This window comes from Struthio camelus, chromosome Z, assembly GCF_040807025.1.
Source record: "Struthio camelus isolate bStrCam1 chromosome Z, bStrCam1.hap1, whole genome shotgun sequence".
NCBI lineage: Eukaryota > Metazoa > Chordata > Aves > Struthioniformes > Struthionidae > Struthio > Struthio camelus.
In genome coordinates, this window is record NC_090982.1 from 89,564,527 (window position 1) to 89,704,215 (window position 139,689).

Sequence of the window (139,689 nt, forward strand, 5' to 3'; positions counted from 1 at the left end):
GGTGGGCTCCCGCGGTCCCGGTGCTGGTGGTGGCAGGTCGGGATGGAGCTGGCAGAGGTGGCGACCTGGCAGCCGGGGGCGGTGGGCTCCCGCGGTCCCGGTGCTGGTGGTGGCAGGTCGGGATGGAGCTGGCAGAGGTGGCGACCTGGCGGCCGGGGGCGGTGGGCTCCTGCGATCCCGGTGCTGGTGGTGGCAGGTCGGGATGGAGCTGGCAGAGGTGGCGACCTGGCAGCCGGGGGCGGTGGGCTCCCGCGGTCCCGGTGCTGGTGGTGGCAGGTCGGGATGGAGCTGGCAGAGGTGGCGACCTGGCGGCCGGGGGCGGTGGGCTCCCGCGGTCCCGGTGCTGGTGGTGGCAGGTCGGGATGGAGCTGGCAGAGGTGGCGACCTGGCGGCCGGGGGCGGTGGGCTCCCGCGGTCCCGGTGCTGGTGGTGGCAGGTCGGGATGGAGCTGGCAGAGGTGGCGACCTGGCGGCCGGGGGCGGTGGGCTCCCGCGGTCCCGGTGCTGGTGGTGGCAGGTCGGGATGGAGCTGGCAGAGGTGGCGACCTGGCGGCCGGGGGCGGTGGGCTCCTGCGGTCCCGGTGCTGGTGGTGGCAGGTCGGGATGGAGCTGGCAGAGGTGGCGACCTGGCAGCCGGGGGCGGTGGGCTCCCGCGGTCCCGGTGCTGGTGGTGGCAGGTCGGGATGGAGCTGGCAGAGGTGGCGACCTGGCGGCCGGGGGCGGTGGGCTCCCGCGGTCCCCGCGCTGGTGGTGGCAGGTCGGGATGGAGCTGGCAGAGGTGGCGACCTGGCAGCCGGGGGCGGTGGGCTCCTGCGATCCCGGTGCTGGTGGTGGCAGGTCGGGATGGAGCTGGCAGAGGTGGCGACCTGGCGGCCGGGGGCGGTGGGCTCCCGCGGTCCCGGTGCTGGTGGTGGCAGGTCGGGATGGAGCTGGCAGAGGTGGCGACCTGGCGGCCGGGGGCGGTGGGCTCCCGCGGTCCCGGTGCTGGTGGTGGCAGGTCGGGATGGAGCTGGCAGAGGTGGCGACCTGGCGGCCGGGGGCGGTGGGCTCCTGCGGTCCCGGTGCTGGTGGTGGCAGGTCGGGATGGAGCTGGCAGAGGTGGCGACCTGGCAGCCGGGGGCGGTGGGCTCCCGCGGTCCCGGTGCTGGGGGTGGCAGGTCGGGATGGAGCTGGCAGAGGTGGCGACCTGGCGGCCGGGGGCGGTGGGCTCCCGCGGTCCCCGCGCTGGTGGTGGCAGGTCGGGATGGAGCTGGCAGAGGTGGCGACCTGGCAGCCGGGGGCGGTGGGCTCCCGCGGTCCCGGTGCTGGGGGTGGCAGGTCGGGATGGAGCTGGCAGAGGTGGCGACCTGGCGGCCGGGGGCGGTGGGCTCCTGCGATCCCGGTGCTGGTGGTGGCAGGTCGGGATGGAGCTGGCAGAGGTGGCGACCTGGCAGCCGGGGGCGGTGGGCTCCCGCGGTCCCGGTGCTGGGGGTGGCAGGTCGGGATGGAGCTGGCAGAGGTGGCGACCTGGCGGCCGGGGGCGGTGGGCTCCCGCGGTCCCGGTGCTGGGGGTGGCAGGTCGGGATGGAGCTGGCAGAGGTGGCGACCTGGCGGCCGGGGGCGGTGGGCTCCTGCGATCCCGGTGCTGGTGGTGGCAGGTCGGGATGGAGCTGGCAGAGGTGGCGACCTGGCAGCCGGGGGCGGTGGGCTCCCGCGGTCCCGGTGCTGGTGGTGGCAGGTCGGGATGGAGCTGGCAGAGGTGGCGACCTGGCGGCCGGGGGCGGTGGGCTCCCGCGGTCCCGGTGCTGGTGGTGGCAGGTCGGGATGGAGCTGGCAGAGGTGGCGACCTGGCAGCCGGGGGCGGTGGGCTCCCGCGGTCCCGGTGCTGGTGGTGGCAGGTCGGGATGGAGCTGGCAGAGGTGGTGACCTGGCGGCCGGGAGCGGTGGGCTCCCGCGGTCCCCGCGCTGGTGGTGGCAGGTCGGGATGGAGCTGGCAGAGGTGGTGACCTGGCGGCCGGGGGCGGTGGGCTCCTGCGGTCCCCGCGCTGGTGGTGGCAGGTCGGGATGGAGCTGGCAGAGGTGGTGACCTGGCGGCCGGGGGCGGTGGGCTCCTGCGGTCCCCGCGCTGGTGGTGGCAGGTCGGGATGGAGCTGGCAGAGGTGGCGACCTGGCGGCCGGGGGCGGTGGGCTCCCGCGGTCCCCGCGCTGGTGGTGGCAGGTCGGGATGGAGCTGGCAGAGGTGGCGACCTGGCGGCCGGGGGCGGTGGGCTCCCGCGGTCCCGGTGCTGGTGGTGGCAGGTCGGGATGGAGCTGGCAGAGGTGGCGACCTGGCGGCCGGGGGCGGTGGGCTCCCGCGGTCCCGGTGCTGGGGGTGGCAGGTCGGGATGGAGCTGGCAGAGGTGGCGACCTGGCGGCCGGGGGCGGTGGGCTCCCGCGGTCCTGGTGCTGGGGGGCGAGGGGGCCCCAGGGCCTGGGCTGCGGCGGCGCCGGGACGCCGCGGTGCCGGCCGGTTGCTCTCCGGACCCCGCCGCCGTCCGCAGTGGGACCCGCGCGGGGCCGCCGGCGGCAGCTGCACCCCCGGCAAAACCGCCGAGGCCTTGGGGCGGCTTTCTGGGCCGGAAGGCAGGTTGCTCCTCTCCGGGGCGCCGAGCGCCCTGCGGCGCCCTGGGCCGGGCAGACGGCCGGGGCGCCCCGAGCGCCGCGGGGCCTCAAGAGACCAAGGCGAAGGTTGAGGCGGCGTGCGCCCCGCCGGCCCCAGCGCGCAGCTGGAACCGCTGCCCGAGCCGGCGGCGCTGGCGCCAGCGCCGGCCTCGGCCTCGCCGGCAGGTCACTCCTCTCTGTTTGATCAAGATAGCGAACAGCAGCGATGAAAAGGACGTCTTTCCTCTGCGCCCACCAATTTTATCAATGGTTCTCGCACGTCCCGCGGCCCAGCGCAAACAAAACGTAAGCCAGCCGCACGATAAACATTTCAACACGTTTCTCCGCTGCCCAGCTGGGCTTCAATGAGTCTAAACCATCTCTTCTGCGTCGTCGCCTACCCCGAGATACGTTGCTTCTGTACATAGACCCAGCTCTGCCTTTCTGTCCTTCATGCGTGAATGTGATGTCAGCAGGCACGTTATGCCTGTGATGTCCGTACACCTTCTCTGTCTTTAGGCAGACATATCAGATGCGGACGGGACGCCAAAGGCAGGCCTTCATCTGAGCTTCGCAGCGGTGTGAAATCCAGACCCCTGTAGTGGTTGGCGGCTTCTAGGTAAAGAGCAGCTGTGGACAAAGCTTCACCCGTTTCATGAATTCATTCACATGAGGGCCTCAGCTTCCACTTTGTGAAAATCGTGTTTTTTAGCATGGAGTGAAAATGTGTGTTTTACTAATCTGGAGCAGGAAGGCCTGGGAGCGGCGTGCGTGTGCACGGGCACCCGCGCGGCGGCAAGAGCGGGCCCAGCCGGGCGTCCGGCCCCTCCGTGTCCGGCGGTTTATGGATTCAAACTCAGCCACTGTACGTGGAAGAAAGCCAACATGTGGGAAGGAAAAGCTCATAGTTTTATCTTCCCTTAGCACCTATTTTCCGTGAATTTAGTTGCAAATTAACAAATGAGCGGATGAGTCGCCTGCTGGGTTGCTGCAGCCGGCGCGGGAAGTGCCGAAGCGGCCGGGCCGGGGCAGGGGGCGGCCGCCACCGCGCGTCCCCCCGGGCCCAGGCAGGAGCGCGGCAGGCGCAGCGCCCTCGGCCGCCCGGATGGATACGTGACGAGCACGAAAAACGTTTTGCCCTGAGGAGAGCTGCTTCTGGAAGCGCAAACACCAGCTGAGGGTGGCGGGATCCTTCGGACCGGCTCTCTCGGACGAGTGGGTCAGCGGCAGCCGGTGACACGTGCCGGTCGCACGCCCGTCCTTTCCTGTTGTGGGGCCTCCACCGCATCATTTCTGCATCATCTATCCAATTATTTTCTGCTGAAAAGGTTAATATAAAGATAAGAATTAGAATAAAAGTCCATGTCTTTAATCCCTACAAAACAGTAAAGGGGGAAGTGCGGCAGCGGCCAGCCGCGCCGAGGAAGGGGCTTGGTCCTGGCCCGGCGGAGGAGGCGTGAGCGAGGCCGGGGCGGAGGGACCCCCGGGCGACGGCCGCCGGGCTGCGCTACGGCAGCGACGTTAGCGGTCTTCTTGCGGGAACACGCAGAGTCCGCGAACTGGCGTTTTGTGCCCGGCTGCCTTCAAATAACCCAGACTGAACGTTTGTGGCAGCTAAACAGATTATTGCATTCGTTTTACGGCAAAACCCTGACATACCTGTTTTTTTCCAAGCAAAAAAAAGTCCCTTCCTTTGAAAAGCCAACGCTAATTAAAGAGGAAATTCAGCCCAAACGTGACCGGCTCTGCAGCTCTGTATTCTCACCGTAACGCTAATGGCTAAAGGGCAAAGTAAATTAAATCTGCACTCAGTGCGCGGCGAGAGACAGCAGGGGAAGCGCCTACGGCCGGCCTCAAGCTCCAGTAACGCACGGCAGCCCCGCGCGCCGCTAAAAGAAAAGGCAGCTCGGCTGGAGCGGCACCAGGGCGGGCCGAGCTGAGCCCAGCGGAGCCGAGCGGAGCCAAACCCAGCCAGGTCGAGCCGAGCCGGGCCGAGCTGTGCCGAGCCGGGCCAGGCCGAGCCGAGTCGAGCCGTGCCGGGCCAGGCCGAGCCAGGTCGAGCCGAGCCGAGCAGGGCCGGGCCGAGCCGAGCAGGGCCAAGCAGAGCCAGGCCAAGTGGAGCAGGGCCGAACCAGGCCGAGCCGAGCAGGGCCAAGCCGAGCCGGGCTGGGCCGAGCCGAGCGGAGCCGGGCCGAGGTGGCCACTGGCGGGCAGGGGGCGAGAAGCCGCGCTGGAAGCAGGACTGGGAAAGGAGGCCGCGGGGTCGCGAGGGCGCGAAGCGCGGTGCAAGTGGGGCCGCAGCGAGAGGCAGCAGGCAGCCTCCAGCCGAGCGGGGCAGGAGGAGCCGCCCCGACGCCCTGCGGATGGCCGCAGCCCGGCACCGCTGCCCGGGGAGGCGAGGACCGGCGGCGACCTCCCCAGAGCTCCGCAAGCCTGTTTTGCTTTGGGTGTGCTGTTTTTCCCCCGAAAACAGAGTTTCCTGAAGGCTGCTGAGGTTTCCGCGGGGCAGAGCTCGGCGGGGCCGGCGGCCACGCTGGGGGCTGCGCGGCCCGGCTCCTGCCTGAGGCATGGCGGTGCTGCCGCAGGTGAAACAGCAATGCCTGATGAGCGACCGCAGCACAGAACGGGTCACAGCGAGCAGCAAGGGAAGATGCAGTAAAGCGCCGCGGGACGAGGGCACGGCCCAGCCCATGCGGCTGGGTGCACATCGACTTCCAACGCGAGCGTCCCGAGTAATTTGCCCGGTAAAGCACCGACCCCGACGCGTGCTGGGTTGCAGCAGGCGGGGGTGCGGGCACGCCTGGGACCCCCGCCGCGGCGGCCCCTCTCCTCTTGCCTGCCGGCAGAGACGTTTCGTTCACTACCTGCCGGAGAGGCCCCGGAGCCGGGGAGCCGGGCGAAGCGCACAGGGTCTGGGCACCAGGCAAGCGAAACGTCCTGCAGCCGTGTCAGTCCTGCCGGCAAACAGCTGGGACAGCAAACCAGCCCGCCGGCACGGGCAACCACACGAGACTCCCCGCGCCAGACGGTCCCTCTCGGCCGGCCCCGGCGGGGCCGACCTTCGGGCTCTGCCGCGTTACAGTGACTCATCCGGCTGAAAAAATAAGTAAAAATACTGGGGCAAAATGTCAGCTCTTGCGTACTGTCGGCAACTTGTCGTTTAGGTCGTGCAGAGGCGCGGGCAGCTTCCGGGGACACTTTCCCGCGCTGTGCGGCGAAGGGCGATGCGCCCGCGGGAACGCCCCGGAGCAGTCCTTCCGCCAGCCGCTCCGTCCCCGCGCCGGGCCCGGCTGGGCGCCGTCCTGCCCCCCACACGCGTCGGGGCAGCGCCCGGCTTTCAAACCTGGTCGAGGGAATCAGCCCACGGGCCGCGTCGGCCACCCCGCGGCCACCCAGACCCAGGGCGCAGCGCAGTGGGGCGCAGTGGGGCAGGGGGGTGTGGAGTGGAGTGGGGCGTAGCAGGGTGCAGCAGAGCAGGGCACAGTGGGGCGCAGCAGGGTGCAGTGGAGTGGGGTGCTGTGGAGTGGAGCAGGGTGCAGTGGGGCGCAGCGGGGCACAGCAGAGCACAGCAGTGTGGGGAGGCGCAGAGCAGGGTGCAGCAGGGTGGAGTGGGGAGCAGTGGGGCAGTGCAGAGCGGGGCGCAGCGGTGCGGTGCAGAGGGGGCACAGCGGGGTGCAGCAGGGCACAGCGGTGCAGGGAGGTGCAGAGCGGGGCGCAGTGCAGTGGAGGGGGGCACAGTGGGGCCGTACGGAGCGGTGCGGGGCAGTGCAGAGCGGGACGGTGCGGGGCGGTGCGGAGGGGGGTGCAGCAGGGTGCAGCGGAGCGGGGCAGGATGGTGCGGAGCGGAGCGGGGCAGGCTGCGGCCGGGCCCCCGCCCCTCGCCCCCCGCCCCCGGCCCGGCCCGCAGCGCGGCGGGGGCCGCGGGAGGCGCCAGGCGCGGGGGGGCCCCGGCCCCGGCACCCTATAAAGGGGCGGCGGCGGCACCGGCACCGGCACCGCGGCAGCGCCTGGCCCGGGCGGAGCCGGCGCGCAGCGGACGGCGGCTCCCGGCGGCTCCCGGCGGCAGCGGCACCGGCAGCGGCACCGGCGGCGGCAGCGGCGGCGGCACCGGCGGCAGCAGCATGGGCGGCGGCGGCGGCGGCGGCGGGCGGCGGCCCCGCGCTCTGCCGCTGCTGGCGCTGGCACTGCTGGCGGCGCAGGGCGGCGCGGCGCCGCTCCAGCCCGGCGGCTCCCCCGCGCTCCCCAAGATCTACCCCCGCGGCAGCCACTGGGCTGTGGGTAAGTCGCCCCGGACGGCGCGTCCCGCCGCCGCCAGCTGCCGTCGGGCTGCGCCCCTTCCCGTCCCGCCGGGCCTGGCCGCGGGGGATCCGCGCTCGCCCGCCCCGTCCGTCCGCCCGCGGAGCCCGCTGGCCCGGCCCGCCGCCGGCAGCAGCGCCCCGACGGCGCCGCGCTGCTCGCTCCGGCCCCCCACGGCCCCCGACGGCCCCCGACGGCCCCGGGGCAGGACGCGAGAGCGCCGCGGCGCCCCGACCCAGCGGCCGCCACCTCGGGGAGGCCGGGGCCCGGCTGGCCCGGCGACAGGGTCCTCGGCCGCTCCTCTGGCCGGCAGCCCCCTTACCTCCCTTCGTAGCCCGAAGCCGTTTCGGGTTTCGTCTTTAAGGACAGCAAAGCGCGGTGCGTCAGGGCGCAGCCAGCCCAGCTCCTAGAAAGGCGCTGGGACATAGACTGCTGCCGGCGATCCCGCATCCCGTGTCCAGGCTGGGGAAGTCTAAAACTGTCACCTCCTCCGCCAGCTCCTTGTCCCAGCAGATCTTCCCAGGTGGCCTCCCTAACGCCAGGCAAAGCGCCCGGTTCTCTCAGCAGCATCTCCTCTGCCAACTTAGCATAGGAGACGGGGGAAACTAGTTGTGTGCAACACGGTGACAAACTCTCCAGTCCCAGCAGGGCTTCAACTTTGCCGTTATCTGACCCCTGCCCTTCCCCTAGCAGAACTCTGCTGACCTCTGAGCAATCAAACCCACACCTCTTCTGTCTAACTCCATGCTGCTGCCGCTGTTCTTTCAGGACATTTAATGGGGAAAAAGAGCATTGGAGATTTTCCATATGTTTATGAAGAAGAAAACAAGATCCCGTTTTCAGCATTACCTGAAAATATCAAGCAGCTGGAAGACTATCTGCAGTGGGAAGAGATGTCCAAATATTTGCTCAGGCTCCTGGAAGGAAATGAAAATAAAAGCGCTCACATCTTGAAAGCAGGGCTTCCCTGGCACGGCAGGAACACCTGGGAGACAGATGACAGTAGCAGCTGGAAGGATGTAAGTCTGCAATAAGAAGATTCTGTGTGTTTAACTTTTGTTTTACAGTCACATATCAGCTTCCTCTAACTTACGAATTGTCCAGAAAATTAGCAGAGAGGTGTCTAACGAACAAGTCGTTCCGTAAAAGTTAGACCTTGCTCTTGAGTAGAAATTGTCAGTCATAGGTTATGTCTTTTACAAATTCTTTTGCTACTGGGCATAAACTCCGCAAGCATTGTGCGGATTTCGGTGTCTGTATTCCCCGCAAATCGCTTGGTTAGTTGTATTTCTTTCTTTTCTAGCACTTCATGCTCAGGTGAGCACATCGACACCAAGTTCTGTATCAACTCAGAAAAACCAGGCTAGTGTGGAAAAGAGGTGAGCGTAGGAGGGCAGGAAGAAGGCAACGGGTATTGTGCATAAGGCCACATCACGTTAACTATCTCCCAGTGTTGCCCATCCGGCCGCTGTTATCCTGCTGTTGGACTTGTCAGGTCCCGCAGAGCAGGCGATACAGAGCCCTGGGCGGGAGAGTTTCTTCTGTCCCAGCTCTGCCTTTGTCTCAGGCAAGCCTTTCTTCCCCCGAAGGCCTCAGGTTCCCCAGCTGGTGATGCTGACCGCTGCTGTGGTCATTTCTGGTCTTGCAAAACGAGGCTATGGCCACTGGTGAGTTTTATATGTGCCTGGGACCCGCTGCTTCTTCCCTTAAGTTAACGTACTCGTTATTCACGGGAGAACAAGACTTTGGAACAGATTTACCCCTCTTCTTTTGGAAAATCCTGTAGAATACGCTCGGAAGTGAGGTTTTGCAGAAAATAGTCAGGGTCTAAATGAATTGCTATGCAACTTGCAGCATTTACTAGAAAACTCCTTTCTGTGTATTGCGCCAGGTGCAGGAATGGTGATACAGCTACACCTGGGGGCCCTGACACGGTGTAGCAAGATTAATACCCCCCCACCACACCCCCAAGAGCTGTTGGGTTTTTTCCTGTAATTCTGCTGTGCCGTGATGTGGTCACTGTTCCCGAGCCAACTTCACCCCGGTCTCCCTCCTGAAATCCTGGCGCAGCGAGGCCAGCCAACGCTTCGTCACTGACTTGATCATGGATAAAAATTTACCCCTTAAAGCCATGATTCAAGTCTCTTGCGCCGCAGAGAGGCACGCTGTCCGTAGGTTTCTTTCTGGCTGTGGCTTTATGACAGTGGCACTCATAATAACTGTGACTGATACTATCTGAAGGTAAACTATTTATCTCATCTTTAGTTCTGCGGTGTGCAGCTTTGTAATCAAGTTATAGGAACAAATTCCATTATGCTATGTAAAAGGAGAAATATTTTGACTTCGAAAAGTATCAGGTAATAAATCGTATTTCCTAAGGCTGAATGTTCATTCAGTAAGTTGAGCCATGTCCACATGTGTATATTTTTATCCTAAATTAACATCCACATTTTTGTAGTTGGAGATTGAATATACACATGGATTAATGAGATTATTGCCTTAAATTTCCAGGATTCTCCAGTGAATGGTTAAAAAAAAATCACGTTTTTCATGTAATTAAGATATATGACAACTGCAGAGCCCCCGTTTGCAGCAGAACCTGTGATCTCCAGCATGCAACAACTAGTTTGTCTCTAGCCCGAAGTAAAAGAAAATCGTGAAAGGAGTATGTAACTTGTGGACGCAAACACATGATTATATGCAGGCTACTTAAGATACAATGTATTGTTTTTCCATTGGCTTCGGTTAAGTAAAAAAGTCATTTCAAAAGCAAGCTATGCATCTTTGTGAGATCTGCCTTCCAGATGCAGCAGACGTGCAGATCAAAAGGAGTATGCTTTACTTTAGTTAGAGAGCTTTAATGGTTTCCTACACATTTAAATCATGATAGTTGTTATTTTTAATAAGGGAGGCATTGTTTATTTATGAAGATGGGATTCTGGCTCATATGAAATTCAGTGATACAAGTACCCAGTGATAAAAGAGTGTAAGTAACCTCTGGATTTGGGTCCCCCAGATGTTTCTGGATGTGATGGGTTCCCTGTTGCCCAAACTTTGGCCAGGCGACACCTTCATTGAATGTGCCGCTGTATCACAGCTGACAAAGGTGTCCATGTACAGGAATGGCGAATGTAGGTACCCGCCTCGGCCAAGGATGGGCGGGTAGAGTTACTGATGATGATGCAGTGGGTATGATAAAGTTTGTACTCGGCATTAAATTCATTCCCAGCCATGTTGCATTTGAGTCTGAAATAGAAACTAGTCCTAGAAGGAACACGACACCATATTTGCGGTGGGTGAGCAGTGACTGCGGAGTCGCCTGTTGGGTTGAGGCGTTGACACGGGAACAGGAGAAGGTGAACTCTGCTGCAGGAATGACTGTGCGGGCACCGTTTCGTGGTCAAGGGGCTGAGCGTGCCCTTGCAGAGATGCTAAGCACGAGGAGTCCGTTTCTGTCTATGTGATGTGTACGCGCCCATCTATTGAACGTGAGTGAAGACAGGCTGTGTCGGAAATAAGTGAACTCGTGAGGGCTTTGTTTCATGGACTGTGGCAAATTTAGTGGATTTTAATTTAAGATTTAAGTTCTAAATTAAAGATCAGAAGTTACTACCCCCAAAGCTAGAGGCTACAGAAGGAAATACAGATGTGTGCTTCAGGTAACCAAATTCAGGGTCTGGCTTGTTCGTCCAGGGCAATGTTCACCACTGAAGCTCACAGTGTGCTGTACAGCTCTCAAGAATAAAAGGAAATTTTTCCTTCTAAAAAACTGACCCGGAAAAGGGAAAGTGCTGTAACATGTAAATAGTCAAAAAGGTCAGAGCTGGGCATAACGGTTCTGGGACTTAGTGCGGTGAGCCTGAGCTGTTTTCATCTGGTTTTCCGTTAATACCGAGCGAATTAAGACCTTGCCTGCTTGAATAAGTTACTATTAAAGTAGTTAAAAATCAGAAGGAAAAATCTTGCTTTTGCAAGTTGGCCTAAGTGTAAAAATAAATTGAAAATAAACTTCAAATTGTTTCTGTGCCTTGACTCTTTAACACTAATGAGACATTATATAAATGCGATGGCAGGCAGAATTACTTCGAAGAATGATTTTCCTCATACTTTGGCAGTCAGTTATTAAGCTAACCAAAACAAATGGGGTCTGCTATGGGAAGATTATTAGGAATGAGTCTGTTATGTGAATTCACAGAGCAGTTATATATTAGGCTTATTAACTTAGTGAGTGACTTTTGTCAGGACTGGTCTATAAATACTATTCATCTCTTTTTATTAGATGATGGAGTATCTGCTTCAAGTTGTGAATATGAAAGAAAGCGCTCCAAGTTGAAGGGTCTCTCAGCCTTGAAGGAATGGAATAATTTCCGTAAGAGACTATGTTTCACAAGCACTTGATTGTATCAGATAACCAACAAGGTTTCTTTTCTGTAAACAAGATTTCCTTTGTGTAAAATATCTAAATACACATATTCTTGTACGTTTCAGCATTGCCTAAACTCTCCACTTCATTTTCAAAGTTGCATTTTCTCGCTTGAACTGCTTTGGTATACATAATTGTCGAGGAAGGGTCTTCCAATTAATTATATGACTTGCCTGTCGAATCAGTTCATCTCTTAGTTTCAAGCTACATGATTTTTCAACATTCACAATAAATAGTACTAATAAAAAGGCTGAGTTTATGCTTTTATCGGAGTTAACAAGACGGAAATCGGCTGTGCCACAGCTAGTAGCAAACAGGATGATTCATTTTGCGCTGAAGCTCTTCTCGATCTTGAATTGCTCCCTGGTCTGTATTTGTTTTCCTACGAGCTGAAGGTGACGCTGTCTTCCCAAGGCTTGTGTGGGCCAAGTACAGAGAGCGTGGTGCACCGCTGCACACGCCGGCAGCAGGGAAATGTGCTGAAAATAGTCTGCCTCCTTGTTTTAGGCAGAGGTGAGGCGGCAAGGAAGGTGTGGGGAGCTAAGCATGCCCCCGCGCCCCTGCCCAAGGACGCGGCCAGCAGGTCCGATGCCATTGTGATCCCACAAGGGACCAAGGGAGGAGCATTGCCCCCCGGGAGAACAAACTAGGGGCACCGTTTGGGGGGCCAAGGTATGTCATGGCCCAGCAATGTTCCTTGCTGTCCTGCAGTTTTCTGTACCTGACTGGACGGTGACACCAGGGAAGGCCCGGGCAAGGAGCGGATGTGCTGCCAGCTGTCCTCACATGAGAGCACCCACAGAGCAACCTGTAAGGAGGACAGGAAACATCCCGCCACGCACAGCTCGACACAGAGCAGGAGCAGCAGGGCTGCACAAAGGGGTGACGCTGGGGAAGCAGGGCCATCTCTGTCCCACGCTGGCACGTGCTGTGGAGGGGACAGTCTGCTAGAGCCACAGGCTCTAGCAGACGAGGGTCTGACAGTTTTGGTCAAGTGACAGGAGGGACAGACCTGGGCTGAAGCAGAATAAGAAAAAAATGGTACCTCCAGCAGTGAGGCCACAGCTCTGGAGTTATTTCCGAGCCACAAGTAACTAGGTTAGGGGTTGTCTACGTACACTCACTGTGCTCCAACTGGGTGGCCCTGTAGGGGGGAAGGAGCAGGAGAAGGCACCACTGTGACGTTCAGATGTGTGCTAGATTCCACAGCGCCCCGTCCAGATTCAGACAGTTGTGAGCAAGCCCAGACACAGGGCACCTAAGGCACCTAAGACGTTACTGGTGAAAACGATGGACATCAGGTTAGCTCTGCAGGGTAGAGAGAGCTCATGTTGGGCTTTGACCACTGAGGCTGACCAGTCTCCTTGAGGGAATTTCCAGTTCTGAATTTTAAGCATTTTGTCCAAAGAGCAAGATACAGCACATCCAGCTTCCCCACTGGTGGGCCCTCCTTTGGCATAATAACTGCATGGTTTAAGTGCTTGTCTAAGGAGATGGGAGAGCTGGGTTTAGGCCCTTCTCACACCAAGGTTAGTGTGAACCTCCGGTTTCTATTTGAGCAACACAGCTCCTGGAGCACTGGCTGTAAGAGCTAACAGCATCGCCCACCTCGTCCATGGGCTGCTTTTCAGCTAGGCACGCATGTGTTCCAGCTGGCAAAAGGACAGCGCTTGCAGCTTCGGACTTAGGCCCCAAGTGGAAGGAAGCCTTCTGCTCCCTGCTCCTAGGGCCTTTATCGGCTTTCTCTCGCTCTTTCTCCTCATCTGTCTCTCGGGCACGCGGTCTCAGGCCCTGAGCACTGCTCTGGCTCTAGGGCAGGAGGCTCAGTACGTATGTAGCATTTTAGACCCTTCAGGGCTTTTATCTGGGACCCCCCACGTGCCTGTGAAAGCTATGGGGCCACCTCTGCTCAGGTAGGACACTGCTGGGCAGGCTCAGTGGCAGCGCTTTGGGCACCTCACTGAATGCCAGGGACCCACGGGGCAGGACGGCACTCACAGGACAGGACAGAACCCACAGAGCAGGATGGGACCCACAGGACAGGACGGACCCACAGGACGGACCCACAGGACAGACCCACAGGACAGGACCCACGGGACGGACCCACGTGACAGGACGGACCCACAGGGCAGGACCCACAGGACGGACCCACAGGACAGGACGGACCCACAGGACAGGACAGATCCACAGGACAGACCCACAGGACAGGACCCACGGGACGGACCCACAGGACAGGACGGACCCACGTGACAGGACGGACCCACAGGACAGGACCCACGGTACGGACCCACGTGACAGGACGGACCCACAGGACAGGACGGACCCACGTGACAGGACGGACCCACAGGACGGACCCACAGGACAGGACCCACAGGACGGACCCACGTGACAGGACGGACCCACAGGACGGACCCACAGGACAGGACCCACAGGACGGACCCACGTGACAGGACGGACCCACGTGACAGGACGGACCCACAGGACGGACCCACGTGACAGGACAGATCCACAGGACAGACCCACAGGACAAGACCCACAGAACGGACCCACAGGACGGACCCACAGGACAGGACCCCCCCGCCCTCGGCGCAGCGCGGTCCGGCCCCGGCAGGCGGCGCCCTTGGACCAGGGTCGGTGCCGCTCGGCGCCTGCGGGAGCTGCCCCGCCCCCGGCCCCGGCCCCGCCCCGCGCAGCCCAATCCCCGCCCCGCCCCGGCCCCGCCCAGCGCAGCCCAATCCCCGCCCCGCCCCGGCCCCGCCCAGCGCAGCCCAATCCCCGCCCGGCCCCGCCCCCGGCCCCGCCCCGCGCAGCCCAATCCCCGCCCCGCCCCGCCCCCGCCCCGGCCCCGCCCCGCGCAGCCCAATCCCCGCCCCGCCCCGGCCCCGCCCCCGCACAGCGCAGCCCAATCCCCGCCCCGCCCCCGCCCCGCCCCCCGCCCCGCGCAGCCCAATCCCCGCCCCGCCCCCGCCCCGGCCCCGCCCCGCGCAGCCCAATCCCCGCCCGGCCCGCCCCCGCCCCCTCCCGGCCCCGCAGCTGGCCCCGCTCCGCGCTGCCCGGCACCCCGCTGCCTCCCGGGCGGCCCCCCCGGCCCGTCCCGTCCCGCCGGGCGCCCCGTGTCCTCGGGAAGCGGCCAAGCGCGGCGCGGACGCGCGGTTCCCCTCCCTCAGCTCTCGCGGGTGCCCGGTTACGCCATTCCAATCCCACTTCCCGCTTCCTTTTGTGGTTTATTCCCAGGGCAGAAGTAAGTGGAAGCGAGGTCTAAATAACGTCCAGACCTATATTCTGTTACCTGCATGCTTCATTTCAGATGCTCCGGGTTCTAGATTGACCCACTTATCCCAGCGACCATCCCAATCTATGACAGCCCAAGGGGCACCCGACGCGTTTAACTGCTGCCCCAGGAACTGTATAGCTCAAACATGCCGATCTTGTCCCTTTTGGCATTGCTTGTCATGTCCCTGTCTGCCTTCCTGCCCACAGACAACGCAAGGTCTTGCCAGGAGCTAGGATCAGCGCTTCAGGAAACCCCCCTGCCCGTGGGGTGCGCCAGTCTCCCCCGCCTCCCCGGCCCGCTGCCCTCTTGGAGGAAGGACACATGAAAAGGCCACGCAGCACATCCCAGGTGCAGTTTGGGCTCTGCTGTCAAGCCCACCTGGAGACCCTGCTCAGTGTGCAGCGGTTCGGCCAGTGCCACGCAGCCTCAGGGGCCCGAGGCCGTCCCTGGGAAGCATCCCTCTGACTTTTGAGTCAGTCTGCCCCTTCTCGACCTCAGCAGCGGTGGAGGAAGGGCTTGAGCAGAATAAGAGCGACGCTACACAAAGGTGCTTGGGAAGCTGGCTCTAGTTCTCATGTGGCCAAAGTCGCTGGAGTGAATACGTGTGTGTGCTGCATACCCAGGAAATGAAGAAAGCTGGCCCAGGAGCCAAGGCACTATCTGAGGACTTGGGAGATATCTGGACAGACTCCAGGTGGGATCCTAAGCACAGGCACCACGAGCACCCGTGACTTGGCCTCCAGCTATGGCACCAGAAGAGCAGGAGGTCTCGTAGAGCCTGTCGTGTGTGCCAGGCCTCTGTGGGTGACTCGGATTGCCTTGCGGGGTCTCAAATGGCACCAGATGCCTGTGCTTAGGTAACTCAGTCATGCTGTCCCTGTCTGAGCTTGGGTGCCATGTTTCTCTATGCCTCAGTTTCCCTGCATGTCAAATGGCACTCCCCATGCCACAGGGGCAATGTCAGATAAACTGGAAAGCTTTTTGTTAGCATGTTACAGGGGAAGGAGGGAGGCAGCATGTTTATGATGGGTTCATCATAAACAAGGAAGCCCCAAGCAGCTGGGGCTTTGCCTGCCACACAAGCCGTCCTGTGTTTGAGCCACGCTGCAACCGGCAGTGGCATTTCAGTAGGAGAGAGCTAACGGGAAGCCAATCTTCTGAGGAGCCCTTTGCTTAAAAGCGTTGCTCAAAAACAGCATCCCCTCCTTCAGGTTCTGGGTTTGCCCAGAGGGCTGTCTCTTACTCCCTGCTGAGAAGGAGACAAAGTAGGGACACCTGACCTACCTGAGCTGGTCAGCAGCTGGGACCCCATCCTCTTTGCTCACCCAAACACTCCCTCCTGTAGCAATGGCTGAAAGTCTTCAGGTCTCACCGCTTCTTACCTCCATCCAAACTCCTGCTCCTGTGATTAAACTCCCTCCTGAATACAAAGGCTGAGAGCAGTCCTTGAGGTCTTGCTTAGCTGACCTTAATCCCTACACAAGACCAAATATTTCAGAGATAATTTCATGGTTCTTAATGGGGCAGATAATATGTCATATGACAGAGGAATGATCGCCTAATGATGTCACCAAATTTTCACACTGTGCATTGGTAGGACACGGAGATGCTAACAGAGAAGAGAGACAATATTCATTCCACCAGAAAAAATGGTAACGTTATCAGGGTGACAGAGTCCTGGTCTAGACAGCATCTCCTTCCTTGCTTTTTGTTCTCTTTGCTCTCTTTGATTTATTTTATTCTAACATTTTTCTCCTATGACAGGGTTTTGTAAACGGGTACTCAGTGGTTGGCAAATTACAGAAGGAAGTTGATAAAGTTCCAAGGTTTATCTCGCATGGCATCAGGGTCCCAGGAAGATGCTGACCGTATGGAAGAAAGAACCTGCGCGTCTAGCCCAAAGAGCACTGCAGCCAAAGGGGAACCCCTTGAATTAGTGCCTGCTGGAAGTGGACTTCATTTTAAACCCCAACAGACTGAACCGAAAAAGAGTGTGGCTGGGAACTTTGACCAGACACTTGAGATTTGCAACAGTGATCATTCAGTGCATTAGTAAAATGTTATTCAAAATCCCTGACAGACGTAGCTGAGGCAGCTGGAAAGAAGACCCTTCATCTCACCGTCATGCCTGCAGGGGCTAGCATGCCCTCAGCAGAGGAAGGAAGCAGTACTGCCTCCCCCCACCCCACCTGCAGCTCAGAATAGAAATTTAAACTGTGACTGAGTTCTGTGTGTTTTAACCTAAGGGGCTGTGACCTGTCCTGGCACGATGGCCGGCCCTCTGCTGCAGAGGGGATGACAGCCGGGGTTACTAACGGGTACTCACCTCTACAGCCATCTCTCCTGACCCCTTCCACCAGGGACTGAGGGTCAGCCCTGGACTAAGAGCCAGTCTTGCTCCACTGGAAAGCAGCTGAGCTGAACTTCATGTCAAAACTCTCCTTGACTTAAATAGGCCAGGACTGCCTTGCGAGTTTGCTTGAATACTGGCAGGATTTTGAACAGAGGTGGGAAGGAATTAGAATAGATTAGAATAGATTTTTCTGCTTGAGAAATGGTGGCATTGAGACCAAGTTTCATGATGACATTTTTCACATAACTATTAATTCAGACGCCTTCAAAGCTCTTTATGATCATTGTCTTCTCTTCTGCAGAGCTCAGGCTATTGACCTGTACAAAACTTTACAGAGTGCTTCCGTATATTGAGCTTGGGATTTCTGACTGAGCAAAGATGGCCAGGCCTGATGGAAAGACTCCTCATGAGAGTCCACCAAAGAGCTCTCCACGTTTAACATCTTAATGGCAAATCACCCAGAATTAACATCATCTGTCAATGGGGACACTGCTGCAGATGAAACAGATGCAGAGACGGTGGCTTGATTTTACTTTCCCAGAACACTGAAGCCAAAGGCAAAGTGGACAACGTAATGGTCTGCATAATATAAGGAAATATATAACCACTCATCCTCTCTCTCTGATTAAAAAATTTGATGCTCAGACTGGTCATGTGGGATTTACCTGGAGATGTATCAGAAGGCTTCCCACCCAAAGCTGGGGTCCTAGTTCAGCCTGTTCATCCAGCAAACACAACGGGGAAGGAAAGGGGAAAGAGTTCCTCAGATTCTGGCTCTGGCTTCCCTCCCCAAGGCCAGTTTGACCACGGGAGAGTCCAGTTTGACTGGCAGAAGACATAAATTGTCTTGCCTCCCATTCCTGGCAGGGTTTGCCCCTCCTCACTCGTCGTCTAGTAGTAGTCATCTACCCTGTGTTGAGGAAGTTACCCCTAGGAGCAGGGATCTGTGCCCTTCAACAGGTGGTGAGGAGTCATCTCCATGTAGCAGCCCCTCCCAGGAGTCTCTTGGGATGGGACAACCTACTGGCCCATATTCAGGACACTGAGCAAAGACCCCATTACTCTTTGGAAAATTCATATTTACAGCTTCACCAGCCAAAACCTACACAATTCCACGAGTAGCACGCCATTGCTGACAAATCCTGTCCTACAAGCCCACCTCTTCCAAAAGGCGGTATCCCACGGTTAGCATAATGACACTCTCTGTCTGTAATCATCTTGCTCAGTAGAGTACTCAACTTGCAAGGCCTTTCATCTAGCTATTTTTTAGGGGAAAGGAAAGTAGTGACATTGTAAAAGAGTTGATTTCTTAATCTTTTCACTTGCAACGTTTTATTGGTATAATTCTTCCTTTAGAACTTCAAATGTTGCAAGGAAGTCAAATATAGACACTAAAAATACTAGCTTGCTAATACAGTTTAAGCAAAAGAAGAAATAGAGCACTCAGAAAAGGCCAGGCTAATAGCCTTAGCAAAGTTAGAGTAAAGAAGTGGTTAAGGATCTAGATGATTTAATCCAGTTTTAAGAAAAGGTTTTACAGTGAGCAATTAGATGCTGGTTAAGGAATTAATCACTAATGGGTCATTAACTCTGACTGCTATTGTACAGTTAACAAGCTGAGGCAGGATTATTAGACTCAGCACCCAATTAAGGAGGAGGAGATATTTACAACAAACTGAACAAATGGGCTTTCAAGATGGAATGGGACAGTTTGAAAGAAAGTGTAGGAACACAGAAAACCAGAGACGGTACAAGGAAGATGCAGGTTTGCATATGCCAAGTTCTGTCACTTAATTCATTTGAAAAATAGTTCCCTCTCTGTGTTCACTTATCCATGTTTAGCTGGATAAAAAAATTTTTTTCGTGCTTTCCCTGAAGGACATGACTACACACTTTATCTCTGTGTGTGGAGAATCGGTTTTGGGGTTCACATGTCCAACATACTGCAGAAGGCCTTCTTAATGCGTCAGTAAAAGAACAATCACCATAAGCTGACATAACTCTGTTGGTGGTGGGGGGGTTTTTTGGTTTCTTTTGCTTGCAGGTTTTGGATGAAGGCATTAATAAATGTGAATAGGAATCCTCAGTTGCTATTTCTGATGTCCTGTTGGTAGATGACCAACTACCTACTAGTGGCTGTCCAGGACATTGAGGCTTATAATCAAGCCTCAATGCTGATTAGAGCGCTAATCAAAGAGTCAAGAGAGTCTTTCCAGTGACCTTACAGGAGAACACAGAGAAATTGGAGCCCAGGTGGGCAAAAAGTAGTGGTGGGAAAATATTGAAGAACATCACTGAAATCTTAGGCTGCTACTTGTTAGTCCTCAGCAATAAGCCTGCGTAGCAGTTTTCAGGCAACAGTTAAAATGTACTCACATGTAGGAGGGCTTTCGGCATCGCAGCCACAGCTGGGCAGCAGCCAAGCAGCAGCGAGCCCGGCGGAGGACGAGCCAGCAGAGCCTGTGCAGTCGCCCACCGGAGCGCGCCTGCTCCCGACCACGGAGCCCAAGGTGCGCGGCACTTCTCCAGCGCACCAGGAGGAGGAGGAGGAGGAGGCGGCAGCATCCTGCCCCAGGCACCGGCGGGGATGTGGCGCCCCGCAAGGCTGCAGGCAGGACCTGCTGGGTGATGCAGACCGAGGGGCCCCGGACCCAGCCGGGCAGCGGAAGCCACGCGTCTCGCCCTGCCCCAGAAGCTGACTGGGGCCCTCAGCCTCCGGGAGCCGTCCTGGCGGCCCGAGGCGGCGAGGTGCCCGGCCGGGCCGAGGGCAGCGGCCCGGCTGGCGGCGGGAAGCTGCGGGCAGGGGGGGAGGAGGAGGAGGAGGAGGAGGCTGTTGGGGGATCCCCATCGCTCCAGACCGCAAACGGGGCTGGGAAGGGGCGCTGAGGCTGCTGTCTGAGGTTGAAAAGCTGCCCGAAGGGAAGCGCAACAAAGCTGGCGCTCGCTCCCGCCAGAGCCCTTGGAGACAGGCGCAGGTCGCGCTGGAAGCCGGCCTTCCTCCGGCCACCGCGAGCGGGGAGCGCTCCCCGGCCGCGCCGAACCTCCCCGGCGCACCACGAGGGCCGCCGCGCCGGGCCCCGGCCCCCTCTCAGCGCCCCCTGGCCGGCGCAGCAGCGGTGGGCCTGCTCGGCGGGACCCTGCTGCCGGCCCGGCCCCGGCCCCGGCCAGACCGGGGGAGAAGCCAGCGGCCCCGGGGCTGGCCGGGGACGCGCCGCGGCGAGCCTGGGCAGGGTCCCACCCGCCGTGAGCAGAAGGGCCCAGCTCAGCATCCTGCCCCGCTGTGAGAAACGCGATGGAGGCCCCTCGCGTAGGTTGTGCCATTTCATGCTACAAAACCAGCGGGAAGCAAACAAAAAACAAAAAGGAAAACAAAACCCAGCAAGGCAACGCAGGCCTCAGTTCCCAGCCGCCTTACGCAGCTCTTGGCCCTACCGCAGCTTTTATTGCGACTAAGGTGTCCGGTCGAGGAGGGAGAGCAGAAGAGATGGTTCCTAAGCTAGACTCGGGCCCCTAACTGCAGGGCAGGCGGGAAGGGGTTTGGGAAGAGCCAGGATACAAAGCAAGCCAGGGAGAGGACAGCTGCCGGCAGGAGCAGCCCTCCTTGGCCGGCCCTCCGGGGCAGCCGGGGGGACGAGGGGCCCCTCGGTCACCTCAGCACGCACCCTCCCTGCTGGGTTTTTCCCCTGGTGCAGGAGGACGGGCTTCAGAGCGTCTGCCAGGGTTTGCCGATGGACTGGATGTGCTCCTTGGCCTTCATCCGTAAGGCGGCAATGCTGGTGTTGCGCGGGTCCGTCTCGTCCAAGGGGAACTTGTCCACAAAGGTGGCTCCGCACTGGTAAGGCGGCGGTGGCCCCATGGCCCCCAAGGGCTGCAGCGTGTGGGTCACCGCCGGAGAGTTCAGGAAGGGCGGCGGCGTGTAGCTGCCGGGCAGGCTCTGCGGCGAGGCCACGAAGCCGGGCAGCGTCGGCAGGGCCGCGCTGCTGGGCGCGGGCGGGCTGAGCCACGTCTCCAGCGGCAGGTTGCCGCCGAGGGGGCCCATGGGCGCCGGCTGCGGCGAGCGGTTGAAGGAGAGGATGGGCGAGTCCTGCAGCTTCATGGAGGTCACTTCCAGCTTCTCCTGCCGCCGCCACTTGGCCCGTCTGTTCTGAAACCACACCTGCAAGCACACCCCCGTTAGCGGGGCTGCCCGGCGGCACGGGCGCCCACGGACGGCAGAGGCTCCCCCCGGGCGCAGCGGCACCCGCCCCACGCCGCGGAGCCCCCAAAACGCAGGGGCAGGAGGAGGCCGGGCGCGCGGCCCGGGGCGGGCAGCGGGTTTCGGAGCCGCGTCCCCGCGGGCTGGGCGGACGCGGAGCCTCTTGTTTGGGCGAGAGCGGGCGGCCGGGCTGCGCCCCGCGCCGGCACTGGCGCCAGCGCCGCGGGTGGGAAGGAGCGCGGAGTGGGGCCGCGGCGGAGCCGGCCCCCTGCCCAGCCTGCCCGTCGGGGCTGGGGCGCCGCTGCCCCACCGCGCCGGCTCGCAGCGGGTCCGGCCGCCCCGGCTGCCCCGGCCAGGACATGCTGCGGCCCCGCGGCACCCGGACGGAAAAGGACCCGGCACGGCCGCGTCCCCCTGCGTCCCGCTGTACCCCACCGTGTCCCGCGGCCGTGTCCTGCAGCTGTGCCCCACCGTGTCCCGTGGCCGTGTCCTGCCGTGTCCCCCTGTGTCCCACGGCCGTGTCCCCGTGTCCCCCCGTGTCCCACTGTGTCCCGCAGTTGTGTCCTGCCGTGTCCCCCCGTGTCCCGTGGCCGTGTCCCGCTGTTTCCCCCAGCCATATCCCCCCGTGTCCCACCATGTCCCGCGGCCGTGTCCTGCAGCTGTGCCCCACCGTGTCCCGTGGCCGTGTCCTGCCATGTCCCACCGCGTCCCGACGTGTCCCCCCGTGTCCCACTGTGTCCCGCGGCCGTGTTCTGCCGCGTCCCCCCGTGTCCCGTGGCCGCATCCCACCGTGTCCCGCGGCTGTGTCCGGCTGTTTCCAGCGGCCGCATCCCGCCGTGTCCCGCGGCCGTGTCCCGCCGTGTCCCCCCGTGTCCCGCGGCCGGGGCCGGGGCCGGGCGGGCCGGAGGCGCTGCCCGTCGGGGCCGCTGGGGCGCGGGGCGGCGCCGGTCCGCGGTGCCGGCGCCGGGGGCCTCCCGGGGCCGTGGGGGCGGCGGGCGTTACCTGCACGCGGACTTCGGGGAGGTTGACCTTCACGGCGAGCTCCTCGCGGCTGTACACGTCGGGGTAGTGGGACTTCTCGAAGGCGCGCTCCAGCTCGTGGAGCTGGTAGGTGGTGAAGGTGGTGCGGTTCCGCCGGTGCTTCTTCTTGGGCTGCTCCTCCTCCGACGGCTTCCCCTCGCCGCCGCTGCCGGCCGGCAGCTCGGGGCTGGCGCCGCCGGGGCAGAAGGGCTCTGGCAGGGGGAGAGAGGCGGTCACCGCCGGGCCAGGCGCCCGCGGAGGCGCCCCCCGGCCCCCGCCCGCCGCGCTCACCTCGGGGGCGCCCGGCGCGGCCCGGCGGCGGCTCCGCGGGGCCCCGGGGGAGGCCGCGCCGGGCGCCGCGCCGCGCCGCCTCCTTGGCAGCGGCGGCGGCGGCGGGCGGGAGGGGGCCGAGCAGCCCGTCCTCCTTGGCGAAGCCCAGGATGGCCTCGATGCTGTGCAGCCGCGACGCCGGGCCGCCGGGGCTCCGCGCCGCCGGCGCCGACAGCGCGAAGGCGCCCTCGGCCATGGCGAGCGGGGCGCCGGGCGGGTGCATGGGGCGGCCGGGCCGGACCGGACCGGACCGGGCCCGGCGCGGCGAGGCGCGGCGCGGCCGTCCCCCCGGCCCCGGGGCGGCGCGGGCGGCTCTGGCGCGGCGCCGCCGGCGGACCGGCCTCCTCGGGGCGGGGGCAGGGCCGGGGGGCGGCGGGCCGAGCGGGGGGGGAGGCAGGCTCGGCTCGGCTCGGCTCGGCTCGGCTCGGCTCGGCTCGGCGTGCCCCGCCGCCCCCGCCGCCCGCAGCCCCCCCGGGCGCCGTCCCGGGCGGCGCGGGGCCAGCGCGGCGCGGCGCAGCCCGACGGGGCGGGGGCCGTGCCCCGCGCCGTGCCCCACTCTGCCCCGCGCCGTGCCCCACACTGTGCCCCACTCTGCCCTGCACCGTGACCCACGCTGTGCCCCATGCCGTGCCCCGCGCCGTACCCCACGCTGTGCCCTGCGCCGTGCCCCACGCCGTGCCCCACTCTGCCCCACGCCGTGCCCCGCGCCGTGCCCCACGCTGTGCCCCACGCCGTGCCCCACTCTGCCCCGCGCCGTGCCCCACTCTGCCCCACGCCGTGCCCCACTCTGCCCCGCGCCGTGGCCCATGCCATGTCCCGCGCCGTGCCCCACGCCATGCCCCACTCTGCCCCGCGCCGTGTCCCACTCTGCCCCACACTGTGCCCCACGCCGTGGCCCATGCCATGTCCCGCGCCGTGCCCCACGCCATGCCCCACTCTGCCCCGCGCCGTGTCCCACTCTGCCCCACACTGTGCCCCACGCCGTGGCCCATGCCATGTCCCGCACCGTGCCCCACGCTGTGCCCTGTGCCGTGCCCCACGCTGTGCCCCACTCTGCCCCGCGCCGTGCCCCACGCTGTGCCCCATGCCATGCCCCGCGCCGTGCCCCACGCTGTGCCCTGCTCCGCACCCCTCACCATGCCCCACTCTGTGCCCTGCTCCATGCCCTGCGCCATGCCCCACACCGTGCCCCACTCCATGCCCCATGCCGTGCCCCGTGCCGTGCCCCGCGCCACCCTGCCGAGCCACTCTGGGTTTCTCCCCTCGGCAGCTCCAGCCTACGCCTGACCCGTGCGTTGGTTTCATCCGTAACCTCTCTAAAGGCGACATGAAGGAGGAGGACGCGGTACTGTCCCCTGGTCAAGTGCATAGGGTAAAAAGCACCGGAGGTAAAACTGATGCTCTGGTCCTCTGACGGGATGTCTGCCCGGAGTCCTGGCTCCCTTCAAAGCCAGGCTTAAAGTGAGAGCGCGTGTAGGATTTGGGGGAAGATAGACTCTGGAGGCATCTGCAGGAGCAGACCTTGGCCTTTCAGCCTTCACGAGCCTGGAGAAAGCTCTGGGGAACGTTTCTGAGGAAAGTGTCCAAGTTGCTGGTGTCAGCAAAGAAGCCCCATGAGACGAGCTGGTTCTGTGTCCCCTTCCTCTGGCAAGGGAGTGGGGCTGGAGGCCTAGGGAGCAGGGCCTGGCTTCATGGGAGATCTACAAAACCTCTTCAGAGCTGAGGCAGACAGCCGAAACCTGTGCCTTACCTTACACTGGGCTTGCTGGAGGACATGGACTCAGCACAGTACTAACCAGAGAATGGTATCGTGTCTGCTACCTCCAGCTTACTCCTACCTGTGCCAATATTTTTCCTGCCTCTCTCTTTCCCTTCTCTTTATTACTTCATCACTTCTGCTAACATCTGCCTCTGACTCTGCGGTACCAGCTACCTTCTGTCCCAGTTGGTTAAACTGACAAACACAATAACATCCAGAGTGCTTTCCAGTCTGCATTTAGCTTTGAAGATGCTTCCATTTCAAACCTGAGAAGGGTGTACATGAAGGAAAAACATCACTACTTCTTCCAGCTATATTAGCCTGTTAAAAGGTATGACCCGTCTCAACAAATCTTCATCTTTCCTTTTCCCGGGCATCAGGACGTGTAGATTGCCCAGAGGAATCACTCCGAAACAAAGATTGACAGTGCTTGCCTCTGCCCTTGCCCACACGCTGCCAAGGTTTACGGTCTGATGTCCCAAAGTTAATTCCTTTTCTAAGTGCTCAGCTTTTCCTAATAGCTCCAGGTGAGGTTTGCCTTCCCTGACTACTTCTTGGGGAGCGGGGGTTGCAGGAGGGGCCCGGCCATCCGCTGGCAAAGAGGGAAGAGGCCGACAGAAGAGACAAGAAAAGGTTAGTGTGGCTTTTGTGCACAATATAAAAAGCAAGTCAATACCATTGTAGGGGCATTGGAGGGTACTCAAAGCAATCAGCTAGGGGCCATTGTGTTCCTTTAATCTACATGTGTATTTCCCAAGAACTCTATTAGTGAAGATGAATGAACTGTGCAATGTCCCTAATTTCTTCTAATTTGGAGTTGGGTTTTTATGGCACTCACAACCAGCACAAAACATGCCTGTCCCTCCAGAAACCCTGGACACACTTAGGAATCCTTTTTGCTTGATGTAGCAAAAAAGACGACAAGATGAGATGAAGCAGCAAAAACACTTTGGCCAGACCCTGGTGCAGCAGTAAGTGCCAGCAAGAGTATCGGGTCCTGGCACAGATGCTGCTTTTAGGGCACCTGTCAAATCAGCATACACAGGGAGAAGACTCAAAATCTTTGCTGTTAATCACAATGTGAATGCACAGCAAAAAACTTCCACCCCCAAAGCAGCGTACGCATCCCACATGGTGTACAAGAGTTATTCCTCCATAGCAGAGAAGGAGTTTCCCCTCCCCAGCTACGGATTATTGCGTTTGTATTTGCCATATGTGACTGGCAAATTGGTCATTGTAGCGTCCCTCTTGTAGGGACTGCAGTTGCTGAAAGTAGAAGGGACTTCCCAGGTCGCAGTCGGTGAGAAATCTGAAGCGGAGCAGAGACGGGCTCTGGCCCTTCCAGCTCCTGCTCTCTCTTCTCTCTCGGCCCCGCTAAGGCGCAGGCTGCAGTGCCCCGCTGTGCACACGAGGCATCAGACCGCCCTGAGCAGGGAGAACCTGGCTACAGCGTGGAAAGTCTGATGTTCCTCTGGCAGTTGGAGACTAGCGCCCGCAGAGTTTAAGGCGACAAGAGACAGACAGGTAAGTGGCTGAACGTTTCCCTTTGGGTCTAACGCACTGGTTGTTAGCTACATCCTCTGCTGCCGCCGAGTCCCCTGGGACCTGCCTCACACTAGTGTGAAACCTCAGAAACTGATATTGGGGCGCCTTGCAGCGTCACAAAGGCTGTTTCTCTTGAGAAACGTACAGGGGCAGTCGGGATCAGATCCGAGAATATCCATCGGGGAATGAAATAGTTGGGATACATTACTCGCCCTTCCAGGAGATGGCTCCCACACGTTTGTTACATCTGTTAGGTGCTTTGCATTGTATTATTACAATAATTATTGCCGTAATTTTTTTGGAAGCTAACAAAAGTTCTCCAGGTGGAGAGCTGCTGAAGGACGGGTGTCTCCTATACCCGCTTCTGGGCGTGGATAATGGGAGCAGTTTTGATCCTGTTGATGCTGTTGAGTCATATGTATGGGATGTTATTTGGCCCAATGAAACCCTCACTATAAAACGCCACAGATTATTCCTTCCTGTCCTCCTGTCCTCTCTTCATGTCAAGCTCAAAGACACAGCGCCTTGCAGACAGGCATTCGAAGCCGAAGTCACTGTGCAGGCGGGACAGCCCTCGCCGGGCCAGCAAGGCGCAGCCGGGAGCTCCTGGCCGAAAGACAAACAGGACCTCCAAGGTCGGAGGGCCCATGGAAGTGGGGGGAGAGGGAGGGGAGGTGGTCGCCCACGAGGGACCTGCACCCTGCTGCACCTTCCGTTCTCTGTATTTATCTTCCAACCGATTTTAAAACTGTGTAAGCTGGCTTTGCTTTTTTCTCCTCTCAAAAGTTGCTGTTTGCGTGGGTTAAGAGCCTTTCGGCCAGCACCGGGCGCGAGGAAGCTGCTGCCGCGTCCTGCTGCCGCTCCCTCACCCTCCCCTACCTTGATGGTCACCTCCTGCTCCTGGTCTGGTGGGGGTTTTTCTTCCTCTGGCCCTAGGGGACTTGGCTGCATCTTCTCCCCCGATTACGAGGCGCTGGGAGGACCTGGTGTCGGGGGCCGGGGCGCGCGCTCGGCCATCCCTGCGGAGGGAGGGGGCGGCCGTTGGGGCCGTAAGGCTATATTAGCACAATCCTGCTTTACTTGTTTTCCAATTAGCCTAATTGAATTCGGATTGCTTAAAATTGGGCACCAGAGACGTTTATCTTGATGGGATGACGGCCTTGAGCTCTGGCGATCCTATTAGCTGTAAGAACCCAAATCCCAGGTAGGGTCCCTCCAGCAGGAGCCGCCATGTGACCCGGCGCCTTTAAGCCGCTCCTCTTCCGTGCGACACACGCGCGCACGCACACATGAACACGCACACATGAACACACGCGCACGCACATGCACACCTGCACATGAACACGCGCACACGCACGCACACACACGCACACGAACACACACGCATGAACATGCACATGCGTGCGCACACGCACATGAACACGCACACGAACACACGCGCACACACACATACACACACACACACGTGCACATGCACACCCGTGCGCACAGGTACCCGTGCACGCTCCCTCCCGATTTCGGGACCGCTTCCCCCCGGCAGCCCCCCACGTTGGCAGCCCCTCGGCCCACGGCCCCCCGCCGCCCCGCACCGCTGCCCCACGGCCCCCCACTGCCCCACGGCCTCCACCCACGGCCCCCCGCCAACCCCTGCCCCCCGCACTGCTGCCCCACAGCCCTCTGCTGCCCCACAGCCCCCCGCCAGCCCGCACCGCTGCCCCACGGCTCCCCACCACCCCACGGCCCCCTTGCCGCTCTGCACCACTGCCCCACGGCCCCCCGCTGCCCCACAGCCCCCCACCAGTCCACACCACTGCCCCACAGCCCCCCACCGCTCCACACCACAGCCCCACGGCCCCCCTGCCACTCCGCACCACTGCCCCATGGCCCCGCGGCCCCCCGCCACTCCGCACCACTGCCCCACAGCCCCCTGCCACCACCCCACTGCCCCACGGCCCCACCGCCCCATGCCCCCCCGCCGCTCCGCACCACTGCCCCATGGCCCCCCACCGCCCCATGCCCCTCCGCCGCTCCACACCGCTGCCCCACAGCCCCCTGCCACCACCCCACTGCCCCACGGCCCCACAGCCCCACGGCCCCCTGCCACTCCGCACCACTGCCCCACAGCCCCCTGCCACCACCCCACTGCCCCACAGCCCCGCGGCCCCCCGCCGCTCCGCACCACTGCCCCACAGCCCCCTGCCACCACCCCACTGCCCCACGGCCCCACAGCCCCACGGCCCCCCACCGCTCCACACCACAGCCCCACGGCCCCCCTGCCGCTCCACACCACTGCCCCATGGCCCTCACCGCCCCACGGCCCCTCGCCGCTCCGCACCACTGCCCCACTGCCCCACAGCCCCACAGCCCCACAGCCCCACGGCCCCCCGCCGCTCCACACCGCTGCCCCACAGCCCCCTGCCACCACCCCACTGCCCCACGGCCCCACAGCCCCATGGCCCCCTGCCGCTCCGCACCGCTGCCCCATGGCCCCACGGCCCCCCCGCCACCCCACGGCCCCCCGCTGCCCCCCGCGGCCGCGGCAGCCCCGTCCCTGCGCCGCAGCCAAGCTCTGGCCGGGCGGCGGGCGCCAGCCCCACGGCGCCCAGCCCTGCGCCGGCTCCGGTCGCCGCAGCGGCGCCCGAGTCCAGGCTGGTCCCTGGGCAGGGCGGGTGAGCGCGGCTCGGCTCCGGGGCCGCCCCGCGCGGGTCCCCCCACCGCTCCCCTCCGCCGGCCCCGACGTTTTTTTGGAATCTCATTAATCGCTTGTTTGGTGACTCTGATTGCACTTTCTCCTTTGACCCTTTAAACCGTGAAAATGCTGATCCTATATGTGCTGACGAATTTAATTAGCTCCGTTAAACCACCAGATGCTTTCAATAAGATTTTCGGGATGTCCCAGGCACATTTTAATTCAGAGGTCGCAAGCCCGAGACGTGTTTCCTGTGGCACTTGAGAGACGAGCTAGCTCAGCCTGCAACGCGGGGCGCCGGTACGAGACCCCTACCCGGGGCGCACAGCCGCCCAGGGAGACGGAGTCATCCTCGCTGGCCGGCGGCTGGCAACCCTTGTAGTTACTCTGTGGAAAGACCTGCTCAATCCGCCCGCTGGTCTTTTACCATCAACAACCGAAATCCTCATCGTACGAGAGGAGGATGGCCCAAGAGGCAGCTCGGGCCAGAGGCCTTAGGGTTTTAGGCAGAGCGCTAGGGTTTGAGTTAACGCATGCCGACTTGGGTGAACGGTCTGATGAAAGGTTTTCTCCGCGACGGCAATTATCTGACGATAAGTCCCCCGGAAAACGTGAAGGAGGTAAACTTGACCAGGTTTATATTCCTAAGAAAGGAGCAAGGAGGACGAAGAGGAACACGCACCCGTTCTTGGGGACTGCAACGAGGGAAATATTTGACAGCAGCTTTTTACCGCTTCTTTGCAGTTTGCACTTGAGCAGCCGCTGCCCAGAGAGCTTTTCCAGGGCCGTCCCTCGGCCCAGGCGCCGCGCGCTGCGCCGTGGCGGGGCGGACGGCCGCGCTGCCGCCATGTCCCCCGGCCTGGCCTCCAGCGCCGGGCGGGAGCTGGGCGGCTGGCTGCCCCGCGGGGACGGGGACGGGGGCGGGTGGCCGTGCGGGGCCGGGTTGAGCCGGCAGTCCAGATTGCCAAGGACGTTCGTGTGAGCGGAAGAAACCTTTCTGGCCAGCAAGCTAAACCGACCTTCGAGGGTTGCTTGCCCTTTGCCAGGGCCGCGCCGGCCCCCACGGCGACCCGGAGCAGACTGGGACAGCGGGGTCTGCTGGGCGTCACAGCAGCCCTGCAGCCGCACCGGGACACTCATTTACAAACCCAGCATCCTGCTTATATTAACAACTAGAACAAGACACAAAGATCAGAGATTTTTGTAGCTTCTGAAGGTTCCTTCTAAGCTTTCCCTTGCTATGAAACCCCTGTTGGAGGATATATTTTTCTGCTAAACAGCATTGCAGAAATGGGCAGAGCCCCCGTGCAGGAGGCCGCCCTCCCTCCCCTCTGCACCCCTCCTCGAGGGGAGAGGGACCACCTTCTGCCAACAGTATCAGCAGAAGAAGGCACGCAGGCGGTGCAGCGCGTACACCCCTCCAGCGCTGACCTGGTTTCCCTCTGCTGCCTGCGCTGCTGCTTCACCCGCCTCCTAACTCGGACAGCAGGAGCAGAGGGGCTGAAGTGATCTGCAGTGGGTTTGCCCTACACGTTATTTTCACTTCTCATCCGATTTTTAAAATAAGCCTGATATCCAGAAAGATGTGCTGCATGTCCTGTCCCTCCCTCCGAGTCACCAGCAAGTAGAGGAAGCAAGAGGTTCGCCCGTGTCAACCTTAACACGGACAAGTCTCTCCGCCTCGTCCCTAGTCACCCTTTCTCAAACACCCTTCACATCCCAGCGCTGAGGAAGCACCTGCGGGCCAGGCTGGGGCTGTGCGCGGTGGTGCTAGACACTGGGGACCTGCAGGAAGAGGCACCCAGAGGACCACCCAGCGGACAGGGAAGGCGGCAGGACTGACCCCACACAGTCACTCCCTGGCACGCAAACTGTAGGTGCCAGCTCCGTTTTACATCTTGCTCTACATGTACACAAGGACTCTCGCCTTGCTTTAGCCACTAGCAAATTGGCCACACTCAGGGAATCCAGTACTAGAAATTATCTACCTCTGGCTCTGGAGGCCATCCCAGAGGGGGGGTTTGTTCAGAGCTCCTCTCCTCAATCCATCAACGTGATCAAAGCAATCTGCACGTGGCTTCTACAGGTCCCGGCCAGTAATTTCCATGTTGCTGCTGATTCCCCAAGTGCTGGAGGTGAGTCTCGCCGAGTGACTTCTGACTAGGGCGAAGCAGGGAGGGGTCTCGTTCTTCCCTTGGCTCAGCAGCAGAGAGTCCTACTCACTGTCCTTCATCTCTTCCCAGCCACCTCGGCGGCACACGGTGACGAGCAGGCCTGCAAGGTTGCAGCTGTAATGGGTTGTTTCGGTGCCCGAAACGGGCAGCAGGGCCTGGAGGCCGTGCTGAGAGCTGCTTGTGCCCGGCAGGTTGCACCATGGGTTGCCTGGGGGCTCCAAGAAATAATACTGCCTGTAATTCTGCGCTTACCATCTTCTTTTTGTTCAAAATGAAAGTGGTAGCCTCAGGACCCACGCTCCTACCACCCAGAAATGCTGTACACAAGCAGGAGCATTTCAGTGCGTGCCTGGGGAGTGGTTTCGGGTAGGTTTGTCTGTGCCCTGTGCAGTCCATCGGGGAAAAACCGGCGATCAGCTTGAACTACTAGAAAAGATACTGGTAGAAAACAGACAAAAGACATTAAAAAATAGAGGTATTTGCCCAAATAGAGGTATTTGCCCAAATAAAGTAATAAGAACGAACCATATAGGACATAGAGCCATTTGCCGCCCTCCCTGTTCTGTTGCAGCCATGGAGAAGGGCACCATGATACCCACTGGTGGGAAAACGGGCTTTTTAAGGTTTGGCCAATTTTTTCCAGCCTTTTTTTTTTTTTTCCCTGTCAAAGAGTCTGTTGTATTTGCTGTGCCAGTGCTGTGGGAGAAGGTAACAGGGCGACCCTCCCCAGCAGCCCGGCGCCCAGTACCCCACCGGAGCAGGCAAGAGGTAACTTTCCCTCGCCCCGCCGCCCCCGGCCTTGCTGCAGAGGTAGCTTTGCCAAAAAGGAGGATTTGTCCTTCTTTGCCAAGGGAGTAGTAAAGCAGCGCAGGCATGGCACAGGCTCACATCCTCGCTGAGATCTGCGGGTGTCTGAGCCTTCGTGCTGCAGCCGTGGGCGATGATCCTCCCTGGCCGCGGGGAGCGCGGGAGCTGCTCTGCCGGGAGCTCGCTGCGCGGGAGCAGCACTGAGCAGGCGTTTGGGGGGGGATGTCGCTTCCCTGGTGCTGCCCGCTGAAAACAGCTTTAGCAAGCGCAGGCTGCCGTGTCTCCGCAGCAGTATTACCCCCGCCCAGGAGCCGCGGCTGGAGCTGTGGGCACCCCAGCCTGGAGCAGCCGTCCAGCTGCCAGCCTTGCTCTGTCCAGGCCTGCAGCGGCGAGAGATGCTGCCTGGGCAGCTGGATGGCACGGCTACGTCCTCTCAGGGCGAGAAGGACTAATGCAGGCAATAAAGGTGTTTGCGAGACATGGGCTAAGTTGCCAGGTACAAAGGCGGGTGTTTTTCCTGTACCTAATACTGGAGACACCCAGTTGTTTCTCTCTTAGGACCTCTACAACCCCCAGGAGATCTCCCTTCAGTGGTGGGACCCTCCAGAAAGCTGGTCAGCAGGACAGCCCAAGAGGCTCTCAGCAAAGCACTGCAGATCACTGGGGCTTGGCAGAGCCACCCCCGTTCCCGGGGCCGGGGCGCGCGACCGAGTCCAGGCAAAGGGGACTCAGCCCAGAGCGGGTCTCTGCTACGGCGCGCACTGAGGCAGTTACGTTTGCTCCTTGCAAACCAATACCAGAGAGAGAGAGAGAGAGAGAAAAAGGAAGGAAGGAAGGAGAAAGATGAGTGAAAGAAAGAAAGGAAGAAAAAGAGAGAGAAAGAAAAAGAAGAAAAGAAAAAGAGAAAAGAAAAGAGAAAAAGGATAAAAGAGAGAGAAAGGAGCGAGAGAGATGGAATGAAGGAAGACAAGAAAGAATGAAATAAAAAAAGAACAAGAAGGACAAACCATATTTAGTGCATTTATTCATTTCAAATGAATATTTTTACTTGGTTGGGGGGAGACAGACAGAAAGCAAAAGCAAGCAAGAGAGAGAGAGAGAGACATTTAAAATCTGGTAGGAAGGTGCTACGTGTGCTCATTTGCCAATGTCATTCACAGACTAGATCTCAGAGAACTTGTCCTTCATTTTGCCCCACGCGGGCTGCTCGGGCGCCTGGCCCCGCCGGCCGGGTACCCTGCCCGGCACCCACGTCCGCCGCCGCCGCCGCCGTCTGGCATCAGCCCTGCTGCGTGCCGGCGGCGACCACCACAGCACCCGCCTAAGTTTTCCCCAGGAAAAACCTGAATAACAGCGAAGAAAATTGTGCCAAACCTGGCACCACTGCTGGTCCCAGGGACTCAGGCCGATCTAACAGCAGGGAAAGCCGTGAGTTTTCTCGGGGTCTAGGTGCTCTGCCAGGGCAGAGTCTGTCCCAGGTGGGCCACGTTTATGCTTCGGCTTTGTGTGGGTATTTTTAAATGCTTTTAACTCTTACAGTAAATATAGTGAGCTCATTTTAGCTCGTACCAGTTGTGTGCTGGTACCACAAGCCCCAGATTTTGGCACAAATAGCAGCAAAGCAAAGGGCCACTGCACTGCACTTGCGGACCAAGGGGCTGCGAAGCTGAAGCAGTCTGGGAAGTCCACGTCGCTCACCACTCGTGGGCCTCTGCTGGTTACCAAGCCTCGGTTTCCTACCAGGCCCTGCTCAGTTCCACACGTGATAACACTTTGACCCAAACTATATGATTCTATGCTTCAGCTTTTTCCTTATTCTGTATTTAATGCAGAGGTAATCAAAAATAAAATAAAATTAAAAAAAAAAGATCTTGCAGAAAATTTGAATATTGGTTTTGTTTCAAAATGTTTGGAACAGTTTTTTTTTTAATTACATATATATATATATATTTATGTATTTTCTGAAAACAGTATTAAATGAGCGGTAACAGATATGTTGTTATACATCAGAAGCACAATTTTGGTTAGAAAATACATTTAGTAGCATTTCTGAGGACTTTTTGAAAAAATGAAAAAAGGCACATTTTTTTCCCAAATAGTTGCTTACTAAGCCATTTTTTTCCATGGGGAAAAACATTTTGTTAAAAAAAAAAAGATGATCAGTTCCAACTTAGCACTAAGCAGTCACAGCACCCAAATGTTGACCCCCCGGAGGTGTCAAAGTGTCTGTCTGTCTGTCTGTCTCTCTCTCTCTCTCTCTCTCTCTTTTATATTTACATTTGCTGCTGCAGAGCTCAGTGGCGTTCTCTGCTGGCCCTCACCCCGCAGCCCCCATGAGACAAGGTTGAATTCACCCAGAGGTGGCATCTCTTCTACATCACCGAACATTTCTGCTCAGCAGCCTGCTTCATCTCTGTGAAGGTAGCTTGAGCCTTTTCTTTGAGTGCATCCATGTCCATATTCTGAATGTTTTGCAACTGTCCCAGGATAGAGTCCTTGTCCTCTTCCTCCACCTGATCTTCTGCCACCATTTTCTGAAGGTCTTCTGGCAAACCAACATCATCTCCAGCCATCTGTATTTGGTTCTCATCCAGTTCACTCTGATACAAAAACAGAGATAGAAAATAAAAACAATACATGACAGTATTTTCTGTTTCTGCTAGTCTAGGATCTAAAGCAACTACCCTGATTTCTGCGGGGTGGGAGGGGAGGGGCCTTTAGTAGGAATTGAATCAAATGCACAGACTGTTCAATTGAAGTTTTTTAGATGTGACTTATGAATTCAGGGTCTGAACGAGCCCCCATCCAAGCGGTAGGATTCTTCAAAAAAAGGTCAACTGTATTTCTTTGAAGGGTTTCAGCAGGGTTACAACTGAAGCCATCTGTATCACATGCCTTTTTTGGAAAACTTTCCTGTGATTCCACTACAAGTTACTTTAATTCAGCTTTTTGGCCCTGATCCACCAAGGACATGCTGCAGGACATACTGTCTAAGCAGTCGTCTGCTCTGCGATTTGGCACATGAGGCGAAAGCTCTAGAGGAACTGCCTGGCTGCCCTTCCCCTAATTGTCTTGTGGCAATATTTTTGGATATTGGTACCTACTTAAAACCTCCCACCCGCAGCCCCCACCCCCAACCCCATGGATGTGTGGGTCCTGCTCAGGAGGCGGCAGGGCCTGGTGCACCTCGGTAGAGCTCCCACCACCAGGGTCAGCGCCGTCCCGGCTCAGTGACCTCCCCTAGCAGGAAGAACAGCTGAGGCCGAGCTGCAGGTGCATGAGCCATGGGCTGCGCTTGGGCTATCCTCCGCTTCAGCACCAGCTGCTTTGGGCTTTGCAATTTTTATGTGTTTAAAAAACAACTTCCTCTAGGCCAATTAAGAGATTATACTTTTAAACAAAAAACTACTCTGCGCTCCGCGTGTATGCCCAGATGGTTGTAGTTGTGCATTTGTAATGCTTACAGGATATACATTAGATCCTGGAAAATGCAGCCCATGTGTCAATTTTGCAGGACTCAAACAAAAAAAAAGAATAAAACTATTGGTATTTCAGTGGTCTGCTGGAAAACGTCCAGGAGTCAGAAGGACGTGGGTGTTGTTGAGCAGTGCAGGTTAACTTCCTAGAAACCGGCCACTGGAATATCATGCTAGATTATCGGTTCCCTCCTCCTAGTTTAGAAAGTCAGCTCACTTTTCCTGCCATTTCTTTTGAGGCAATTGCTGAACTTCTGTTAATTCAACCTACTGATGACATTCAGTATTTTATTAGCTCAAAATAAGTATGGAGTTTGCCTGCCAGATCACTTTTTCATTTTTGTTACAGTTGGGGAGATAAAATAATCAGCAATTTTTAAAAAAAGTGTGAACCTGAGCTACTAAATTACATACATTTTGCTTAACGGGAAATATGGCCCTCTTTCTAATGCAAACCTAACAGCCACTGGGTTTTATTTGATTCGTGTTATTGCTTGTCACCTTTTGTATTAGAGGCTGGATCAGCAGGTGAATTCACCATACAGATATCTGTATTGAAATATATGGGTAGCAACAGGGCTGTAATCCTGAACAGACTCTCTTGCCAGTCAAAAAACCCAGATGCTTTACACACAGGTATACAGCGAGGTCTTAAAAAGTTTATTGCAGCAAGGTCTCTCACAAACAACACAAACCCTTACGAACGTCACCAGCGTTTTGTTCAATACTGCAACGTCACTCTGGTCACACTCATCTGGAACCCTTTTTTCTACGCCTCTTTTCGAATTTCATCATGGAGGGTCTTTTTATTGCTTTTGTCTTTCATATACTTTTTGTTCAAAAGCAGGACAAAAAGAGAATGCTCAAACTGTACAAAATTTCACATTAAAACAGAAAGCATTTCAGCTTGGAGCCCTACCATTTCAGAAGCTAGACGTACTGCAGGGCTTCTGACGCAAGTCACGTCTGAAAAGCTTTCCAGGTTTTAAGTGAACACTAACAGGAGCCTGCTAACCAGTTTGGGACTTTACAGTGAAGTATCTTCTACCTAGAACTTCCCAAAAAAACAAAACTCACACAGTTCCAAGAAACTTAGAAAAGAATGAATGGAAAAAATGTCTCTCTCGTCCCTAAACCACATGTCCAAACCGTATCTAGGTCTTCAGTTGGCATCTCTGGGGCGTGATGAAAAGCAGGGGCTGCCTGGTACATAATCAGAGCACTGTTGCAGCGCTGGTAAGTGGGGTAATAGGAGGACTTAGACAACAAAAGAGGATGAAGCCTGGGCATGAGTTTGAGAAAGCGAAAGGAGACAAGGGAAGGACCTGGTTAAGCAATTAAAAGGGCTGAGCGGCCGTAAGAGCTATACCCGCTTGCTTCCTGCCTGCCTGCTGAAACGCTCTAGCAGTGGGGCTATGTCAATTTTTCAAACAATGGTGATTTTGTTCACATTTTGCGGTGGATTCTGATGGATCCAGTGCTCATAAGAACGGGATATTTTGACACAGTTCACACATCAAAGATAAGCATTAATGCCTCATTACATCTCCAAAATGAAGCATGACAGCAGCAAAGGCCTGATATGAATAAGCAGCAATGCTGTCAGCAGGAGGTGTTTTTGCGAGTGAGAGGGGTCCTGGGTTTGCACGAATGAATGAATGTAAGAATGAATGAAAGCGTGTGCATGAGCATTGGCTGTGTAGTTTTAGGCCTTAGCAAGGAGACGAGCAGACGGCTCTGTTTGACTGCATAGCCGCTGTTCACTGCCATAGATATATATTTGCACAATATTACGTTTGTGATGACTGTACTTCTCTTTAACCTGACTTCCCCCATATCTCTTGTGAAAAATATGGGGAGATGTATCATGAGTGTTACTGGTGTGTGGCTAAAAGGGGTGAGGCCATCTCTTAACCCCTTCAGCTGTGGGTTGTTGCCATCAGAGTTGTGGGAGCTAGAAACAGCATCCCAATCCGCAGAAGTACTCTGTATTAACTGTGTAGCATAAGCCATGTGTTAAGCTTTTAATCACCAAGCCCGGCTATCAGAAGGGTTAACTGTTTTGAGAGTCTCCCAAGTAGCAGTAGAAAATGATAATAAAAGATATTGGGTTAATTACTCACACAGGTCCGTTAAGCAGCCAATCGCACGTTGACCACCCTTTAGCTCTGTCAATAATTTAAGACATCCTCACTGTGCACTACTGTATATTGGAGCAATGGCCGTGTGACACACACAAAGGACACTTCTGGAACAGGAATGATTATGTTTGGGCTGGTGCTGCACCGAAGGCCCCCATCCTACTGAAGTCTGAGACGTGATGCACAGCACAGTTTGGGGGCTCAAAGTGATCTCTGACCAGAGAGGACATTCAGACACGGTCTAAACTCGTACAATCTTGCTAACATCATTGAAATCCCACCCACTTCTACCGAGTTGGCGTTCAGCCTGGCCTTGAGTGGACCTAGTATCAGCTTCAACAGGGGAGGATCTCTCAAGAGCAAACCAAGAAGCACATAAGATGCATATGACTGCTTCTCTTTCTTCTGAGATTTTCAGTTCTGGCTCTGTTACTTTGACGTTTAAATGGAAACGCAGCATCGAGTATCTAAGTTGACCAGCTCTGAGCACTCATACCTAAAAGCCTGGAGCAGGGACACCGTGCTGGAGACGCCTGGCAGTTCCAGACAGCAGCTTGCGGTGAGGGCGTGAGCAGGGCTGGCAGCTCCCCACTGCCCCACTGTACACACAAAGGTGGGGACTGGCCAGGGCTGAGCAGGAAATGGATGGAGATGAGAGGGATCAGGAGACAAATCCAGAGGGTACCGCCCTCAGGAGAGGGGCAGCTGTGAGGGCCACGGGTGAATCCCAGCAGCCAAGTGGAACTGAGCTGCCTCCAGCGAGGAGCCTGCTGACCAAAATAAGACATTTCTTTTTTCTCTTTTATTGCAATTGTAACAAAATAACCTGCCCACATCTCCCCCAGGTACTCAGGAGACTCCCTGGGGTACGCGGCACGTGCTTGCCCTGAGGAAAGCGACAAGCGCTGTTTGCCCAAGGCTGGATACGGTTCCGACAGTGACGGATGGCCGGGCCGAACACCCCCACGCGGACTGCGGAGATCACCCAGAACAGGCAGCGCTCGCAGGCAGGGCAGTGGGGGCCCTGCGGGTGGTCTCTCTGGCCCCTGATAATCATACCCTAGACCAGGTGGCCTCTCTCCCGATGGCTTTCATCTCCAGGTCTCTCTAAGTGCTCGGCCACCCTTTGATGACCACTGAGAACACAGAAGCAACATCTATTACTAGTAAATTAAATATGCCTGGCACCGGTCTCCGGCCCTGAGGCCAGCTGGCCTGGACAAACCCACTGATATGCTATTGAACGCTCTTGCCCTACAAAACAGGGTGGTCCCATCTAACCGCCTGCTGGGAATGCCTGTCCTATAACCTGTACCGGCCCTGGGAACTGCTTGGGAGAGTGCCCAGGCCAAAACTGGGCCAGAGACCATTCTGACAATTCAGCAGCCCAGATGATAGAGTCCTGGTGCCCAGGACTGTTCCCTGACCCTGATTATGCAGCTGACGTAGTCCAGAGTCAGTGAGATCCGTTTTGTTACAGATATAATACAATAGTCTTTTTTTTTTTCATGAAGTCTGGTCATAGACAAGAGACGGAAGCTGACAGACTAATCTACACTGGAGCCAAAAGGTTTCCCAGCACCACCGAGCAACGTAACGCTGTCCTTAGGTTTAGCCTCCTTCACAAAATTTACCTATGTGCAGGGGCCCTTAGGTAAGCGCATGAGGACCTGATCCCGTGATTTGCCACCTGTAACGCACTGGTTACGTACAAAATCAGAGCTCAACTGTGGCTTGGCCTGCAAGGGGGAATTTTGGCAAGGAACACGGCTGACGCGTACAGCCAAAGGGCAGTTCCCCCATGAGCAGTCCATCACACGAGCGAGGAGCCACAGGTGTGTCCACCAGCCTTTCCCTGCAAACACCCTCCCTGCACAGGAATCGGAGCTCGGCGGCCAGGGAAGGTGCGCGGTGGCCGTGTGACACCCAGCTGCCAGGGCACCATCAGGTCATTGCCTGAACCCACCTCACCGGGACCCCTTGACCGAGGGCCGGGGACCCTTGCAGCTCAGCCCTGGTCTGGTCCCGAGCTGTATCAGAGGTACGCCTGTGCCTGGCCCATCCCCTGCTGAACCCAACTTGTCGATCGGTTTTCCAGGGTGGACCTTGCCTTCCCTGATGATGGTGCTGGACCCATGACTAGCTTGGCCCTGCCTGCCACAGTCTGAATTGGTGGGGCTGTGGCTCCCAGTGAGGGCGCATCCAGCGCCAGCTCCCGGGCTCCTGGCTCAGCCCATGGGAGCACCTCACTCCTGCTGCTCACCAGCATCCACACTGTACCTTCCTTTTCCCCCGTGGAGCCACAGCTGGGCCTCTCGGGCCTGTCATGGGCCCATACACTTTTTTTGATAACATCTACTGACTAAACATGTGGCTCTTCAGGGAAAGCACAGGGGAGACAAGGCCAATTTCCAAACTTAAATGGCTTTCAGCATCTTTTTGATTGCCGTACATCGTAAAGAGATAGCCACTAGGACTATCTTATTTCCTTGCTTGACCGTCTCTATTGTATTTACTTGTTATTACTGCTATCTCGTTCCTGATTCTAGACATTGAGTTTCTCAAAGTAACAGCATAGTTATTGCAGTTGGTCAGTCTGGTCCCACACTACTGATATTTTCGATGAAAGCCTTTCAGTAAACAAGCCTCAACTAATGAGACCAAGAACAGTCTCCAGCTGACTAGCTTTTGAAATATAACTTACGATGGAACATCTATTTTCACCTGATCTTAGGTAGCAGATCCCCCCACAAAAGTGACACTGCCCTGCGGTGTGGGTGTGGAAGAACAACTCACGAGAATATAAGTTGGCCGGATCGATGTAAGCAGCTTGCAGCGTCAGGCAAAAATTAATGTTCAAAACAGGCAGTAATAATGCACTGTGCTTTGTACGGAGGTGATGCACTAAATACTCTGGGGAGGCAAAAGTTGTCCATAAACCAAATGTCTCATGGATAAAAACATCTTTCTCATGACAAACCCAAGTTGACAATTCTGCTAATAGGATTAAGGTTCATTAAGGGACTGCTTTCTCTTATAAATCTGGCCCAGATAGCACAGAGCTTTAGATTTTGCTCTGAAAAAGAGGCCCTGCTTAGTCTTGAATTTCATGTTTCCATTTACCATGTGTGATAGGGATTGATACTGGTCATATTCAGAGTTTCTTTCCCACCTGAAATTAGCTTCATTTTTCAAAATAATTAATGCAGCTAGACTACATTATCACAAGTTTGAGAACATTTTGCTGTCATAATGTTGTATCATAGAGATGTACATTTTTTTCAGGGCCATATAGTACGCATGTACTAATTTCTTTTTTTTTCTGATATAACATATAAAATATATTTTCATAAAGAAAGCAGAGAAAACAGACTTCCAGCCAAGAAATGCTCTAGAGGCAGACAAACAAATGCAAAAGAGCATATCCTGCAAAATTTACTTGCTTCTGCTGCAAATCAGCACAGCTAAAGTATATGCTTAACAGCTCTGCTGGCTTAGAGTTGCTGTCCTACCTTGGATTGCCCACCGTTGGCATTGGCAGTTTGGCCCCAGACAACAGTTTGTGTATACCAAAGTCAAAGTGCTGCTGGAGCCGGAGCCGATCTCCGTTGCTTCTTCTGCGGTGCTATGAGGTAGCAGTGAACTCGTGGGAAGTTGGCCAAAGATGATGGCAGAGAGCTTAATGCCATCTCAGGATCAAAATAAGCATTACTGATGGGAGACTTTCAAAATCGCAGAGATACACCATGCTTCCCCTGACTTTATGTGGAAGCTGTCCTTAAGCCTTTACAGTTTGCCCCTTTGAGACTTGAAGCCAGGGCCTCACAGGGTACGGTCACGCTGCAGGGAAAGGCTGTACAACATTCGCCTCCGAAAGGAAAACAAAGCCTGGCAAAAAATCGAATGGTATCTTTCTACTCATCTAAGTAAAATGCAAGTGTTTAGAGATTTAAGCCTATAATCCAATCAACCACTTAAAATCTTGTACTCCATTTTTTTGCATAACTAGTTTTTCTGTAATTAAATGTGCCCTCAGGATAGGTTTACCGCTTTCTTCACTTGTCACTATGCTGAGCACCCACCACCCAGAAGTAGTATATTGCAAGTGATTACTGAAGAGCATGGTGGACAATCTGCTCTCTTCCCATATATCCCTGTAAAGGGCACCGGCCATGCATAGCACTAACGCATATCCATGCTTCTCCAGGCACGTCCCTTTCTCTTCTAGCTGGATTTTCTGTCCAGAGGAAATCTGAAGATGGACTGTATTTGTCTAGACTTTATGATGTCAAGCTATAGCTCTGAGTGAGCGTCTACAACTACAACTATCAATTGCAGAAATGAAAAACCACCTTTACACACACACACAGTCAGTCCTGCACTTCCATCAAGCCCTGTGATTATGCAGGCCGTGTGCTGTGCACAGACAAAACACACAGTTTATCTGCTTCATTTGGGGCTGCACTGTCAATCTGAAAAGCTCAGCAACTTTGGTTCATTCCAGACAAGGAGGATTCGTTGCAGATGGTCTGTTGCATTTGTAGGAGGCACGCAGGTCTGATGCCTCCTGGAACCGTGAGACTACCTAGCGCAGGCAAAGTTACTTCTCTACACGGGCATGAGGACACAATACCAACACCTCTATGTAGTGACAAAGACACCAAAGTTTAAGTACAAGTGTGTGGCCTTGGTAACCACCTACAAAAGGTTCACGGGGTGATAACCTTCCGTTTAAAGGGGAAGCTCCATTTCAATGAGAAGATACAGGCGTAGCAATAGTCCTTTTTTGAAGATTAAAAACTGTGTGTCCTCAGATTATTTTAAAAGACAAATGACCTTAAGGAGGGTTGTTGATCTGAAATGAGATGTTATATAAAGCTGTATTGACTTCAGATTTGCTTACAAAAGCTTCATTCAGCATATACACTGGGGGGAAGGACTAGTTGAGGTAGCTTAAATGAGGCTTTCTCCACATTTTTCCCTTGTTTCTTTTTTCCATAGTTCCTGTCTCAAAACATTCTACAATACTTTTTACGTGTACAATTTTCTTTGTTGGAAAGCCAGTTTGTAAGGTTTTGGTCACAAAAAAACCCCTAACAAACATGTTTTTCAAAGTTAGAGAAAAATATATTTTTAACCTCTGATTATGAATGAGGCCTGCCAAACTTTTTGAATGCAGATGGTATGATTTTATCTTAAGTCATAAGGTTGATTCACTTTTCAACCATATCATGATTTGCTTTTAGATTCAAGCACATGAAGGTGTTTTCACCTAACAGTGCTGTAATTTTATGAAATTGGCACTAGAGGGCCTTTGATGGCTCAGGTTCAGAATCAGCATCTTAACCACTGCTCCATAGAAAAGACACATCGTTTATGACCTGCATTCACATAATCTAATCACTTTGAGCTTAGGTGGCTTCGTTTTCTAATTTTTAATTGTGTGACTGCTAGGTACTTCACTCCTGCCACTTCTGATGTTTCAGTGGACAGTTCAACAGCCAGAAGAGGATCACAGAATGGTGGAGGTTGGAAGGGGCCATCTAGTCCAACCCCCCCTGCTCAAGCAGAGTCGCCCAGAGCACGTTGTCCAGGATCGTGTCCAGGCAGGTTTTGAATATCTCCAGCGAAGGAGACTCCACAGCCTCTCTGGGCAACCTGTGCCAGCGCTCAGTCACCCTCACAGGAAAGCAGCTTTCCCTCGTGTTCAGACAGAACTTGCTGCGTTTCAGTTTCTGCTCATTGCCTCTTGTCCTATCGCCAGACGCCACTGAGAAGAGTCTGGCCCCATCCTCTCGACATCCTCCCTTCAGATACTTGTACATATTGATCAGGTCTCCCCTCAGTCTTCTCTTCTCCAGGCTGAACAGGCCCAGCTCCCTCCGCCTTTCTTCAGAGGAGAGATGCTCCAGTCCCCTCGTCATCTTTGTAGCCCTCCGCTGGACTCCCTCCAGTAGCGCCATGTCTCTCTTGTGCTGGGGAGCCCAGAACTGGACACAGGACTCGAGGTGAGGCCTCACCAGGGCTGAGCAGAGGGGCAGGATCACCTCCCTCGACCTGCTGGCAACACTCTGCCTAATGCACCCCAGGAGACCATTGGCCTTCTTGGCCACAAGGGCACACTGCTGGCTCATGGTCAACTTGTTGTCCACCAGGACTCCCAGGTCCTTCTCTGCAGAGCTGCTCTCCAGCAGGGCAGCCCCCAGCCCGTACTGGTGCATGGGGTTATTCCTGCCTAGGTGCAGGATCCTGCACTTGCCTATGTTGAACTTCATGAGGTTCCTCTCCGCCCAGCTCTCCAGCCTGTCCAGGTCCCTCTCAATGGCAGCACAGCCCTCTGGGGTATCAGCCGCTCCTCCCAGTTTAGTATCATCAGCAGACCTGCTGAGGGTGCACTCTGTGCCTTCATCTAGGTCACTGATGAATAAGTTGAACAGGATTGGATCCAGTATTGACCCCTGGGGGACACCACTAGCTACAGGCCTCCAACTAGACTTTGTGCCACTGATCACAGCCCTCTGAGCTCTGCTGTTCAGCCAGTTTTCAACCCACCTCTCTGTCTGCTCATCTAGCCTGTACTTCATCAGCTTGCCGATGAAGATGCTATGAGAGACAGTATCAAAAGTCAGTATCAAAGAAGTCCAGGTAGACAACATCCGCTGCTCTCCCCTCATCCACCCAGCCGGTCATTCCAGCATAGAAGGCTATCAGATTGATTAAGCATGATTTCCCCTTTGTGAATCCACGCTGACTACTTCCGATCACCTTCTTGTCCTTCATATAGTTGGCAATGGTATATAGGATTAGCTGCTTCTTCAAACAGTTGAGCAGAGGAGATGGCAAATGTTTCTGTATTTAGTTGTGCTTGCCACAAACAAAACGTATAAATATACAGTTCCATTGCTCAGGTTCAAGGGAACCTTTTAAAATTCCTTAGTCATATATGCCTTTGCTCCCAAGTTGCGATAGGCTAGTGGGCTCAGACCAAAATCGCGTTAGGGACTGTCAAGAAGTTTAACAATAGGGGTGATGGCGCTCCAGCACTAGAGAGTGTGCCCTGGCATTGAGTCATCTATCAGTTTAGACGTAGCACTAGATTCACAGAGCACTGAGATACTGTCCAAAAAAAACCCCTCACTCCCAACTGGTAAACTTTTAAAAAAAGCATCCTGCTCGAGGAACCCTTCCCATCTATTTTGTTCTGTCAAGCTGGAGGGGTTGTACTAACCTAGGGCCAGGAGCACCACCAAAAACCCCTGATAGGAAAGGGAGCAAGTGGAGCCATTAAGCCCACTGCCACTCATGGACAATCAAAAACAAGTGCCCCTGCGGATTCAGATATAGACAGAAGTGACTGAAGGAACCCTCTATTAATTCATGAATTTATTTTGAGGAGCATGACAAGTGATAACTGGAAAAGGAATTTGAAAAGATTTGTTGCTGTGGAAGAAGATAGCAGAGATGAGTTGTGCAGAGGTGGCTATAAGGTCTATGGTCAGTCCTTGAAGATAATGGGAAAGCTATGAAAGCATTCTTCATAGTGAAACTTTCACTGATGGTAACTCACCAAAGGATTTCCGCTTGATTCAAGATTTGCTTTGGGCATTTGGTCCCAGTCTCAAAACCCCATCTCAACCAGAAAAATATCTTTTGGTTCATATAAAATGCAAATTAGGTATAAGAAAACAGGGTAGATCATCTTAACACGAAAGAAATCCTTTAGAGCTGAATCCCACTGACCTGAGTTCCACTAAAAGACAGACTCTCAAACCAATTTTCAACAGGGCAACTTCGGACAGCAAACGGAAAGCCACAGAAACTAATTTGCTAAGAAATCTTGGCCCACCCTTCCACTCATTTTTTTCAAATTCTTTCCAGGTCAAAGATAAGGAAGGGTGCTAAATATCTTCAGTATCTTTAATAGCTTTGGCCAGGTTAAATTCACTCCACTGTGCTCAAAAAAAGCAAGAAAAAAATAGTTTGTGCAGAGGGGTCTAATACTGCTAGTTATGTTTGACAGAATTTTTTCCACATTAAAAAATGTTTCTGTAGAAAAAAGTGTGGTATTTTGCCACATCAAAATTTCCACAACAGCAAAACCCTCACCAATTTAAAATAATGATTATGGGTTTTTTTTTTTTTTTTCTAACAGTCACCATAAGAAACTGTTTCCAGAAAAAAATAGCTTTGGAGAAGCCTCAAAGTTTTGTTAAACAGCAAATTGCTATAAATTTTTCATTAAAAATATTATTAATAACTTCATAAGAAATCCAAGGAGGAAAAAAAAAAAAGAGAGAGAGAGGTTCCTTTTAAATCCAGCCGTACAGTACAATAAAAGGCAATGTTTGCAAAGCTCTTTTCCTTGTATTCAATGACTCCTATGGGTAATTTTGGGCCATGGACTGGCCTTTATAGCAGAACCTAATTCATACAAGTAGAACAAGTATTCAGCTGAAAGGAAGAGAAGATAAAACCAGTAATTTTTCAGGTAATTGACGCCCACTGAAGGACATAGGCCCTGTCATCTAAAGGCTAGCGTTATCCTGATTTAGGCTATCTATGTCACCATGCAACCCTTCATTTTTCTCCCTCACTTCAGTATAACACCTTCCTCTTGTAGGTGCGAGAAGATGCTATAGATATTTCAGACTCACACAATCTCTTCCCAATCCTTGTACTTTGGCAAAGTTAAAATCACCAGACTTGACAGCTCCTGGGAAGATTTCTCCCGCAACTTTTCTTTAAGTTGGCTCTTAATAAGGCAGCTGCCCATAGGTCTCAGGTTGACTCTTTATTCCCTGCTGTTACGTAATCTCTGTGATGGTAACCCTGAGCAATTATGAATGAAATACCCTGGGGCACTAATAATTTGTTAGTTGAGGGTATTTTGAATGTGTTGTACTCCCTGTTGATTGTTAATTTCATTACTGCTGCTTACTTAATATAGAGACTAAAAAGTTGCATGGAGACTTCTCAATCTTGACTAGGGCTATCATCCCAATTAAATTCCTCAACCCAGAATAGAACCTGCAGGAAAATGTTAGCTGTGATACTGCTAGAATATTATAGTTATACTGATATAATAATCTGACTCCAATCTATCTGGGCTCACAACCACAGAGGCGCGTAGGCCCTTAATCTCCTTGAAATCCCTTGGAGATCAGCACCTAGATACCTTTGTAGCTCTGTACCACAGAGCAGGGACCTGGACATTCAGTTAAACACATCTCAGTTCATGCTATTTGTAATCTGGATGATGCGTAAGAGGCCACCAAAACAAACAGAAGTCCACATCTTCATGCAACGGACCAGCAAGCTCTGAATTCAGCTGATTGCAGGAGGCAGGGAACGAAAAATACAGCGAGAAGGCAGATGACAAGGTCATAACGCTATCTCCAAAGGGAAAAACAAGCAGAGAACCCTAGATGACATCCATTATTTCCAGGAGTCATTTGCTCAGACAACAAAATTTCAGCAAGTCACTGAAGTCATATATGGCATAACTGTACCCAAAGTTCAGGTTCAAGCTCAAGTTTGTGAGCACAGCATCAAAGCTCAGATTGTTCTGCTGATTCCAGCTAAAGCACAGGAAGAACCAGTGCCTTAGGGATTACGGGTGGGATTCGTCTCACCTAACTTTATCTGTCTGGTCAAAAGTGGCCTCCCTCTGAGAGACATGCACCAATGGGTTGGAAGGTGAGCCAATCCCACATTAAACACTTATCTCAAAGCTTTGATAGGTCAAGCTAGAAGGGCTGGTTGCTTTCCACTAATGACAGAGTCCCTAAATGACTAGCTTGGGTTAAGTACCCAATTTTTAGCAACTAAATTTAGATGAGATGGATTTTTCACTTTCCCCCATTACAATGAATCAGGAAAGCACTGGAAAGTACCGAACAGAAAATAAACGGCAAGGACTCAGAGCTGGCAGGCAGCACTAGCCACACAAACTTTCAGTTGCTCAGAAGAGTCAAATGCCTCCTTATGGGATATAAATGAAACCTTCAATAAATGCTAAGATCTTCATGGCAGTAGTTCTGAACAAACGTATGATCCAAACCTCTGTGCAGGTTGCACTGTCCCCTACTACCTCCCTCCTGCCCATGGAGTGAGCTCACAAAACAAGACAAGAACAACTTTTTCAGTCACTGCACCCTGAGTTACTTTCTCTGTGTTGGAGCTAACAGCGCCAAGTACTCTGGACAAAATGGAAAAGCACACCAAGTGGACAAAGCCACATGCTACGACCAAGTGTGACAAAACCGTGGCGAAACACAAAGTCTTCTCATCCCTGGCCCAGAGCAGAATTTCAAGTTTCAGGGCAGCCCTATAGGGACTGTAATAAAGGCCTTGCTAGTCATTTGCACAGATGGCTCTTCATCCACTTCTTCACAAAGAATGGAAAACAATCTTATCAGGAGCTTTACAGATGTTGAGTACAGCAATAGTAAACATTTACTGATGACCTGGAGATTTTGCAGAAAATGGAAAACTCTGTTCTTTGTCCTTGTCTACAGGGGCAGGGCTTTGCGATGCACCTCACTCAGTATTTCACTGCCCAGTCACTCATTACCATTAGATCTTTCTGTAAGTTCTTGAGAGCTTTCATTTCACCATCCTTAACAATTCTGTACGATCACTGAACTTGTCGCCCTGCTATTCACTACTCTTCTGGCCAACTAATGAACGTGTTGAACAGCACAGATTTTTGTGAAAATCTCCCCGGTTCTCTCCCTTGCCATCGTGAGGAGCTGATTGTTCCTACCCTTTCTCGTCTAGCTTTTAAACATTACCTAGTTCATGGACCTTCCTTCCCATCCCACCACGATGTCTTTTCTTTAAAAAGTCTTCAGGGAAGGACTTTGTCAAAAGTTTTTTTGAAAAACTGGAACTAATCATTTTCACTTCTGTGATTAGTCATTTCTTCCGACAATGCTAATAGATTTGAAAGGCTGGGCTCTGTGACAAAAGTTGTATTTCTCTTCCCCCCGCCCCACCATCAGATCATTTTTGCCCATAGATCTACTTTCTTCTTTAGTACAGTTTTCCCCCTGTTTCCCTTACAGAAGTCAGTTATTTATTTGTTGCTCCCTGTACATCCCTTGGAACCTTTTTTTTGAAAATATCTTCACATTTGCCGTCTTCTGAGGTAAAGCGACAGACCACGTACCTCAGAAAGTTTGGCCATTTCATAATTTGAAATCCTTAAGAACTCTTGTGTAAATACTGTACGCTGCTAAACAACAGACTACGTTTTAAGTTTTGTCCATTTTAAAACCTCCTCTGACAAAACTGAGCTCTGATTCGCCCCCATAAAATAAAAAAAAAGCATCATAAGGAAACCTACCTAGAATCCTGCATAGTGAACACAAATTCGCATAACTTGTCTGCTATGGCCTTATCTTCCTTGTTCCTTTTGCAGGATCTTCCAAGTTGTCAAATGCTATTCTGGGTCTCGCTCCTTTAGCTCACCTCAATTCTCACCCATAGTCTTCAGAACAGATACCAGCTTTCTCCATTATAGAAAAAAAACCACCACCTTGTGCCAGGTAATCACCTCCAGAACATACAAGTTTCATGATTTCTCTTTTTAAATAGGCAAGATCTGTCTATGTTTAGTACTGGCTTAGTGCTAAGCATTTGATAAACAAGAGTTTGGTAGTTAAATCCTTGAAAACATGGAACAGAGAGAATAACAGAAACAGAATAAACAGGGGAGCCAGCCCTCATGCTGATACAGGAAAACACTTTGAATACAGCAGAGAATTGCCTATATGTGTGTCTGGATGTCAGGAAACTATCATCACCCTAAATGCTAACTATGCTTTCTACCATGATCCAGAAGTTATTGCAGCTACTGCCCACTTTTAACAAACCTCCAGATTTCCCCATTACTGAAAGCTTCCATTGTCTATATTTTGGTTTTCCTGGGATGATTGGACAAGCTGTCTCAGCAGCACTAAAGAAGAAAGAACGGAGGGTTTGCTTGCACTTCTTAGAAGAAGATAGTAAAAATAAGCATTCAAAAGTTTAGGAAAATTTGTGCTCCACAGCTCATGGAAGAGTTTTCGGGTTTTTTGTTTATTTGCTTTTAATTGTTTTATTTAGCTGTTTGTATGTTGCTGAGTTAAGAACACGTATACTAATTGCCAGATCGGATCAGACCAGAGAGTCTTCTTGCCCAGTCTCCCACCTCGGACCCGACAGCAGAGAGAAGGATTACAAGAATCTTTCCAGTAGATTTACCTACCAGGCAGAAAGAAGGGGGTTGATAACAACCAGCCACTAGTGAAAACTACGGCCCTGGTCTCCTCTGTTTCTTCTGAGCGGCGGTGGGAATCCCACTGATGAAGGCAATTTGCTGTTTTTGGAACTGTGCCTCAGCAGGTCACGAAGCTGTTTCAAAATCGGTCATTGAACTAGATCAAGCCCATGAGCTATGGCTTACCTTAGGGAGTCTATACTTTTCTCTCAGATGAACCCTCAGACAGGCTCTCTCTGCCTTCTTCTGTGCAAATGCTGCATCTCTTTCCATCCTAGAAATCAGAAAAAAAGGTTCCTCAGGATACCAACAAAATACCGTCTTTTACACTGAACCAGTCTCTCAGCTGTGGAAAGCTACACACAGACGTTATTCCCAAAGTTATATAACTTGTCCAAAGGCACAAAAGGAGTTACTGTTAAAGTGATATCAGAGGTGCAAGACTTCCTGAATCACAAGCTTGATCTCAGAGCAGTTCCCATGAGTCCTGTGAAGAATAAAGGATAAGCTAGCACTGCTTGTCTAGATGCTGTACTGATGCTAGCTCTTATTACTCTCTGTAACAATGAACAATTCCAATAAACGTAAACAGCACAGAAAAGTTAAGCTTGTTCCTTGCTTATTCCACCACGGGCACTCACAGAAATGGGGCTGCCTGCCAGTGTTCCCGTCCTACAAACGTAACGTGCTTCACGGCAAATAAAAACACAGCACAATGTCAGAAGGGTCTTTCTGAGTCTAGGTCTTTTTGGTCTTTCTGACCAAAAAGTTCACTCACCCTGCAGTCATCTCCGACAGCAGACAGTAACGGACACTTAGAGAAGGAATTTAGAATAGGATAAGTATGCTGTACCATAGCTGCCCAGCTTCCAAAAGTCTATGTTTTAGGGACAAACCAGGGACTAGTCCCTACATGAGTAGGGACTACTTGAGCTGGAAATTGGCTCTACTTCATTGTCTTTAATAGCCCTAGATGGCCTCTGTCATCTATGACTTTGTCTAGTCTCTTTTTGAATCCATTTATTCTTCTAAAATAACCTGTGGAAATGAGATCCACAGCTTCAGTTTGTGGAGAAGTACTTATTCATGATTTTATAAAACGCTTTTGTTAAATTTAAGAACTCTTCAACATAATTATTGATTCAATTACTCATTTATTTATTTGCAAGTTGCGTATCTGCAGATCTTCTTGGTAACACTGGATGAACATTCACTTTTTACTCTCTTTTGCTCAGAAGAAGTTTCATGGAAAGCTTCAGGCAAATTTGGTTTTGTTCCAATATATGTATTTTGTCATATCAAAACTACCTGCAAGATGAAAAATTATTTTTCCTCTGCTTCCACAAATTAATCTTTGGGTATTTCACCCCTCTCTTTTTTTATTCTATTATAATTAAAAATAAATTACAATAAAAACAGGATCATTTCAGCTGGAAGCCATCTTAAACGCTGTGGAAGCGAGCTTCTTTCAAACAGTCATTGCCGGGAAGACTGGAAAGAGATTTTTCTCCCCTTCTGGCACGTTTTGGCCCTCGTTCTCCACCTTCCTCTCCACCACCTCCGGAGGAGCAGGTAGCAGTCCCAACTGGCAACGGAACACGTTCACGCAGGCTGGTGCCCTCAGCGGTACTACAGATGCCTTCAGGCGTCCTGCAGGACTGGGAGACAGCAGAGGATTTTCCTCCTCAAGCAGACTGAGCCGCTCACTTGTCCTGGCGTCACGGGCAAACTCAGCAGATCTCACTCTGCCAGCGCCCTGCCTTTGCCCGGGCCCTGCGGTCTTGCCGACTCCTCCGCTTTGGTGTTTTGGAGGACTTAATCATTGCCCGGATCACGAAGCTTTGCGGGAAGGGGAAAGAGATCCAAGGGAGTTTCACGGCAGGCGAGAGCCGGCGATGCACCGCACAGACCGGCGGTCCCCTCCGGCTTGCGATGCGGGCAGCAAACTCGCCAGCCGGCTGGAGGCCGCTTGGGCCCGCGCACGACGCGTTCGCCCGAGGAACGGCGGCCAGCACCTTTTCATGAGTTCGGCCACCACAAACAAACCAGACAGGCTCACAGAGCTGGGACGGTCACGCGCCAAGGCCAAAGTCCTGCTGGAGGCCCTGTCACGCTGCGACCTCCAGCGAGGGGCCTCCCCTCCCCTCCCCGCTCCCCGCGCGGCTGCGGGCCAGCTAAAACCCAGGCAGCCCCGAAGCAGACGTTCTGCCGGCGAGCAGCATTTCGGCCGGGCGTTTGCGTAGCCGCGCCAGCGCGCTGCCCTCAGCCTTCGTTTCTCTCTTTGAGAGCACTTCCGGCACTCTTATTACAGTTCCCGGCGACATATGCCATCCTTTAAAGCATTACAGAAACAATTCTTTTCTTTTTTCCCAAGCGTTTTCTCTGCCCCAGAAACCCCGCTTTCCTTCTCACGCTCAGTAGAGCACCTTTCTGAGGCAGGTCATTCTTTCTCTTTTAAACACCACTTGAAAAAGTTCATAACAAAATATTCTGTATTTTTTTCCAAAACAAGTGATAACTATTCACGTTTTTTTATGACAGAAATGACTACTGCTAAATATAGCCCTGAATACCTCGTAAATACCACCAGTCATTAACCTTTCACCTATAATCATCTTAAATGAAGGATTTACACAACCATTATGTAATTGATCATTAGAGGAACAGATGCATCTGAGATTTAAAAAAACAATTGCTTTCTTCATAATTATGCACGATTTAAACTCCTACACGTTAAAAAACCTTTTATTTTATCTCTGTTCTGATATTTAAACACAGTGAATGGTTAAAGATCATAATTACCGACAAAATCAAGTTATTGAGGTTTAATCGGACAGTTGAAAAGTTCTGCTTTATTTAGTAGATTTTAGAGGGGAAAAAAAACCCTGAAACTGCAACTACAAAAATATTAACTATCTTAAGAAAAGTTTTCTTTAGATAAATATCACCTGTTTGAACGTAACACTCTCTCGTTACTTCTTTGTGTCTGCCATGATAAATGTGGACAAAAGAAAATATTAGATATTTAAAGTATACGCAGCATAGAGTTCTAGGAGAACAAATCAAACACGTTTTAGCATTAACTACTGCTTGACAACCGGCTTTGTAACAACGGAAACATTTCGATAGGTATGGTAAACCCAATTAATAATGAATCTAGTACATCAAGGGGTGTAGGAGAGTGTTGGAAGACGAGGGGGAAAAGGGGAAAACATAACATTTTATTATCTCCAGTTGTGGACTTTTATTTTGGAAAGTCTCTTCAGCAAAGACCACTCTTACGGTCTTTCGCGCTTATGCTTTAAAAAGGGGGAAGAGAACTAGATGTTTGGCTCTTTTTCTGCTTTATTCTTATCTGAACCAAGTCACCAGGAATCCGCCCAACACTGACAATAAGGAACAGGTACTCACTTCTCCTCAACCACTTGCTTTTGATACTCCTCGTACTCCTCTCTGGTCATTCCTGCGGCTGCTGCTGGGTCAGAAGGTGTGCTTTCTTCTTTGCTCTCTTCCCCTCCACCTCCAAGTCCCAAATTCTTTACCTGGTTGCTCAACATACTTTTCATGAGGAAGGCCATCTTCTTCACAAGAGAGGAAAAAAAAAAAAAAAAGAGACTCCTACAAGCAAACAGCTACAACAGCGCCCAACCAAACCAAAAATGTTTTCAAAACCAACAATTGTACGCACGAGAGTTACTTTAGCCACAGCAGCTCTTCAAGGGCATAATGCTAGTGAAACGTGAATGCCAAAACCAGTTTGTCAGCCATAATCTGGATTAAAGCAGTGAACTCCTTAATATCTAGAGGCAGATGGTTCAGATTACTCCCAAAAAAATCATTAGATGCAGCTACCTACTTTTTATATTAATACCTTAAGCTAATTGTACACAAAAATTCAATTATAGTGTGCAAGAGCGTTTTGACATCTTTAATGTGGAAATTCCCAATTTCAGAGTCCAAAACATTTCCTGGAACATAATGCATGTGAATTAAAGACCTGGTTGATTAAATGGCCACAGCAAAATTGTAAAATTTGGGCTACTGAGCAGAAAATCCCTTTCAATATACACAGTCCAAGATTTGAGAACTGAGATTCTTCATTAAGCCAAAAAAATCCCTTTTATCCATTAATATTTTACTACATTGGACAGACAGTCCAATGTTATCTGGTTTTTTATGGTTAGTTTCTCTTACAGATGACTGGGGCGTTTTTTTTTCTTTTAAAGGGGAGAAAATTTCATCTTCCCACTCCTCATTTTTGTGTTTTATTTTACTTTTCCTCAGTCTCTCTCCAGCTAGATCACCACTTTGACTGGTGCTGCATGGAGTAACTGGTATTTTTAATCTTAACTGTCAGTAAAGGAGAATGCATCTGACTGAGCTATAATCCAGCCTTGCGGTCTTTTGCCTGTGGCTTGTTTGCATAGGTCCTCGTCTTTCACACTTCTGTTCACTTTGTTAATCTCATCAATCCAATGTGATTCTGTGATTCTGTAATCCAGGTCTGTTCAGGTGAAGATTTGCAGGATCTGCTACGTAGATCATGGACTGTTTGGGGAAAGGAAATCATCTGCTAGGTCTCAAAAGTTCGTGATTTTGGGTATTGAGTATTTATCCTATTAAGGCTGACTGTGCATGGTTTAATGAAATATTCTGTGATCCTGATTATCTAAATGGTTCTCCCAGCACACTCATAATTTCATTGAGAGATGGGAGGATTCCTGTTTGGCTAATGCCTTAATCAGTATTAGAACCTTTCTAATTAAAGCAGACCTGTTACTTAAAAAAAAGTGCAGGATGTTCTGTAATCCTGGGTTACAAGATTAAACAAGAAACTTCACATTTCCTTTTGAAGTAGAACAAACATCACTCAAAAGCAAGAACTTCAAATCAAAACAAAATTACTTCGATAGACTACAAATTCCTAAAAAGCATTTTTTTAAAATCAAAATTGATTTCATAATCACTGTGCATTATCCGAACCATGCATAAGCAGCCAGAACTTGGGGGAAGAATCAGCTTTTTACATCTGACCAACTTTGACCTCGATTACCAAAAATCTAGTCGTCCAACAGGCTAACAGAACCGGGATCATACAGGTCAGATGGCTAACCCCAATTTGAGCAGAAAATGCTAAACGTGAGTAAGGCATTACTGCATGCACAAAACAAATAAAACTTGTGATCTCCTGGCAGTTTGAAAACTTTAAAAAAAAAAAAAAAGCATTTGGTTTATAGGCAGGCACTGATAAGGTACCACAGCTCCTGACTCAGGAGGAGATTGGCATCCCAGCGGACCTGGCACTAGTCAGTCTGATTTTGTGTTCTGCCCAAAGACTTCCCTGGTTCAGCTTGCTGCCTCTCCAAGGCACTGAAGGGCAGAGCGGCTGACAGTGCCCCTTATTTCCCATCCCTCTGAGTTTTAGAGGGGACTGTTTGTTCAGAAGGTGACAATAGCTAGTGCTGCAGGGCTACGGCAGGTCTCCCGGCGCGGTGCAGGCAGACTGTGACACGGCCTGTGCTATCACAGCGCCCTTCCGTAGCTGTTTCACCTGCTTAATGCTGTCCGACCCTGGGAAAATGGCGTAAGTGTACCATTCAGCACCCTACCGGACTGGAGACAACGTGGACAAGCTGGGACAACTCTCACCTACAACCCCTTTGCCTTCTGCTAAAACTGAGACCTTGCTCACTTTGCTAGTACTCGAAAACTCCTGCAAACTGGCTTAACCCAGCATCTCTTTCAGAAGGAGGCCAGTCTTTCGAAGAGCGCTCTGACTACTGAGCACTAGTGACAACCTCACGATCAAGAACAAGACCACACAGCCCCCTCTCCCTTATGCAGCTGCATTTTAAATGGAAAATGGGTTAATTCTAGCAGATCATTAGAGCTGAACATTCCACCAAGAGCAGGCCCATTAAAAAATAGTCTATTGCCCGAACTTTTTTTTTATTTTTTTTTTTTTTTCACTCTTAACAGAACTGGGCAACACGAAAGGAAAAAAACCCCAAATAGCCAAAGAACACAGGCACCTCTACGCTAGGAACGCAGTTCAGAGCCCCAAAACAGACAAATCACAGGGAGCAACCTAAAACGACTCACAAAGAAACCAGTATAAAAACGTTATAGGCAGGAAAACATCCAAACACCCCATCTTCTCTACAGGCTATGTTCCCAAAACAGGGTCACAGCAGAGGCAACTCCAACCACATACCTCAGAAGTATCTTCAAGTATTCTTCGAAAGGACCAAGACTTTCCCCTTTTCCTTCTTCCAGGAGAGGATGTTACCTTTTATGCAACGATCACTTGACCACTCGTTCAGACAGAAAAAGGCATTTTAGGGCTTTCTCAGCCTGAAGGGATGCAATTAAGGAGGTCCTCCACCTCTCAGGGGATTTGCCCCTGGCTGGGGCAAATGATGGCCAATGAGGGGATTCTTTGCTCTTCCTGTAAACACGTACACCCAGTTTACTGGATAAAGTAATAGCAAACAAGGAGATACAGGCTGCATTATTTTGGGTAAACGCAACCTATTCCAACAAACAGGACCTGAGCACCCAGAGGAGGGCTGTCTGGGGAATCTGGAGAAAGAACTACAGACATGTAGGCAATCTTCAGCTCAAAAAAAAGAGGTACCTCGTGTAGCCAAAGCAGTCAAGAAGCAATTCAATTTGCAATTAAGAGATTTAGAAGTTCACATGTTACTTTAAACATGGCCTTAAATGTCCAATACTCAAGGCGAGTCTGATACTCCTGTAGCACAAGCTTTGAGTGAATCCGTTACACTTCGGCTAGAGTTACTCTTTTAAACTTCATTTCTCCTGGATAAATAGAACACAATCCTTCACACAGAAAGGCCTGACACTGGATTCAGCACAGCTTTTTAGCCAAGGGTAGTCATCTGTCTGCGGAGTCTCGGTCTCTGAATGCCCTTAACTCTCCAGTATCAGGCAGGACTGAACCCAGAGAGTTTGAAAGCTTTTGAGATCCGAACAACAAAGGGTAAAGAACGCTTGAAATACACTGCTGCGGCAACATAAGAGCGCATGGACTTCATTGACACGTATCAAATTAAAAGAAAAGAAGCTTACCGAAAATATGTATCTTTATTCAAATAAGGTTATCTTTGAACTCCAACTGTCAAGTTACATTTGTCAGAAATAAACATTAAATGTCAGCTGTTTGAATTTTTAACACAGTAGAAGTCTTGGTTGTTACAGTAATTGATACAAGTCAAATTTGCCTCAAACAGGAAGCTAGGAATTTACAAACATGATTGTGGATTTTGTTTAAAAGATTCAGGTGTGACAATTTACTTTAATATACTCTGACCAGTACAATGGGATTCTCTTGTCACTGCCAAATAATATTTGCTACTTATCATCCACAGTTCAATACTACTAGGCTTGTTCCCCTCCATATCGTCAAAGTGGATTCTAAGCTGTCTTCTTCTAGTCCTAAAATTTTACTTGACAAAATGAAACGTTTACAGTGTTGAAAGAAACTTCTAGTAGCCATAATCAGAGGCTACTTTTACTGATAAATAGTCTACAGTCAGAATTTGTTGCAACCACTTCAAGAACAGAGAGGACAAAGTTTGGGCTAGACGATTAGGAGCTTTCATTTGCTCCAGGGAATGGCAAGGCAACTATGGAAGTTCCAAGAAGAGATGAATGTGACCTAAACTAGGCATGAAGCAAAGTACCACTTTCTGGATGTTACGCTTTAGACCTTCTGCTCCCCAATGCAAAAGATTCCCAGTTACACATGGGAGACAGGTGGATCTATTAGCAGCATAAACACAGCAGCTGAGCGCCATACTGAAAACGAAACTGTAGGTGCAAGTTTGTCCCTAGACACCACCCCCAGCCTTCTCTTCTTCCTAACACAAGACACAACAGCACAGGCTGCTTCAGCTTTTTGGAACTAAGGTACAGTCAGAGAAATTCACAGCAGAGAGAAACACATGCTTCCTCCAACTTAATACTTAAGAGCTGCTCCTCATCATGCCAGATATGCGGACCTACTTTTCAGCCTTTCCATATGGAAGGTCCTACAAAGCCTGCTGTGAGCGAGGGAGCTCTCTTTAGGTGTTGCACTGATGTAGGAAAGCTAGGGACTGAAAGGAACAACACTGTACGTTTTCAGAGTAGTTTAAGACGACGTATTACATTTAGTGAATAGAGTCAGGGTTGCAATAGCTTAGATTCAAGGCACCTGTAAATATTTGCTGGTGTGAGAACTGAAAGAATAAATTCCCATATGTTACTGTGGTTCTCCGAAGGGTTATTGACCTACCCTATTTATTCAGCAAGATTAGCTTGAGGCAGTAATTTCTCCAATTAGTACAGCAAACAAAATCGTCTCAAATTCAGGAATGAATTTATTAAGCTATACCACTTACAGCATACTACATACTGTAGCTATATAGATAGGTGTGTAGGTAGTATCATTTTACTGGTATAGCACAGGCACCCACTTCCTGGACGTTCTGTAATTTAAGTAACAAAATGTATTGCATAGATTTATCATTCCTTCACATTGTCAGGCACAATACTAAAATGTTCTCCATTATAGTGACTTTGGCAGCATGTGTTGCACTCCAAAGGAGTAGAAGTTGTATGTTAGGTTCTAGATAGTTGTTGCAGGTCTTCAGATAAAGAGATTCAGAATTAAAAGTGAAATATTCTGATGCATTTGTGCATTTTATAGAATTTAAAAATTCTATCCCAATTCTACACACAAGCAACTCAAGGACAAAGTTACCACAGATATGTAAACAAGGCAAAAAGAATCCCTTTCACGTTCCCAATTTGGGCTATCTCCTTTGTTTCTTTCCTGAAGCAAATTGCACATGATAAGCAAAATCAAAAACAAGTGTTCAGTCTTATGCCTTTGATATTAAACCAGGAGTTGATGCACAGTACTGGTTCTGCAACAGCTACTGGATTAACAAGCACGTCTGCAGAAACAGCTTGTGAAGAAATGGATAACACTCAATGTTTGTAGTTCAGAATACTTGCTGCTTCAAGATTTTAAATCAAAGTATCCATATTTGATTCAAGAAAGACACAAGACAGCTTTATAAAAGTAAAGCAAATTCCCAGATTAAATATGCCCTTAACAAAATCAGATCTGAAGAGGTGTAACCAGTGTTATCTTTGCTGAAAAGGTTCTACAAATCTCTAAACAAAATTACACACAGACTTGAAACTCCAAAACAGAAATCAATCCCATGATATACTCAAGGAGACTACTCTATCAGTGTTTCTCTCACTACCTAAAAACAAAACCCAAAATAGGGAGATAAGCCTTTGTTTGCTTATTCTGCATTGTTTGCTTTCTATACCAGATACCAACATTTGGACTGTTAAAGGCCTGTCTTTGTGTCCACATATTAAAAAAATATTTGTAAATCTACATTTCATGAAGAGTTAGAATTTACTAAATCATTCTAAAAAACATTAAATCCAAATGGCAAAGAAATGAAATGTTCGTAACAACTTTTTTCCCCCGAAACAGAGAAGTGAGGAAGAGGAAAAAACTGACATGTCAGGATACTTAGTGGTAGGCTTTCTGCACAAATCATCAGTTTGCAACTTTTATTATCAACAACCATCAAATCTTTGTGTCTTAATTCCCTCTTCTTGAATGTTAACAAATCCACACTATTTATCAGAAATTTAGCTGGAAACATAGACCTAGATAGGGTTCTTGGCCTTCCCCTACCTAGTATTTGCTCCACTGCTCCCCGGTCTGTTTTTAACTTTAGCATTAACAGTTTAAACAGTAACTCATTTTGTTTAACAAAATGCAATAATTTACAATATTGAAGTATATCAAACACTAAAATTTCCCTCATTTACAGAATTGTATAATTTTCTGTGCATACTGATATGTACACACAAAAGGAACAAGTCGTCAAAAGAACTTCTTGGCTGCTGCTTCTTGTTGACTCCTGAAAGAAAAAGCAGAAGAGAACTCATAAAGTACTTACAATAGAAAACTAGCTAACTGGTTTCAGAAATATTTCTTTCACTTTGGGATAAAAGATTTTGCTCCTCTTCCACAGAGATTTCGGGAAACCAAACATAAATCACATCACAAAAATAGTGTATTGTATTCTCCATTCACAAAAGCATTGGAAGCATGACTACAGTTCCAACTTTGCATCAGACACACGGAAAGAAAACATTCTGGATAGATGCCAGAAACTGAAAGAGCATAAAGTTGTTTTTCTTTAAATGCTTTAGCGGAAGCGTTCTGAAGCTTGGCAGCATCTGATCTGCCTAAAGACCATGACAGAAAAGGAAACATATGCAACTAAGCACTGAAAGAAACTGCTTGGAAATGGGATTACCTTTTCCCTTTGACAAAGGATTAATTTATTTTCTTAATTGATACAAATACTGTGGCTCAACCACACACACATGGTAGAATCACAAGGGCACCGGAAAGAACTGAAGGGGATCGTATCCTCGTTTATCTTGGAAGCCATCTTTCCAGATGACAAATACATTGAAAATGCACTATCTCACCTTGTGGAGAAGCAGCCACGATAACAGTCAGCGCTATCAGCAACTGTCCTCTTAAGTTAATACTACTTATCTGTCCACAGAGGCAACAGTGTTTTCTTTGTAGAGCACTGTAAGCCTTACTGCTTTCTGCAGCTGCTTTGGTCCCTACTCCTCCTCCTGTTGGAGGACAGGGGGAAAGGAAGACCACCAAACAAGCAGATGCTTATCCTCGAGAGTTCCCCACCACCACAGTTTTAATTTGAATATAATGACGTTACAATGAGGAGAAAGAGAACATAGCCAACATTCAGCCCAATCAGGCTTTGTTTAAAACCCCCTCCAAGACACGAGCAATAAACCTTCACCCCTCTCCTACACAACACAGTTTTTAGGCAAGCCTGACATTTAAGAAACTTCATGTATTTTCCTCAAATTATTCCATTAACATACCTCTGCAGTATTTGAACCTAGAATGCAGCTGAGAACCATAGGATATGTATCATATGCAAAGTTCACTGAGAAATCTGTATTTGTCTTGTCAGGTGGGATAAGTAGTTTTTAAACTACATATAGCAAAAAGAACTCAAATCCCAAATTACATCAGATTTTGTTAACCTATTAATAAACTTCAGCAAATCCGGCAGAGAACCACAAGGATGGTAAGGGGCTAAAGCACATGCCTTAAGAGGAGAGGATGAGGGATCTGGAGTTGTTCAGCCTGGACAACAGAAGGCTTTTGCCCGCCACCCCCAAACTAACAGCAGCTTTCCAATACCCACAAGAAGGTTACTGAGGAGACAGAGATAGGCTTTTTACAGAGATGCACGTTATGAGAATGAGAGACAACAGTCCAAGTGAAACAGGGCAGATTCCCACTGGATATACAGGAGGGAAAAAAAAAAGAACACTTCATTACAGTAATTAAACATTAGAAGAGGGGTCTGGAGAGGTGGTGGATTCTCCATCCTTAGAGGTCTTCAAGACCTGACTAACGTAAGCCTTAAGCAACTTAGTCCGAATTTGGTGTTGACTCTGCTTTGAGCAGAAGGCTGGAATATAGACTACCCAAGGTTCCTTCCAAGTTGAAGGACTGTTTGTTTTAAAGAACATTACCATAATCATACTATTTCAACTGCCTATCAAGTCAGAACTTCCAAAATCATTTCTCCCATTGCTGTCAAAGAAAAACATACTTACCTATACATGATATAACCAATGAATAACACTGTTTGCACTGCTACAAATATGAAGAAGTGCACTGTAGATAAACATGATGGAAAAGGTGGCAAGTCTGGACACTTGGATTTCTCATTAGATGGCTAAAAAACAAGAAAAACAGTATTTGAGAAAAGAGCAAACAAGACATGTCATCAAAACAGTTCTATTTATGAAACAAAACAAGATCTTTGTAATATGATCTAGAAATAAAACACAAGCAGAAAACGCAGAGGAAAAAATGACAGCTACTTTGTGAGAAAGTCACGGTATAACACCCTGCCTCACTTCCCCCTTTCACCTTTATGTTTCTCAGATAAGCTGAATGACGTTAATCCAGGGGCTATAAGGGAAAGAATAAATTATTGGTAAATTATCCCAGAAATTAAAAAGCTTGCATGTGATCATAAACTATTTCAGTTTAACTACTACTTACACTAGGCTGAAGTGCTACCGAACGTGTGAACATCCATCTTCCATACTCAAGAGACTCTCAGCAGAGGCTAGGTTCCCCCTGATTAAACCCCTCTGGGCTCCTCCCTTCTGTGCAGATGCAGAGAGAGTCTCCTCTGCAAAGATTTTTCAGTGTCTAATATAGGTTAATTCATGCTGCAGCTTTTCATTCATTAAGCAGGTTTGTGTTCCCCAGCTACTCATTTTACAAAATGCATACGAATTTAATTATAATAGACAACCCTACATTTCTGCAACTTTTGACAACAACTGGCCACCAAGTTCAAGAACTGCTAGGTAGCAGGGCAAGTGCAAAAGAGCACCTAGAAAGCCTAATTGCTTGACCTTGTTTCCACAGGATATTAGAGTAAAAATCACGCTTTGTGCAAAACTTCTCATCAAGACAGATCATGATGGTAGGTCAAGGCAGAACAGTTTTAGTGAAGCAGCTTAATGAAGGATTAATAGCTCAGTAAATTGCATGCTGGCTCATCTCAGCCTTTTACTAACAGCCAGATAAAGAAGCACTATAGTCACACGTCACACTAACAGCACATAAATTACCATATTTCGTTGGACTAAATGCTCAATGTCCCTCTTTACTACATGAAGGTGTTCTTTGATGTCATTAAAGTGCTGAGTTGTTTCATAGACCCCCGCAGCAGATCCCGGATGTTGAGCTCCACTGACCAGCCTCAGCGTGTCAGCCATGGAACTTCTGAAACAAGACAACACAACATCTTTCATCAAACACTTTTCCATAAACAGCATTTATACTGGACACCTTTTCGTCCATTAAAATTAGTCTGAAATACGTAGTTTCCCCAAAAGGTAGGACATATTTCTTATCTTCCAAGAACACCTATGAAGAAGCAGTTCCTTAACCAAACTAATGTACTTTTTTTAAATTTAATTCCACACAGAGTTTGAATTTGTACAGTGCACCATGTCCCAAAATCATACTGAAAGCAAGATCTGGCAAATATTCTGTTACTAGACAACTGCTTTGCCTGAAGTCTAAAACAAGTGGTCTGAATCTGAGGCTATGGCCAAGGCTTTAGGATAAACACAGTATAATGCAATCTTTCAAGAAAACTAAAAGCTGTTCCAAAAAAAAAAAAAATCATGTAAGAAATAAAGAAGAGGCTTTAGGGATAAGAAAAGATTTAAATACATCCTTGTGTCATGATTACCATTTATATGAGAAACTCATTTCCCATTTGCATTGTCATAATACTTAATACTGTCTTCACATGTATTCATTTTGCTGCTACAACAAATCAAATTAAATTCATAAAAAGTTGAGGCTCCATAACTAATTTTGCTTGAGCTAAACTAATCAATGGGGGAAAACATTTAATCTCTAATCAATATGTTTATATAATTTTTTGCTCCTATGATGACTCTTTTCAGTTGCAAAGAGGATTACACTACAGCTAAAGTATTTATCATGTGAATGTTAATCTCTTTGTTATTAACAGAATAAACAATCAGAATGAATGTCTTTGGATTTCTTTTTAATTTACTTAAAACTTTACATTTTATTCAGATAAGAGCTTACTTTGATACCTTCAAGGTAAAGGCCTTGCTGATCAGCAATTAAACTTTCACTTGAAAAAAGGTAACCTGGCTTGAACACAATGTGTTGGGTAACTGGAACAGCAACACATAACCGTACTTGTCAGTGTTATATAAATTATATTATTGAATTTTTAACTGGCTCATATTCATTGTGAAAACTGCAAGTATCAAAACTTTACAAATAACCTTCATAAAGGTGCTGTCCACCTTTAAGCTCTACATCAGTTGCTCTTCATGCCGTTAAATTTCAACTCAATTCCGTTTAGGGAAAAAAACAGGAAGAAAGAAAAAATAAACTCTTAAGGTCCCATATATATTAAAAAGCATTATGTCAGCTCTAAAAGTAAATACTGCAAGGCATGGGTATGCCGTTAGATTAGTTTCACAGCAGCTCTCTCTCCACTGTGGTAACTTTACATACAGCATGTTTAAATTACTTAAAGCAGCTTCATACTAAATTACACTGAATTAACCAACACTTCACAATTCTCTCAGGCTGCAGATACACCACTGCAGCAAACTTAGCAATTACAGTCCCCGCTAAATGTTGGATTAACAATAAACTTCTCTTCCAACTGAAGATTACCAATTTTTCTCATGAAAATCGCACACAGACACACACACACAAAAAAAAAAAAATCAATGTAACATACTGCACTTCCACTCTTCTGCGTTTTCCCCACGTAACAAAGCAAGCTCGCCTCACTTGCGGAACAAAGGGATCCGGGAACCCCCCTTTTCCTTTCGTGTTTATGAAAGCTCAACCCCATTCCCAGCACATACCGGAAGATCAACCACCTTCCACAGTTACGTTTCCTGTAGTTCCAGATAACGTACCGCACTGGAAGCCAGACAGGTAGCCTCGCGCTCCTGCAAAACTCTCAGGATTTAGCTCAATAAGTTCATTTCTAAGGCTGCATAGTTACCAAAAATACACTTGTCTGCTTCTGCTTGCCACCGCAAACCACACTCGTCAAAGCAGCTCTCCTACCTTCTCTCAGGCTAGGTTTCTGGTTTTGGAGCAGTAGCATTTACACGTGCAAAATGAATGCAAAAAACAAAACAAGATGAAACACAAAAAACCACAAACACACCTGTGCTGAATTAAACTAGCATATACTTCATCCAGGAATTTTCTTTTTTTAGTTATTGTCATTGTATAGATTATTCAAAGTAAATTGCTTAATATTTACCTGTACTTTGAATTAGGGTTGTAATAACCTGTTTGAAAACAAAGTTTTCACTCTAAGAGTTTTTTGTTTTTTTTTTTTTTTTAAATAACCCATGTAAAATAAACACTTTGCTATCATGACCACTGCCTAAAAAACGCTGATAGCAATGATGTCCATCCACATCCACCACGTTGTTTACTTTCCCCCACAATTTTCAGTGCTAGAGCACAATTATATGACTGATTTTGTACTTCTCCCTCCTTCTAATACCTTACATGTAAGGAACTGAAATCTGCACACCCGCCTTCCCCCAGAATGATCCACTTTTGTTGTTAAAAGCAAAATACCTTCCCTAAATAGACACGGCCTGTATCAAATTTAATTTACGTTACTTTTACATAAACAATATCATGCAGTTACTTTCTACTGTATAAACACGCAAGATTCTTCTATAATCAGACGATTAAGAAATCCACAAATCTTGACAAGAAAATTACTTAGACAGTAAGTCCTTCTCCTCCGGGATGACCAACAAGGCAACAGCGGGCTGTTCATTTCTATCTATAAATGAAACATTTCTTTAATCTAAGAAAAATATTAAGATGATGTTACGCAAACTCATACCTAATAAATAGTCACTAGAAGGGCAGACTGCCAATGTTAACAAGAAAATCTAATTTGCTTGCTAGGTATAAAGATTTGTCAAGAATATTAACATAAGAGCTTTCCTGGAAGAACAAGTGCAAAAAAATGGAAGCACTCTAATCTTCATTCTACAAAAACCTGACCTACTTAAATGAATCACAAGAGGCTGCCTTTGAACTAATACTGGGGGAAACAAAACAAAAACAAAACAATTGCTTATACACTACAACATGAAGTTATAGGAATTTTTTCCCTCCTTTTCCTTAAACCAAAGATAATGACTGTCTGAACTACTGTAAATAAAGGGTTAAAGCAACTTAAAGAAGTTTCAGCTAAAAAGAACAATTGTAAAACATTCCCAATGCAGTGTATAAACTTCCCTTTCAAATACAGGACTTTTCTGAGGTCCATACGTTTTACCAGTATATCACCTTCAAGGTTAAGATCTGTATGTACATCAAGCGGTAACTTAGTTTGAAAAGGTACAGCATATCTTTCAGACAATCATTTGAAATAACTGCATCTTAAAAATCAAAACTATTAAGTGCTTAGACACTTACAAGTATCCCTACAGATACAGAAGTTTCCCGAGAGCGTTAACTGGCAAAAAAAGTCCTCTGATAAAAGAACATGACAGTCTTAATCTAGAACAATTAGATTCCAACAAGTTACATAAGTGTCACACAACTGAGTTCATCTAGGCAAGGAACTAGGTCTGCACCAGTCAGTCTCCTTTAACGTGATTACCTCCTACAGCAAAAAATACTGATGTATCGTTTGATAGACGCAAGTCATCACTAATTAATTTAGACCATAAAACATTCACCCTTAGAACAACAAAAACTATTTCTAAATAGTGAAATGAGAGCACGCAGCACACATGTAAAGGGCAGGTACTTCCATCACAGTACAGTTTTAAAACATTTTTACTGTTTCTAATCTACCCCACAAGAAATCAGGACAAGATTAACAAAAGGGTCTACACAATACAATAGCATGTGAAAAACAAAACAAAACAATACAGCCTGCCTTCACTAGACAATGTAAATGAAAGTAATTTAATGTTAGCATAGTCTTCTCTACATAATTTTTTTTTATTGTGCAAGCACCACATGACAATTTCTCTTATTATCTAACAAACTAAGAAATTTTTAGTCATAGTCAAGTTTTCAGTACATCCAAGAATGGAGACTATACAACCTCTCTGGGCAACCTGCTCCACTGTTCAACCACTTCCACAATAAAAAAAAGTTTTCTTACGTCCAAGTGGAGTTTTCTATATTTCAATTTGTGCCCATTGCCTGTCATTCTGTCACTGGACACCACTGACAAGAGCCTGGCTCAATCTCCTTTATCCTCTCCCCTCCTCTTCATGTAGTTATACCCATTGCTAAGGTCCCCCCTGTGCCTTCTCCTCTCCAGGCTAAACAAGCCCAGCTCCCTCAGCCTATGACAGATGCTCCAGGCCCTTAAGCATCTTTGTGACTCTTTGCCGGACTCGCTCCAGTCTGTCCATGACTTTCTTGTACTGGGAGCTCAGAGACTGGACACAGCAATCCAGGTGTGGCCTCACCAGGGCTGAGTAGGAGGGAGCAACAAACAAACAAAGAAAATCATCTCCCTCAACCTGCTGGCCTCAACCTCTTCCTAACGCAGCCCGGATGTTGCTTTGGGGCAGAAAAGGCCAACAGCGTTGCTGACCCACGTCCAAGCTCTTGTCCACTAGGACTCCCAGGTGCTGTCCTGTAAAGCTGCTCTCCAGCTGGTCAACTCCCAGCCTGTACTGGTTGAAGGGGTTCTTCTTTCCTAGGTGCAGGACTTGGCACTTGCTGAACTTCATGAGGTTCCTCTGAGCCCATTTCTCCAGCCTGTCCAGGTCCCCCCACCGAACAGCAACACAACCAGCTGATGTATCAGCCTCTCCTCCCACTTTTGTATAGTCTGAGGGTGCACTCTGTCCCACTATCCAGGTCATTAATGAAAATGTTGAGCAGTATTGGCTCCTGGGGGACACCACTAGTGACTGGCCTCCAGCTGGACTTTCTGCTGTTGATCACAACCCTTTGGAGCGTGGCAGTTCAGCCAGGTTTTTCTAGCTACTTCAGTCTTCCCCCTCCACCCCCAAAACTCTCAGAAACAGAACCAGCTTTTCAAGTATTCCACGCAAGAATGCTGCCCAGTGAAAATGGCGGGTTTGTTTTTTGGTTTTTGGGGGTTTTTTTTGGTGAGGCCATTAAGTACTTTCCATATCTGGCCCTTGTTTCAAATGCCTTTAACAAACAATGTTCTCTTAAGGCCTATCCCTACTCCTGCTGGTGAACTGAAGGGTGAGGGTTCTGTTGTTATTTTAATTACACACAAAGTTTGATCGACAATAGAAGTAAAAAAAAAAAAAAAAGATCGTTCCAACGCTTGCACAGATCCGGGAATGCTAAGAGACTTGGCCATTAACACAGAACAACTGCGAATACAAATTGCTAACACTGACAGACCACCGTGGAACATAATCAATATGTGTGCTTCAGGCAGCTGTAGCAAAGGCAGGGGGGGAAAAAAAAGCCAAAAAACCCCAGTATTTTATTTATGTGTCTAGATGGAAGAAAGAACTTACTCTTCTAAAAAAAGAATATTTAAAAATATATGTGGGTGTGGGGAGAGAGACAGAGATCTATAGAGAGACAGAGAGATCAACAAATCTCAGCAACTCTATTACCTGTGCAGACATTTTTATTTGTGCAAAACTACTTATCAGACTTACCCACAAGCCTTAACACGTTTTGTGTGGCCTTATTTAGAGTAAATATCTTTGTGCGAGTGTTTTTGTTTTCATTATATCAGAAGAATAGATAGGGTATATGGACAAGATACTCCAGCTGTTGTGTTTGTTTGTTTGAGTTCACCGGCTACAAGTTGACAGCATTTACGTTCCAACGCTCCAAAGTCACAAGAACAAGTTTCCATGAGGCACCATATTATCATATCAGCAGTTCTACAGAAACTGACTGTTCTTAGAGACTCTGTACTTGCTTGTTGAGGTTGAATGTGATGATAAATGAGGCAAATTAGGGGCATAGCCACCATAGGAAGATGAACTATATACATTATATATACACACACATACACACTTTTTTTTTTTAAATACAGAACTTGAATGTATGCAGACAGTCACCACTAAGGAACTGACACACAGACATTTCAAGTTTGTCAAAACTCTCCTACTGAAATAATAAATGGGACTAAAAAGGTAGAAAATGATACAAAATGCAAAATAAGGTCTTAACATTTAGAAAGTGTTTACCTCATTTCATTCACTTGTCTAAGGACCTCTTCTTGAGTTTTCACAACTGCATCAATCTCTTGCTGGGAAATCTGGGTGGAGGGTGGAAGCAGTAAAGATCAACATATCTTGGGAAAAGCAAATCGATAACGCTTTTGAAATTAGTTTGAGCTTTCAACCACGGTATATTTTTGGAATTCACCTGTCCTTGTTGATCTGGAACACCAGCTCCTCTTTTGGCAATCTCATCTGTCACTGCAGAGACATATCTCCTCTGCTCATCCAGAATCATATCCAATTGCCTATTAAGCTGTTTGATTTCAAGATGAATCCGATTCTGTCCTTCAAAGATTTGCCTCAGTTCACGATCACTCACAGTTTCAAAAAGATCATCAGCTGACAAGAAAAAAAAGAACAGGTAATTCTTACATGCATTGCTCTTATGTCGCATTTTATGATTTTTCTTGTACCTTAAAGTTTTCACATAGATACACTTTTTCCAGTGAGTTAATATGCTACTTCTGCAGTGGCTATTTATCCCCATTGCCAAGGCTAGGGATACCAAAATGGCATTAGAGAAACTGAACAGAGAAAACCACACACATTCAAACCCAGACTTCACCTTGTAGAGTTCCTATTCTACTATTCAGGTAATGTGCAACATAAAAATGGAGGTGAGATGCTGTTATTATCAGGAGACAGCTACCTTTGCATAAGCTAGTGTCCTATTAACATCAAGATTCTCTCTGAACAGAGGTGCAGGTATTAAGTGAGAGAAACTTTTAAAAAAGTAGCTTGAGATAAAAAGGTGACTTTGCACATTTTGAGTGAATTCTTTCCCAGCTGCAACAGGAGAAAGAAAAGCCCAAAAGACTTTGTGGCAAAAAGGTAGCCATTTATTAGCAAAGTAAGGTTGGCAATATCTCAGCAGGACAGTATTTTCAACACAGATGATGTTAGAATAGTGTAGAACCTCTAAAGTAAGATCAGAAGCTTAACGCAGCAAAGAACAGTCATAACTTACTACTTTAACTACATAAATCCATTCTGACAACCCGACGTTTCAGGTCTAGATGACGAAAGTATGTTCCTCATGTGTGTGCATTTAAATACAGCTAATTCAATCCACAACAATAAGAAACAGACCAATAAGATTAGCTTTCAAATATATTTTCAAATAACCAAAAAAAACAACATGCTCCCTTAAATCATCACTTTACTAAGGGCTACATGACCACTCCCTCCTACTGTCCCTCATCATGGACCCTCATCATTCTCATTAAGTTTCTTTTCATTTGTTTTGTTCTCAATGCAGACATGACAAAGGAACGTTGTATTTCAGAAAGCACTTCACAAAAGACCAAAGATTTTTAAATAAGGTAAACAACATCAGTAAGAGCATAGCAAGATCAGCATTTCACAGTATCGGGCCCTAGTTTGGAGTACCCTGGAAAACATAGGTTTTCCTTGACAATTGAAGAACTGCTCAAATAACTTGCCTGGCTGTCCTTGCACATCAGGATGTTCCTTCTGAAATTCCTCTTTCTTTTTATCCAGTTCTTGCTGAAAGTGTTCAAACTCCTCTTGATACTTCTCTTTATCTTTTTGAGGAATTTCTGCATCTGGTGTAGGCTTTAAAATGTTATCAAAAGGAGAAAGAGAGATTTTTATCACTATCAGTCTTTAAAGCTCTCAAAGACTCCTATATAACTCATTCTCCAACAAGACTGTCTAGATTTCAGTTTTTAGGAGAAGTAACAGACTAGTGGAGCACCCTGATATTAAGCTGAACTGAGGAATCAGAAGTTTCCATGGAGACCCACAGCTTTTTCCTGATGCATCTGTACTTTGTGATCAGAAAGAAATGAAGTTTTACTGCTAAAAAGCATCTATTCTTGTATGCAGTTGCTCTAGAGGAATGGGAAGCTGAAAGTAAAACAGATTAATTGTCCAAAGTATACTGTATTAAAGTATACTCCCAGTTGTTAGATTAAAACAAAACACGCAAGGAAAACAGCAGGATTTGTTTGTTGATTCAGTGTTGCTTCAAGAATCCTAGTCTTGAAACCGTAACTCTTACTGAACCACTACAGTATTAGTCTCATTTTTCCACAAGAGACGATAGCACAGCTACATGCCAAAATTCAAAAGCAGTGAAGCTAAGTATGATTTTAGAAGAAATGCCATCATATGGTGCTACATATAAAAAAAATACACAATACCATGTTTTACTAATTACACATAAAGATGCTTACTACTTCCTTGCCAGGTTCAGTCAGCTGGAAGGTCAGAAAAGACAGGACATCATGGTCATCTGTATTTTTAAAAAAAAAAAGTGTATATGTATATTGAATAACTTGTTAATTGCTATTGCTACAAGTTAAAAACATTAATTATATTCATACTCTTCAAACTCTCAAGTCAAGCCTGTATTTGCAAAGGATCTTCAGCCAATAGCGTCTTCCCAAAGTCCTCCCAAAAGCTTGGGCAGTAGGGAATGAGACTGTACAATGTCTTTGTCAGGCCAAAGCATTTCTGCTCTGGCCAGGAAAAAGCCTAAGCATATCAGTACTTTGCAAATGGGTGAGGATTAGTTACTCTATCATCGACCACAATCAGTATAATGGATCAACACTAGCAGTAATAAAGCTCTTTTCAAGCCTTGCAAATCACAACACAGTTTGGCACAATTCTTAACGTTTTCCCTCCACCTCAAAAACTGATCTCCAGAGTTAGTTAAAAGCCTTGGGGTAGAATTGATTTACATCAGTTTAAGGCTCACATGCAAAACATAACACACGTAACTGCATCACAATGATGGCTCTGCAGTTTGGACAGTTGTTTGTCAGGTAGTAGAAAGAGGTCAGTAATTCGTTTCATCTATGCCAAACAGTTACTGCCAGGGTGGCCCAGGTTTTTGCTCTTAAGCCAGTGACATTCTTTCACATCAAATATCTTATCACTGACAACAAGGTTCACTGGAATTTTAAACATCAGTTGCTAAACTGATTTTTACTAAAAGCTTTAGCTGTACATATTTTCTCATTTGTTTTGTAGCTAATCTAATGCAGCACCCAAATATAGTCAGTGAGGAGCTATGTTACCTGCAAGCCCCCCTGTGGCTGCAGATATTCCAAAATATCCTTGTGATGGCAACACCATATCTTCCACTTTTGCACAAAATTCATAATCTTCCTTATCTGGAGTAAAGCCATTGTTAATTAACACCTGGAAAGAAAAATGCATATAATTTTTACTACATAAATCCATGTGTGTTAATTGCTTTGGCCATGTACAACAATGGCCAAAAATACAACTTATTAGGCAACCTAGCAGCTAATGCTAGAAATAAAGAATTATTTCATTTCAAAAATGCACTTTTAAAAATAAAATACATAAGCTTGCCTTAAAAAAAAAAAAGAAGGAAAAAAAGGCCTGTTTCAAAGTTCAGCATGAACAAAACTCAACATTTTCTATTCTTAAGAGCACGTACTGTGTAAAATTCAGAGATGTATACAAAGGTATTCTTTTCAGTTATAAGCAGCAGCAAAAAAAAATTCATGTGCGAAAAACTGATCAAGTTCTAGTATTATCAACTTTGGTTCAAGAAATCTCTGACTCGCAGATCACTGAAGGCCAGTCTGTCAGTGACACTTTTGTATAGGATACTGGCCAACACAGACTTTCGGTCTGATCTAGTAGAGTCACTCCTCTTAACGATCTGACTTTGACTCTAAGCTTAGACAGAGTCTCTCTTCCTCCACAGACGCATTCACAGAACGGCTAAGGTTAGTCGCACTGTTTGTGTCAGGAGTTCCTAGATAAACCATCAAGGACAAGGCACGTGCGCAAAGGGGAAAAAATCCAAGTTTTTTCATTCACGAGTAACAAACAGCCTAGACCATTACGACACAGTACGGTGTCCATCTTCTCTTAGATGCCCTCATGTTTACTTTTAGATACACTTTTACTACAAAATGGCAGCTGCTTTAACTGGCTAATATCTATGAATAGTATGGTTTTAGCTGATACCAGAAGCCAGAAAAGAAACATTTCATTTCACAGGGGTCTCAACCCAGCACCATGTATTTTTCTGTCCTCCTCTGGACAGCATTCATAACAATCTGAATAGTTTTTAAGTAGTCTTGGGCACTCCCCTACACCAGTGATTTTTCCATGTTTTCCAGTGTTCAGAGCCTTAGTAGTTCTTGGAGGTGGGAAGCCTCAAATAGCAAATTTAAATCTACTGCCATCGAGCTTCGCTTTTAGTCACATTTCAGGAACCTCTTACAATCAGCTGGCGAAGCCTCAGCAACTGTCAGACCAACACAAGAAATATTGTTCTAGTTCAGGGGCTGCCCGACCACTTGGAAGCTGAGGAACAGACGCTGGCTCTGGGACACCTCTGTAGGCCAGTCAACATCAACAGAAGGGTCTGAAGATATATGGGTACACTAGCAGGGCTGACCTGTAAGTAAGATCCGAAGATCAAAATCAAAAGATCAGTAATACCTGCCAAAACAGCTCAGGAAACTACAGATGCACTAGTACAGCTAAAAGAATTTGTCCAGTGTTTGAACACGCTGCACTGCGCTCCAGCTTCTACTGCTGAGCTCATCATTTTCAAAAGTACTGCGATTAGCATATGGGGTTATTTGGGGTTTTGAAAGAGTTACAACAATCTCACACTTAAAAAGCAGAGAGACATGAGTTACTATGTTATTTCAGAGTACTTACAGTCAATGTTTTTTGGTAGTATGTAATCTTTGCCCGGACAGGATAGGGCTTGTTACGGAAGTCTCTCTGACAGTATGCCAGTGCTTGCGTGGAACCATCACTATGAAAGAAGACAACTTGTATAAACCTATATTTTATGATTTACCCACCAAGACAAAAAGCATCAAGGCATCATCAGTAAGAAGCACCACGCTAACTTTTCAAAATGCAAAAGCTACCCCACAAGTGCACTGAGCTTTCCTAAAGCTCTGCGATCAAAAGTACTAGATGTTTACGCAGGACACAATACAGATAGAAAGCAGTAACAGGGAAGTTTGCACGCTTCTAGAATATATGCCTGCACCTGTGAATTGAGACTGAAACAACTAGCCTGGACTGCACCAAGTAAGCTGGAAACATCTCTTCTCAGACAGCTCAAAGAGATGTTAATGGCGCTGCTGACAATAAACCATTAGGAGCCAAAATTAAATGAATAAATTTCACTAACAACCAATCAGATGTCAGCTAGTCATTCTCAGTAGTTCCTAGCAGCGTGTGGCTAACAATAAGCAATGAAAAGGCAAAAAATCTCTGCCTCCATTTATCCAAGTTAACACATTCCCTAAGGACACGTACCATTTAAATATCCATCAGTTGCTCATTTCTGTGCTGCTACTGCCAAGATAGTGTTTTAATTAAAATAAAACCTCAAATTTAAAGGAATGCAGATGAACAACAACATTCTGTATAAAATAAACTTTTACACTTTTTCCTCAAAGAAGGAAATCTATGCTTTCAGAATGCAGTTTCTCATCAGTACTTACTAAATACCGATACTCCTATGCATGCAACATATTACTTCGTTTATTATTATTATTAGTGGAAAAAACACCTAGAGTTTCGCACAACATTTCACCATTCAAAACTTTATTTTCAATGTTAGTTTAGTGGTAGATATTTACTTACTTCTGATGGTCATACGAAAGTTTTCCATTGTTGCCTACAACAATCACACCAGGATTATTTTTCTATTAAAAAAAAAAAAAAAAAAGGTGAAATGATACACAAAATCACTGATTGCCTTTCTGTGATTACAGCATATAAAGACATTAGGCTACAGACACACTGCAGGTGTTTTATTCCCGTGTAGTCCCGATGCACAGAAAGTAAAAGGACTGAAATAGCTCTGTGTCAGGCTGCACGCTTTGCGAGAGATGGCTACGTTCTTTGTATAGTTAGGGGTGAAAAAACAAATGAAGTTTACGGATGTACTAATTACCATCATTTGACAAATACATAAATATTAAAACCATAGTTAGGAGAAATTCATATCCAGTGAAGACATAGGTCTTAAAATTAATGGAGGAGTTAGTATATTTGACTTTGGTTACACATCACAGGGGAAAAACAGATGAACAGACAGCATGTTGGCACCCTGCTGACCTCACCACAGCCATTAGAAAACCCTGAGGAACTACAACTCTGTCAAATACATCCCAGGTTAAGTTGCTAGAAGGCGAGAACAAGCTAAAAGGATAATGAGAGAACAGATTTACACCCGGTTGCCTCCAAGCATTTAGGAAATGAACCCCAGTTTTTACAGGAACACAGGTTTTCAGAGGTAATCTCCCCTCCTGCTTCAAAACTTAAACTCATCATCCCCCAGAGGAACATATTGTTCCACTGGAGAGAGAGCAAATTTAAGAATTAAGAAACAAGACTCATTTCAAGAGCTCGAGAAACAATATCATTCTCAATTCACAGTGTTTGGGGCACGGAGTGAACTTTTTTTCTTTAATACTCTGAGAAACACTGCAACCAAACTGTGTACCTTCGTCATACAGATTCTGACAACATGAGACAACAGCACTCCCGTATACAGAAATACACCAGTGTTACTACTTCTTAACCCATGGACTTTAAAGTTAGCCTAATTGCTTCAGTATCAGTATTACCTGCCCAGTGCCACTGAAATACTTTTAAAGTCATCTTCTTACTGTTTCTTTCAGTTTAACAATAGTAATATTGAATTAATTCAGAGTATATTTGCATATATTTTGCACCAGGTGTGTACAAACAGTTCAACTGCAAAGCATTAATTAACGCAACACAAGGCTAATCTCTCTTAGAGCACAGTAGACAGCTACTAACAAGAAGAATTCAATGCTGACTGTCAATGGGCAGCCCAGTTTTGGTTGTGGATCATGTCTGGAAGGAAGATTTGAACAGTGAAAACATATACAAGATGTTGAAAGCAACTACAGAATCCAAAGCAGAGAACGAGCTCTCAATTTTTTTTGCCTCCAAAAGATCACAGAAAGGAGACGTGCTCTAAATCCTTGACAGATTTAGCACAGTTCTTGCAACTTCAGCTGTTCAGAAGTACAACAAATATTAGACTTGTTTTAAAATAAACACTGTCATCAGAGAAATAAAGAACACAGAAATAATGAATTCAACTCTAGTACAACACATAGCTTTAGAAGGAGGGGGAAAAAAGCTTTGCAGTTTTTAAATCGACATCATAACTAGAGTGCTTTAAGTTGGCAGTATTAGCTGAAGTCCACTTCTGGATGCTGTGTATTAGGCTGAGGACCAGTTAGAGCCCGAAACATCTTCCACTGAATGTACCAAACACAGAATTTCTCCATACTAGGACTGAAGAAAGTAGCAAGAGGTCACTTCAATATTGGAGTTGGTAAGACTTTTGAATACACGTTGGAACTAATACAGGCATGAGGTAGACTTCTGTTTTGCCTAGAAGCGACACATCATCACTTTCAAAAAAGTGTTTCACACCACACTGACTAAACTTGTCAGGAGAGAAGGCCCAGTGCTATCAAAGCTCTGGCAAACAGCGCTGTCCACATGCAACTTTTAATAGACTCCATCTTCAGGCAGGGTCCATATTCATGCCAGAAGTTAAAAGAAGAGAGGGGACAACGGGGGAAAAAAAAAAAAAAAAAAAGAAAAGAACAAAAAAGGATAAATTCTTTATAAGTTGAGCAATGTTCCAATTTATGCCTTGCCTTTAAGAGCAGAAACAAAAGTCCTCTTCAGTTTTTAAATGTTCATATATGAGATTTGCTGTATGTTGAAAGCAAACTGTAAAAAGAAAACTTGCACACCTACAAAAATATAGCTGAAACATCCAAAAGCAAGCCAAAGTAGTACAGAAAAAGCAAAGCAGATCAACTACCTATCATTAAAGTTTCCCAGGATCATTTTGGGTTGGAAAATTAAAAATCCAAAGTGGGTATCCACCACCAGGTTACTGAATTTTAGATTCGAGGGAAAAAAAAAAAACACACAGCAGCTTTCATCTCATCTGCTACAAAGCTTTTCTTGCAAAACTGCTGAAGACAGATTTGTTTTAAGAAAAAGCATCTCTGAAGAAAGACATAGAAATTTGTGTTGCCACAGCAGCATATATTGATGCAATATGCCTCTTCCAAAACATAAGCCTTCAGATCTAACATTTCAGACTGTGCACGGACATTTCAAATTTCAGCATGTACACACGTCAAAGCTATTTCCCTTCCAAACCTAACAGATGAACCAACATACAGTGGAGATTAATTTATGTGCTAGGCTTTAACTTTCAAACTTGAACCCATTAAAAAATTTTGTGTGAAAAAGAAGTCTAGTTCAAACTCTGTAAGATGGCATATTTTAGTTTAGCCCTTCTAAGTGAAAGAGGGGAAAAAGGTTAAAAAAAGTGTTTTTTCACAAAGCTGCAAGTGCAAAAAACAGGCAAGAACTTCATATACCATCTTTTCAAGAAATGTTTGACTCCAACTAACCTTTCCATCATTGTCAAAAGAATCAAAGAAAACTCCAACACCATTCCATTCATCAGCTGCCCCAAAAACAGGACCTTCCAAGCCTTGCTCTTCTGTAAACCAGATTGCCTATTTACAGGAAACAAGTGAGAGTCGTAAGTTGAGATCCACTTTTTCATAGCGTGCCCATTTTTTAAGTTATATCAAATTCTTAATACCAGTCCATCAGCTCCGATGCGGCCTCTTCCCGTAACTCGAAATGTCACCTCAATCTCCCAGTATTCAAACATTGATTTGTTTTTTGTCCATACTGATCCTCTTTGGCTTTTCAAGGATGTTGTGATACGAATCTGATCTGCACTTGGTATGGCATCTAGAAAGGAAAGAAACCAACACTGAACATTCGAGATAACATGTATAGCGCGTGCTCAACTAGCCAACTAATTAACCCTCTAAATTCAAAAAATCTCCTGGTGTTCTCAGGCAGAGAGCCGTTTTCAAAATAACTTTAAAGTAGAGAATTCAAACAGTGGAGAATTAAAAAAGAAAAGAGCATCCCTTATTCCAAACAACTTAATTACTATTGCTTCATAGAGGACTTATTCACCTTCCACATGGGACTAAAATGCACAGAACATTGGCCTTGCTTGAAGGTACCACACTTATTAAAAAAACAAAAATCAACAGATAAAAAACCCAAAAGGTTCAATTTCCTGCCATAAGCGTCCCACATGATTTTTGAAGCAATCACTGATTTTTCCTCTTGCTCTTTAAAGCGGAGGCAATGCTCTCGTTTCCAGTTTAGTAGTTCAAAAGAATAATGGGGCACAGATTTTGAGACATCAATTCGCTTGTATTAAATAACATTTATTTTGGGGGTCACCTGCTGGGGGGGGGGGGGGGGGGGGAAACAACAACAACAAAAAAAGACAGCTGGTCTACGGACAGCTTCTTTCCTGGCCCTTGGAGCCCGGCGTCAGAAAACTTTCAGAGCCAAAGCCCAGTACGTACGCCCGGGCGCCAGCCAGCGCCAACTGCGGTAAACGCCGCCAAGAAAGGCGGGAGCCGTGCGCGCGGCTCCCCCGGCAACGGGGCGAGCAGCCTGGGCGCCTCGGCCCGAAAGCCCCGCGGCACACAGCGCCTCAACGGCGGCGCTGCCGGCGGCGGAGCCGGAGCTGCCCGGGCAGGTTCCGCTTCGCCGTTTCCAGCGCGCGGAGCCGAGCGGCGGCGGCGGAGCCGGGACCGGGACCGGGCGGCAGCGACACATCAGCGCTGCCCCGGCGGCCCCGCGCACCCCCGGCCGCGCAGGCGGCACCACGCGGCGCCCGGGGCCGGCGCCGCCCGCGCCCCCCGCCGCCGCCCTCGGCACTTACTGCCCGTGTGCGCCCAGAACGGCACCGTCCCGTCCGCCTGCACCAGGTGCGGCCCCTTGAAGCTGTACTTGTACTCGAAGCGGCGGTGCGGCGCGGCCGCCGCCGAGCCCCCCGCCGCCGCCGCCTCCTCCGCCGCCGCCTGGCCGAGGGCGAGCGGCCCGCGGCCGAGCGCCAGCAGCGCGCCGGCCAGGAGTGCCGCTGCCGCGGGGCCGCCCCGCTGCGCGCGCGCCGCCATCTTGGCCGTGCTGCGGGCCGCCGGGCGCAGCCAACAGGGCGCCGCCGGATTGGCCGCGCGCGGGGGGCGGGCCAAGGGCACGCGGCGGGGCGGGGCGGGGGGGCGGGGGCGGGCCTCGCCCAGGGGCCCGCACTGCGGGGGGCGGGGCCTGTCCCGGGGGCGGGGCCGGCCGCGTGGGGCGGGGCCGGCCGCAGGGGGCGGGGCCGGCCGCGCGGTGGCGGGGGTCCCGGGCCCCGGGCCCCGGGCGGCGGCGGCGGCGGGTCGCGCGCTGGTGGGCGGGAGAGACCAGGTTCTTGTTTTAAAACAACACACGTCTGCTTCAGCGGGAATGAAAATATGGACCTGACCCATTCGCTGGGAAAGATACAGTGTCTTCCTCAGTCACACAAAGGATTAAGCAAATGTACTGATCCGGTGGTGTATGCAAGCAAAATATCTCTGAGATGAATTTCAAAAGAACTTGTATAACTAAGTATTCTTGGTAACTTAATATTTGTTAATATGGAGGCAGAAGTATTTCATATTTTGTCTTGTACCGTATTTTCCTTACAACTGTATTCTAAAATATCTGTAGATAATTTAACAATAACTTTTGGTTTTTAGAAGACATCTGTGGGAGATGTTCAGGGAATTACGAGTGTTTCCTTGGCACCTAACCAGAGACAGAAAATTCAGCTGTTGTTCCATTCTCTAAAGATCCAAACGTAATTTTTCAGGTAAAACTCTGGAGCACTGGGGCTCTACAATAGGCTGCAGTCACTTCAAGAGGGTAAAATGGGTACGCGCCGGAGATCTGAACAGAAGCCCTGTCCTGTCTGCATCATACACTTGGCAGTAATTTTTGACCTTATCATGCCAATAAAATAATTGAACCATGTCAAGAGGGAACAATAAAAGAAAAGCACTAGCCTTGACACAGCTCTCTCTCTTACCCTCCCATATGCATAAACAGGTCCGAAACTCTGCCGCGTAGCGGCACTAGCGTGGAAGCGGTTTCTGATTTAGGAGAACAGACACTGTACTGCATAACTTTATGATTTACATAAAATTATCTCATCCTATTAGTAAGTAAAACAGAACTGTTGTGCAGTTACTCTCACAAATGTTATTCTTGCTATCAGTTCACCTGCCGCTTGACTGAAAGCGTCTCCTTGCTTTATACACTGCCTTGGGGTTATTTCATAACTGTTGCAGAGCACGCAAATCTCCAGGCTGCCTGACGGCAGTCCTTGGGGAGCAGGATTTCCCGGCTCACCATATGGTTATTTCTTAATTACCATATCGTCAGTATGGAAACTCCAGGGAGCCTGTATAGTCACTGTGTAACTGGCAGTTCAGCTACTCATTTCCCTCAGCTGAAGAAGAAGTAATCAAACTATAAGTACATATATATATATATATATATATATATATATATATATATATGCACAGACATATCAGCAGGCACATGCATAAACATACTTATGTACGCATACCTGGGCCAAGTTCCAGAAACTCTACGGAAATCAGACTTTGGAATACTTCTTTTAAAAAGATAGCGAATGAACATTTTCTTCGTCTTTTCCCTCTGTGGCCTTCGGAATAGCTGTCACATGTTTGCTTTTGCACGAGGTAAACTCTCAGCCCGGTTGGTGCCGGGTGGGTCTGAATCTGAATGCGAGTCTTAATGTGACCGTGTATATAGCAGAGCAGCTATTCAGGGACGCCCCAAGAGCGTAGAGTGCCTAAACAGTCTTCATTAAAGTCTAGGATGGTTAAAATAACTACTGTCCAGATCGCTGTGGTCCCACCAAGATAGCTTTTATCTCATGCACAGGAATGTAATCTCTGCCAGAGATGTCTCTCAGCAGGCTAATTTTACAAGTATACCCTGTACTTTGTGTAATAGTCTGTGAACATGGACCAATTTATCATCCTACTGACCCTGCAAATGTATCCCCCCACCCCTATTTTTCTGCAGAATCCACAAATCTGTACACAATTTATACCAACCCAAAGGATTCTTTCGCGAATACATGTCAGACATTTTCTTCAGCAGCACAAACTGTTGGCAAGCTCAACAAGAGAATTTCTTTGCAGGTTAAAATTGCACATACATAGGAAGGTGGGCCAGCGTAAATATTGGCTGAGGACGTGACCTCATCACATTTGTCATTAACATAGGCATAATTTTAGAGTGTACTCCTAGCCTGCGGTAAGTAGTACGTGGCTTGTCTGCGGTGACATGGAGTAGATGAGGTTCACCCCGCTTCAGACATTACATCTGCAGGACAGGCTTGCAAATCTGCTGTGACCACCCTGGGCTCCTTGAATAATCAGTGCAGAGAAATGATCGCTTGTAAGTCAGGATTCAGCTCGTCTTAAGCAGATGCCTAAAAGACGACAAAGAAACTGCGCCCTGGAAGTACCTGTTTCTTTGTACGAGCGGTAGAGCGAGGTAGCTCTGCAGCGGGGCCCCTATCTCAGGTGCCTTCAGTTAAGGCGAATCTCACATGGACAGGCTCCCTAGGTAATCTCACTTCCCCTTTCCTCAGCAATATCACTCTTTACAAAGTTTCCTGCTTGTTACAGTTCTGACCCATGGTCAGGAAAATACTTGTCAACATTATCCATGTTTGCTCAAATGAAATAAGAGTTTGTTTTAGCTGTTAGGCTGACCCTCAGTTCACCTCCAAGCAGCCAAGGACAATCCAGTAGCCGGGCTTTAATCATTTGCCAGCTTTCAGAAAGGGAATTTTTTCGATGTGGAGGTGTAAACATTTGAGGACTGCAAAGAAAATACGTGCATGCATTTCAGTCGCTCTCCGTCAGGGGCTGTGGTAATGACTGCAGACGATAGACCAGCGCTCCTGACAAGCTTTATGTTCACGGCTGCGCAAAGGCAAGGCAGAATTCCTCAACATATTTGCAGGTTTTTGGAAGACTTTGACTGGAAGGCTTTTCTCAAGGCGTTGACTGAATCTTCCCAGGCACACACATGTACAACATTTCTTGATATTAATTTCACAGCAGAAGAGTAACTTTAAACTTTGGATCTAATGAAAATTATTATTATTACAAAAGTTAATATTTCCAAAAGTACTTAAGCTACTTGGGAATCCATGTCCTTTAAAACTCACTGAGACTGTCAGCTCCGAGGCTGTGCTCGCTTGAAGAGTGTAGGTGTCTAAGTCCTACTGTTACACGGACATATAAATACTTCCGCGGCTCTGTTGGTTAGAAGCCAAAGTGACTGAGGTGCTTTAGGAATAGGATTTTGGGGTATTTCAAAATCTTTCCTTCTTATAAAAAATACCCCTTCCCCAGCAATTATGCTCCACACAGAACTCATGTTATCTAGAAGGGAAGAGTAAATGCTAATCCTGCTTACCTGAAGCATATCACGGGCTGCTTTTCCTATGAGCATTATTCTCAAGGCTTCTTAGCTTTTCTCCCGATTTAAAATTTTTGTCTGTCCAGTCCAAGAACAGAAACAAAACCTTGTGGTTTACACAGTCAGTAAGGCAGCACCCAGAACAGCACAGCTTAGACTTTAAATGTTCAAAATATGGAATATCACAAACAATCCAGTTTTCATTACTTACCCTGCACACTCTCACTTCCATCCTTAGCCCTATTGCAGCTAGAAGAAGAAAGTGGATCTGTTTCCTAGGCTCTTCTCTAAACGAGCTGAAGATAACGAGTCAGAGCTCAGTAGTCCTAAATACACTGCTAATTTTAAGCCCCTTCTGCAAATGGAGTGCAGCCCAAGGACAGGAAACTTTGCTTTTTACCCGGAAGACAGCTGTGTCTGCTGAGTGACAAATCAACAAATAAATCCTAAACTTCTTTTAGGAACTGATTAATCCTTATCAAGTGGAATTTAATCAAAAGCTGTCTGCTGCCAGACCAAAAGATTGATGCTAGTATGTGAAGCCCTCTGTAGCCATTACGCTAAGAGAACTAGTGGCAATATTTCAGAGCTTGCAGTTTTATAGAAAGTTAGAGGGATTTACTGGTTAGGTGAAAACCTTTTGTAACGGGTTTACAGCCCAGTTATTCTGCTGACAGACAGGTTCACCCAGCCATCTGTGGAGGGGCCATAAACTGTGGCACTCTTTATAGCACATCTGATCTGACCAGGGGCTGAACAGCCCCTTGGACCATGAAGCGGTAAGGAGCCTTGGCTGTCGCTGCAGTCGGGGCAGGGCCCTGCAAGTCTGACACGGAGCCCGTGGAAGTCGGCAGAGAAAATCCCTCCGACTGAGATTAGGCCTTCTGCGAGAAAGAGTCTTTTTAAGTCAGAGGGTCTGCGCTGTTACAAATGTATGAAGGGTTGATCAGAAGCAGCCTGTGGTTCATGGTTGCCTCTTACCTCCTCCTGTCATGGGTGTCATCTTAGAATGGGGCAGGTGGGCAAGCTTCCCGAGTACGCTCTGCAGCACAGGCATTGCATGGTCTGGAGATATGACAGATCTCCAGTGTCACTAGGTGGAACTTCTGCTTGGACACCTCTGAGTTAAGGTCCTGATCTTTTCCCAGCTTATAAGCAATAGTCCTAAATATTGGTCCAGCCCATGCGAGTAACATGTCAAATCAACCCAACTCTGTGTAAATACACTTCTTCTGCTCCCCCACCGTGCAATCCTGCATGCAATTCATCTGTGGTGGAAGGAAACACATAGTGAGAAAAGAGGTGGATCTCAGATACACCAGTGAATTACATCAGAGACGTTATCACGGATATTCCCCAGAGGAGATGCGCGTGCAATACGCTTTCATACCGACAGTCTACCAAGCAAAACTTGACATACTTACAATTCTTTTGCATGTTTCTCAGTGCTTCTTTTTAAATGTAAAGAGCAGTATAAATGCCGAGAAATTCTGCAGCTTCATGACAACTGCCACATGACGTGGCTGGGGAGCGTGTGTTCACACGGGGAGATGCTACTGGGAAAAGGGGTAACAAAGCAATTAGTGCCTCCTGCCCCCAGCAAACTAACACCTAATCAGGATTGCAAATAATTTATCCATTTAAATAGTCACAATTTACGTTTTCTCTTCCTGGATTAAACAGGATGTGGCTCTTTCAATTTGTGGCTGGCATATCTTTCCTAATGCTTCGGTGAGATCACTAGCAGGCTGCTTAAAATTTAGGGGGAAATAGTTTTTATGATTAACAGCTGGCAAGACTTAGTTCTTAACATTAATTACAGGATTAACCTACTTACTTTGGATGGAAAGCTCCTACAACTTTCCAACAACAGTACTTAGCAACAGCATAAGAAATTACAGTTGGTGAGACCATGCTCCCGCTAAAAAGAGTGGAGTTTTTGCTATTGACGTGAACTGAAGCAGCAGTGAACCGTTGTTGCATGTTACTAAACAGAAGTATTTCAGCATCACGCTCTACATGATCTATTTTAGCTGTGAAACAAAAGTTAGTCCCGAGCAAATGCCCTAGCCCTCCGGGCAAGCTGCCGCTGCGCCTGGAGACGTTGCGGTGCCTCTAGCGGAGCTGACCGCAGGGAAGGTGCGCTCCAGCCACGGGCACGTTTCTCAGAGGAAAGTGCTGACAAAGTCAGGTTTAAAGTTACGTGCTGGGCTGAGACCTGGAGCAGCGGAGGTGCCAGCATGCAGCCCTTTCCGCTCCCTGCTGGGACCGCGGCGAGGTTCATTGACTTCTGTATTGCAAAATGGGTCTGCAAGGTCCCAAGCATGCTACTGCTCAGCAGAGGAGCAATACGGGTGTCAGACGGAAAAGCACCATTAAATCATGTTGTTCCTGTGACCTTTGTGAAACTGAGGCACTGCGCTAACTCCTTCCAACATAGCATTCGAGCGCTGTTCCTTGGAGCCCTGCGAAGAAAGGGCATTTCCACAAGGCCCTTGAGGAAAACAGCGAGCATGACATATTCACCCAAATCCGCAGCATAAAGAGGGACCACAAAGATTGGCACAGCGACGCGGCAGCATCGGTCCTAGGGGCGCGTGTCTGTATCAGCAGATGGTGATTCAGGGGGATGGGATTTCTGGGCAGGTTGCAAACTGAGCACAGACTGCCGTAAGAGCAGCAAAGACGCACGCTCGTACCCCTTCAGAGCAGCCCGAGATCCAGAGCAGTCCCCAGAGCGCTCTGACAGACACGCTTCTGACACATCCGTAGATGGTTTATTCCCACAAGCGTTAGGGTACCCCCCGGGAACGTCACCCCTGGGGCAGCTCCGGGAAGAGGGGTGTGCAGGAAGCCCAGCCTGGGCTGCGGCAGCGGTGCTGAGGGCCGGGCTGGCTGCAGGCAGCGAGGGGACGTGGGGTGCCCCCGTCCCGGTCTGCTCTACCACCCACACGCTTCTGTGTGGCCTGTCTTCTCCAGCTGGGACGCAGGGGCTGCCTTTGGGGGATTTTTTTCCAAAGACCCACATCATGGCATAGCATTTGATTCCCAGCCCGGCTTTATAAAACCGGTCTCGCCTAAACAAAAGACTCGCTCCCCTTTAAGCAATGTGCCACCAGAAACAGTAGTGAGGAAAATCACTGCGCGTCCTAGTGAGCATCAACTTTTCCTGCAATCCCCGTTTATGAAACTGGTGGAAAAAAGGGTGGATTTTCAGCTATTTTAAACAGTATTTTTACAAACTAATTCAATTTCACCTCCACTCTAAGATATCTAGAAGTGGTAAAGTCATTTTACTTTTTGATTGGAGAGTATCTTAAAACGTACCAACACTTTAAAGAGACAGTTAATATTCTGACAATCTGTTATTATCTCTTGATAATAGGCTGACCCCAGCCTTGAGGGGGTCTCCCTTGTTCCTCCCCCGAGTCCAGAAATCAGAGTATGAAGGATATTACTTAATTTCAATTACAGTGTTAATTATAGAAGACAAACGGTTACTGAGTCTTGCACCATAATTAATCAACCTGATATTTACTTAGTACATTGTTCACACCGGATTAAGCTGTAGCTAGACAAGCAGGGCAAGGAAAGTGACTGACAGAAGCATTATCATGGCACACTGCCTCCCATTGGGAAAGTTCATCTTCCTCCTGAAAGAGACGCCTTCAGGGATCATGTAATTTGAATTCCCTGTGAATTTAGTGTCATCTTAGCTTGACCAGCTCTGGAAGAACATATTAACCTCCTCTTGTGATTTTCAGAAAACCATTCTAATTTAGCAAGTAATTAAGGGTCACATGTAGGATAAAGAGCTAGATAAGCTTGGATTACGCACAGGAAGCTTTGTTTCCAAGGCAACCCCAGCAGAGGGGGTGTTAATGCTGAGGTCAGTCAGTTAATGAACTGGGAATGGTTACTGGCTGCAAAACATATTAGAACTAGGGAAATGAAAATAACAATTGCATTACCATTTAATGATCTGATAGTAGAAAACAAATGCTTACGAAGCTAGCTACCATTGAAAATACCCGAGACAAAGGTTGCAGCAGGAGCGTTCTGTTCAATAGGGTCAAGAGACGTCCAAAACAATGACGCTCGACAAACCTCATATCTTTTTAAGCTAAAACCACTTCAGTCATCATTCATGGGTTTCACTACGTTCTCAGCGTGAAGCTGCCAACGTTTGCGTAAGCTGCCACCGCTTTCACGTGTACTCCATGCTGGAGGCTCCTTTCTTCCCAAGGTTCGCCGTGACAGAGGTCACTACCTGTGCAGTAACGCTGTCGGCGCGGAAGCAGCCTGATGGATTTAGCCCGCTGAAAGCAGGGCACCAGGATTGCAAGAGCTCAGGAGGCAACAGCTTCCCTGAGGGCTGCAGGCTCCCGCGACTGGTCCCACGGGACATTTCACAGGGCAAGCACAGATAGTTAACGTCACGGACGTGGCTGCAGTGCCCGAGCAGCTCACATGCGACAAACATAAAGTGATGTATTAGAACACATTCGTAATTAAAAAATAGATTCTTAGTCCGAGATTTGTTTCAGTGACTCCCCTAACCTTAATTTTGCTGCTGTAGGATCAGTACGTAGGCTTAGTCTCAATCCATTCTTCCTGATAATCAGCAGGCTTCGATGAATAAAGACTGCGCTCCATAACTCCGTGATGGCATCTTTCTGTCATCAGGAAAAACTGGTTTGTTTCTGTTTCGACTGTGTGTAAAACCTCTGAGAGGCACCCTTCCAACCCGGGAGTCCACCATTAATCAGAGCAGGTGCAGCTCCCACTGACTTACCCAGAAGCCATGTCTGACTTTTCAGTGGCCTGAATTTATCTCTAAGACAGCTGATCAGCCTATGAAGCTGTGCAGCTCGCCCAGCTGGATGCAAGATTGTCTTTGTTTTCAATACTCCGGACCACTCTGTCTCTGAAGATAGCTAAGACAGGGGAATTTAATGTCATCTACAAACACGGCAATACACCTGGGAGAAGCAGCAAGTTTTTAATTAGAAATAATCAAAGCATTTCAAAGCATGATTTCTGCTGAAAAAAAAAAAGTTGTTTTGTAAAAATGAATATTTTTTGAAAGTAATTTATTTCAGCTATAGTTTGGGTGATGGGAAGAATATTTTGACTTGTTTTATTAGAAGGCAAAAAATCTTATTAACACTGTAATATTTCAGAATGGCATGTTTTAAATTTATATGTTGCATTTTAATATCAATACTGTCTATATGTATAGAATTTTATATTATTTATATTATTTTTATATGATATATTATAGGAATTGAGTATTTTTAACCTTGAAAAGAAAACAACCATTTTCCTTTTCACTCCAGAGAAATTTTCAGATTTTGATCTAATTTAAAGTGAAACCCCTTAACTTTAGGAATTCCATTTTTCTCATGGCTTTTATTCCTATAAAAACATACAAACTTTCCAGCAGAAGAGTCTTTTCAATAAGGAAATAAGTTAAAATTTTCCGTCAATATGCTGACATTGCATAATGTTTGAAACATTTGAGAATCAGATTATTGTGCTATAAAGCAGCACAACGGAGATATTTTTAGGGTACAGCGAGTAGAAGCGGCCTGTTAGATAGGAAGTGCTTTCTCAGTTCACTTGTACCACAGCTGTACCCTGCGAGCTGTGAGAGAACTGCGCAGATTTTGTTGCAAGCTTTCTTGACAACAACCATTCCCTACCTTTTGCTACAATCACATGGCACCAGTGTCTTGAAGTGTATGTTAACAGCTGGGCCATATTTGAGTCTGGAATACAGGTAGGTCAGACTTTGTGCCATGCCTTTCGGCAACGCGCCTCCTTTGTGCATATACAGATTTTTGTTGCCACCTTCTTTGCGTGTTTTGGTGTGCTTCCTCCGCGTGAGAGCAGGCGGTCCTGCTCCAGAGCATCGCCGCCTGCTCGAGGTGGCGCCTGGACACCCTCCCTCCGCAGCGCTTGCGGTAGGAAGACGACGGCGTTGAAGTCAAGCTGGCGGTCTGGGGCAGTTCTGGCTGCCGGGAGTCCCAGTGAGCGTTAGCGTGTGGACATGAGCAAAGGAGAGCTCTGGAAGGAGCGAGAGCTGGAAGCAACCGAGCGGGAAGTGCAGAGCTGGAACATCGGCAGGGAAGAGATGGAGGGAAGCGTAGTACCAGCCCTTCAGACATAAGAGTAGTTGCTCAAACAAAACAAACAAACACAAAATAGAGGAGGATTTGCCTTCTGTGTCCACAGGCAACAGGAGAAAAAGTAACGGCCTTCAGTAAGTGAGACGTTCAAACTGTGGCAAGGAAAATTTAAGAAAAACGTTAGGAGAAACTGTATTTTTTCCGACGGCTGAGTAGTGCGAGCGTGCACCAAGGACGCCGCAGCATCTCTGCGTGCAGCCGCCTGGGGCCAGGCGGGACACACCGCCTCCGCGGTCCCTCCTTCCCTCCTGCTCCCTGCGACTGCGCTCCCGGTGCTTTGCTCTTCACCTTTCCCTGTCTCCGGCCAAAAAAGTCACAGTGGTACCTAATTTAGCCTCATCCTCAAGTGGTTTTAACGGTACGGCTACAGGACTTGAGCCGCGTTGGAAGTGATAACTCGTCTGCCTGTGAAAACGGGGTTTTGGACGGGGACAAAGAACATCCTTTTCCTGGTCACTCCGGTTGTAAAGAATCAGAAGCGACTGTAAAAGACTTATGAATATCAGCAGAGAGTGCATCGGGTGCTTGGAAAAGCCAAGAATCACGCGAGGTCTGTGGTTCCCACAGTCTGGGCTAACATCAGGGTTTCTAAAATCAGCCGTGTCCTGGTTCGACCGGTGTGATGAAGCCATTGTACTGCAGGGACTGCTCCGTGGCGCGCCACTCGGCTGTGAGCTGTCCCTCGCGTGGCGCTGCCGCCCGTGGTGCTCTCACAGACGACTGCTGAGCAAGCCCCAGCAGAGCTTTCGGCTGTGCCCAAAATCTCTTGGAGGTTCTCTGGTACGACTCTATCCAGATGCAGAACAAATAAAAATAACCTCCTGACTGAACAGAGCTCAGGCTGCAAAGCACTTTTGGTATCTATCTTCTCTAAATCTTATTAGTGTATCTATGCAGTCTCAAAGTCCCAACACCACTTAAAGAGTTAGACATAAAGAAGGCATTTAACTTTAACCTGATTCCTGGCAAGTCTCAGTTCAGCATTTGATCTGGCAGATATGCCAGCCAAAATTTTACCAAGGGTAACAAATGAACCCTGGAGTTAATCAAGACGCTCCACAAATTAAGCAGTGGAAAATGCGCAAGCAGGGTCGTGGTCAGACTTCGGGGCTTCCATGCAGACCTCAATATTCAGCAAACTCTTGACCTCCCAAATGATTCCAGCCTTCTTCTTTTCAGTAGTTTTGTTAAGGAATCGCTGTTAATGGTATTCCACAGAGATGGAAACAAGTGCTTTTCACTGTGCAGAAAGCTTTATGCTCATATTTGCTTCAATTCCCACAAGAAATCACTAATTAGTTAACTGAGTGACCTAAGTATGAGAAAAAGGCAAGATACCTGCTTCTTGGCCAGTAGTTCAGGGAAGTCATCGCAGTTAATTTTTTTTTTTTTTTAGGAAACACAATTTGCTAATTATTATTTCCAGAGCAAGACTAAAGCTAAGACATAATGCCTAGTCATTAATTAATAAAAGGCATCAGTCCTTCTATAGCCTACTTAGTATAGGACACTAGATTTGCAAAAAGATGCATGAATTAGATAGCCAAATCCACAGGTACCTGAATAAATGAGCTGCTGAGAGCTTAGCATGTTTGAAAAATCAAACAACAATCTAAATTTGGATTCAGGCAGCTGAGGCCCAACGGTAGTGATCCGTATATTGGTAATTTTACCCTTCATAAACATCCACTGGAAATTGCTGGGAAAATATCACCATGCAAGAAGTCTTTTTGATCCTCACGGGGCAAGCAGAGTTGCATGGCAGCTCAGGCCCCGTCTCGGCCTTACCTCCCCTTTTGGCGCCTTAGGCGAGTCTAGGGCTGCAAAGTGACAACATTCAGTCAGTTCTTCACAGATTTTGCAGAACAGTTTAAACGCTGAACAGCCTTACTTTCCTCCGTCACTCCTTAACACCCTCTTCTGTGGCTCCGGCTGAGCGTGCTTGAGCTGAATTCTGTTAAAATGAACAATTGACCCCTTTACGTTTATTGCAAGCAGGGACGAGCTAAAATGATTTTAAAACATCTGAACCTCTTTGAACAGTAGAAGCTGCAGAATTTAGACTCTTTTAAAGCAAATGACCTGGAAGTGAACCATGAAAAACATGGACGCATCCCAGGCTTTGAACTTTGGCCTCTTGAACGCAGCCTCCGGGGAAGCTGCTCATGTGATCCTGAGCGCTGCCCAACTCGAACTGCCCAATTTTCTCATTGCTACCTTTCTTCTCTCTCCGTGATAAGTCCTTTTCACTTGTCAGATGTCTGTCCCCCATACTCAGAGCCTCACCTCTGCTTCGCTCCTCTTCTCCCACTGTTTTCCTCTCCTCCCTCCTTGCTCTTGCTTTCTTTCTCCGTTATGTTCACCTGGCAACAAGCCTTTCCCCAGAAGCTGGGCATGCTTTCAGATACTTCAGATTTCTTCTCTGATGCAATACAGCCGCCTCAACGCGTAGGACGACGTAAGGAAGGATCCCCAAAGCGTCAGCTGAATTAGTTGGAACAGCCCCTTTAAATGTCAATGCTTTTCTCCCTTTTCATTCAAGGAAACAAGACCTCAAACGGCACTAAATGCTAAAACGCAGAGGATTTTGTGTGCATTACACGAGCGCTCACTGAATCAGGAACTAGGCCTTTAAATGCAAATTCCCTCAGATTTGCTCAGGAATTCCCTTCTGTGGGGAGGGAAAAAAAAAATCTGTGATATAGAAGGGACCTTGCTGAAGGTGACGCCGATGCCGCCCATTTTCTAGGGCTTCTTGGCAGCAGTTTCTCTTAGCCTGCAGAGGGGTGGCGCAGCGGACGTCCTCCTGCCTTGGCTTCCTCAGCACGCCGGGACGTTTTTGGGCAGATCAGACCCTTCTAAGGAGGCTCTCTCTCTCTCTTACGTCCTGCCGGCTCTCCTCTCCTCCCTGGGCCAGCTCTCAGCGCGGCCGGCCCTGCCCTAACAAGCCGCGTTGCCGGCGTACCTTGCCCGGCCGCCTGCTCGCTGCCAGGGACATCAGCACCCCCGGCCGCCCGGCTGCATGGCCTGCCTGAACGCCCCAGCTGGGAGCTGGGAGCTGAGCCACGAGGGCAGGGGGCCAGCTTAGGGCCGTCCTATCGCTGCAGAGAAAGGTCAAGGTAGCACGTGCCAGCGCACCTACAGGAGCGCCACGCTCGCTCAGCCGGACGGACGTGCCGGCGTGGACAGCAGGCTGTGAGCAGATACGCACCGGCTCCTCTTCTTGCGGCGCTGTCGTCACCCTGTCTGACATCGCCGGCATAGCTGTGCACCCTCCTCACACCTCACCCCCTGCAGGAGTTCCCCTCCACTGCCCAGTCCCACCACCCCAATGAAATGTCTGCAGCCCCACGAGACAGAACAGGGCTGGCGCTGGTCCCCTGCCTCAGGCCTTTTATTTCTGCAGCAATAGAGCTTGGTCCTACAGCGTCTGTATGGCAGCTAAATATGGAGAAATAGCCCTGCCTAGGTCAAGCTTTTGAGGCCTCTCACAGGAAAAATGACCCAAGACCTGGTATGAGACAGGCACTTCAAATGCCAAAGTTCACTGCTTCGCATCAGCAGAGACTCTGCTGCAATCCTAGACAAGTCATGGTGAGGACATGTCCATGCTACAGTTTTGGGCAGCATGAAACACAGTTTCAGCCAGTGCTAAATTAGTAGGTTAATGGGGGCAGGAGATGTGAGTAAGCACCCAGCCTGCTTCCCCACAATGCCATCCTGGAGCGTCGGGCTGGGTCACAAAGCTCCATCACCTCTGGAGCCTCCTGCGCCTGCAGTGCTGAACAAAACTGGCACGGTGAGGTTCCGGGTTGGTTTGCTTTTCCCTAAGCAGGCAGTTCTACCGCAGCTCTAAAATGTATGTGTCCACCAGCAAATCACTGCAGGCATATCGCAGTTACCCTCTGAACACACAGATGCGCACAGCCCGTTAATGCATTTGTATTCTGCTGCCCACTGAGCCGCTCTGCAGATGCAGCTCAGATTCCCACTCCCTTCCTCCTGTCTCAACACAGTTTATGAGGTTCAGCCTCACTCTTCAAGAGGACAGCAGGCAGCAGCTGCCAGGCACATGGGATACCCTCTGCCGCTAAAGCATTTTGAAAGGAGATTGCTTCCAGTTCACTGTTCATTTTGTTTGTGCTCCATCTTACTCACACCTTGCTCCAGTGTTATTTTCATATATTAAATGATAGATATATTTTCATGCATCTCTTAAGGGGGCGAGAGCAGCACAAGGGCTGGAGCAGGTTAGACAGCAAAATCTTGTATTTTTTGCAGGGAAAGTTCTTTCCGCAATCGGAAAGCACAGTTCTACCATCCTAGCTACAAAGGCGGAATCTTTCACTTGTTTTCTATGCTGAAAATATACCTGTTGCATTCACATGTTAGAAAAAAATCCCTGCCTCCAGGATCAGTTTCCGTAAAAAGTAGAGTATAGTAAGCATTTAGGCTACACAATTGCTGATGTTGCTTCTGGACGACAACAAGAAATTCTCCAGTTTTTCAAAGAAACGTTCTTGTTTTTCTGGTTGTGCCTGTAGGTGTGTCAAGAAGAGAATTCACTCACTGAAAAAAATCATTCACACTGCAGTCCTGATAACTTGTGAGATATATGCTCATTAACTTGACTGCCTATTACAACAAGAACAGTTCTGAAAGGAATAGAAAATTGTCTGCAGCTTAAATCTTAAAACTTTGAAATTAACAATCCCAATTCAAGAACAGGGAATTCAGTAAAGATACCTTATCTTTCTTGCTGTGCTCTTTTCCGGGCATTTGTAAGTGGGGCTAATTATTGTCTTTTCCAGTATAAAGAGGTGCTGTGTTTCTTCAGTTATCACATTCTTCTGTGTTTGTTTTATACTCAAGTCATTCTACAAACAGTAAGTAATTCATATCCCAGGAACTCCGTTAAACACTTACTAGCCAGGGGAAGAGCTTCAGAGCTCATGCTTCTGTTGTAATGCTTTTGGCATCAAAGAAGGGATTACAGTTTATACCAGCTGAAAGTCCGGCCATCAACTTCAGGCATGTGGGGACCGGCCAGTTTGGCTTGGCAGCTCGATAGGTGCACAGGCGATACCTGTAAAACAGTGCCAGGAAAGAGGGAAGGAAGTTTGAGCCCGTCCCTGTCCAGAAAGTGAAAATGGCACCTTGAGAAGTTCAGTCTAGAAGGTCAGACTTCATTTTTTTTGACAAGATGGTGTGCTCATCGAATTAAGCTTTGCTGAGACCAGCTCTCTGAAACAGGAGGAGGAAACGTGCAGAATCTGGGGGGAAACACACACTCATACACACAGAAGAGTATCCCAGGGAATCAGATCCCCGAGCTGCCAGGGGTATTCCTCATTCCTCATTAGTTTCCAACTGTCACAAATAAAGGATGACTCCGACAGCACTGCCTGATGCTGTAGTTAACCTCCAAGAAAGGCAGGTAGCGCTAAGGGAGCGCTCCACCAGCCTGCGTGAATGGGAAGTACTGCCTCCGTGGCCATAGATGACAGATACAGAAAGGAGCTGGATCCTGAAAACCAAGCGCTTTTTGCCTTGCGTACTTTATTGCCACTACACTGTTTCTTTTGCTCTTCGTCTATTTAGGTTTGAGGCAGTCCACATTCATATGCCTTCCTTTGAAGCCAGTCAGTCCAGCTCTCTGCGTTATCGTGACCATCAGTCCTGTAGCTCTGCCAATTGCTCACTGTGCCTGTGATGTCTCAGGACGCAGCAAGCACCCTGCACACAGCTTGTGGGCCTAGCTCCCCAGCAGTCTCTGTCTTGGGCAACCTACACAGAAGAGGAGTTTGAAGGGGCAGGAGTAAAAACTTGCTCAGTCTTCCCTAGGAATGATTCCTTCCAAACCTGTAGTATTTCCTGAGGCTCCTGTGGTACCTTTGAGGTATTTCCATTGGCAACTGGGAGCTGTCACCCCCTGTGCCTTTTCCTTTCACATGAACTTTGAAAACAAGCTTTACTTCCATTTGTGAGAGCGTAATTATTTAACATTAGTCTAAGTGAATTTGTGCTGAACTAACATTTCCTGAGGGATCAGCATGAGGAGAGCCAGTTTCAGACTCCAAGGGACAGAGGGGCAGGAAGAAGGACAGAGGGGAAAGGCAGGGAGGATGCGCTCACCTCTCTCTCCTCTGCTGCTTGCTTTCCCTGTGAACGGTAATGATGGCAGCAGCGGTAGGCAAGCAGCTTTGACGGTCATCTTCCCACACACGACTGCCCTACTGCACTGGGGATATGCTGTCATCTGCTGCCTCTCATGCAGAGACGGCTAGCAGACTCCCTCCCAGGTCAGAGAAAAGAGCCTCTCCACTGATAGCAGGAGTCGCTGGCCCAGGTGAGGTGGTCTGAGACTGAGCTTAGGAACAAGTCCCAGCAAGAACTGAAAGATGCTTCTGTTCTGACAGGTGCAACACTAAACACAGATATGATTTTGCCTTTGCTATGTGGCATCTACTCCCTGCGCTTTGCAACCACTAAGCTACTCATGTCTTCTGCAGGGAGGGATGGCTCTCAGGCCCAAACCTCCCAACAAGGTAGGAGGTGATTTAAAGCACCTTCAGTCCTCCCATTAGCAGCAGCCGATGAGATATGCCACCTCATGGGCTCAGCTGAGTGCTTCCTCCCTTTCCTGCCTTGCCAGGTGCAGTAGGGCTGCATTCATCCTCTGTGCATGCCCCCAAGCTCCAGCTGACGAAACAGCAGCCAGAGCAGGGAAGCCACCACCCAGCAGGACAGGGAACACGGGGAGCTGGGGAAGAGTCCCAGAGGTCCTCTTGCCTCTTTGTGCCTCAAGCACAGCATCGCTTTCCCTTTCAAAAAATGATGGTCATTCCTGTTTAAACTGGTTCCTAACTGACCATGCTCATTACAAAGTGGGGAGGGGGGCTGGGAAGCACCTTCCCCAACAGCAGCAGGACAAGAAGCAAAAGGGGAGCAAATGGGAAGACGCTAGAACGTGTTTAACATCTCGGCCATGGGAAACGTACAGTGGTGCGCTAGCACCACAGCATGCGATTTTACACCCCATGTCACATTGGCTTGTGGAAAACCAGAAGGTATTAATCCCACGGGAAACAAAGGAAACCCGAGGGACAACCTCCCGCAAGCATCCTGTGAGAACAGAGCAAGTTAGCAGGCAGCAGTGACGAGAGCGCAGATCTCTGCAGGCGCGATCATACCTGTCTTGAAAAGCACAGTAATACGTTAAGTGTATACATCATTAAAAAACTGATAATTGCTCAGTTAGCACTAAAGGGAATCTAGCTTTTGCAGATTTGCAGAAGATGCAAATCTGCATCTTTTGGGACTGTTTAAAACAAAGATGTCTGCTTCGGTGTTTATTTTATAGGCGCATGGCTCTAGGAACACATTTTGAGGAATTAATTGTATCTTTGTCCATTAGGAAGTCTCTGCCAGCCAGCCAGCAAGAAATCCCTCGTTTTCATGACAACCAAGAGAAAAGCAAGTGCCTATGCATAAGAGTGAAAGGAATCCTGTTTCGAATGTGAATAGAGGAACAAATTACCAGGAATAAACACATACCAAGTAACTGGCTGTTTGCAAACTAACTGTTTTTTTCTAACTGTGGTTACATATAGGCAAAGAAGGAAAAAGAATAAAAGTAGGGAAAGGGGGGCCTTGATTGGTAATTTCTCTTCAACATAAATAAATACTCGGAATTGTCTTAATAAAAGATGCCTTGTCTTCCCGAGCTGATCATTGTATGTTTTATAGTTAAAACTCCTTCATCGTCTCCCTTTTTCCAGTGTGAAACTGTTCAGCAGAGGAGCGGTGAAGGAATTAGAGCATCACCTGGTGGCACTGAGCCCCTGACATTGCTGACACATTTGTCACTATTCGCCATCATTTTCCCCGGAGCCCCAAAGGTAAAACGTGCTTGTAAAAAAAATGCAAATTACAGCTACTAAATGATCGTTCTGTGCCTCCAGGTCTGTGTGCACCATATACAATAAAGAAATTCAGATAGGGCAGAAGACTGTATTTAGCACAGGCGTTTGCAGCGTCCTTTCAAAAACCTTGCAGAATTAGTTGTGCCAACAGACCACGCGCTCTCTGTCCTTCAGGGCTCAGCGTACTCTCAGGAGCAGGAAACTTCAGAACTGGTCTAGAAAGGCCCCAGGCAGTATCAGCCCGTCTGTAAAGCAGGTGTAAGATACAGAGTCCCTAACGTTACTCAAGCCCGTGCTATGAAATACATATGGGCCTTGAGCCGGCGCTGCCGTGGCGCCGGCCGAGGCCGCGAGCCGCTGCAGCCCGCGCGGCGGCCGGTCCAGCGGGCAGGGCCTGGGGCGGCGAGGGAGCTGGCTCCGGTGGCCGGCCGTCGCCCAGGTCACTTCCCGGGCCCCTCTTGGGTGCCCTTGGACAAGCCGGGGAGAGCGGGGCAGGCGGCGCGGGCAGGCGGCGCTCACCCAGCCGGCTGCAGGCAGCCGCCTCGGCCTGCCGGGAGCCCAAGCCCTTCTCCTGCCGAGGGACGAGGGCCTGCGCTGCAGGTCGCAGCAGCTGAGTGGGACACAGGAGCCCGGCATAAGTCTCTCTAGAGACTTAAAAGCAAAGAAATGCAATTACTTTCAACTAGAAACATTTCCAGCCTAGTCTTAGCTACCAGTCTAACGCACGAGGCTGTGATTGCACAGCATGTGGTCGGCAGGGGTGAAGCGGGAGCGCGGCAGGGCCACCTGGGCCACATGCCCAGCCACCACACATGGCAGGGCCACCGGGGCCACATGCCCAGCCACCCCACGCAGCAGGGCCACCTGGGCCACCTGCCTGACCACCACACATGGCAGGGCCATCAGGGCCACCTGCCTGGCCACCCCGCGCGGCAGCAGTCCTCCAGAGCACCCCGGCCCACCCCGCGCGGCAGCAGTCCTCCAGAGCACCCCGCCCCACCCCGCGCGGCAGCAGTCCTCCAGAGCACCCCCGGCCCACCCCGCGCGGCAGCAGTCCTCCAGAGCACCCCGCCCCACCCCGCGCGGCAGCAGTCCTCCAGAGCACCCCCGGCCCACCCCGCGCGGCAGCAGTCCTCCAGAGCACCCCCGGCCCACCCCGTGTGGCAGCAGTCCTCCAGAGCACCCCCAGCCCACCCCGCGCGGCAGCAGTCCTCCAGAGTACCCCCAGCCCACCCCGCGCGGCAGCAGTCCTCCAGAGCACCCCCGGCCCACCCCGTGTGGCAGCAGTCCTCCAGAGCACCCCCAGCCCACCCCGCGCGGCAGCAGTCCTCCAGAGTACCCCCAGCCCACCCCGTGTGGCAGCAGTCCTCCAGAGCACCCCCAGCCCACCCCGCGCGGCAGCAGTCCTCCAGAGCACCCTGGCCCACCCCGCGCAGCAGCAGTCCTCCAGAGCACCCCAGGCCTCGCTCCCCGGATCTCCCGCCCCCCTCAGTGCCGCCCGCACGTGAACGGTGCGGTGTGCGGTGAGGCAAACCCACCCTCCGGGCCGTTGGCCTGTTTCTGCGGGAGGTGCCCACCTCGCCCCCACCGCCGCCAGCGGCACCGACCACCCGCGCTGGGCTGCAGCTGCTCGGAGCCGCGTCTTGCCGCGCCACTCCGCAGCCCGGCTGGCGGCGCTGACCTGAGCCCGGGCCAGCAGCAGCCGGTGCCCAGCAGGTGCCGGCTGCCGCCCTGGCCGTGGCGGGGCTGACCCCTGCGGCGGGGCCGACCCCGGCAGCGGGGCTCGCACGGCGGCAGGCCGGGGTGCCGCGCTGGCAGCCCACAGGTGGCCTTGCCCTGTCAGCTGGCGCGCGGGGCCGGCCTGCGCAGCACGGGGCCGGGCCACCGCGGGGCGCCGTGTGGCACGGCACGGTGTAGTGTAATGTAGCCACACCGCACAGCACAGCATGGCACAGTGTGGTGCGGTGTGCTGCTGCGTGGTGTGACACAATGTGGTGTGGCATGGTGTGGTGTAGTGTAGTGTGGCACAGTGTGGGGCGGTGCAGTGTCGCATGGCACGGTGTGGTGCGGTGCGGTGTGGCGTGGCGCAGTGTGGTGTGGCATGGCGCGGTGCGGTGTGGCGCGGTGCGGTGTGGCGTGGTGTGGTGTGGCACGGTGTGGTGCGGTGCGGTGTGGTGCGGTGTGGCATGGCGTAGTGTGGCGTAGCGCGGTGTAGTGCAGTGTGGTGCAGTGTGGTGCAGTGTGGTGCGGTGCGGTGTGGTGCGGTGTGGCATGGCGTAGTGTGGCGTAGCGCGGTGTAGTGCAGTGTGGTGCAGTGTGGTGCAGTGTGGTGCGGTGCGGTGTGGTGCGGTGTGGCATGGCGTAGTGTGGCGTGGCGCGGTGTAGTGCAGTGTGGTGTCGTGTGGTGCAGTGTGGTGCGGTGCGGTGTGGTGTGGTGCGGTGTGGCGTGGCGCGGTGTGGTGTGGCATGGCGTGGTGTGGTGCAGTGTGGTGCGGTGTAGTGCAGTGTGGTGTCATGTGGCGCAGTGTGGTGCGGTGCGGTGTGGTGTGGTGTGGCGTGGCGCGGTGTGGTGTGGCGTGGCGCGGTGTGGTGTGGCATGGCGTGGTGTGGTGTGGCGTGGCGTGGTGTAGTGCAGTGTGGTGCGGTGTAGTGCAGTGTGGTGTCGTGTGGCGCAGTGTGGTGCGGTGTGGTGTGGCATGGCGTGGTGTGGTGTGGCGTGGCGTGGCGTGGCGTGGCGTGGCGTGGTGTGGTGTGGTGTGGTGTGGTGCGGTGTAGTGCAGTGTGGTGTCATGTGGCGCAGTGTGGTGCGGTGCGGTGCGGTGTGGTGTGGTGTGGTGCGGTGTGGTGTGGTGTGGTGCGGTGTGGCGTGGTGTGGTGTGGCGTGGCGTGGCGTGGCGTGGCGTGGCGTGGCGTGGCGTGGTGCGGTGCGGTGCGGCGTGGCGTGGCGTGGCGTGGCGTGGTGTGGTGCGGTGTGGTGCGGTGTAGTGCAGTGTGGTGTCATGTGGCGCAGTGTGGTGCGGTGCGGTGTGGTGTGGTGTGGTGCGGTGTGGCGTGGTGCGGTGCGGTGCGGCGTGGCGTGGCGTGGCGTGGTGCGGTGTGGTGCGGCGTGGTGCAGTGTGGTGCGGTGTAGTGCAGTGTGGTGCGGTGTGGTGCGGCACAGCATGGCGTGGCACGGCGCGGGGGTTCATAGGTGACGGCGGCAGTGGGCTCCCACGCGACCGAGGGCGCCTGGCGTTTGTCTGTTCCTGACTCTGCCCCGGCTCACAAAACGCTGCTCCTCAGAGCCCTGCACCTCAGCGCAAACATTGCTTCGGGGGCGGCTGTGCTACCGCGTGTGTGTGTGCCTGTGTGGGGGGGTGTGTGTGTCTGTGCGCATGTGTGTGTCTGTGCGTGTGTGTGTGTGTGTGTGCACGCGTGTGTGCGTGCGTGTGTACGTGTGCGCACGTGTGTGTATGTGTGTGTGCGCGTGCGTGTGTGGGTGTCTGCGTGTGCGCGCGTGTGTACGTGTGGGTGTACGTGTGGGTGTGTGGGTGTGCACACGCATAGGGCGGTGGGGTTTTTCTTTGCTAAACCCTCATTAACTCCACTCATGCTGTCTCACTCTGTTTGCCAGCGCTTAAGCAGCGCTTTGTGAAGAACGCGACCAATTAGCACCTCATCAGCTCCAATTAGAGGAGACAAAAGCCGTGTAAAGATAACCGCCGGAGCGGGCTGGCGCAGCAGCGGGTGGTCGCGGAAGGCGCCGGGGCCGGGGCCGGGGCCGGGGCCGGGGCCGGGGCCGGGGCCGGGGCCGGGGCCGGGGCCGGGGCCGGGGCCGGGGCCGGGGCCGGGGCCCGGGGCCCGGCCGGGGCCGGGGCCGGGGCCGGGGCCGGGGCCCGGGGCCCGGGGCCCGGGGCCGCCCGGAGGCCGGAGCCGGGCAGCCCGTTCGGCACTCCCCCCCCCCCCCCCCGGCCCCCGCCGCCCCCCGGCCGCCGCTGCGGCGGGTTTCGCTGGGAAGCCGGGCCCCCCGCGAGTCTCAGGGTCTCATTCAGGGCTCCCTGTTTACAGCTCAGCGAACAGAAGGACCTAAACAATCCTATATTGTACGCCTGGTGCTTCCTTAAACTTAGGCCTCCACAATAGCGTGTTTTCAGAGGCTGGGCAGAATAAGTTAAAGGCCGGCTTTATACTCATTAAGTGTTCTGCTTGTACTGTCTTCTAATTACATGGCAGGGCAACAATGTATTTTTTTTTCAATGGAGTTCTTTGGAGCAGTTAATTTGGTGCCTGTACTAAATGCCCCAAAACATTAATTAGTGTGGAAGGAACCCTAATTTCCTCAGCAGCTTTCCTCTCCATTTACTTCCCTTGTTTTCACATAGGCTTGGATGAGCCTCTATAATGAAATTACCTCATTAATGCCTTTATTCTTGCAGAGTAACTCATTCAAGATCTACCATTTAGTTTTAATTTAATGCTGTCAAAAGCAAAAGGTGCATTCATGTCTTTGATTAGTGCTTTTTTTTCTCTGTAAAGAGTGGACAGATTTAAATTATTAAGATGGCAAGTAGTGAGTTATAATTGGATACAAGCAGCACTTCAGTGAATATTAAATGCTTTCAAAGCCTGGCCTATGTAGTCTACTGACTATTAACTGTGTCCAGCGAGTTATTCTGTGGGTTTTGAATTAACGGCACCTTAGCTACTGTGAAGCAAATTAAGTTTAATTTTGTTTATAAAAACCAGCGGTGTTGCATTTATCAACATGACGTTTAGTTGTAGCAGAGTTCAGGTTTTCCCATTATCCTGTACTGACCTCATCATTTGGCTACTACTGCTAACACAGGGTCTCATCCTGTATTTCGCAGTCACACAAAGCCTAGCTGGAGACTTGGCTATGTACGGCAAACAGGATACGGCCTTTCTTTGCAAGAACCGCTCAGTTCTTAATAGCCAAGAGGAAACTCTGCATTTGCCCACGCTTCCACCCTCCTCCACGCTTGTGCAGTGCTTTCCGGGCACGGATTTCACAGCCTTTTCCAGAAATGGGGACAATTTCACGCAGAACAAAATTACATACAAATTGCAAAAGAAAAGCAAAGACATATCGAAAAGTTCTCCTCTGTGGCAATACGGAAAAATGAACGTATTTTCACAGCAATGCTTTTCTGTGCACAAAATGGAGTGGGATCCCAGACTCTTCGCATTGCTTTGCTTCATTCGGAAGTTCTTCTCTGCAAACACAGTGGTCAGGCAAGCCTGGAAGCGGCTGTTCTCGGTCTGGATGGGAAATCTGTAGCCCGGGTGGCTGCAATGCAACTTGCTCTCCCCATGTGCATCAATCCCGGCCCAAAGGGGTCATTTCTATGGGCAAAAGTGTGGCAACGCTAATGTTTCCTCTGCTGTTCTGTGTCATGGAGAAGCTTGATCCCTGGCTACTGAGAACTTCCATTAGCTTCAGTAGATTCTGAATTAAGCCCTTGTTCATTATTTTACTATTACTTGTTTAATGCTGGTACACTGGTAAACTGATGTAAAGTGCTATGTTTCTGTAAGGATGAGGATTACTGGCTTGTTTCATCCCAGGAAAGAACATAACAGAAACTTCAGGTAAACGGAAATCTCTGGGTTTTATTCTTCAGAAATACTTTCTGAGAACTAGGGCCCGCCTTCTGAACACATAGAAGGAAGTATGCAAAGGACACATCTTTCGGGGACATATTGTTAATAAGGATTTTTGTGTAAAATTTCAGTCTGGCTTTAACTATTGCTTTGCGTTAAGGCTTAAATAAAGCAGTAATTGCATTCACATTTTTACAGATACAAGCATTTCCTGCTGCAGGTTTTTGGTTCACTTGCAGGCACAATTAGGCTCAGTTAGAAGACTGATTGCTTGCAGAGTACAGTGGCACAAAGTATGCCTAGTATTAGTGGTGAATGCACACTTATAAACACTTTCGATACCAGCATCTGACAGAGCAGAATTTAAAATCTGGCCCTTGATCTTTACTTCCCTCCCTTCATCCTCCTTCTACTTACAGGTCACAAAATATCTGAAATGCATTGGAAAAACATGTATATCAGAAGACTTAAGCAATCTCCGGCCTGCCTGGCAGGTGCATATTATATAGGTCACTGTGTGGCTGCGGTGCTCCCAGAGGTCAAGAATCACAGACTCAGGTGGGACAGGACCTCTGGAGGGCTCTGGTGTAACCCTCTGCTCAAAGTAAGTACAATCAGCTTGCTTAGGGCCTTGTCCAGTCACATTTTGAATGTCTCCAAGGATGGACATCCCACAACCTCTCTGGGCCCCTGCTGCAGCATTTACCCACCAGCATGGTGTAAAGTTTTCCTTATATGATTATAAGGAAATTATATCATGAATTATCATATTATATTATAATTCATTATACTATACTATATAATGCATTCTAGCACATAATATATTACACAATTGTTATATGATTATTGCATTCCTATTTAATTTAAACAATATAATACAATTATATAAAGTATGTAATGTTCTAACTTGTTCCCATCGCCTCTCATCCGGTCACTACGCACCTCTGAGAAGAGTCTTCTCAGGTTACCATTTCCCATGGAGTGTGAATATTCAGGTCTTGCCTTGTGTGGCGCGAGGACATAGCTGGGATGGTTGGACATGGCTGAGATGAGATGAAGGGGAACTGACAGGTATGACCCCCACATTGCCAGCCAGAAAATCCCTTCTGCTAGTACCCACCCTTTGCGGCACTTTGGCATCAGTCTATTTGGCCTTTTGGTACAGAAAGAGTGTAGGCTACATCCATACTTCAAATGAAACAGTGCTATGGACTGCTTTCTGCCCTGAGACCCAGTGGCGCAGATCAGACGTGTCCCCATGATCTGACTCTCAGCTGAAGATTTCCACTGGGCCCATGTGAGAGCCCTGGAGTCCTAAGACATAGGGGTTTTTGGTTGGTTGGTTTGGTTTGGGTTTTCTTTATGTGTTCTTTTCTAGTTTGGAGTGCGTTAGAGTGAGGGCTGTGGTGCAGCCGGACAGAGCCATACTTTCATAGGTGAGCTTGGAGAGTGTGCATTGCCTGCTGGGCAGTGTGGCATCCGGATTTAAATGCTATTTGAGGGCAGAAAACATGCAGAAGAAGGCTGCAAAGAGTGCAGGGAAAAAGTTCTGATGCAGTCTCATCTGCCTTGTCCGTTGTCAGTGATCCCCAGTGTGCACTGTTCCCCTGTGGTGCAAATTGCTACTGAGCAGGGGCCAGAACTGTGCTAGCAGCTATACCAGCAGTTAAGCAGTATCGGTGACAGGGGTCCAACAGCTGACCTAGCTCTCTGGCTTTGTCTTATTTTGCAGTAAGAACATGCCTTAAAGTCCTGTTTCTGTTCTAGCTCAGCAAAGAACAGTGTGGATGGCTTATACAGAGCTAGCCTGAGTCCAAACAGTGAGTGTTTCTCTAAGTCACAGGAGGGCCCCAGTCCAGAAAGTCTTCTCAGCATAATGTTTGCTGCCAAACTCGGGCTCCTCCTAACATCCAGCAGCATTCTCCACCAGCTCCACATTAGTCTAGTGACTGAAGCATATGCTCAGGAAGTGAGAGAGCTGGTCCAGTTCTCTCCTCCCCTCTACAAGGTATGCATATATCAAATCATCACTCCACATCTTTCTAGGAGAAGAGCGAAGGAATGGTTATCAGCACTCCCATCTTTCCTTTTGAAAAAGGGCATTATGCAGAAAAGAGGCAGAAAGAACAGACAAGACCCTCAGGCTGTGATCTGGAGCTATATTTGGTCTCTGCTCCAAGAACTTTCCCTGAAATCAGCAACTAGGAGTCCTCTCTCCCAGGTGAGCGTTCTTGCTTCAGGTTACCATGATTATAGGAGTCACCTAAAGAGCTTGGCTTCTGCTCCCTCTAGTCCAGGAGGGTATCAGACCCAGAAAGCAGTCAGGAAACTTGTTCACCAAAAGAGCAAGTTACATGTGGTGAACCCAGGGGTAAAACTGAGTGGCTACCGATAGTGGCTCAGTAAAGAACTGAGCTTAGTATGACTGCTGATCCCACGCCTTACTGCCTTACTTGCCACAGTCTGAGGACACTGTAGGACACACACACGTAACCTTTAAGGGATGCCTGTTCCTATGCTCAGGCAGAAGCTTAAGCAGATGAAAGGAAACACTAGGTATAAGCAGCAGGAATCACAGCCAAAAAAACACAATGAAAAACTGCAGTGATGGTTTGAGCACATTCATTCCTCAGCAAGTATGGGGATGAAAAGAAACAGCAGAATCGTGGCGTACAGGGCAGACGCAAGGAGAAAGCGCGTGTCCAAAGCGAGGGAAAGGTGGGTGTAGCGTAACAGGCTGGCAGAGCTCCCAGGCAATGGGCTGGGCCCAGGGGTCTCGGGGAAATCCTATGCTGCCCAGAAGAGACGACAGCAGTCAGGGTGCCAGCACACATTTTGAGGGAACAATGCAGCCGGTGCTTCGCTGTGCAGAGGTGCTGTGTTCAGGTAGCTACTGCGCACTCCTTGACAGCTTCCACCTTTGTGCTATTCAACTGATTGTGGGGCCAAGCAACGAACTAGATGGAGGAACCGAGCTATGTTAAAAATATTGCCCGCTCCTGTTAGTTTAATTTGGAGTTTCTTGATCGAGTTCACTGCATAGTTCCCCTGTGCATGTACCAGCCTTGCTGGGTAGGAGGAAACAGAAAGAACAGTGGGGAAGGATGAGACAGGCTGAAAGTGTCTTAACCATTGAGGGAAATGCTTGTCTATCCTTGAGCAGGAGAGACTTTCAAGCAGTTTTAAGGAAGGACACACACCTGAGGAGCACATCTTTGCCATCTATTTTACAAGGTTTCTTAATATAAGCAGTCAGCTGCAAACTGGAAAATGTAAGTACACGGTGATAAATGCAGACTGGAGAGAGCTCTTATATTCCAGGCTGTGAGAGTATTTATGAAGCTAATGTAGCCCATACAGACAAGACGGCAGTGCATGAGTGCCCCCTTTTGCTCCAACGAGTCTTTAAGAGCTGTAAAGGAATCGTATACAGAAGAAAGGCTTCACAGCATTGAAAGGTGACTTTTACAATGGAAAAAGTGGCATGTACAGGGGACGTTGAGGAAGCTGAGCAGGTCTGTTACGAAGCACTAATACTGGAAGAATAGAGTAAGGAAAATCAAGAGATATATGCAACAATAGGGCAGAAAGGGGAGCAGGCAGAAGTTCTTGGTGTGCTAGTCTGGCCCAAAAAATGGTGGGAAGTATAGTAGCAGCAGGATCTAGGGTTATGTATTGCTCAGGCATAGCAAAGAGACTGAAAAGAAATGACATATCTCAGCCACATACCATAAGAACACGGGAAATACCGCTTGGCCTAACCAAGCTGGGTGCTCTGTCTGATGGGACAATAGGCAGTTCTGCCTACGGGAGCACATGGGCCCAGCTGGTGTCTACTGCCTCATCCTCCACGTTCCCCAGCCTCCACAGCTTCTGGATTAGGGTGCCAGGGAGTGTCAAGGGCAGCTGCTCCCTATGGGAAGGAGACCCAGGAGCTGCAAGGACAGTGAGGCTGACAGGGCACTGGGAATCCTGCCACTGAGCTGTCCCATCACTGAGGTGGGTGATGGGAGTTAAATACAACACCCCTTTTCTCTACAGTCCTCCCTAGGAAAGCAGACAAAACTGAGCATTCAGAATGATGAGTAACGTGTCTGTGTGCAGCGTGCACTTCATTCTCTGGATCACAAGAATCTTTTTACTTGGATGCACTTAGCTACCTCTCTCTGCCTTAGGCTTTAGGGCTTCTAAAGGCAGATAAAGTCCTGCCCTGGCAGAATCTTTCCTTCTGCCCACTGGAACCCTAGAAGTCATCTATGCTTGATACTTCAGAAGAAATTTTATTACTGCATGTGGTCCCTGCACTGGTGAATTCCTATGTATGACCTGGGGCTATAGAGAATACCTGGTCAAGCCTTCTATTCAGTTTGATCAAAAGAGTCCTGACACAACAAAGCATTTAGCTGAATGAGCATTTCACTATGAATAGCACAAATATTTGGATTCAATGTACGTCAGCAGCAATCAGTGGAAATCTTAATAATGAAGGCCTGTGGGAACTAAATGGAGATGAAAAGAAGAGGAAAAGATTCTTTGCAGGGATAAGTCAGGACATAAAGACATGCCTGCTCTATGTAAGCAGGGCAGCTGTGTTCTGCACAGAGCCAGAAATGTGCAGAAACTGTAGTATTCTGCCTAGCCCCTGCAGACCAACAATAAGGTGGTTATGGTGAAAGCAGATTGTAAATTTGCACCTACTGATAAAAGAATATAATATAACCTGCCCAGAACTGGTGGGCTGAGTGATTGCAGTAGAAGAAAGCTAGTGATTAATGCAGTGCTTTGGTCTGTGGTTTATGTATTTACATGTGAAATAACACATGGGGGCTAACAGAGGCAGCAAGTGATAGAGCTGGAAACGCACCAAACAGCTGTTATCCCAAAGGAGAGCAACAGCTGTGACCTTAGAGGAAACTAGATAGCTATAGGGTGATGGTCCCTGTTTTAAAAAGACTCAGCGCATATTGCTTTGAAGAACGTCATTGGGGAGCCAGAGCAACACCTATAAAGGAAAGAAAATGAGCAGAGAAAATCTACATGATTAAGCTGTCACAGGGCTTATCACACTGAGATAAAAAGGTCTTCTTTCAAGAACCAAATGCCTTAAAGAAACAGAGAGGAAACAGTACCAGAAAATATATTAGCTCTAAGGTAGAAAAGGTAAATATATATGAAAAAAAAGACTATGTACATAAGACACCTTTCCCTCACACACACATAAGTTATGATTCAGTGATGGAAGAAGGCACATTTTTAACAAATCGCCTGCATAGAGGTACCTCTCATTTAGGATGCTATTAGACAGGTGTCTGTTGGGGGATTTATCTGTTTGTTGTACTCTTCTTTATTATATTGTTATTTTAAACGCTGAGAGACGTTGAAAATAGCAAGATGCAAAATCTAACTAATTTGCGGCATTTGGAGCCACAAGAGGTGTATCCAGCACTTAAATGTGAAGGTATCCCTAGTGTCCAAGAGCAACGCATTAAACTGAAACAGTCAGCTATCCCTACTGCCTGCACAACAGGGTAACAGGCCGGGGCAGGGGCAACACCAAAACCAGTGGGTGTTACAACAAAGACTGCTCAGTACCTGCAAATGCTTCTCCACACATTTAGAAACTTAACTGTGTTCACACGTTTGTTCCTTAAGGACCAGGCCTTCATTTTTGACTCAGTCAGAATGTAAGCAATATTGACATCTTGAGCAAACACCCCCAAGAATACCTTTAAGTGGCTTAACTAGCACAAAAACCTGAGACTTCCTATATAGCCTCTTCTCCGCTCCCCATTCAGCCTGGAAATATCTCACTAAGTTGCCAGTTGCCTGCTTTCACCAGCACAGCACTGGGCAAAATGTCTGTGGGCAAAATGGTGATCCCAATGAGGTCAATGACTTCAGTGGTCTAGGAACTTCTGCCCAGCAGCTCATACAAATCTTCTCTTTCCTGAGTAATCCCTTCGGTAGCCTGACAGCCCTTCCTACATCAGATTATGGCATGGGGTGCAAAGGGCAAACCTTCTGGAGAGAGTCATAAACAGCTAGGTTAATTCCCTGGTGTCAGATGTTGAGGAGTTGCCAAATCTGGCAGAGACGAGGCTGCTGCAGCCCCACGCCCCCAGGTCCCACCAGCTGCGAGGCCGAGCATGTGTCCCCAGTAGGCACACACACAAACACACACATACAACGCACACATAGACACGTGGCCAGGCACACAGACCAGCACAGACAGACACACTCAGCACTCACACAAACACCACCAACGGCCTCGTCCTGTTCCCCTCTGGCCAATCAGGACCAAGGCTCGTTAGTGGGAAATACTCATACGTGCAATGTGGATCCCCCAGTGGCTGGCCTCAGACGTTCTCCCCGTCCAGTAGCTGCCCTGGATCCCTGGTCTCCCCAGCTGCTGGCACATGGACTTATGAGCCCCCGAGGCCTGCAGCCCCATGCCAGCTGCTGGAACAGACTCTCCCCCCCCCCCCCCAACACATACAGACCGTGGATCCCTCCAGCAACTGGGCATAGACATGCAGTCCCTCTAGCAGCTGGTCCTAGGTCCTCGCTCTCCCCAGTTGCCTCCTGCAGAGGCACACAGATACAGACAGGTCTCTCAGTTGACCCCCCAAAGCTTATGGTCTCTCCAGCAGTTGGCCTGGACCTCCTGGTCCCTCCGGTCGCCAACTCGTCCTGGTGTCTCGCCCTCAGACACACAAACACACACACACACACACGTCTGGTTTCCAAGCCACTTGACCTCTTTGCCAGTTAGTCCAGCTTGATATTTGCCAGCAACCACGCACTGACTTACGCACCCTCGCTTGCTCCAGTTGCTGGCACCTGCTGACAGAGGCCCCTGTGACCCATGGGCCCACTCCAGTTCTTGGTGCTCAGACCTCCGTACACACACACAGACACAAGAATAGAGAACCCCTCACCCAAGAAAACAGTCAGAAATGGAGTTTACTGAGAAGACAGGACAGAACGATCAAGCGCAGGGCATGGCCAGACAAGCGTACCGACCAGCAGCCTGTTTGCAGGCAACCAGCCCCTTTTATCTCCTCCTCCTTCTCTTTTCCCACGCTTGTGCCTCCCCAAACCGCCGCGATCCCTCCCTTTCCCCTTTCCTTTGGTTCTGCCCTCAACATCCCACAGCAAGGCTCGCGCGGTCCCCAAACGCTCGTCCCCTGCGTCCCGTAACGCGCCCCACACCCTCGGCCGTCATCCCCTCAGCGTGTGAGGTGATCCGGAGGCCTCTCCCGGGACTCCTCGCGGGGGTGTCCCCCGGCCCGTGGGGCTGCTGGTCTCCTGGGACAGCCCGGGGGGCCGGGGCTGCGGTTCATTTCTCTGACCAGCTCGTTGGGGCTCCCCTGCCTGGCACTGTGCTGCCCCGCACCTCCATGTGTGTGGAGCCTTTTATGGGTTGATCTCTCTCCTGTGATAGCTCTGCGATAGGTATTATTCCAGTTCCCTCACCTGCAATTGTTCCTGTGCACTCCTTGCTCCTTTGTGTGAGTGAAGATAAGCTTTTTATAATATAATCTAACACAGAACCACACTTCAAGCTTTGGAAAAATGCTCTAAAATTAGAATTGCACAATGACTTTGGTAGCTTGATTTGTCTCCAGGATAATCCCGAGGGCCAGCAACTTGAAGAAAAGCAGCTTGACCCATTCTGTTGATTTCAGTGATGTTGTTTTAAGGAAGCATGTAAATACAGAAGGGGCCTGGGATGGGTAGCAAACAAAAAAGGAAAGAGCAAGGAAGGTTTGAGAGAGAGGAAAAAGTAAGTGCCGAGAGTGACTGAAGTTGCTAAGGGCTGAGAGATCTGGGGGTTAAGCATGTGCATATGAGAGTCTGAGCGGGGATAATGCACAACAACAGTAACATACAGTGACTGATTTGCTTTCCAGTCTGGACTGATGCATGTGCCCTCGTTCTTGCAAGCGCAGACACTCTGGAGCTGTGCAGAGGCAAGCAGGTAGGCGCACAAGCAGCTTTTGGGCATGGGGTGCCTGGACTGAGCAGGTGCATGCCGGGGTGGGGGGAGCCCTGTGTGACAGGCAGGTGGGGAGTGAGCGGGGCTGGAGCAGGGTGAGGGCTGTTCTGGGACGTCTCGTCTTGGGCAAACACGGGCAGAGCGCATAGAGAGGAGAGCAGGAAGGAATACGGGGCACAAGCTCTTCATCCCCAGCAAGGTCACTGAGAACTGCTCCTCCTCAAGGGTTCCCCATGGGAACCAGCACCCCACCGGGACAGGACCACCCTGACCCCCCTGCCTGCAAACCCTTCCATCCGTGGCCATGCAGGTGCCCCCTAAACCAGCCCTCCCCAAAGCCCCTAGCCCCATAAGCCTGCTCAAACAGCATCACCGACCTCTAAAGCCCCCAGACCTCACAACCATGCCAAAACCCAGCCTCAGCAGCCCCCAGTCACCCCCAGCTCCTGCCCCCGCAGCACCACACCACTCTCCTCCCAAGAACTCCCACGGACCCCAAACACCCCAAGCCTTTCCCCGAAGCTCGCATCGGCCCCCCAGGCACCCACCAACCCTGGCCCCCAAGGGTGCCCCAAAACCTGTCCCAGGAGGCGGAGGTGTGGGGCGAAGGGTGGGGAGGGGGCTTGGGCGCGGTCTGCCGGCAGCGCGGGTCTGACCGTCCCTTTCCCCTGTGTCGCCCCCAGGGCCCCGGTTCCTCCCCGGCACGGCCGGGGTGGCACTCGCCCCCGCAGAGGCAGCCGGAGGAGCGGGGAGGCTGGCGGCCCCCGGAGCTCCTGCTGTGCGGGCCTGCCCGAGGGTGCTGGTATGCTGCAAGGAGGTTTAAAGCCGCTGGACCGAACAGACTGAAGGCCAGTTTGAGTCAGGAACAGCAAGTGCAGTCCCAAGTTATTTACTTGAGAATTGTAGCTAGGTGATGGATAGAAGAAAAATATTCCCGGACACCCAGAGGCCTCCCCCAGTCACAGACTGTGGGCACCAGCTAACCTGGGTGCCAGCTGGTCGAACCCCCCCCCACTGTGCCCTCCTATATAGCTGCCCCAAAGCCGTGGGGTTCCCTAGTCCAGTACGCGTCAATCAGTCCTCTGTTGTGTCTGACATCCACTCCGCAGGCACACGTACGCTGCACAGGGCTGTCGATATTTCCAGCAGTGACACAGCAGCCTGATGCCTCTTCTTGTCTGGGACGTGGGGTCCTTCACAGCTCTTCTGGGATATGGGGCCCTTGATGAACTCCCTGCTGCCTCTTCTGGCGTTCTCTACAAGCTCATAGATCCCTCCTCTTCCTCCTCCTCCTCCTCCTCCTCCTCCCCTGTGGTGGGGTGCAGACCAGTGGCTCTTCCTGCAAAGCTGACAGCCACATGCAGCACTACTACGCACTCAGTACTCATCTGGGATGGCACCCCCGCCCTGAGGGCCCTGCAGATTCCCACCCTTCCTGCAACCAGGCCCCCTAAAGCTGTGAAACTACTCAGAAGTCCTGCCCCGACACTCTCACAGACCCCAAAATGCCTCCAAACCCTGCTGCAACATTGTCGCTGACTCCAGACCTTCCCCTAAACTCTGTCCCCAAGCCCCAAACAATCCTAAAACCACTCCTAGACCCTGTCCCCACAGCAGCGAGGTGTCCTAATTAGAGGGTGTGATCTGTGTCCCCCTTGACTCAGTCCTGCTTTGGAGAAAAGAGAATTTGCAGCACTTCTTGGTGAAGAATGTTGGCAGGTGGGTGCACAGATGACAAACCGATTTTTCTCTCTTCTTCTGAGCCACCTCTCGGGACCCTCTGTGCCTGCAAGAGAACTCTCTAAATGCGGCTGGTCTAGGATAATTGTGCTCTGTGCAATGCTTAAGGAGAACATTAACATACAATTGCAGGCTAAGGAATAACCTAAACAAATAAAAGGCTCAGGAAAAGCCTAAGGGAACGCTGAAGGGCTATGGGAAGCCCCCAACCATACTGTAGAAAAAAGCGTGGGTCTTAGGCACGTCCTCAGAGAAGGAGAGATATGTTACTGCAACCCATAGACAATGGGTGCTATTAATTACCACCTTTAATTACCAAAAGTGTTGTGAAAGCAGAAGGGGCTAGAGATGATGCATAGCAGATTATTGACTATCGGCAAAGTTGAAACAAACAACCCCCTCTTAAAATAGAAATGGGTTAGTCCTAAGTAGCAGATGAACTTTGAGTTCATCTTTGAGTAATGTGAAGAGCAGCGGTTATGTCAATCACCCTGAAAGCCTTAGAGAAGCAGTACAAAAATCTGATACCCTCATGGCCTCATCAGTCTTTTGGGTTTGTTTGGCAGGGCAATCCACCGACGGAGGACATCTTGAAGAGAAGCAGCCTAGACCTCATGATCCAGGTGTTCACTTTGGTCATCACCTCTGAGACAAGCATCCACTTATAGGAGGAATCTAGGAGATGTATCAAAAAGGTAATAGATTCAAAACAGAGGCAAGCAAATTAAATGCTATCATTCTTCCACGCAGTTAAAGACTGAGAGAATTGTGCACTAAGCATGTGTATACAAGGGTTTGAGAAAGGATACTGGACAGTACGATAATACTGTACCAGAATAAACGTAATGTTTCATGGAAGATCGTGTAGGTAACTATTAGGTAATGTGCCTGCCTGTCTCATAACCTAGCTTTAACTGCTATATGTAATGTTTCCAGACAGTTTACCCTGTAATGTATGATGGCAAGTGCTGTGCTAAGACCTTTCCTTTAAGGAAAAGAAAAGGAAAAAGAAAAAAGAAAAAGAATATGGTAAAGAGAAAAAGAACGTGCATAAATCTAGAGCCTTTCATTGAAAGGAAAATGCAAGTTTATCTGTTTGTTATAGAGATGGAAGCAACGACAGCAAATGCTGACAAAGAGAAAAGATGGATGAGCAGTTTTTTGTGATTAATATGTAAGGGACTGCATGAAACAAGGAAGCAAAAATGCAGTGGACCCTTGATATCACCAGAAACTGCTACAGCAGGATGTGTTCTGGCATGCGTAATTAGGGTAAGTATTGATAATGACTGTTTGTTATTTCAGCCTCCCAGGGGCAAGACTGAGGACCAAGTAACCCATTCCCAGTGTGGATGTTGTTAACTGTATCTGGCTTAGCTTAGTTTTGCTTTGGTCATTTCTATTTTGTTTTGTTATCATATCTGCATATATAAAAAGGGAACGACATAATACTTACTTTTTAGATTAATTGCTATGGTTGAAGTTGAAGAGACCAGAAAAACGTAAGCAAGCTGAAGTAATAAAATCAAATGGATCCAAATGAAAGCTGTCTCCATCTCCCAACAAGAGAAACTCCATTCCTTCTGTAGAGGAAGTATCCCTATGAATAGCGATCAGGATAATAGATCACCAACATATAACAGAAGGTCTGTAAGCGTTATGAAAAGTACACTGCATACATACATTTCTCTGCATGTGACTTTATGTATCTAGGAAGGATCATATTTTATGAGCTTCAAGACAGCAAATTATTATCTTAGGTGAATGATAGTCAAGTGACCAGAGTTACCAAAGAGGAAGTGGCAGACACAAGTGTCTGAATTGTAAAATTAAGAGGTGAATTTCAGGAAGGCTCAATTGGTTGCAACCCCTTGTTAATTACATGGGAATTGTGTTTGGGAAAACGGGAAGACAGGTAGATGAAAGAAAGGTTAAAGCTTTGCGGAATCAAGGCTCCTTCTCATCAGTTCCAACTTAAAGCAATTTCAGGAGGACTTAAATTCTTACAGCAGTGTTAATGTAGCTTTGGTGGTATCAGCAGACTGTGGTGGGAATTATGGGAAAGGAGTCAGAACTGTGTGCTGTCATGAGCTACAGGCTACCACCCTCAGACCTTGGTTACCACGTATCAAGAGCAGCCAGGAGAACCCAAATGGCTCTGGAGAGGTTCTCTGACAGGTCCTGATGAGGATCCCTCAGCTGTAGGAAGGTTGGCAGTGTCCTTACCGGACTTGTGAGCAATAAGCCACAATTCATGGATCAGCAAAGGAGAGCGGGAGTAGCAACTGGCAGCCTCGTGAATATGGCATTGCTATTGATAGCAGCACCACAGGCTCTGTCTGTAGCCTCACCTGCCTGTTTGCAGCTTTACTTTGGCCTGTTTATCTGGAATACCCAGTAAGGTCTAAAACGCAAATTTTCGTGGCTAGATGGGTAACCTGTGACCCCACCTGTCTTTGCCTTGCTTTGCTGCTTAACGCAATAACAGTAACTTGGGACCCCAGAATAAAAACTGTTACAATGCTTAAGGGAGGATCTGCATTTGCCCAGGTTAGGGAACCAAAATTAAAGTTTTTTGGGAAAAAAAAGCTCTAAAACGAGAATCTCCCAGTGACCTTGGTGGTCTGATTCATTTGCAGGATAATGTTCTGAGGGCCGGCAACTTGAAGATAAGCAGCTCAACCCGTTTTGTTGATTTTTGGTGATACTGTTTTAAGGAAGCATGTAAGTACCGGAGGGTCTGGGAGGGTTTTCAAACAAGACAGGGAAGAGCAAGGAAGATTTGAGAGTGTGGAAAAACTAGGTGCTATAGGTACTGAAGCTGTTAAGGGCTGAGAGAATTTGGGGTTAAGCATGTGCATATGAAAGTCTGAAAGGGGCTAATGCATGAGGAATAGTAAAATACTGTGACTGAACACAAGGATCCTCCCCAGTCTGGGCCTGTGGGTGCACCCTCGCTCTTGCAGACACAGACGCTCTGGAGGTGTAGGATACAGGCAAGCAGGCCCACAAGCGGACTTTGGGCACAGCAGCATGCAGAGAGCTCTGCATGCTCAGCAGGTGAGCAGAAGTGGAGTGTGTTGAAGGCTGTTCCGGGTTGTCTGGATCCATCCAGTTCCATTCCCTGTCCCTCTGTCCAGTTCTCCAGCTTTCTGTTTCTTTTCCCGTAGCTCTGTCCAGCACCCCGTCCCTTTGTTTAGCTACTCATTCCTCTGCCCAGCTCCCCATTCCTCTTGTACTCTTTCCATCCCTCTGTCAATATTTACATCCCTCTGACTGGCTCCCTATCACTCTATCCAGCTCTTGATCATCCTTTTCCCCTCTCTGTCCCACTACCTGCCCGCTGTCCATCTGTCCAGCTCCCCCTCCCACTGCCACTCTCTGCCGCTCTTGTCTGTCTCTTTGTACCTTTCCAGCCTTCTGTCCCCCTCTCCAGCCTTCTCTTTCTCTTTCCATCCCTCTGTTCAGCTCCCCATCCATTTGTCTCCTTATCCCTCTTTCTCCCTGTTCTATCTCATCTCTCTGACTTCCCCTCCCTCTTTTTCTCTCTCCACCTTTCGAGCTGGCTCTTCATCCTTCTCATTCTCTTCCCATTGCTCTGACTGGCTCCCTTTCCCTCTCTTCCAGTCCCCGTTCCTCTGTCTGGTTCTCCACCCTTCTCTTTTGCTTCCCGTCCCTCTGTCTGCTTCCCCTTCCCTCCTTTCCTCTCTTTATTCTTCTGTCCACTTCTACATCCCTCTTTTTCTCTCTTCTGCTCCCTGGTCCTCTGTCCAGCCCTCTATCCATTTGTCTGGCTCTCCATGCCTCTCTTTCTCTTCCTTTGTCCAGGGCCTTGACCCTGGGGCTAGGTCTCTATCCTTCTCTTTCTTTTTCCAATCATAATTGTGGGAATAGTTACGGGCCTTGGACTAGGGAGTAGTGCTAGGAGGGCTGTGCAGTTGCCTGGCCTCTCAGTAACTGTTCTGGCCTCTTTGCAGGTGCTGAAGCGTAGTCTAGCTGTGACAACGCTCCTTCGACTGCTAGCAGCTCTGCAGAGATCTGCGGCTGGCCGTGGAGGACAAGCTGTGACTTGCAGCATGGATACAGCTAAGTCCTGGGGCTGCGTTGTATGTGAGCAGGGCTGGGAGGTGGAAGGTGGTTGTCCCCTAGGTGGTTACTGGAGTCACTGGCTGTGGATGTTTGCCCATGGAGCTGAGGGGACCAAAAATATTAGTTGTCTGTAATGGAGATGAGTTAGTGCTTGCAGTGTTTCAGGTAGGTTCAGTGGAAGTGCAGCGTAGTGCGCTCTGCGGAGCAATGCTTGCACGTGCTCATGTTTGGTGGCTAAAGCCAAGCCTATAAACAGCAACTGTAACATGATTCTGATGCGCATCTTCCTGTTCTGCTGCACTTCTAAATGAATTATTACTTTATTTTGTGGGGTTGTCTTTATCAGTCAGGGTTTACAGTTTGCTGACTTAGCAATCAGGGTGCAGGATTTAAAATTTTAAAGCCTCTGCAACCATTTGGGTTCCAAGACTTGCAGTTTTTCACTTCAGGGTTTATGCCTTACTGATAAACGACAAGGGCTAAATCCTTAGGCTTCAGGGCTTACAGCTTATTACCTAAGCAGCAGGGTGCAAACCCTTCTCTGGGGTTCCTAACCTTCCCCTGTTCCCAGCGTTCAGCTTTGTGCACTGACCTGAGGTCTGGATTTGATAAGGCGCAGGCCCATCGCACTGAGAGTGGTGATGTGACAGGTGAGGTGAGAGCTGTGAAAGTGTCTTGCAGGGCTCTAGTCTGGGGTAGGGCAGTAGTGCAGACAGGCAGGATCAGAGATCAAAGATCTTCTCACCTGTCAGAGCTGAATCCTATCCCTGAAGGAAAAAGTAGAGGGGATAGGCTGTCAGCTACTCAGACGCCTGCCGCGTCAAGGGCAGCAGCAGGAGCTGACCCTTCCCCAAAGGACCGACGAACGCTGGTGCAGAGATGACTCTTCGGGTGTCACAGGGTAAGGGGAAGCATGCTGGCACTGAGCTCCATGGCAAACTCCCTCCCAGGTGTTGCTTCTGCGCAGTAAAACAATAAACAGTTGCTTTATTCTTTGCACTCGTGTCTGTGGTTCCTGCCGTCGCTTTGCCTGAAGATGATGCCCAGGGGAGGAGGTTACACATTGTGTCTGGGATTGGGAGCTGGTCCCCACATCCTTTGTTCTTGGGGGTCCCTGCGGTTCCCAGGGACCCCAGTGCTGTTCACAGGGCTCTGGGTAACTTCCCTTGCATTGCCTCGACCCTTGGGGCTCTTGGTGGAGTTTCCCATTATCCTGGGGGCAGCCAGGGCTCCGCAGGGCAGTGTGAGGGCCCCAGACTGCTCCCAGATTTGCTTTCAGCACTCTGCAACGTCTCTCATGTGTCGGTGGCGGGGGCCTGTGCGCCTGGGGCTGGGAGACACTTTCCCTGGGGACAGGGGGAGCCTGCAGGCACCGTCCCGTCAGCCGCGCTGAGCCCTGTGACATGTCCTGCTGCCCCTTCGGTGTGCACTGAGACCCTGCACTCGTACTTTGCTTTGCCCCACAGCCCTGCGTTTGCCCTCCGACGCCCTCAGGACCCCTCCGTTCACGTTCTGAGGTGCCCCCGATCCCTCTGTGTGCCCCGGGGCCCAGTGCTGGTTTTGCAGCACGCCACAAAGTTCTCTGCTGAGCTTTCTCCCCTGCCCAGGAGCTGTCCGGGTGCCTTCTGGCGCCTCCGGGCCCCGCAGAGTCCCTCCGTCTGCGCTGTCGTCGCCCGGTAACTTCCTTTTTTCCACTGTTCCTTTACGGCGGGGCTGGGAGTGGTGTCGGGAGGGCGGAGGGGTCCCAGGGGAGCCCTGCGGAGGGTCGCGGCGGTGCCGGGGATCGCGGGGCCGGGGGGCTCCGGGCTCCACGGCGGCTGCCGGGGACGGGACGGGATCGCCGCTGGGTCCAACCTCACGGAGCGCTGCTGCCCGCGGCATCCTGGGAGATGTAGTCTTCCGGCGCCGGGCGGCCATGCTGGTTTGGGAGTGCGGCATGCCGGGAGCAGTAGTCTTCCGGCACCGGGCTGCCGGGCGGCCAGGCTGTCTGCGGGGCGCGGCATGCCGGGAGCAGTAGTCTTCCGGCGCCGGGCTTCCGGGCGGCCATTTTAGTCTGCAGAGCATTCTGGGAGATGTATTCTTCCGGTACCGAGCTTCCGGGCGGCCATGTTGTTTTGGGGGCGCGGCATGCCGGGAGCAGTAGTCTTCCGGCGCCGGGCTGCCGGGCGGCCATTTTCATCTGCGGAGCATTCTGGGAGATGTAGTGTCCCAGCACCGAGCTTCCGGGCGGCCATTTTAATCTGTTAGGCATGCCGGGAGGCGTTGGCTTCCCTTGCTGGGTTTCTGGGAGATCATGTTGTGCCTGTCGAGGTGGCAGGAGGTGCAGCTGTCAACAGGGTTCCCACCCGCTGGCCACGTCGTGCTCTGTGGCAGCCAGGAGCTGCCGTTCCAGGTGCCTGTGCCTCCTCAGCACTGCAGCAGTGGGCCAGTGTGTCTGTTCCTTACTTGTCATGTCATGGGGGAAGGACTATATGCTGCCGTGAAGAACTACGGGCTGCTGCCCTCAGACCTCTGTCAGTTATCGCGTGTCAGGAGCGGCCAGGAGAATCCAAATGCCAGCGGAAAGGTTCTCTGCCCGGTCCCGAAGAGGAGCCTTCGGCCGTAGGAAGGTTGGCAGCGTCCTTACCGTGACCCGTGAGCCACGCTTCGTGGACCAGCAAAGGAGAGGGGGGAGTAGCGCCTGGTAGCCCAGTCGCTATGGCATCGCTGGCGCTAGCAGGCCCGCGAGGTCTGTGTGAAGCCTCACCTGCCTGTCTGGAGCTTTATTTTGGTCTGTTTACCCGGAGTAACCGGCGAGGCCTAAAATGAGAATTTAGGATGGCTAGATGGGTTACCTGTGACCCGACCTGTCCTCGCCTTGCTTTGCTGCCTAGCAGCAAGCAATAACGGGAACTTGGGACCCCAGAATAAAAACTGTTGCAGTGCTTAAGGGAGGACCTGCGTTTGCCCAGGTTAGGGAACCGTAATGAAAGCTTGGGGGGGGGGGGAGCGGGAGGGGGGAGAGGAAGCTCCAAAACAGGAACCTCCCGGTGACCTTGGTGGTTTGATTCATTTGCAGAATAGTGTTCCGAGGGCCAGCAACCTGAGGAGGAGCCGCTCGACCCGTTTTGTTGATTTCGGTGATGCTGTTTTAAGGAAGCACGTAAGTACAGAAGAGCTCTGGGAGGGTTTTCAAACAAGACGGGGAAGAGCGTGGGAAAGCTAGGTGCCGTGAGTACGGAAGTTGTTAAGGGCTGAGAGAATTTGGGGGGTTAAGCGTGCGCACGTGACGGTCTGAAAGGGGCTGATGCACAAGCAGTAGTAAAAGGGCGTGACGGAGTGCAAGGTTCCTCCCCGGTGTGGGCCCGTGCGTGCGCCCTCGCTCTCGCGGACGCAGGCGCTCTGGAGGCGCAGGGATTCGGGCAAGCAGGCCCACAGGCGGACTTGGGGAAAACGGTGTGCAGAGCGCTCGGCGGGTGAGCGGGGCTGGAGCGGGTCGAGGGCTGTCCCGGGCGGGCTGCCTGGGTCCATCCGGTTCTGCTCCCTGTCCCTCTGTCCAGCTCTCCATCTTTCTCTTTCTTTCCCCATAGCTCTGTCCGGTGCCCCATCCCTTTGTTTAACTACTCGTTGCTCTGCCCAGCTCCCCATCCCTCTTGTACTCTTCCCGTCCCTCTGTCAATACCTGCTTCCCTCTGTCTGCTTCTCCATCCCTCTGACTGGCTCCCTATCGCTCTGTCCAGCTCTTCGTCGTCCTCTTTCTCTCCCGATCCCACTACCTGCCTGCTGTCCCTCTGCCTGGCTCCCCATCCCTCCACCCCCCCCCCCCAACTGCTCTGTCTATCTGCCTCTTCGTACCTCTCTTTGCCCCTTCAGCCCTCCATCCACCTCTCCAGTCTTCTCTGTTTCCATCCCTCTGTTCAGCTCCTCATCCATCTATTTGCCGCCTCCTTATCCCTCTTTTCCCCTGTACCATCCCATCTCTCTGTCCGACTTCCCCTCTCTCTTTTGGGGGGTTTAGTACCTGTTTTAGCAGACAATCGCGTGTCCCTTTAGGCCCCAGGAAGCAGAAAGTTCTGACCTGACAGCAAAGTATTTGGTCTTTTTAACGCTCTTGCGGCTGAAGGTGACTCCTAATGAAAAGCAATGAGAATTCTGAGGATTCACTGGAAACGTAAGAGACAGTATCTGCCCTTTTTAAAAGGCTGTGTGCTTCCGCTAATAATACCTGTAGTAATCAAGCCACTAGATTTTTCTGACAATAAGAGCCTTTAAGCTGCGATCGCTACTCGAAAAGTCCAGATATTTTAGAAACTGAACGAGCCTTCTGAGCTTGCTGACTGCAGTACCTCGAAAGATGATCAGAGTGCTGATGTTTTCATGCTTTAGTGTGGTAGAGATGCTCTGTGCAAACATCCCTTGTGTTTAATCTTCAAAACTGCGCAGACTGTCACGGAGCTCTCTTTTGACTATCTACTTTGCGTAACAAACAGAAAGGCAGGAGGTTGACAGTGCTAAATGAGTAAGGTCATTGCTTGTTTAGGGGTTGCAAATTTTATGGAATTTTGTCCTTTTAAATCTCATCTAGAATATGCTTGCAAAAAATCCCTGGGAAGAAAACAAGGAGTATAAGCAGCTTTTGAATATTATTAGCAATACTTACACGTTCTGGATGGGTTCTTAGGGTCCCCCATGGTCTTCTGCCCTCCCCATTACCCCCAAATTTACCCATTTTGCAGTGTTTTGGCACTTATTTTGCTCTTTCTTGTCCCGAAGCAGGTCAGGGTTTGGTGTGGACAGAGGGGGGAAGGAGCCAGCTGTGGGTAAATGGGCCCTGGATGGCATCGCGGGGACACGGCGAATCCTGGCACAGCCCATCTTCAGCACGGGGAGAGGCCGGAGTGCTGCCGTGATGAGTGCTGAGAAAGGTACCTCTCTTTGGATTATGTGCACCCCAGAGCCCACCTTCTGGCCTTTCATTCTCCCCCGATCCCTCCTGTCAAGTATTTGTGCTCTGCGGATGCCTGAGTTTGGCTTTTTGTGACTTGTAGGTTCCTCCGCTGAGGTTCTTTTTGCCCCTGAGGTCCTCCCTTTCACCATCTTGTCCCCACAGAACCCTGAATTGTTTCTTCTCCCTCGCCCAGCCCACAACATCCCTTCCTTTTCCTTTTCTTTTTTGCTGCCCCTCGATCCTTCCTTTTGCAATTTTGCACCACCAGTTCACTCTGTTAAGCTCTTCTCTCTTTTGGGCTTTTTGCACCCCCCACCCCCCACCCCCTTTGTAAAGCTTTTTTTGTGCCGCTTACAAGCTTCTGGCTTTTTTTCCCCTGAGAAGCCTTCCTTCTGGCTTTGTGTGTCAGCACCCTCCCCTTTTTGAATAAAGCAGAGATTAAAGGCAAACTCGGTATCTCTTTATGCAGCTGCAACCCTTTGGAGGGGAAGCAAATACGTTATTGTGGTTTGTAGTATTTCTGGGCTAACTCTGGGGAAATCCTCATCACAGTTTGGATTTTTTGTTGTTGTTTCTATAAGTTCGTTGCTTTGAAAGTTTGAAACTAGTATTCGTTTGGCTTACTGCCTTACTGTCATAACTGAGCGTAAAGCAGAGATTGTGTTGCCATTGCATATGACCTCCCTCATATGGTGCTTGCGTTCATATACGTGTGTTCTCCCCAGGAGTACTCTTGCCTTTTCCTTTCCTTTAGTAAACAAACGCCTTTCTGAGCCAATACCGAGCAACACGGTGGATGTGCTTCTAGCGCTAACGTCGCGTCGCAGGAGGCAGCTGAGAGCAGTCGATAAGCCGGTGCTCTAGACATGCAAAGGCAGGAAGAAGCGGACTAGCTATTGAGCTTCCCTCGAGAGCAGAGGAAGAGGAGAAGAAACCCAGGGGGCGGTCATACGCCCGCTGACGATTCCGGAGGCTTTGCCTTGCAATGCGTTTCTCCTGGTAGGCGGCAGCACTCATTGCCCGTGGCGGGTAAGGGCCGGAACCACCTTGCGCTGAGGGCTCAGCAGAACCAGAGAGGCGAGGGTGTCCCTGGGGTGGCTGCGGGTGCCTGGATTTCTCCGGCCCACCTCAAGGCATGCGTTGCGGGGAGAAAAGGGTGCGGGCTTTCAGGGGCCTGGCAGTGCTCTGCTCCGTGCGGGCACAGGGCAGGGTCTGCCCTGAACACATGTTTGCCTCTCCCTGTCTTTGTTTTAATTCCTGCCTTTAGGGCTGAGGTTCCTCCCCAGAGCAGACTTGTACGTGTGCCCTCGCTCGTGTAGATGCAGATGGCCTGGAGGTGTGGGGAGGCAGGCTGTCCCGCGAGAAGGACTTTTGCGCGGCGTCCCGGGGAGGATAGCTGCGATGTACCTCGTGCACCCAAGGGTGTTGGTAAGCGACAAGATAACAAGTGGCTGTTTCCTGGTCACTCCCCTCACTAGAGAAAAATCGATTTACAGATTGGCTTTCACATGGAGAGAGAAACAGTACACCTTTCCTCAGGTCTGGTTGGGGTTTCACAGTGTGCCTGCACTAACACGTGGTCGTTGTCAGAGACGGTTTAGACGGGTTGCCTGCAGAGAGGTAGGAAAGGCATTACCTTTCGTGGACAGTGCTGTGGTGGGCAGAGCTACGGACGAAGAGGTGTGAGAGCGAGGTGCCTGAGCCTTAAAACTGACTGGAAGGGACAGGATTCAAGGCCGGTTGGTGCACAGCACACAGCGCAACGCCAGGCTCATTACAAAGGTACTGTAATTGGGGAAACGGCCCGCTGACAGAAGAAGAAAGGTTAAAGCTCTGTGTGAAATAAAGGGTCCTTCCCATCAGTGCTGAGGAAGAGGGTCGCGTTTCTTAGAGCAGCATATCCGTCGTTTTTCTGGTAGCAGCAGAGCACCGCAGTGGGAGGTTCTGGAAGAGTCAGGAGCAGAACTGGCAGGAGGCTCTTTTCCCTGTCCGGATGGAAAAACGGCTGTAAGCACGCTTGCCAGAAACCGAGGAGGCCGAGGACGAGGCCCGGCTGGGGCCCTTGCCTTGGGCCCTGACTGCGGGCACCCGGCGCGCCCTGCCACCCGAGGCCTGCTCGCCCCAGGCGCGACTGCCACCGCCACCACCCCTCGGCGCTGCTGCGCCCCGGTGCTGCACCGCCGCCGAGACACGGGGTGCTCGTGAGGTCCCCGCCACCGTCTCCTCCTGCAGGACACAGGTGCCCGGGGGGAGGGTACGAAAGGGTCGGGGCGGCCCGACCGGAGGGTGCGGGGAGCGGCGGCGGCCGCTGCCGGCCTAGGCCAGCGGGGTCGCGCATGCGCACTGGATCAGACCGGCTCGCGGCTGCGGCAAGCGGAGTGGCGCATGCGCATTGGGGGGCGACCCGCTTACTCCCTGCTGCCCTCAAGTGACTACGAACCGGTACTGCAGGCAGGGGATTAACGCATGCGCACTGCTCCAGATGTGCTCCATGCTGCCCTCGGGTGATGCCACCCCAATAGTGCAGCCAGCCGACGAACGCATGCGTCCTGGACGCATCGGTTCCTTGGTGCCCCTCGAGCGATGAAAGCCTGCCAGCCAACCAGCCGCCTCGCGCATGCGCGCCGCCCCGACACTGCTCCCTGCGGCCCTCAGCTACGAACAGCGTAGTACTGCAGGCAGCCGCAGCGCGCAGGCGCACTTGCTCGGCGTGGCTCGCTGGTGCCCTCGGCTGGCCAGAAATCGGTACTGCAGCCCGAAAAATCAGTACTGCAGCCGAAGCGGGGCGCAGGCGCAGTGGTTTCGGCGTGGCTCGTTGGTGCCCTCGGCTGGCCAAAAATCGGTACTGCAGCCCGAAATATCGGTCCTGCAGGCGAAGCGGGGCGCATGCGCAGTGGTTTCGGCGTGGCTCGTGGGGGCCCTCGGCTGGCCAGAAATCGGTACTGCAGGCGAAGCGGGGCGCAGGCGCAGTGGTTTCGGCGTGGCTCGTTGGTGCCCTCGGCTGGCCAGAAATCGGTACTGCAGGCGAAGCGGGGCGCATGCGCAGTGGTTTCGGCGTGGCTCGTTGGTGCCCTCGGCTGGCCAGAAATCGGTACTGCAGGCGAAGCGGGGCGCAGGCGCAGTGGTTTCGGCGTGGCTCGTTGGTGCCCTCGGCTGGCCAGAAATCGGTACTGCAGGCGAAGCGGGGCGCAGGCGCAGTGGTTTCGGCGTGGCTCGTTGGTGCCCTCGGCTGGCCAGAAATCGGTACTGCAGCGCGAAAAATCGGTACTGCAGGCGAAGCGGGGCGCATGCGCACTGGGTTTCGGTGTGGCTCGTTGGTGCCCTCGGCTGGCGAAAAATCGGTACTGCAGGCGAAGCGGGGCGCAGGCGCAGTGGTTTCGGCGTGGCTCGTTGGTGCCCTCGGCTGACCAGAAATCGGTACTGCAGGCGAAGCGGGGTGCATGCGCAGTGGTTTCGGCGTGGCTCGTTGGTGCCCTCGGCTGGCCAGAAATCGGTACTGCAGGCGAAGCGGGGCGCATGCGCAGTGGTTTCGGCGTGGCTCGTTGGTGCCCTCGGCTGGCCAGAAATCGGTACTGCAGGCGAAGCGGGGCGCATGCGCAGTGGTTTCGGCGTGGCTCGTTGGTGCCCTCGGCTGGCCAGAAATCGGTACTGCAGGCGAAGCGGGGCGCATGCGCAGTGGTTTCGGCGTGGCTCGTTGGTGCCCTCGGCTGGCGAAAAATCGGTACTGCAGGCGAAGCGGGGCGCATGCGCACTGGGTTTCGGCGTGGCTCGTTGGTGCCCTCGGCTGGCCAGAAATCGGTACTGCAGGCGAAGCGGGGCGCAGGCGCACTGGGTTTCGGCGTGGCTCGTTGGTGCCCTCGGCTGGCCAGAAATCGGTACTGCAGGCGAAGCGGGGCGCAGGCGCACTGGGTTTCGGCGTGGCTCGTTGGTGCCCTCGGCTGGCGAAAAATCGGTACTGCAGGCGAAGCGGGGCGCATGCGCACTGGGTTTCGGCGTGGCTCGTTGGTGCCCTCGGCTGGCCAGAAATCGGTACTGCAGGCGAAGCGGGGCGCAGGCGCAGTGGTTTCGGCGTGGCTCGTGGGTGCCCTCGGCTGGCGAAAAATCGGTACTGCAGGCGAAGCGGGACGCATGCGCACTGGGTTTCGGCGTGGCTCGTTGGTGCCCTCGGCTGGCCAGAAATCGGTACTGCAGGCGAAGCGGGGCGCATGCGCAGTGGTTTCGGCGTGGCTCGTTGGTGCCCTCGGCTGGCCAAAAATCGGTACTGCAGCCCGAAAAATCAGTACTGCAGGCGAAGCGGGGCGCAGGCGCACTGGGTTTCGGCGTGGCTCGTTGGTGCCCTCGGCTGGCCAGAAATCGGTACTGCAGGCGAAGCGGGGCGCATGCGCAGTGGTTTCGGCGTGGCTCGTTGGTGCCCTCGGCTGGCCAGAAATCGGTACTGCAGGCGAAGCGGGGCGCAGGCGCAGTGGTTTCGGCGTGGCTCGTTGGTGCCCTCGGCTGGCCAGAAATCGGTACTGCAGGCGAAGCGGGGCGCATGCGCAGTGGTTTCGGCGTGGCTCGTTGGTGCCCTCGGCTGGCCAGAAATCGGTACTGCAGGCGAAGCGGGGCGCATGCGCAGTGGTTTCGGCGTGGCTCGTTGGTGCCCTCGGCTGACCAGAAATCGGTACTGCAGCCCGAAAAATCGGTACTGCAGGCGAAGCGGGGCGCAGGCGCAGTGGTTTCGGCGTGGCTCGTTGGTGCCCTCGGCTGGCCAGAAATCGGTACTGCAGGCGAAGCGGGGCGCATGCGCAGTGGTTTCGGCGTGGCTCGTTGGTGCCCTCGGCTGGCCAGAAATCGGTACTGCAGGCGAAGCGGGGCGCATGCGCACTGGGTTTCGGCGTGGCTCGTGGGTGCCCTCGGCTGGCCAGAAATCGGTACTGCAGGCGAAGCGGGGCGCATGCGCAGTGGTTTCGGCGTGGCTCGTTGGTGCCCTCGGCTGGCCAGAAATCGGTACTGCAGCCCGAAAAATCGGTCCTGCGGGCGAAGCGGGGCGCATGCGCAGTGGTTTCGGCGTGGCTCGTTGGTGCCCTCGGCTGACCAGAAATCGGTACTGCAGCCCGAAAAATCGGTACTGCAGGCGAAGCGGGGCGCAGGCGCAGTGGTTTCGGCGTGGCTCGTTGGTGCCCTCGGCTGGCCAGAAATCGGTACTGCAGCCCGAAAAATCGGTACTGCAGGCGAAGCGGGGCGCATGCGCAGTGGTTTCGGCGTGGCTCGTTGGTGCCCTCGGCTGGCCAGAAATCGGTACTGCAGGCGAAGCGGGGCGCAGGCGCAGTGGTTTCGGCGTGGCTCGTTGGTGCCCTCGGCTGGCCAGAAATCGGTACTGCAGGCGAAGCGGGGCGCATGCGCAGTGGTTTCGGCGTGGCTCGTTGGTGCCCTCGGCTGGCCAGAAATCGGTACTGCAGGCGAAGCGGGGCGCATGCGCACTGGGTTTCGGCGTGGCTCGTGGGTGCCCTCGGCTGGCCAGAAATCGGTACTGCAGGCGAAGCGGGGCGCAGGCGCAGTGGTTTCGGCGTGGCTCGTTGGTGCCCTCGGCTGGCCAGAAATCGGTACTGCAGGCGAAGCGGGGCGCATGCGCACTGGGTTTCGGCGTGGCTCGTTGGTGCCCTCGGCTGGCCAGAAATCGGTACTGCAGCGCGAAAAATCGGTACTGCAGGCGAAGCGGGGCGCATGCGCAGTGGTTTCGGCGTGGCTCGTGGGTGCCCTCGGCTGGCCAGAAATCGGTACTGCAGCGCGAAAAATCGGTACTGCAGGCGAAGCGGGGCGCATGCGCACTGGGTTTCGGCGTGGCTCGTGGGTGCCCTCGGCTGGCCAGAAATCGGTACTACAGCCCGAAAAATCGGTACTGCAGGCGAAGCGGGGCGCAGGCGCAGTGGTTTCGGCGTGGCTCGTTGGTGCCCTCGGCTGGCCAGAAATCGGTACTGCAGGCGAAGCGGGGCGCATGCGCACTGGGTTTCGGTGTGGCTCGTTGGTGCCCTCGGCTGGCGAAAAATCGGTACTGCAGGCGAAGCGGGGCGCATGCGCAGTGGTTTCGGCGTGGCTCGTTGGTGCCCTCGGCTGGCCAAAAATCGGTACTGCAGGCGAAGCGGGGCGCATGCGCAGTGGTTTCGGCGTGGCTCGTTGGTGCCCTCGGCTGGCCAGAAATCGGTACTGCAGGCGAAGCGGGGCGCATGCGCAGTGGTTTCGGCGTGGCTCGTTGGTGCCCTCGGCTGGCCAGAAATCGGTACTGCAGGCGAAGCGGGGCGCATGCGCAGTGGTTTCGGCGTGGCTCGTTGGTGCCCTCGGCTGGCCAGAAATCGGTACTGCAGGCGAAGCGGGGCGCAGGCGCAGTGGTTTCGGCGTGGCTCGTTGGTGCCCTCGGCTGGCGAAAAATCGGTACTGCAGGCGAAGCGGGGCGCATGCGCACTGGGTTTCGGCGTGGCTCGTTGGTGCCCTCGGCTGGCCAGAAATCGGTACTGCAGGCGAAGCGGGGCGCATGCGCACTGGGTTTCGGCGTGGCTCGTTGGTGCCCTCGGCTGGCGAGAAATCGGTACTGCAGGCGAAGCGGGGCGCATGCGCACTGGGTTTCGGCGTGGCTCGTTGGTGCCCTCGGCTGGCCAGAAATCGGTACTGCAGGCGAAGCGGGGCGCAGGCGCAGTGGTTTCGGCGTGGCTCGTGGGTGCCCTCGGCTGGCGAAAAATCGGTACTGCAGGCGAAGCGGGGCGCATGCGCACTGGGTTTCGGCGTGGCTCGTTGGTGCCCTCGGCTGGCCAGAAATCGGTACTGCAGGCGAAGCGGGGCGCATGCGGAGTGGTTTCGGCGTGGGTCGTTGGTGCCCTCGGCTGGCCAGAAATCGGTACTGCAGCCCGAAAAATCAGTACTGCAGGCGAAGCGGGGCGCAGGCGCACTGGGTTTCGGCGTGGCTCGTTGGTGCCCTCGGCTGGCCAGAAATCGGTACTGCAGGCGAAGCGGGGCGCATGCGGAGTGGTTTCGGCGTGGCTCGTTGGTGCCCTCGGCTGGCCAGAAATCGGTACTGCAGGCGAAGCGGGGCGCATGCGCAGTGGTTTCGGCGTGGCTCGTTGGTGCCCTCGGCTGGCCAGAAATCGGTACTGCAGGCGAAGCGGGGCGCATGCGCAGTGGTTTCGGCGTGGCTCGTGGGTGCCCTCGGCTGGCCAGAAATCGGTACTGCATTCGAAGCGGGGCGCATGCGCAGTGGTTTCGGCGTGGCTTGTTGGTGCCCTCGGCTGGCCAGAAATCGGTACTGCAGGCGAAGCGGGGCGCAGGCGCAGTGGTTTCGGCGTGGCTCGTTGGTGCCCTCGGCTGGCCAGAAATCGGTACTGCAGGCGAAGCGGGGCGCAGGCGCAGTGGTTTCGGCGTGGCTCGTTGGTGCCCTCGGCTGGCCAGAAATCGGTACTGCAGGCGAAGCGGGGCGCATGCGCACTGGGTTTCGGCGTGGCTCGTGGGTGCCCTCGGCTGGCCAGAAATCGGTACTGCAGGCGAAGCGGGGCGCATGCGCAGTGGTTTCGGCGTGGCTCGTTGGTGCCCTCGGCTGGCCAGAAATCGGTACTGCAGGCGAAGCGGGGCGCATGCGCAGTGGTTTCGGCGTGGCTCGTTGGTGCCCTCGGCTGGCCAGAAATCGGTACTGCAGGCGAAGCGGGGCGCATGCGCACTGAGTTTCGGCGTGGCTCGTGGGTGCCCTCGGCTGGCCAGAAATCGGTCCTGCAGGCGAAGCGGGGCGCATGCGCACTGGGTTTCGGCGTGGATCGTGGGTGCCCTCGGCTGGCCAGAAATCGGTACTGCAGCCCGAAAAAACGGTCCTGCAGGCGAAGCGGGGCGCAGGCGCAGTGGTTTCGGCGTGGCTCGTTGGTGCCCTCGGCTGGCCAGAAATCGGTACTGCAGGCGAAGCGGGGCGCATGCGCAGTGGTTTCGGCGTGGCTCGTTGGTGCCCTCGGCTGGCCAGAAATCGGTACTGCAGCCCGAAAAATCGGTACTGCAGGCGAAGCGGGGCGCATGCGCAGTGGTTTCGGCGTGGCTCGTTGGTGCCCTCGGCTGGCCAGAAATCGGTACTGCAGGCGAAGCGGGGCGCATGCGCACTGGGTTTCGGCGTGGCTCGTTGGTGCCCTCGGCTGGCCAGAAATCGGTACTGCAGGCGAAGCGGGGCGCAGGCGCAGTGGTTTCGGCGTGGCTCGTGGGTGCCCTCGGCTGGCCAGAAATCGGTACTGCAGGCGAAGCGGGGCGCATGCGCAGTGGTTTCGGCGTGGGTCGTTGGTGCCCTCGGCTGGCCAGAAATCGGTACTGCAGCCCGAAAAATCGGTACTGCGGGCGAAGCGGGGCGCATGCGCAGTGGTTTCGGCGTGGCTCGTTGGTGCCCTCGGCTGACCAGAAATCGGTACTGCAGCCCGAAAAATCGGTACTGCAGGCGAAGCGGGGCGCAGGCGCAGTGGTTTCGGCGTGGCTCGTTGGTGCCCTCGGCTGGCCAGAAATCGGTACTGCAAGCGAAGCGGGGCGCATGCGCACTGGGTTTCGGCGTGGCTCGTGGGTGCCCTCGGCTGGCGAGAAATCGGTACTGCAGGCGAAGCGGGGCGCATGCGCACTGGGTTTCGGCGTGGCTCGTGGGTGCCCTCGGCTGGCGAGAAATCGGTACTGCAGGCGAAGCGGGGCGCATGCGCACTGGGTTTCGGCGTGGCTCGTTGGTGCCCTCGGCTGGCGAGAAATCGGTACTGCAGGCGAAGCGGGGCGCATGCGCAGTGGTTTCGGCGTGGCTCGTTGGTGCCCTCGGCTGGCCAGAAATCGGTACTGCAGGCGAAGCGGGGCGCATGCGCACTGGGTTTCGGCGTGGCTCGTTGGTGCCCTCGGCTGGCCAGAAATCGGTACTGCAGGCGAAGCGGGGCGCAGGCGCAGTGGTTTCGGCGTGGCTCGTGGGTGCCCTCGGCTGGCCAGAAATCGGTACTGCAGGCGAAGCGGGGCGCAGGCGCAGTGGTTTCGGCGTGGCTCGTTGGTGCCCTCGGCTGGCCAGAAATCGGTACTGCAGGCGAAGCGGGGCGCAGGCGCAGTGGTTTCGGCGTGGCTCGTGGGTGCCCTCGGCTGGCCAGAAATCGGTACTGCAGGCGAAGCGGGGCGCAGGCGCAGTGGTTTCGGCGTGGCTCGTTGGTGCCCTCGGCTGGCCAGAAATCGGTACTGCAGGCGAAGCGGGGCGCATGCGCAGTGGTTTCAGCGTGGCTCGTTGGTGCCCTCGGCTGGCCAGAAATCGGTACTGCAGGCGAAGCGGGGCGCAGGCGCAGTGGTTTCGGCGTGGCTCGTTGGTGCCCTCGGCTGGCCAGAAATCGGTACTGCAGGCGAAGCGGGGCGCATGCGCACTGGGTTTCGGCGTGGCTCGTGGGTGCCCTCGGCTGGCCAGAAATCGGTACTGCAGGCGAAGCGGGGCGCAGGCGCAGTGGTTTCGGCGTGACCCGTGGGTGCCCTCGGCTGGCCAGAAATCGGTACTGCAGGCGAAGCGGGGCGCAGGCGCAGTGGTTTCGGCGTGGCTCGTTGGTGCCCTCGGCTGGCCAGAAATCGGTACTGCAGGCGAAGCGGGGCGCATGCGCAGTGGTTTCGGCGTGGCTCGTTGGTGCCCTCGGCTGGCCAGAAATCGGTACTGCAGGCGAAGCGGGGCGCATGCGCACTGGGTTTCGGCGTGGCTCGTTGGTGCCCTCGGCTGGCCAGAAATCGGTACTGCAGGCGAAGCGGGGCGCAGGCGCAGTGGTTTCGGCGTGGCTCGTTGGTGCCCTCGGCTGGCCAGAAATCGGTACTGCAGGCGAAGCGGGGCGCAGGCGCAGTGGTTTCGGCGTGACTCGTGGGTGCCCTCGGCTGGCCAGAAATCGGTACTGCAGGCGAAGCGGGGCGCATGCGCAGTGGTTTCGGCGTGGCTCGTGGGTGCCCTCGGCTGGCCAGAAATCGGTACTGCAGGCGAAGCGGGGCGCAGGCGCAGTGGTTTCGGCGTGGCTCGTTGGTGCCCTCGGCTGGCCAGAAATCGGTACTGCAGGCGAAGCGGGGCGCATGCGCAGTGGTTTCGGCGTGGCTCGTTGGTGCCCTCGGCTGGCCAGAAATCGGTACTGCAGGCGAAGCGGGGCGCAGGCGCAGTGGTTTCGGCGTGGCTCGTTGGTGCCCTCGGCTGGCCAGAAATCGGTACTGCAGGCGAAGCGGGGCGCATGCGCACTGGGTTTCGGCGTGGCTCGTGGGTGCCCTCGGCTGGCCAGAAATCGGTACTGCAGGCGAAGCGGGGCGCATGCGCAGTGGTTTCGGCGTGGCTCGTTGGTGCCCTCGGCTGGCCAGAAATCGGTCCTGCAGGCGAAGCGGGGCGCATGCGCAGTGGTTTCGGCGTGGCTCGTGGGGGCCCTCGGCTGGCCAGAAATCGGTACTGCAGGCGAAGCGGGGCGCATGCGCAGTGGTTTCGGCGTGGCTCGTTGGTGCCCTCGGCTGGCCAGAAATCGGTACTGCAGGCGAAGCGGGGCGCATGCGCAGTGGTTTCGGCGTGGCTCGTTGGTGCCCTCGGCTGGCCAGAAATCGGTACTGCAGGCGAAGCGGGGCGCAGGCGCAGTGGTTTCGGCGTGGCTCGTTGGTGCCCTCGGCTGGCCAGAAATCGGTACTGCAGGCGAAGCGGGGCGCATGCGCAGTGGTTTCGGCGTGGCTCGTTGGTGCCCTCGGCTGGCGAAAAATCGGTACTGCAGGCGAAGCGGGGCGCAGGCGCAGTGGTTTCGGCGTGGCTCGTGGGGGCCCTCGGCTGGCCAGAAATCGGTACTGCAGGCGAAGCGGGGCGCATGCGCAGTGGTTTCGGCGTGGCTCGTTGGTGCCCTCGGCTGGCCAGAAATCGGTACTGCAGCACGAAAAATCGGTACTGCAGGCGAAGCGGGGCGCATGCGCACTGGGTTTCGGCGTGGGTCGTTGGTGCCCTCGGCTGGCCAGAAATCGGTACTGCAGCCCGAAAAATCGGTACTGCAGGCGAAGCGGGGCGCATGCGCAGTGGTTTCGGCGTGGCTCGTTGGTGCCCTCGGCTGGCGAAAAATCGGTACTGCAGGCGAAGCGGGGCGCATGCGCAGTGGTTTCGGCGTGGCTCGTTGGTGCCCTCGGCTGGCCAAAAATCGGTACTGCAGGCGAAGCGGGGTGCATGCGCAGTGGTTTCGGCGTGGCTCGTTGGTGCCCTCGGCTGGCCAGAAATCGGTACTGCAGGCGAAGCGGGGCGCAGGCGCAGTGGTTTCGGCGTGGCTCGTTGGTGCCCTCGGCTGGCCAGAAATCGGTACTGCAGGCGAAGCGGGGCGCAGGCGCAGTGGTTTCGGCGTGGCTCGTTGGTGCCCTCGGCTGGCCAGAAATCGGTACTGCAGGCGAAGCGGGGCGCATGCGCAGTAGTTTCGGCGTGGCTCGTTGGTGCCCTCGGCTGGCCAGAAATCGGTACTGCAGCGCGAAAAATCGGTACTGCAGGCGAAGCGGGGCGCATGCGCACTGGGTTTCGGCGTGGCTCGTTGGTGCCCTCGGCTGGCCAGAAATCGGTACTGCAGCCCGAAAAATCGGTACTGCAGGCGAAGCGGGGCGCATGCGCACTGGGTTTCGGCGTGGCTCGTTGGTGCCCTCGGCTGGCCAGAAATCGGTACTGCAGGCGAAGCGGGGCGCATGCGCAGTGGTTTCGGCGTGGCTCGTTGGTGCCCTCGGCTGGCCAGAAATCGGTACTGCAGGCGAAGCGGGGCGCAGGCGCAGTGGTTTCGGCGTGGCTCGTTGGTGCCCTCGGCTGGCCAGAAATCGGTACTGCAGGCGAAGCGGGGCGCAGGCGCACTGGGTTTCGGCGTGGCTCGTTGGTGCCCTCGGCTGGCCAGAAATCGGTACTGCAGGCGAAGCGGGGCGCATGCGCACTGGGTTTCGGCGTGGCTCGTGGGTGCCCTCGGCTGGCCAGAAATCGGTACTGCAGCCCGAAAAAACGGTCCTGCAGGCGAAGCGGGGCGCATGCGCACTGGGTTTCGGCGTGGGTCGTTGGTGCCCTCGGCTGGCCAGAAATCGGTACTGCAGGCGAAGCGGGGCGCATGCGCAGTGGTTTCGGCGTGGCTCGTTGGTGCCCTCGGCTGGCCAGAAATCGGTACTGCAGGCGAAGCGGGGCGCAGGCGCAGTGGTTTCGGCGTGGCTCGTTGGTGCCCTCGGCTGGCCAGAAATCGGTACTGCAGCGCGAAAAATCGGTACTGCAGGCGAAGCGGGGCGCATGCGCACTGGGTTTCGGTGTGGGTCGTTGGTGCCCTCGGCTGGCGAAAAATCGGTACTGCAGGCGAAGCGGGGCGCATGCGCAGTGGTTTCGGCGTGGCTCGTTGGTGCCCTCGGCTGGCCAAAAATCGGTACTGCAGGCGAAGCGGGGTGCATGCGCAGTGGTTTCGGCGTGGCTCGTTGGTGCCCTCGGCTGGCCAGAAATCGGTACTGCAGGCGAAGCGGGGCGCAGGCGCAGTGGTTTCGGCGTGGCTCGTTGGTGCCCTCGGCTGGCCAGAAATCGGTACTGCAGGCGAAGCGGGGCGCATGCGCAGTGGTTTCGGCGTGGCTCGTTGGTGCCCTCGGCTGGCCAGAAATCGGTACTGCAGGCGAAGCGGGGCGCAGGCGCAGTGGTTTCGGCGTGGCTCGTTGGTGCCCTCGGCTGGCCAGAAATCGGTACTGCAGGCGAAGCGGGGCGCATGCGCAGTAGTTTCGGCGTGGCTCGTGGGTGCCCTCGGCTGGCCAGAAATCGGTACTGCAGCGCGAAAAATCGGTACTGCAGGCGAAGCGGGGCGCATGCGCACTGGGTTTCGGCGTGGCTCGTGGGTGCCCTCGGCTGGCCAGAAATCGGTACTGCAGCCCGAAAAATCGGTACTGCAGGGGAAGCGGGGCGCATGCGCACTGGGTTTCGGCGTGGCTCGTGGGTGCCCTCGGCTGGCCAGAAATCGGTACTGCAGGCGAAGCGGGGCGCATGCGCAGTGGTTTCGGCGTGGCTCGTTGGTGCCCTCGGCTGGCCAGAAATTGGTACTGCAGGCGAAGCGGGGCGCAGGCGCAGTGGTTTCGGCGTGGCTCGTTGGTGCCCTCGGCTGGCCAGAAATCGGTACTGCAGGCGAAGCGGGGCGCATGCGCACTGGGTTTCGGCGTGACTCGTGGGTGCCCTCGGCTGGCCAGAAATCGGTACTGCAGGCGAAGCGGGGCGCATGCGCACTGGGTTTCGGCGTGGCTCGTTGGTGCCCTCGGCTGGCCAGAAATCGGTACTGCAGGCGAAGCGGGGCGCAGGCGCAGTGGTTTCGGCGTGGCTCGTTGGTGCCCTCGGCTGGCCAGAAATCGGTACTGCAGGCGAAGCGGGGCGCAGGCGCAGTGGTTTCGGCGTGACTCGTGGGTGCCCTCGGCTGGCCAGAAATCGGTACTGCAGGCGAAGCGGGGCGCATGCGCAGTGGTTTCGGCGTGGCTCGTGGGTGCCCTCGGCTGGCCAGAAATCGGTACTGCAGGCGAAGCGGGGCGCAGGCGCACTGGGTTTCGGCGTGGCTCGTGGGTGCCCTCGGCTGGCCAGAAATCGGTACTGCAGCGCGAAAAATCGGTACTGCAGGCGAAGCGGGGCGCATGCGCACTGGGTTTCGGCGTGGCTCGTGGGTGCCCTCGGCTGGCCAGAAATCGGTACTGCAGGCGAAGCGGGGCGCAGGCGCACTGGGTTTCGGCGTGGCTCGTGGGTGCCCTCGGCTGGCCAGAAATCGGTACTGCAGCCCGAAAAAACGGTCCTGCAGGCGAAGCGGGGCGCATGCGCACTGGGTTTCGGCGTGGGTCGTTGGTGCCCTCGGCTGGCCAGAAATCGGTACTGCAGGCGAAGCGGGGCGCATGCGCAGTGGTTTCGGCGTGGCTCGTTGGTGCCCTCGGCTGGCCAGAAATCGGTACTGCAGGCGAAGCGGGGCGCAGGCGCAGTGGTTTCGGCGTGGCTCGTTGGTGCCCTCGGCTGGCCAGAAATCGGTACTGCAGGCGAAGCGGGGCGCATGCGCACTGGGTTTCGGCGTGGCTCGTTGGTGCCCTCGGCTGGCCAGAAATCGGTACTGCAGGCGAAGCGGGGCGCAGGCGCAGTAGTTTCGGCGTGGCTCGTGGGTGCCCTCGGCTGGCCAGAAATCGGTACTGCAGCGCGAAAAATCGGTACTGCAGGCGAAGCGGGGCGCATGCGCACTGGGTTTCGGCGTGGCTCGTTGGTGCCCTCGGCTGGCCAGAAATCGGTACTGCAGGCGAAGCGGGGCGCAGGCGCAGTGGTTTCGGCGTGGCTCGTTGGTGTCCTCGGCTGGCCAGAAATCGGTACTGCAGGCGAAGCGGGGCGCAGGCGCACTGGGTTTCGGCGTGGCTCGTTGGTGCCCTCGGCTGGCCAGAAATCGGTACTGCAGGCGAAGCGGGGCGCATGCGCACTGGGTTTCGGCGTGGCTCGTGGGTGCCCTCGGCTGGCCAGAAATCGGTACTGCAGCCCGAAAAAACGGTCCTGCAGGCGAAGCGGGGCGCATGCGCACTGGGTTTCGGCGTGGGTCGTTGGTGCCCTCGGCTGGCCAGAAATCGGTACTGCAGGCGAAGCGGGGCGCAGGCGCAGTGGTTTCGGCGTGGCTCGTTGGTGCCCTCGGCTGGCCAGAAATCGGTACTGCAGGCGAAGCGGGGCGCATGCGCACTGGGTTTCGGCGTGGCTCGTTGGTGCCCTCGGCTGGCCAGAAATCGGTACTGCAGCGCGAAAAATCGGTACTGCAGGCGAAGCGGGGCGCAGGCGCAGTGGTTTCGGCGTGGCTCGTGGGTGCCCTCGGCTGGCCAGAAATCGGTACTGCAGGCGAAGCGGGGCGCATGCGCAGTGGTTTCGGCGTGGCTCGTTGGTGCCCTCGGCTGGCCAGAAATCGGTCCTGCAGCGCGAAAAATCGGTACTGCAGGCGAAGCGGGGCGCATGCGCACTGGGTTTCGGCGTGACTCGTGGGTGCCCTCGGCTGGCCAGAAATCGGTACTACAGCCCGAAAAATCGGTACTGCAGGCGAAGCGGGGCGCATGCGCACTGGGTTTCGGCGTGGCTCGTTGGTGCCCTCGGCTGGCCAGAAATCGGTACTGCAGCGCGAAAAATCCGTACTGCAGGCGAAGCGGGGCGCATGCGCACTGGGTTTCGGTGTGGCTCGTTGGTGCCCTCGGCTGGCGAAAAATCGGTACTGCAGGCGAAGCGGGGCGCATGCGCAGTGGTTTCGGCGTGGCTCGTTGGTGCCCTCGGCTGGCCAAAAATCGGTACTGCAGGCGAAGCGGGGTGCATGCGCAGTGGTTTCGGCGTGGCTCGTTGGTGCCCTCGGCTGGCCAGAAATCGGTACTGCAGGCGAAGCGGGGCGCAGGCGCAGTGGTTTCGGCGTGGCTCGTTGGTGCCCTCGGCTGGCCAGAAATCGGTACTGCAGGCGAAGCGGGGCGCATGCGCAGTGGTTTCGGCGTGGCTCGTTGGTGCCCTCGGCTGGCCAGAAATCGGTACTGCAGGCGAAGCGGGGCGCAGGCGCAGTGGTTTCGGCGTGGCTCGTTGGTGCCCTCGGCTGGCCAGAAATCGGTACTGCAGGCGAAGCGGGGCGCATGCGCAGTAGTTTCGGCGTGGCTCGTGGGTGCCCTCGGCTGGCCAGAAATCGGTACTGCAGCGCGAAAAATCGGTACTGCAGGCGAAGCGGGGCGCATGCGCACTGGGTTTCGGCGTGGGTCGTTGGTGCCCTCGGCTGGCCAGAAATCGGTACTGCAGCCCGAAAAATCGGTACTGCAGGCGAAGCGGGGCGCATGCGCACTGGGTTTCGGCGTGGCTCGTGGGTGCCCTCGGCTGGCCAGAAATCGGTACTGCAGGCGAAGTGGGGCGCATGCGCAGTGGTTTCGGCGTGGCTCGTTGGTGCCCTCGGCTGGCCAGAAATCGGTACTGCAGGCGAAGCGGGGCGCAGGCGCGGTGGTTTCGGCGTGGCTCGTTGGTGCCCTCGGCTGGCCAGAAATCGGTACTGCAGGCGAAGCGGGGCGCAGGCGCACTGGGTTTCGGCGTGGCTCGTTGGTGCCCTCGGCTGGCCAGAAATCGGTACTGCAGGCGAAGCGGGGCGCATGCGCACTGGGTTTCGGCGTGGCTCGTGGGTGCCCTCGGCTGGCCAGAAATCGGTCCTGCAGCCCGAAAAAACGGTCCTGCAGGCGAAGCGGGGCGCATGCGCACTGGGTTTCGGCGTGGGTCGTTGGTGCCCTCGGCTGGCCAGAAATCGGTACTGCAGGCGAAGCGGGGCGCATGCGCAGTGGTTTCGGCGTGGCTCGTTGGTGCCCTCGGCTGGCCAGAAATCGGTACTGCAGGCGAAGCGGGGCGCAGGCGCAGTGGTTTCGGCGTGGCTCGTTGGTGCCCTCGGCTGGCCAGAAATCGGTACTGCAGGCGAAGCGGGGCGCATGCGCACTGGGTTTCGGCGTGGCTCGTTGGTGCCCTCGGCTGGCCAGAAATCGGTACTGCAGTGCGAAAAATCGGTACTGCAGGCGAAGCGGGGCGCAGGCGCAGTGGTTTCGGCGTGGCTCGTGGGTGCCCTCGGCTGGCCAGAAATCGGTACTGCAGGCGAAGCGGGGCGCATGCGCAGTGGTTTCGGCGTGGCTCGTTGGTGCCCTCGGCTGGCCAGAAATCGGTCCTGCAGCGCGAAAAATCGGTACTGCAGGCGAAGCGGGGCGCATGCGCACTGGGTTTCGGCGTGACTCGTGGGTGCCCTCGGCTGGCCAGAAATCGGTACTACAGCCCGAAAAATCGGTACTGCAGGCGAAGCGGGGCGCAGGCGCAGTGGTTTCGGCGTGGCTCGTTGGTGCCCTCGGCTGGCCAGAAATCGGTACTGCAGCGCGAAAAATCCGTACTGCAGGCGAAGCGGGGCACATGCGCACTGGGTTTCGGTGTGGCTCGTTGGTGCCCTCGGCTGGCGAAAAATCGGTACTGCAGGCGAAGCGGGGCGCATGCGCAGTGGTTTCGGCGTGGCTCGTTGGTGCCCTCGGCTGGCCAAAAATCGGTACTGCAGGCGAAGCGGGGTGCATGCGCAGTGGTTTCGGCGTGGCTCGTTGGTGCCCTCGGCTGGCCAGAAATCGGTACTGCAGGCGAAGCGGGGCGCAGGCGCAGTGGTTTCGGCGTGGCTCGTTGGTGCCCTCGGCTGGCCAGAAATCGGTACTGCAGGCGAAGCGGGGCGCATGCGCAGTGGTTTCGGCGTGGCTCGTTGGTGCCCTCGGCTGGCCAGAAATCGGTACTGCAGGCGAAGCGGGGCGCAGGCGCAGTGGTTTCGGCGTGGCTCGTTGGTGCCCTCGGCTGGCCAGAAATCGGTACTGCAGGCGAAGCGGGGCGCAGGCGCAGTGGTTTCGGCGTGGCTCGTTGGTGCCCTCGGCTGGCGAAAAATCGGTACTGCAGGCGAAGCGGGGCGCATGCGCACTGGGTTTCGGCGTGGCTCGTTGGTGCCCTCGGCTGGCCAGAAATCGGTACTGCAGGCGAAGCGGGGCGCATGCGCAGTGGTTTCGGCGTGGCTCGTGGGTGCCCTCGGCTGGCCAGAAATCGGTACTGCAGGCGAAGCGGGGCGCAGGCGCAGTGGTTTCGGCGTGGCTCGTTGGTGCCCTCGGCTGGCCAGAAATCGGTACTGCAGCGCGAAAAATCGGTCCTGCAGGCGAAGCGGGGCGCATGCGCAGTGGTTTCGGCGTGGCTCGTTGGTGCCCTCGGCTAGCCAGAAATCGGTACTGCAGGCGAAGCGGGGCGCAGGCGCAGTGGTTTCGGCGTGGCTCGTTGGTGCCCTCGGCTGGCCAGAAATCGGTACTGCAGGCGAAGCGGGGCGCATGCGCAGTGGTTTCGGCGTGGCTCGTTGGTGCCCTCGGCTGGCCAGAAATCGGTACTGCAGGCGAAGCGGGGCGCAGGCGCAGTGGTTTCGGCGTGGCTCGTTGGTGCCCTCGGCTGGCCAGAAATCGGTCCTGCAGGCGAAGCGGGGCGCATGCGCAGTGGTTTCGGCGTGGCTCGTGGGGGCCCTCGGCTGGCCAGAAATCGGTACTGCAGGCGAAGCGGGGCGCAGGCGCAGTGGTTTCGGCGTGGCTCGTTGGTGCCCTCGGCTGGCCAGAAATCGGTACTGCAGGCGAAGCGGGGCGCAGGCGCAGTGGTTTCGGCGTGGCTCGTTGGTGCCCTCGGCTGGCCAGAAATCGGTACTGCAGGCGAAGCGGGGCGCAGGCGCAGTGGTTTCGGCGTGGCTCGTGGGTGCCCTCGGCTGGCCAGAAATCGGTACTGCAGGCGAAGCGGGGCGCAGGCGCAGTGGTTTCGGCGTGGCTCGTTGGTGCCCTCGGCTGGCGAAAAATCGGTACTGCAGGCGAAGCGGGGCGCATGCGCACTGGGTTTCGGCGTGGCTCGTTGGTGCCCTCGGCTGGCCAGAAATCGGTACTGCAGGCGAAGCGGGGCGCATGCGCAGTGGTTTCGGCGTGGCTCGTGGGTGCCCTCGGCTGGCCAGAAATCGGTACTGCAGGCGAAGCGGGGCGCAGGCGCACTGGGTTTCGGCGTGGCTCGTTGGTGCCCTCGGCTGGCCAGAAATCGGTACTGCAGCGCGAAAAATCGGTCCTGCAGGCGAAGCGGGGCGCATGCGCAGTGGTTTCGGCGTGGCTCGTTGGTGCCCTCGGCTAGCCAGAAATCGGTACTGCAGGCGAAGCGGGGCGCAGGCGCAGTGGTTTCGGCGTGGCTCGTTGGTGCCCTCGGCTGGCCAGAAATCGGTACTGCAGGCGAAGCGGGGCGCATGCGCAGTGGTTTCGGCGTGGCTCGTTGGTGCCCTCGGCTGGCCAGAAATCGGTACTGCAGGCGAAGCGGGGCGCAGGCGCAGTGGTTTCGGCGTGGCTCGTTGGTGCCCTCGGCTGGCCAGAAATCGGTCCTGCAGGCGAAGCGGGGCGCATGCGCAGTGGTTTCGGCGTGGCTCGTTGGTGCCCTCGGCTGGCCAGAAATCGGTACTGCAGGCGAAGCGGGGCGCATGCGCAGTGGTTTCGGCGTGGCTCGTTGGTGCCCTCGGCTGGCCAAAAATCGGTACTGCAGGCGAAGCGGGGCGCAGGCGCAGTGGTTTCGGCGTGGCTCGTTGGTGCCCTCGGCTGGCCAGAAATCGGTACTGCAGGCGAAGCGGGGCGCAGGCGCAGTGGTTTCGGCGTGGCTCGTTGGTGCCCTCGGCTGGCCAGAAATCGGTACTGCAGGCGAAGCGGGGCGCAGGCGCAGTGGTTTCGGCGTGGCTCGTGGGTGCCCTCGGCTGGCCAGAAATCGGTACTGCAGGCGAAGCGGGGCGCAGGCGCAGTGGTTTCGGCGTGGCTCGTTGGTGCCCTCGGCTGGCGAAAAATCGGTACTGCAGGCGAAGCGGGGCGCATGCGCACTGGGTTTCGGCGTGGCTCGTTGGTGCCCTCGGCTGGCCAGAAATCGGTACTGCAGGCGAAGCGGGGCGCATGCGCAGTGGTTTCGGCGTGGCTCGTGGGTGCCCTCGGCTGGCCAGAAATCGGTACTGCAGGCGAAGCGGGGCGCAGGCGCACTGGGTT

The 139,689-nt window shown here is 52.2% G+C and overlaps 4 protein-coding genes and 3 long non-coding RNA genes across 10 annotated transcripts; 3 read left to right on the top strand and 4 right to left on the bottom strand.

Moving 5' to 3' along the window:
- Positions 1-5,185: 5,185 nt before the first annotated feature.
- On the top strand, positions 5,186-11,602 carry LOC104139219 (gastrin-releasing peptide). The gene is made up of 4 exons (XM_068928797.1): positions 5,186-5,362; positions 6,623-6,896; positions 7,683-7,933; positions 11,194-11,602. The coding sequence occupies exons 1-4, from the start codon at positions 5,186-5,188 to the stop codon at positions 11,245-11,247; spliced, it is 756 nt and encodes a 251-aa protein (XP_068784898.1). The 3' UTR covers positions 11,248-11,602.
- A 2,064-nt stretch (positions 11,603-13,666) lies between these two features.
- Positions 13,667-17,607, top strand: LOC138064588 (uncharacterized). Its single transcript, XR_011137841.1, has 3 exons — positions 13,667-13,967; positions 14,818-15,468; positions 16,376-17,607. It is a non-coding gene; the product is annotated as an uncharacterized lncRNA (long non-coding RNA).
- A 2,754-nt stretch (positions 17,608-20,361) lies between these two features.
- On the bottom strand, positions 20,362-22,732 carry LOC138064625 (retinal homeobox protein Rx2-like). The gene is made up of 3 exons (XM_068928054.1): positions 22,471-22,732; positions 22,162-22,391; positions 20,362-21,120 (listed from the first exon to the last, which is right to left on the bottom strand). Exons 1-3 carry the CDS (start codon positions 22,730-22,732, stop codon positions 20,668-20,670), a joined length of 945 nt encoding a protein of 314 aa, XP_068784155.1. The 3' UTR covers positions 20,362-20,667.
- Positions 22,733-33,855: 11,123 nt separating this feature from the next.
- LOC138064756 (complexin-4) lies at positions 33,856-52,940 on the bottom strand. The gene is made up of 3 exons (XM_068928619.1): positions 52,774-52,940; positions 49,549-49,636; positions 33,856-34,083 (listed from the first exon to the last, which is right to left on the bottom strand). The coding sequence occupies exons 1-3, from the start codon at positions 52,938-52,940 to the stop codon at positions 33,856-33,858; spliced, it is 483 nt and encodes a 160-aa protein (XP_068784720.1).
- A 3,934-nt stretch (positions 52,941-56,874) lies between these two features.
- On the bottom strand, positions 56,875-78,329 carry LOC138064594 (protein ERGIC-53-like). Its single transcript, XM_068927931.1, has 13 exons — positions 78,095-78,329; positions 76,940-77,094; positions 76,743-76,850; positions 73,906-73,967; positions 72,961-73,060; positions 71,328-71,451; positions 70,479-70,537; positions 69,723-69,855; positions 68,426-68,619; positions 68,245-68,315; positions 62,113-62,266; positions 61,078-61,199; positions 56,875-59,321 (listed from the first exon to the last, which is right to left on the bottom strand). Exons 1-13 carry the CDS (start codon positions 78,327-78,329, stop codon positions 59,285-59,287), a joined length of 1,554 nt encoding a protein of 517 aa, XP_068784032.1. The 3' UTR covers positions 56,875-59,284.
- A 31,944-nt stretch (positions 78,330-110,273) lies between these two features.
- Positions 110,274-117,164, bottom strand: LOC138064729 (uncharacterized). Of its 3 annotated transcripts, none has more exons than XR_011137976.1 (3): positions 112,615-117,164; positions 111,687-111,833; positions 110,274-110,757 (listed from the first exon to the last, which is right to left on the bottom strand). It is a non-coding gene; the product is annotated as an uncharacterized lncRNA (long non-coding RNA). The 3 variants fall into 3 exon arrangements; XR_011137974.1 differs by having other exon boundaries at positions 110,275-111,204; XR_011137975.1 differs by having other exon boundaries at positions 110,283-110,765.
- Positions 117,165-117,382: 218 nt separating this feature from the next.
- On the top strand, positions 117,383-121,087 carry LOC138064711 (uncharacterized). Of its 2 annotated transcripts, none has more exons than XR_011137954.1 (2): positions 117,383-117,881; positions 118,306-121,087. It is a non-coding gene; the product is annotated as an uncharacterized lncRNA (long non-coding RNA). The 2 variants fall into 2 exon arrangements; XR_011137953.1 differs by having other exon boundaries at positions 117,383-117,856.
- The last annotated feature ends 18,602 nt before the right edge of the window (positions 121,088-139,689 follow it).

What these genes read in the sequence shown, in the direction of transcription:
- LOC138064594 (XM_068927931.1), bottom strand. Translation starts at nt 78,329, where the DNA reads ATGGCGGCGCGCGCGCAGCGGGGCGGCCCCGCGGCAGCGGCACTCCTG. An exon ending in AGACAAGTGAATGAAATGAG is followed by an intron (nt 62,267 to 68,244) that starts GTAAACACTTTC and finishes GTCTTGTTTCAG; the next exon opens with AAGTTCCATGGCTGACACGC. An exon ending in ATTGGTTATATCATGTATAG is followed by an intron (nt 59,322 to 61,077) that starts GTAAGTATGTTT and finishes TTTTTCTTTCAG; the next exon opens with GAGTCAACAAGAAGCAGCAG.
- LOC104139219 (XM_068928797.1), top strand. Translation starts at nt 5,186, where the DNA reads ATGGCGGTGCTGCCGCAGGTGAAACAGCAATGCCTGATGAGCGACCGC. An exon ending in CGTCCCGAGTAATTTGCCCG is followed by an intron (nt 5,363 to 6,622) that starts GTAAAGCACCGA and finishes GCACCGCGGCAG; the next exon opens with CGCCTGGCCCGGGCGGAGCC. An exon ending in CGGCAGCCACTGGGCTGTGG is followed by an intron (nt 6,897 to 7,682) that starts GTAAGTCGCCCC and finishes CTGTTCTTTCAG; the next exon opens with GACATTTAATGGGGAAAAAG.
- LOC138064625 (XM_068928054.1), bottom strand. Translation starts at nt 22,732, where the DNA reads ATGCACCCGCCCGGCGCCCCGCTCGCCATGGCCGAGGGCGCCTTCGCG. An exon ending in CCGCGCCGGGCGCCCCCGAG is followed by an intron (nt 22,392 to 22,470) that starts GTGAGCGCGGCG and finishes TCCCCCTGCCAG; the next exon opens with AGCCCTTCTGCCCCGGCGGC. An exon ending in TCCCCGAAGTCCGCGTGCAG is followed by an intron (nt 21,121 to 22,161) that starts GTAACGCCCGCC and finishes GTGTGCTTGCAG; the next exon opens with GTGTGGTTTCAGAACAGACG.
- LOC138064756 (XM_068928619.1), bottom strand. Translation starts at nt 52,940, where the DNA reads ATGGCCTTCCTCATGAAAAGTATGTTGAGCAACCAGGTAAAGAATTTG. An exon ending in AAGCAAGTGGTTGAGGAGAA is followed by an intron (nt 49,637 to 52,773) that starts GTGAGTACCTGT and finishes TCTGATTTCTAG; the next exon opens with GATGGAAAGAGATGCAGCAT. An exon ending in AAAAGTATAGACTCCCTAAG is followed by an intron (nt 34,084 to 49,548) that starts GTAAGCCATAGC and finishes TTTTTGTATCAG; the next exon opens with AGTGAACTGGATGAGAACCA.